This window comes from Lytechinus variegatus, chromosome 2 (assembly GCF_018143015.1).
Source record: "Lytechinus variegatus isolate NC3 chromosome 2, Lvar_3.0, whole genome shotgun sequence".
Classification (NCBI taxonomy): Eukaryota; Metazoa; Echinodermata; class Echinoidea; order Temnopleuroida; family Toxopneustidae; genus Lytechinus; species Lytechinus variegatus.
This window is the reverse complement of record NC_054741.1, coordinates 31,318,176-31,462,354: the sequence shown is the minus strand read 5'-3', so window position 1 is coordinate 31,462,354 and position 144,179 is coordinate 31,318,176. Positions and strand designations below refer to the sequence as shown.

General features: G+C 36.3%; 5 protein-coding genes and 1 long non-coding RNA gene across 6 annotated transcripts; 2 read left to right on the top strand and 4 right to left on the bottom strand.

The window, feature by feature from the left end:
* Positions 1-61,269: 61,269 nt before the first annotated feature.
* LOC121409738 lies at positions 61,270-65,178 on the bottom strand. Its single transcript, XM_041601645.1, has one exon. It carries the CDS (start codon positions 65,176-65,178, stop codon positions 61,270-61,272), a length of 3,909 nt encoding a protein of 1,302 aa, XP_041457579.1.
* A 4,452-nt stretch (positions 65,179-69,630) lies between these two features.
* LOC121409432 lies at positions 69,631-70,402 on the top strand. Its single transcript, XR_005969147.1, has 2 exons — positions 69,631-69,759; positions 70,199-70,402. It is a non-coding gene; the product is annotated as an uncharacterized LOC121409432 (long non-coding RNA).
* Positions 70,403-71,300: 898 nt separating this feature from the next.
* LOC121407853 (zinc finger protein 64-like) lies at positions 71,301-77,882 on the bottom strand. Its single transcript, XM_041599084.1, has 2 exons — positions 77,744-77,882; positions 71,301-74,025 (listed from the first exon to the last, which is right to left on the bottom strand). The coding sequence occupies exon 2, from the start codon at positions 74,008-74,010 to the stop codon at positions 71,536-71,538; it is 2,475 nt and encodes an 824-aa protein (XP_041455018.1). The 5' UTR covers positions 74,011-74,025; positions 77,744-77,882; the 3' UTR covers positions 71,301-71,535.
* A 5,663-nt stretch (positions 77,883-83,545) lies between these two features.
* On the bottom strand, positions 83,546-95,176 carry LOC121409737 (DENN domain-containing protein 11-like). The gene is made up of 8 exons (XM_041601644.1): positions 94,956-95,176; positions 91,821-91,920; positions 90,920-91,078; positions 90,312-90,525; positions 89,706-89,844; positions 89,139-89,264; positions 88,282-88,507; positions 83,546-87,475 (listed from the first exon to the last, which is right to left on the bottom strand). Exons 1-8 carry the CDS (start codon positions 95,155-95,157, stop codon positions 87,277-87,279), a joined length of 1,365 nt encoding a protein of 454 aa, XP_041457578.1. The 5' UTR covers positions 95,158-95,176; the 3' UTR covers positions 83,546-87,276.
* Positions 95,177-98,980: 3,804 nt separating this feature from the next.
* LOC121407852 (bifunctional polynucleotide phosphatase/kinase-like) lies at positions 98,981-126,254 on the bottom strand. The gene is made up of 15 exons (XM_041599083.1): positions 125,927-126,254; positions 119,649-119,695; positions 118,374-118,979; positions 117,285-117,364; positions 115,260-115,317; positions 113,889-113,996; positions 113,389-113,509; positions 111,759-111,826; positions 111,184-111,276; positions 108,987-109,055; positions 103,767-103,794; positions 103,040-103,101; positions 102,434-102,543; positions 100,520-100,607; positions 98,981-99,797 (listed from the first exon to the last, which is right to left on the bottom strand). Exons 1-15 carry the CDS (start codon positions 126,069-126,071, stop codon positions 99,606-99,608), a joined length of 1,875 nt encoding a protein of 624 aa, XP_041455017.1. The 5' UTR covers positions 126,072-126,254; the 3' UTR covers positions 98,981-99,605.
* An 87-nt stretch (positions 126,255-126,341) lies between these two features.
* Positions 126,342-143,215, top strand: LOC121407850. The gene is made up of 4 exons (XM_041599082.1): positions 126,342-126,791; positions 139,689-139,868; positions 140,930-141,028; positions 142,647-143,215. The coding sequence occupies exons 1-4, from the start codon at positions 126,687-126,689 to the stop codon at positions 142,806-142,808; spliced, it is 546 nt and encodes a 181-aa protein (XP_041455016.1). The 5' UTR covers positions 126,342-126,686; the 3' UTR covers positions 142,809-143,215.
* Positions 143,216-144,179: the final 964 nt, after the last annotated feature.

Sequence of the window (144,179 nt, the reverse complement as noted above, 5' to 3'; positions counted from 1 at the left end):
AAGTAAATTAAAACAAAGAAATTGAAACCAATTTTGAAGATGTCATATGTTTATCATTCGTAGGGAAAACCCCCTACAGACTCATCATCCAATCAAATCTCTTCCCCTGTGACATGCGCGGTGAGGAGTTCAAACCACCAGGGTAGTCAGGGGTCAACGATAAGGGTCAAAAGGTCAGATATGGGTCACTTCTCATGCGGCGTTTCCGAAGGTCTCTGATCAAACACGCGCGCACACTCCCCGCACGGCACACTGATATACAATTTCAATGTCGGACTTGGAGGCTCGCGGGAAAATTATTCTTATGTTTTCGGGCAGACATAAAGTGGAAATATGAAACTTGTTCTTGGATAATAATCGCTGTCACGATGATTGGTGAAAAGTTGCCGGGGGCGGAATGAGAACGGGTGGGAAAGAAAAATGGTTTACGTTTTTTATGAGGCAGAATATTGTAATGGATATTGGAGATTTTCTTTAGGCTTCTGTCTGCGCGATATTAAAAGCGCTCCAGGGAGAAATTTTGAGGTCAAGGGTTAAGTTGAGAGAAATTCGAGAGCATGTCGGACTAAAAGAAAAACGAAAACTGATTTTTTTTTAATATATTGGAAGGGAATTCCTCTATACTCTTCATGAAGTATGACGAATCAATCATTTCTTTTCATTTCTCATCATCGATTTCTTTCTCGATTTGTATCATTCGCTTACAGCGATCATTGATCAAGTTATAAAATACATGTCATCAACTTTATGTCCATCATGTATAGGCCGATAATTGTAATCAATTGGCATTTCGTTTAAATCTTGAATAAATGTAAGTATATATTCGACGCTAAAATATTAAGTGGATCGAAATGCTCCTGCACACATGCATAGACGCCCCGCACAGACATGTGTATACAAATACAACCGGAAAGGGTCCCATTGCATTTGAAAGAAAAAGTTAAGGAACATCGTTTGGCTGGTCAGTATTCACAGCCAATCTGGATTTATTTTAAATCCTTCAAATTTGAAATGTTCAAAAGATGGACGGAAGAAAGTTGACGTAAGGCTTAATACAACTATATAACTGAGTATGTATTAAAGTTTCACATACACTGTTTATGTAACCACTTATTTATTCATTTGATTATGTCACTCATTCATTCAATCATTCATTCTATCACATCATTTTTGTTTCACATGGTTATCCACTCATAATTGCAAGGTTATGTTTGTCACACGAGTGCATCAAAATGAAATAATGCTATTTTGCATAAATGGGTATTAAATAATTTTGAACCCCTTTTGCATCTAAAATTATATATCATCATATTTACTATTATTATTATCATTATCATTATTGTTGTTATAATCAGTATTATTTCAATTATCAAGGATCGAATACATGCTGTGATTAGCCAATATATTTTTTTTTTACATTTTGGAATGAAAGTTTTCTTCCAATATCATGCAATACAAAATATGAGCTTTAATGTCATCTAACTTTGTCAAATCTAAATCTATCAATTCACTAAATCCAATAACAGGGTGAACTCTCCCTTTAACTGTAAATTAACTTCCATAATCCAACACAAATAACAAGATACACATAGAAGTAATAAAAGTGATAGTTATTCATTCATTTAATTACAAAACTAGTATACTTTATTGGTCTCATTATTTCAATACATTATTACAATTCAAGTAACACAGATTATATTCACATAATACTTTGAAAAACTCCATACATCTTTACTAATGGATTTCAAAATGATGAAATATGCAATACACTAACCTTCAAAAATAATTGTTCACCATCATGTAAATAATGGATGACAAAATTCTATTACACTTCGAACAATGTTCACCAACCCAATATCACAAAACAAAATATACATATAATTTATGAGAAAACTTGGTGGCTAGAATAAATTTCAGTTGTCACTATGTTTTAAGATGGCAGCAAAATAAATAGATAAAACAATTGAGTAAAATATGTTTCAAATTCAAATTATCAGTTAATATTCACAAAAATGGTTCTTTGAAGAATGGTATAAGTTCCCAATCTACAATTTTTGGAACTGATCACAAATGGAATTGAGTTCAATGCATGAAATCACATTTACAGAAAACTTGTTGCCGTGTCAGGCAAGCTTCCATGATGTAACAAGGTGGTTCACAAACCACAAGTCTTACCTAATATCATGATCGATTGACAACTATATAATTGTAAGCCTGTGCAATTCCATCTTAAAATAAGGTACACAACGCAAACCGGTTAATGTGAAACTTCTCACATAATATGGAAAGTAATGAATAATATGCATTTCCAATTATATAATGCACTATCTGCTTTACATGTTTTTCTTTTTAGTTCAAAGAATCTTGTAAAACTTGTTTAAAGATTGCTAACATCAGATTAATAACAACAACATTTATTATTATACTTTCACTGTAAAAATATTGGGTAAAATTTTAACCAGCATGAGGGGCAGTATTTTACCCAATGTGGGAAGCATATTGTCCAGTAAGGTTAAGAAATAAGCAGCAAATACTTCAGAATGAGCAAAATTTTCATAACACTGGATAAATAAAAATTCCCAAAAGAAATGCCAAATGTTGGTTGGACACAAAACTACCCTCATGGAGCATTTTTACCCAATAATTTTAGAGTGTACAGGGTATACATATGACTTGATATTGCCACAAAATTTGTTGTAAGAGACAAAAATACTTCCTCTCATTAATGGAGTAGAATCAAAGAAGAAGCAACCAGACAAGATGCAAAAAGTACAGGTGAAGGATTCCTAAAGTGTAGCATGGGGTCAGAACACCGGCACAGGTTATTTCTACAAACATGACTGCAAGCATGGCCATCCGACACGCCAAAATTTAACAGGCAAACAAAAAATGCATCGATAGAGCAATTAAATAAAGAGCCCCCATTTTGCAATAGTTCTAATATCACTTAAAACATGAATAATGTAATGAGATCAACCACCCCTCTCTTTACACCTGCCTCCCAACAAATTGACAAAAGAGAAAAAAGGTAAAATGGGGATAAGATGGGGGGTTAGAGGGTGAAGACGGGGGACGGAAGAGGAGAGGGCGGACGGGGGACGAATACAAACGAAAACGGATGAGAAATCATAGAAGAAAAAGTCATCCATTCTGTTTGAAATAAAATATGGAGTGTTTACTTTGACTAGATGTAGGTTGGGGGAAATTAAATAGATATATGATACGGGGACATGACAGCATAGGAGAGGTGTTAAAATATTGGATGGATGCCATTTTGGTGGCTCCCCTGTCGGATGCGAAAAGGTGTGCAACCGGCAAGGAGGACGGATTAGTCTGACCCTCAGACTGGGATGTTTTCTCTTGAAATTAAACCCTCCTAGGGGATGGGGGGTATCCCCTCTTAAACGACAATACAAGCTTGAAAGGTGTTCCATGATTAAACCCGACAGTGATGACGTATTCTTTGTTGGTGTGGTAATGCGCAGGGATTTATACTGGTGGGTGACACCATCATGATACATGGGAGAAGGTGAAGTTTGAGAAAAGGTGTGGAGTGAAAATGTCTTTCGGGAGTTGAAAAGGGGAACTAACCAGTTTCTCACAGGTATGATTGATGTGTCTGCGGATTCCAGAAGACACTATGAACTACAGGAAGTCGATTGTAATAAGAATATGAAGACATTTATTGCAACTTTCAAGGTAATTACCATTGTAACGATGCTCAACAGCCAATGCAAATGTAAGATTTCAGGAAAGTTATCAATTGGTGGCAAAAGTACCACAATACATGTAGTAAATTTCATGAAGCTCGGCCCAGAAGATGACTTTTCACATTAACTTCAAATACTGAAAAAAACACAATACACATAAACTAGGAGTTAAGTAATATACTTATAAAACTATTTTTTCTAAGTTACTATCTTTACGAATCTATCTCTCTTTCTTTTCCAAAGAGAGCTTATACCAAATAAATTCTGCAGTCAATATATTTTTCAAATATTTCATATTTCATATCATTTCAAATATTTCTTTACAAAGATTTATTATATCATGTGTATTCATTGTGTTCAAAATTTGTTATTAATGTTTTCTTTAAAAAACCAAAACAAAATCTTGAAAAAATATATTTACAAACAATTCTAATACTGTAACCTTGAAAATTTGGTGTTGAATGGTTGTCTAAAATTTGAAGGAGTTCAACAAAGTAGCTTGTCAAGCAACTGAAATCATTGCAGCTAATTACCACAGAGAAAATCTGTCTTTGAAACTCACTTACGTGAATGTCAACGTCGCTCACATGATCTCATGAAGATATGAAAAAAGCCAAAAAAAAAAAATTTCCAAAGAAAAACTTTACAAGATATAGTAATAAATAGATAAGTCCAAGCTAATATGACAGAATTTAGAATATCAAATAGAGAATCCTCCTGAAAGGGATACATTTAAATCAACCTGGAGCAATTTCTCTAGGTGGGTTAATCTTTATTGTCATACGATTGAGCCTGTTGTACGAGACTACTGAAGAATGAAAGGCAAAAGCCATAAGAATGTCAACAAGAGAATGGAGAATTATTGAGTGAATTTGCTAAGTTGTTAGCTTTTGACAAGATGTCCGATTAGCCTGTGTAATCAAAAGGAGATGAAATGGTTTGAGATTTGAGATGAGGGGGTGACACAAATAAAAGAAGAAAAAAAAAGAGGGGAAAGAAAGAAAAAAAAACCGGGGGAGCAAAATGAGGGCAAGAAATCCCATTTAATAAACACAGCTGTGCTTTAACCAATGATTGGAAAGCTAAAATGTGTGTCACCAGTCCTCCCATGTCTACATCGCCCTCTAATAATGTATGCTCTCCCTTTTCCTTCCTCTCCTTCCCGCTCTGCTCCCTCTCCGGCGAGCGATGGAGACATGGCACGGTCGGTCAACGTGTAGAGTGTTTACCGAAAGTTGAATTTGCTCGCATAGTCGTCATTTCTCGCACTGCTCCCAAACGTGACGGTCCTCCGATCCCTCTATCTCCATCTCCCCCTGTCTCCCCCAAAATGCATAAAGGAGTAAGGTTTGCTGGTTTATACCCCTGTAGATTCAGACAAGGTACCCATGGCTACATCTCTATGTTCTCCATCACCCACCCCCCCCCCTCTTGCCGGTACCTCTCATACACCCTTTAATACAAACACTCCATGACACCTGTTTTGCAGATATTGTATATAGGAAGCCGCCTCTCCAGCCAGAATGTGTATTAAAATGTGGGTCAATTTCTCCTCCTTGTGGGTCCTCTCTCCGCCTCTGCAACTCCGGTTTCCTCCCCGCATCTTTAGCTGGAAGGAGAGAAGGGGGTAAAGTACAGGCACTGTGAGTTCATTCAGGCTGAACCTGCCCATCAAAAGCCATCCGACGATGACACATGCCAGGGAGAATCCTAAGCAAGAAGGAGACTAAAGACATATTTTGCATGAATGCAAACAGGTTAAGAGGTGAAGAGGAGGCAGGTATAGCAGATCATAGATTGATCCTTGACAAAATGCAGGAAATGGGATGGCTGGATGAGGGTGAGCCGGGGTGAGTTACAAATTGAATTCATCACCAATTACACTTCACATCCGACAATCATAGAAATATCGTCAAGCGTCATAATTGCTCCCAAATGGCATGAGTGGATGTTGGTTTCATTGATAAAATATTCCAAATAAATGCATCTTTCTCCAGAGAGGGGATGGAGGACATTGGTGGACTTGAATCCTGGCCAACCATGACCTGTTATGTACGGCCTTGGCTAATATAAAAAGATGACAACTGCACTTATTTAAGTGGTTTAGAATCAGTAAGTGGGATGAAAAATATAAACGGACCACAAATGATGGTTTTAATTAAACTGAAGAGCCAGATGAAAGGAACGGTACAAGTTTCATCTCTAATTGGTTCTGTTCATGATCTAGCAAGCACCTCCTACTATGCGAAATATAGCCACCAGAATCTGAACTTACCAAGCATGCCAAGAGAGGGGGGAAAAGCAGGTAGATGTTGAGAGGTTTTTATTCATCAGAGTCTGATTTCTTTCTTGACTGGGGGTAAGAAGGAGGGTCATGCAAGAGAGACCCGGAGGGGTACTCACACCTGGTGATACTGGATCTAGATGGGAGGAGGTAGAGATTGAAGGTGAGAGAGACAGAGAGGTGGGAGAGAAAGAGGGGGAAGGGGTGAGAGAGGGAAGGAGAGGAAGAAAGGGAGAGGGAGGGGAGAATGTAAAAGAGGAAGATAGAGTGCACCAGAGTGGGGTGAGAGGAAGAAAATACAAAATACAAAAGAAAGAGGGAGGGGAGAGGGAGGGATGGGCAGGGGCAGACAGACAGAATAGAGGGGGTAGATCGGGAAGGGAGAGAATAGAAGAGAAAGGAGCAAAGTGGAAGAAAGTGAGAGGGAGAAGAAATGAGAAGTCAGAAGAGAACGTGTCGGGGAAAGAAAACAGAATGATGTAAAGGATGAGGCACAGAAAGGAGGGGTGGAGAAGACAAATACAAACAAGAGAGAAAGTAAAAATAAAGATAAATCATACAGGAGTGAAGACGGTGGCAGAGGGAGATGGAGGGATAGCTAGAGAAAGAGAAAGAGAGAGAGAGAAAAAAAAACATAAGGGAAGGGGTTATATTCAAGGGGGGAAAGGGCAGAGAGAACATCTCGTTCCAGTCAATATTGAGCAATCTGCTAAAAGTAGAATTTGATATTCAATAGGTTAATGTTTGCAGGGCTAAAAACCTGACACTATTTGGGCAAGGGTGGATGAAAATGGGGTAAGGGCAGGGAGGTAAGGCATGAATAATGTTAGCGTACAATATACCTCTCTCCAATATTACTCTCTGTCTCTCTCCAATATCATTCTTTACTTCTCTTTGAAGCCCCCCCCCCTCTATTTTAATTAAAAAGATATATATATTGCATGCTCTTATTTCAAAGAAGGTTTATATATCTCTCTTGCCTGCTTCCACTTTTCTCACAAAGTTCAAAATATATTTCAGTCTGCATAGGTTGACTTGCCAATGTCCAATTATCACAAAAAACTTTAGTTTTCTGACCAAAATCATGGAAAGTCACTATCATTATGTCAAATAAGCCCAAGAGACAATCAGTGAAATAGATTGACAATTCAATTGCCAAATAAACAAAAACTAGGTAATGATAGTCCATTAGTCTGGTGCTAATCTCAGAGGACTTTATCAAATCCCCAGTGTTAGACTCAAGGGCCTTAAAAATATCATGTTGATCTCATAGGCCTTTATTGTCTGGTGTAATGACCAGCACTGATTTCACCTCATTAATGAAATATCAACCTATGCTTTCGCCTTTTCTTTTTTTTATGAGTGTCACATCAACAATGTAAGAAAATAGCAGAATAAAAGCAGAACTATTTGTCTTTATTCCATTCCTCCATCAGAACTCAAAGTGAGATTAAAAAGTCAAATAAAACTCAAATAATTCTCGCTCATCAAGGTTCAAAGTCCGGGCCAAGCACTTCCTACGGTCTGAGAAGAATGGCGCGGCCGGGAAATGGATCCCTTTTAAAAGAGTATACTCCTCAGATTTCCTTGCTCCCTCATTGTTTCTGGGAGGTGTGAAACAAAATAGTGCGGTTCAATCACGTTTGGATGGCGGCTCTGAAAGTAGACTCTGCCCTCCCATATTCCCTTTCTTAATCTTATAAGACGGGATAATCTTATCCCATCTAATCTGACTATTATCTCATCTGTGACACCCTCTGCAAAAATCTAGCTTCTCAACTTTGAACTGGAGAGGGCACTACAGATGTAAGGTGAATATGAGGAAATTAATTTGAGATGGGGGGGGGGTGTATTGGAGGAATAAGTGTGAGCCTTACAGAATTATATTCTATAAAAAAAACTTAATCAAAAGAGAAGGGTTAATATTGTAATACAATTAGATTTTAGTGACCGTGACGGTATAGTTTTGATAAAACTGTTCTGTGTACTTCATTATTTAGGTCATCGAACATATAATGAAATGTAAAATTTGTGAGATATGTTTCTTTATTACAGACAAAACTTCTCTCATTTTTTGAACATATATTCAATGATTTAACCAAAAAAAAACTAACATATTTTAATGAAGTATAATTTTGTTTCCTTTGAAATTTCAAATCCAAGAGGATGATTTTAAATATTTTTCTCTCCCGAGATCCATAATACATATTCATTTCAACTGAAAAACTGTTGTTTTTGCTATGAATGATGCAAAAAGGAATTCAACTGTGGTTTCTTGCTGTAACTAAGAAAAGCTTAAAACTGCATTCTATAATAGAAAATTTGAAAATAATTATTAATTATTGAAATAATTTTTGCCAATGAACCCCCCCACAAATAAAAAAAATGTCATAAGAGGGCACCCGATACCCCCCACCCACTCTTTAACTATGCCGGTGTTTACTCCTAACCCCCTTCTTTTTCGGCATTCTTTGCACAGCACTTCTGTCTAAACATTTGATAGTGGCATCTGTCTTGTTTCAATTTCATAGAGTGAGGTTCTGAGTGAGGTTCAGGGGTTTGGATGATCAATATGGTTGGCTCCGGGGCTCCGCGCTTTGTACTCTTCTTCATCATCACTCGACCCATCACCTGTAAAAGGTGTGTGCCGCCATTAACAAGGCAAAATGAAGAGAAAAACCATCGACCCCCCATGCATAACATGAACCAAAATAGATCATTATGCTTGATCTCATGGCCTTTAGCTACACGGGGGAAGAGAAATAGAGGTCTGATTGATATTTGATTGGGAAACTTGTTTTTGTTGTTGTTATGCTTAGTTTGATTACATTGTTATTTTTCACTTATTTGATGATGATGAGCACATGATGTTTTTCACTCAATTACCAAATATAAAAAACAACTAATGAATAATGGAACGTTAAGTCCAGACAGAATTTGAAGAAGTGAATTTAATAAATATAGAACATTTAAATAAATGATAATTTCATTAAAAACAGGCAAACTAGAGAAAAATAAACTATTTTGATGTTCTGTATTGTTTAGTGAAACAATGATGTGCATAACACAAGCTGCCTGTATGTAAATTATTAACCTGATGATGTCATGAAGTCAATTCTTTTATTTTTATTCCATGAAATTACATTTGTTCATTTTTTCTTTTTTTAAATGTGTTGAGATCTTATAAAATAACATAAAGATAAATAAAACTGAACTATGCTGAACTGTTTAATGTTTTACGAACAGCTACTGGTAATTAAATGCAAATCATCATCACAACATAATACAGATTCAAAACACCAAAATACTCTTATCTTACATCTAGTTTTGATTTAATTTGCTATATCAGATACATGCAAAGCTCAACTGACCACAAGAATTTACAATCATACAAAATGGATTTGTGCCTGTAGAAGTAGCTAGATCTTGGGGTAAAAATGTAAATTTTTTATATGAAAAGCAGCTGATACTCATAAAAGTGTAAATTCTAAAAAAGGAGAAACAGAAAGGAAAAAGAGAAGCAATTCTATCCTTGGGACTTGGAGTTAAACCTGATTTAAACCCACGATCTGCTCGTCATACATGACGCTGTCTCGCAAAACTGACACATTATTATGGTCTCATAGCCTGGTGACATTTGAAAAATGCATGCCCTATTATCTAGCCAAATCTCCCCCCTCTTCTTCCCTCTTTTACACTCCCCAAACCCCATCCATTTCAAGCCAATGCATGGAAGAGAAGGATATGAATATTTACCATTCTCTAAACTCAGCGAGGTATAGACATATTTGCATGCAAACAAACAGACCCTGCATATGGTTCGTCCTAAATTTAATAAACTTCCCGAATGTGTCAAAAATTATTGAGGCAGCCCCTGTTGGAAAATTGACGTGGCCCTGAGGGGGTACTGCGTACCGTCCACGGAGGGAGGGGTGCGCTTGGCCGGTGCAGAGGGCTGTAACGTCCTAAATTGGACAAAAACGCATTCTAGGCAATTCAATTTAAGTCCCAGTTATCCATATTTTTCCCGCTGCTGCACCAACTCCTGCATCGAGAAGACGAGGATGGAGGATGTCGACCCAATACCCAATTAGCAATTTGAATCTTCATAAATGTTAACAACCTACCCCCAGTTTTTTTTTTCATAAGCGACGGTGTATGGAAATTTGATGAAGGTGCAAATTAATCGCGCTGATGCCATGTTATAATCACATTTCACGTTGTAGCTGTGTCGTGGCTTGCTAGTACCAATGCCGAAGATTTGGACTGATTTCTGGCTTATGAATATTCAAAGGTCCCAGCTCCTATCCAGGCTGCCCGAGGGCTGTTTGCAAAAGGGGATGTCACTAAGCAAATATTTTCATACTTTTTTGTGTGTCCAAGGAGAGGCCTGCTGTTACAGGAAAAACAAAAGAGGGGAAAGTGCAAAGTGATTTCAAGGAAAAACAATTCTGATCTGTTTCATTGATTTTCTTTTGTTCTATGATTTACATTTGGATGAAAATACAATCAAAATGGCACGGAAAAGTGATGCTTCATCAACAACTAATGCAAAACAAAAATATATATATACAAATTAAAGCAAAGCAACTTTTAAAGGTTAAATGAATAAATGATCTCTTTCTAAGACCTAGTTAGGCCAGTGGACAAGTCACAAAGCTTTGAAGTACAGGATGCAGGGTTCAAATCCCATTTCAGTATTAACCCATTTACCTCACCTTGGTAGAGTGTAGCACAATACGGATGAGTTTCTTAATGGAAATTAATGTCACAGTCTGAGACTTGAACCCATGATCCTCTATTTGAAAGATGAGGGTCAGAACCACTGGACTATATTTCCATACTTGCCTGGATAAAAAGATATGGAAAATTGATTTGTAAAAAAGCGCATGATTAATATTCAGATTAATTCTGTGCCTTATACCAGTGAATGAAGCTGTGGAATAGACACATAATACTTACTTTATGTATTCAATATGACTTGATTTGACATTTTAACTTGATTTTTTTAAGAATCCCCATTCATAGCAAATTTAGAAACATGCATGTAAATGTTATTCCGGTGAATATATACATGTGGAATATATTTTTTTCATGATTTGAAATATTGATTAAAACAAGAACTTTGATAAAATACACCCGTAAATTGTTGTGATTGGAGATAAAAGATCAATGCAAAAGTGGCATCAATTTTCATTCAACATATTAATAAAATCTCCAATTATTTCAAACAAGTGGGTCCTATACTACCAATAAAGAACATAAATATATAGAAAAAAATCAAATTGCAAACTTTGAACCATGAATCTTTGTTTGTACTTTCTACGAAGGATGCTAAACCCTGCCCCCTCCCCTTTCCTCTACACCCTACATCACAGGTAATAACTGGACACACTTAGGGTGTGTTTATGCTTCCATTGCGAGAACAGAATCAGCGTTTTCAAACGTCGATTCAAAACGCCGATCGTAAACGTGGTTCTGGGAGTGCTGTTTATGCTTAACATTTCAGAGGCGAAATCACGATCTCCAGCTGGCTTTGCATCGTAATTTTCATTGAGCAGGAAAACGAGGTCAAATTGGGCGCGACTTTTTTCGAAAGTTTTTTCAGAGTGTTGTTATTACGTGGAGATATTTGCCCGCGGATTTTCATCTCACCGGAAGCATGTACCAAATGACGTCATTTAAACACGTTTATGATCGTGGTTCTGTTTATACTTCCCCGGAAAGCCTGATTCTGGTCAAACAACGTTTACAAACGCACCTCTTTGTGAGTTTACGATCGGCGTTTTGAAACAGCGTTTAAATGAAAGTAAGCATGGACGCAACCGTGTTTTGGACTAATCACGTTTGGAAACGCTGATTCTGGCCTGACAAGTGGAAGCATAAACACGGCCTTAATTCCTAGTAGCTCCAGATATCCCATGCTTTGTTTTCAAACTGCTGTGATATCATCTTATCTCCATATACAAAATAAATATCTCTGGGTAGCCTGCTATGCAATTAGCAAAAATCAAACAGTAACGGTCATTAGAGGCAAGTGATAAAATTGATAAGGATTATAGTACAAAGTCAAGCAAAAGTCAATGAGTAATTATAAAGTGACTTGATTAACAATTGTTTGGAATGATTTTCTGTTGATTAGTTAGAAATGTGTTTGAGACAAATTAATCAGATTGTCTAATTATATGTAACTATCCACATGGCAAAATAATCAACATAATTACTTCTACTTTCATTTAATTATAGAAAGAAATATTTGATGATGCAACAAAAAGCAGGGATTCAAACTTGACACAAGGGGAAACTACCCAATTTCATGTATTGACTGAGGAGCTTTATGAGGGACTTTAAAATAAATCATATTTGGAAAATAAATTTATTTTTATCACCTACCCCCCCAATAACTGTTTTAAATAATCCATTTGGGGGAAATGAAAATAGAACTAAGAAAAATAGAATGATCACTGGTTGTAAACTAATAGTCATAAGGTAACACATTCAGATCATCACTCTTTATTTTGAAAACCTGCCTCTAGACTACAAAAACCCAGTTTGTTATCTCCAGAATGTCATAATACTGCTACACTAAGCAATTATTTCAAGAAAATCTACAGATATGTAATAAATACCAGCCCTCCACAAGGCCACCTTTCATATAATCACAACACATTTTCTTTTCTGTCACTCCTCTACTGTTTACAAAGGGGATTAAATATTTTCTTCAAGGTACTTCATGTACTTTATTGAGCCCTATTTACTCTATTTTGCCCTCCCATCATCATAGCATGATATCCAAAAGGGGGTGGTGATGATATTATATAATATCCCCTCTAGGGTCTTGGCTTCCCAAACACAGAGATTCGATTTCAAAGGTTTCTGGGGTTCTTCTGTAACAAAAATCAAGGAATTTGATTTCGTAACAAATATTTCTCTTGTTCTCTGGCCATATTTTTTGAGTTGCCTGTGGTCACTGAGGAGTCCACTTTCCGCAGATTGATATTGTGTTTCAGCTCATTAGCTGGTTTCCATAATTAAGGTAAATAATAAGGGGTGGGGGCGGAGGAGCAATTTTCTGGGAAGCGGGCCCACAGGCCTGCTGTTCGGACCAAGGACGGGACAACATGATCAGGGGTGTAAGAATGCAAGATGATTTCATTCTTGACAGTTATTTGATATCAACTCGGTTGGATTTCCATTCCAGACTTCTTCATTCATGCTTCAAATTTTCATGATTCCAGATGTTTGACAAGGGGGTCATCTCAGGGTCAGCTTGAATTTAGTTTGAAACAAGTTAAGATTTCAGTGAAAAACAGACTGTGATGAAATAATAGCACAATGCACAAAAACGAAAGATTGAAATAGCTTTTTGCAGATGTCTGCAGCTCATAATGCCCTTTTGATACTAAAGATTCAATGTTGGAGATACATACTCCTAGTCCATTTACTTCCAAAGCCTGAAAAGCTCAAAACGAGAAAAACAAATGTGGCTCACTCAGGCTTTCACTATTTAGAAATGAACCTTTTTTAACAGATAGTGCATCAAATTCCTTATTGCAGGAAGTAGTGTCTTGATTTTTTTCTGTAAAATCAAACTAATTTTGCTCATATCTAATTCTGATGATGATATCTAATTGATGATTTGATTCAATTTGCAGAATTTGTTTAAAAAAGTTTAGCACAAAGATTTATTTGTTTATACAATGATATAAAAATGCACTCCTTTGAAACAAACAGATTCCCATTTCCCCCCCCTGCTATGATCTTTGATGTAGCCCAACATCAGACAGATATGCAACAAAAAAAACACGAATCATCATGTTGCATTCACAAGGATTATTTGTCTTAGAATTTAAAACAGACATTCATCAGCGAAGGCATATTTCTGGCATGGTTGAGGGTAGAGGTACTAATATTTGTGTTTATGGATCATTGATTTGAGTTATTGCACTGAGTAATATTCACTAACTACGTGATGGGTGATGAAATAAGGAGAAATGAACTCGGAGAGCAAAAGGCCAGAGCAAAAGGAAAGGCCGAAAGATAGAGATAGAGAAAAAAGGAAAAGGGAGAGATAGAGATAGAGAGAGGAAAGGAAAGGAAGGGAGAGAGAGAGGAAAGGAAAGGCCGGGAGAGGGAGACAAGAGATAGTTAGAAATACAGAGACAGATAACACAAAAATGAAACTGAGGATTAAACATTGACAGTGGAATAAAGAGAAAGATTAACCTTGACTTGATAACAATAACAAAAACAATTGATATGACTATGTAAGAATGATACAAAAGCAAATCATTTGGACCAAATAATAGTAAAAATGTTTTGATGTTATATCTATAGGCTCAATTCAAATGAAGGAATTTCTAAATCAATAAATCTACAATTTTTAGCACCGAATGTCAATGCTGAATTGAAACCTATAACATGCATAACAGGCATCTGCTGTAGTCTGCAGGCACAGAACCTGTGTGGAGGTGCCGTGGCCAAGTGGTCTAAGGCGCCTGACTATACTTAGAAAGTCCGGGGTTCGATTCCCGGCCGCGGCACCTATGCCCGTGAGCAAGGCATTTAATGTACAGTGCTCTTTTGTCCTGCTTTCAAATAAATGGAAATGCTATATGCATTATTGGTAACTTGGTGTGTACTTGTTTGTTTTTAAAAAGAATAAATAACAGGCATCTGTTATAGTCTGCAGGCACAGACCCTGATTGAAACAAGTGGGTCTCCACGCAAAGACTAGCGCATATAAAACTTGCGAAAGGGCCTTTAGTGCACAAGGCATTATAGGCTGCACATTCAGACCTTGAACACGAGTAAAGGGTTTGCACATTTTCTTCTGAATACCCTACACCTGGGTCAAGAAAGGCAAATACACATTGAATGCCTGGACACAGGCACAAACATCAGGGTCCTGTTTCTATTACAAATTTACCATCAGCCAATCACACAGAAGGATTTCAGTAGCTTTTAACTGTTATTGCAAATTTGTTATTACAATAAGGTTCACGAAACAGGGCCACGGGAGGTTACGAAATCACAGTTTTTCGTAAAAGACTCGAGACACGATACAAAAGTAACAGGAAAACCGAAAGAGAAGTACCTCATATACAGCAAAAACAACAACAAAAACTCACAAATAAGTGTTTAAATGTAAAAAAAAGATCTATTCCGAAGCTGAGCACATGTACCAAGGTTACATTCAAGAAAGATTATGGTAATGTGCTATCACATGTGGATGAAAAATGGTACCAATTATGCCACTATCATACTTGACAAGACAAATCTCGTCCTTGGGATTACTACATCTACCTGCTTTTTCATTCACACATCCTCTTTCCAATTCAATGCAAACAAGATATTAAAAATACACACACACAAAAAAAAATGGGAACAGCTACTTTTTGAGGCTTACACCTGCCCCGGGGCAAGGAGGAGGTGTAACAAAAGACGGATGACACCCTCCCATCAAAATATATTCATCGAATCTTGGTAAATGGATTAAAAACATCCCGGGAGAGTAGTCGATATTTCTTTCCCTTTCTTGACAAGGGATGGAGAGGAGAAGGGTTGGACGGATTCTTGAGTGGAAAATGAATGAAGGTGAGTCATCGATAGATCACTGTCAATCCTTGTCAGTTGATAGAAGTTTTCAAATTGGCAATGGTTTTATTACTTGTTGATGAACTTGAGCTGTATTTACGTGGGTTTAGTTAACCCATCGACAACTGCATTCTTCATACCCCTGGGGGTTAAGGCATCGTCAGGTGAGGAGAGCAGAGGGGGGGGGAGCTGGCTGGAATTTAGTAGGTGTACTAAAGAAACATGGAATATTGTGTACCGAGGCTGAAAATGGGTTAAGGTTTGCATCATTTTGGTGAAACAGTTGATGCATGTTTTTGATGACATCAAGTTCGAACATTTCATGTTTTGTTTCAATATATGCAGACCTGCCAACCTCTGGGAATAAAAAATTGTATTCTGTGATAAAAGAACTGTATTTTTCTCAAAAAAAGTGTATTTCATAATAAAATGCGTGGCACACTCGCTCATCGCGGCGCTCAAGCTCCATGCGAGCTAAAATGCGCACTGCTTTTGCAGATGAAAAAAAATTTACCTGAAAGTACATTGATCTAATAACCATATTTGTGTAAGTTTTATGAAATAGAGACATATAGAGATGACTTTTCTCAATAAATTACGATTTTGTAAAAAAAATTTTTTTAATTTTTTTACAAAAACATTTTAAAAGAAAAAACGTAGTGCCATATTTTGGTTGCAAAAACGTACTGGTTGGCAGGTCTATTTATGTAATCTTCATTTAAATGATAACTAATGGTACTAAATGATCATAAAAATTTGGTACACTGTAGATCAGCAAGAATTGAGAGTATGGCTTGAACCTGAAATTGTATTTGATTTGTATTACTTTATATTACTTTGTATTATGTTTTGAATGGAAATGAAATAAAGAATTGAATTGAAAAAAAACCCTAGCAACTCAGAGGTGGGAGTCCATGGTTATATTCCTCCTGTGACGAAGAGATACAATCTATTTACAACTGATTGTAACCATCTGTACATGGTTTGCAATCGACTTACGGATATGCTTCACTGAGCCCTGGAAACCTATTACACTTCCCTGATTATACAATCGATCCCATCTCTTTGTGTAACAGGGACCAAGGACTTGATCAGACCTCGGATAGAGGACGGCTCTTGTTGCTGACAGGAATTCTATAGTACTTATTGCAGATCATCCAAGGATTGCACAGTGGTTTGGTGTCTACTGGTAGGACCTCAGGTCAGGCCCCCAACCGGTATCAGAGAAGGCAAGGTGAAAGTGGTTTGGTGTCTACTGGTAGGACCTCAATTCAAGCCCCAATCCGGTATCACAGAAGCCAAAATCAAAGAGGGATGATGACGGCCAAAAACGAAGAACATCCAGGACAATCTGAAAGAACAAAAGAAGTAAAAAATAACCAAGGTTTTTAAACGTAGACCCAAAACAACAGATGTTTCACGCAACAATACTTAATTAACATTAAAGGCACAGAGACTTTCAGTCTTAACTTCCCGAGTAGGCCTAAATGTAAAAAGGATATCCTGTTCAAATGGAGAGGCAAATTTGTTATTTTAAAAGGGAAATTCACCCTGAAAAAAAGTTTATTGTAAAAATAGCAGAAAAAAATAATGACAAATATTGGTGAAGCTTTTGAGGAAAATCCATCAAAGAATTTAAAAACTTATTACAATTTTAATCATTTGATTTGTGACATCATATGAGAGTAGCGGTAAAAAAATCAATGAAAAGTAATTTTCTCAACAAATTGAAAATGGTCTTTATTGAACCTTCAGTATATCAATACACAAATCATTTCACATTTCAGTTATCATGAACCATTAAAAAATGAAATTTATGCATTTTATATTACACAACATATGGGGCAGCTGCTCGTTTATGACGTCACAAATCAGCTTAATTTTAAATGGATTTTCCTCAAACCTTCACCAATATTTTAAATTATTTTTTCTGCTATTTTTCCAACAAAGTTTTCGTCATGAACTTTAGCTTTAAAACTTTTCTTACTCCCTTTTTCTGATTAAAAAGAACAACCAACTAACTTTCAAGACATTTATGATTGAAATTTAAGAAAGGAAAAGATATCGTAACAAGACATATCGACACTACTACCCACTGGCTCCAAACTAACACTGCAGCATCACACAACATGAAAACTTCCAGGTGCTACAAATTGAGAGAAATGTTAATGTTCGACCTAAGGGTAATTTTGTGTAACATTCTCAAACATTTCTTCATCTTCTGTGTTTCCTTGACACAAACAGGTGAGATTAGTCAGTCACAAACATTTCAGATGTGAAATTTTCTTCAAAAAGAGAAAATGATGAGAAAAAAATACAATTGCTGTTGAAGGATGGGGGATAGTTGATGAAAGAATATACCCTTTAGTAATACTAAATTCATCCTTGAAAAGCACAACACATTTTCATCTCTGCCAAGTTATTGCCAAGTGAACTGTTTGAAGCCAAACTCAAGTAATGAGCAATGATTTCCTGAGAAAATCTTTAAAAATCAATATCCCTTTTTAAGTATTTGTGCACTTCTGGTTTGCATGCTTGTACTAAAAAAATCTTGAGATTTATTGACTTCATGGTTGAAATTATTATTTAAGCAAAACAACTCCAAAACAAAAGCAATAATCTTGATTCTTTTTTCTTTGTATGGATAAACATGAATAAAAGCATGAGAAGATTACATACTTTTTATGGTACATGTAATTACAATAGGCCTAAAGAATTGAATGAATTCTCTATTTCTGGGCTCATATTCCCCCAATATTGTTGAATAGTTTATTGAATGTTATACACTGTTCCACACATTGTGAGTTTCACCTCAAATTAGAAAGGTCATAAGGTCAAAATTATGTTGATCACTGGTTCAGATTCAGATCAGATATTGAATTGTAAAAAAAAATATTTTACTTCTCAAAACAAATTTCAAATGATTGATGATAAATATAAAAAAACACTGTAAAACACAGCAAATTAGAAGACTGAAAATTGGAAAATAACCTTTGACCTAAATAAAGAGACAATCCTATAAAATTGACTATTTACCAAGAAGACCCTTTTACCTCCGAATTGGATTTAATGTATTCAAAGACAAATTAAAATTGACACAAGGCATGAATATATGTTGCAGACAAATCAATTAGACATTATCAAAAACATATGGGTTCAATGAAATTTGTTAAAAGACACAGAAAGAATGAAATGACAGTCATCATATACATATAAGCACATCCTTCAAAAGAATTAGAAATGATAATTATGTTACATAACAGTCAAACCTTGGCTTGACCAGTTGCTATGGTTCATCTCAGCGGACATTATTGCATATGTTACCACAACAACTGGTCATTTCATAAAATGATTTGATGAATGAAATTATGCCAAGTGTGTCCAATGACCAATGAATCAGAGTGTCTCACTCATTACATCTTAGGAAAGTTTTTAAACATGTTTTGGTAAATTGCCATTCCCCATTTAGCCTATTTACATCTAATTTCCAGGTAGGCTTTACCCATTTCATTTAATATCCACTTGGTCTAAGATGCCACTCTGTATGATTAGATAAACTATTCAGAAATGACAAATTGCAACAAATAACAAGAAAAGGTGGAATTAGACCGTCTGGGCATTGGCTTGTAATGAATGGGTGGGTGCTGGTCCGACAAGCTAAGGAGAACGCACCCTTTTGGCCAAAGGCTCCCCCCCCGGTTTTGACTTTTGACAAAAGGGTGCATTGGGTAAGTCTGGTTGCGTGGAGTTTCCTGGAACCCACCCTCTCGTCCAAAGCCCCCCCCCTGCCCTGGTTTCATCGAAAGGGTGGGTTATTTTTTTTTTTTATTTATTCATTATAGATAACTACAGTCCATTATAGATAATTTGTCTAATACCCATTTGGCCAAGCACTAATTTGGCTTATTATCATTAAAATCTAATTATCAAATGACATTTAACATAATGAAATTTGCATTTGCATTTCTTAAGAAAAGATTTGCTCCATTTTGGGACTCTCGAAAATTGATATAATATACTTTTTGCAACTCAATGATTTCATCAACAATTTTGTATCATTATTATTATTATTAGATAATGACAAGGATCCACTGGGAACAGAAGTTTAATTAAATTCAAGTTGGTAATATTTTTGTTGACAAATCGCATACCATGTCAAATGTTTACTGGCATTTTCAATCAATTAGAACTTAGCGTTGAACATGTTGACTGCACTTCAGCATCCCTTGCCTAGCGTTACTGTCATCATTAAAACAAATAGAATAAGATGAGCAGTAATTAGATCTGTCATCTGATTGTGTTGGGTGAACCTTCAAAGGAGGCATGACAAACATATGCTGGCTGCAATTAAAATATCACATTGCAATCAAATAAAATACTGAAAAAGTAATTGTCATATCCTTCACTGTCCATGACCGTCCCTCCCTCTCGCCTTTCCTCTTTCGTAAGAAATATGTTAAGAGATAAATTATCAGCTGTTAACACCGTCATAACCTGCCTCTCAAACTATTATCATTATGACATCAAACATCGAATCATCACGAACCAGGAACCTCATTATTCAGAACTCTTCCTATCTTTCTACAAGTAAATTGGTCAGCAAATTTTTGTTTTACATCTTTGTTTGGCCATTAAGTTTTTGGGTGGTACTTGCCAAATTCTGGTTGACTGTCACAATTCTAACATGTAGAATGAACCTCAAATGGCAACAAACAGTAAACAAAAAATTATAAATAAGTGAAACAAAGTACCCTTAGGAAAAAATAATATAAAGATAAATCCATAATTTATTGTTCGAAATAGACATGAATTGAAATACTCCGAAAATTTGCTTTGCCCAATTGATCGTGGGCCCGGCGGCCGCTGCGCAGCGCCAGATCGACGAGGCTATGTATTCTCAATATATGAGAATATGAAGTTCAATTTCAATAGTATATTACTACAATTGTTTATTTTATTTTTTATTTCAATATGCAGATTTACTTAACCCCATACCTTCCAGTAGATCCTCATCACAGTATCAAGCATTACAAAAGAATCAACTGCATTATCATTACAACATTCTTCCAATACTTTTTTTTTTAATGGGGAGGGGGGAATTCATACCATATTTCAGAGAAAAACACAGGAAAAAGGTGGGTCAAATCTATCTTCATCTCTATGACAAATACAATTTCTTCATGAGTTTGAGAGAGTCAAACCCTTTGACTTTCAATCATATCTAGCTGGTTTTTAAATGAAACCTTAAAACTCTTCACATTATTGGCATCATCCTCAATAAGATGAATATGAGAGGGGGAGTAGATCATCGCCCCTGACAGGGCGCCACTTCCTCTTCGGAAACACACCCGTCAGAATAGAACAATTCACAATCCTTCCCAACCTCCGAGTCCCTCTCAACCCCCCCTCAACATCTCACATATCGGTATCAAGAACACATTCCACAAACTCATATTTTCCCTCCAAGTGAATTTGTCTCTTATTAATCTCTATTCTTCCCCCGCATCAACCCTAATCGACATCACTGCCACAGACAACGTCCTGCGCATGATTCTTTTTAATTCCTTGCAATTAGCCAGCTGTCAAAAACATCACGTCTCCCAACTCGGCTCTCATTGAGAGGGGTAACGCTATGGTGGGGCTCGCAGGAAACCACTGGGTTTGAATATTGTCAAGACCGAACAACCTGCATCGTTGAAAAAATTAGGCAATGTGTGGTCATCAAACAGGGGGATTCAATAAGCAATGTTGCAGTGTCTTTGCCAGGGACTGATATCTCATTATATTTTATGACAGGTAGATGGATGGGAGCTATGTATCTAGATTCTATCTCCATACTTCAAAATGAAAATGGAAATTGGGGACAGGAAGATGACGTGATTGAGATAAAGGAGGATCTGACACTCTTCAGGTTTGATAGTTAATCCCATTCGATTGATTCTACATACAAAAGTTAAGTCGAACACTCAACGGTCTTATTGAGCCATTCATAGGGATGATCTCTTGTTATTTTTCTTCATCTCAAGATAAGCAATTATGTATTTCTACGGGAATTCACTACATATATTTTCTGATCAATGATGCAAAGTATTAATAAACGATTTCATCCACCATGTCCACAGACACTATTTTATATGACTCTCACTTTAAAGTCGCTGCATTAATTTTGAAGAAGAGTTAAGGCAAAATCATATCATAGATTGATGTCTGAAAAAATCTAATTCATTACTTTACCACTGATCTCCTTCATGTAAGTATTCTATCAAAAACAAAATGGTAAACTGGTGATCGAAATGTACTTGAAATTGAATTGATTTTTGTTTTTAAATGACATCAGTTTACAACAGATAAAACTGGAGAATGATTCATGTATTTCTCTGATCAAATATTGAATTTGAATGTTACTGAGATCAGGTGGATGCAATGACACTAAAATAGAAAGGAAATGAGGGTCTAATTAGTGGACAGATAAAAGCCAAAGCTGCATGCAGTCAGGTGGGAAAAGTTACAGACCATGTGACAAGTCACATGACCCATGTGTAAAACCCTTGAAACCCACTTCTTCATCACTCACCAGTGACTGCCTCAAGAAAAATGAGGAACGAAAGTCGAGAAAATTCCAAGAAAGATATAAAAAAAAAAGAAACTCAGCCAAGTGAGGTGAATGGCTAGAAAATGTCATGGAATACAAGCTGGAAAAGGTGTCAAACTTTCCTGTCAATTTCTGCTGTTGGAAATGTCGCCTTTCCTGTCAAAAAAGGAGGAGGGTAATTTGACAGGGAGGGGCAAAGGAGGGCTAGAAGGTGGGTCAGGTATCCGATAGAGGAGGGTCATATAGTACAGGTGAGGAGGTATGGGATGCTAGCTAGCTCAGGTGTCAGTTGGGGCTTCACTTCATAAACATCTAATGGAAAAATATGGAGGGATCGTTATATAGAGCAGAGCAGAGAGAGGGGGAGAGAAGAGAAAGGGAGAAGGGGGGGGGGGGGGGGCTGGTACATTCTGATATCTAGTTGATTTGGATAAACAGTAAATAGGCAAAACTGTGCAAACTTATCTTAATCATATATAAGAAAGTGACAGTATTTGGATGTTTGTGTTGTTGATTGGTGTATAGATGATGCTATTTATATCATTCTTTATCAGTATCACACAAAATTAGTTAAAAAGGGAGATTCACAATGTAAATTCTATTAAGATATTAAATGAAAACAAAAATAATTTATATACATGTATATATATGTATATTTATATATTCAGCAGCATTATCTTTCCTGGGATTATATTGTCCTTAGGGCAACTATCTTAGGGGGTTATTGAACTCTGGGGGAGAAGGGGGGGGGGTAATCATACTCAGAAGGAAACTTTCCTCTGAGGAGACTGAACCAAGATGGGGATTTTGTCTTCTGAAGTAATTGTCTGTGGGCTGGTTGTCCTATAGGTAAAATTTTTGTTAGTAACAGCCCTTTGCATACATTTCCATGTATGTGGACGATTGTCCAGACAAGTTAAATGAACAGTTATAAATCATGTAACGTTTAATTTTCCTATCTGTTGGCTAATTTCAAGTCACCTTTACAATAACCCCCCCCCAAAAAAAAAAACTCCAGCGTAAAACTAAAATGTTGAAATATGGGGAATGAGTGGATACAGAAAATATAGGGTTCATATATAAACAAATGGACAAAATTATCAATTTAAAAATTCATTCATATTCAGCTTTTCTCGGCATCAAATAAATAAACTCTGTGTGCTATTTTTCAAATTTATACTTGTTGTTGTATAAGTCTAAAATCTTCCAAACATAAAATCAAGAACAATAATGATCATGATAACAAATAATTGATATTATAATAAGAGCAATTAATACCCCTTTCATAAACCCATCCTCCAATTATCCGCCTCAGAGTAATGCGGATAATTCAATAAAAATTGCGTTCACAAACTCCGAAAATAATCTGCACTTTTTTTCACGATTGCCCGACCTGAAAAAGGCGGATAATTGTCATGGCAACTGCACACGCTCCCTCCAATGGGGTTGCGTTGGAAAAGGGTGACCTTGTGACCGCACCATGGCAATTATCCGCATTACTTTTGAAATGCGTTCATAAAATCAAAATCTGGTCCCGATGCTGCTATTATGCGGATAATAGCAGCATCGAAATAATGCGGATAACTCTGGTCCTCCTCCAATTTTACGACCAAATTATGCGGCTATTATCCGCATAATTCGGTTTATAAAAGGGATATAAGAGTGCTAAAACAATGAATAACATAATCCATGTAAATTAAAAAGTAATAGGATTAACTTCTTTTCATAAAAATAATCTACCACTTTCTTCAAGCAGAGATTCAACGTCTCAATAATTCAGTGCACATTGTAAAAGAATACACAACCGTGCATCAAACCTCCAAACGCTATGCTCTTTCATTTTTTTTCTCTCGTCAAATCATCACCCATGCATCCTTTCCAAGTACATCTACATGGAGTGAGTAAAGAAAGTCACACCTGCTCATAGTTATGATAATCATGGTCGCTACTATAGCAGAATTAATGATAAGATAAACAGCAGTATTACTCTAAATTGCAGCGCCAGGATCCCTGAATTCCACTGATCAATCACAACTCATCATCAGCGGTCAGAATCAATGACTCATCCAAAACAACCCCCCCTTCTCCTCCTCCCTTCTTCAAACCTGGAACAAGACACAAAAAGCAATATATGACGGAGATATCTGTCCCTTGCTCAGGTATATATGCAAATGAGGTGGGATGAGGTATATTTGGAAGAATAGAAAATGACAGGCAGAAGATTCGGCAGGTGCGAGGCCTTACGCTCCCATAGACACGAATGGCAGAGGATGGGAGATGGCGAGACACCGAGGAGGAGGAGGAGGGCATGAAAAGTGGGCTGAATATCATAAATCAATGCCAATTTTGTAACTTCACACTTTGCTTTTACCCACTCTCCTCTTTCAGAGCGACCAATCAATAACTAATCCGTTTCTCATCTCAAAGTCTTTAAATGATCAAGTTTTCTCACTCTTCACATCTTCCCTGTGTGACCTCCGTCTCCATAGAGAGTGCTTCAGACACCTAGTGACATGACTCTTTTTATTCCCATCAAGCTGATATCATCATGGACCTACTACTCAAGTAGGTCCATGATATAATCATGTTCATATCTAAAGATTAAAGAGAAATTCCAGTAGTTGCAGTAAACACTGATTTCATGAGAAAGTCTGTAAAACAAGGCTTAATTGTCAGTATATCATCGAGGATCTAGATCTGGTACAGTTACATTAACTGAACTTTGTGAAATCTTGAAATCTACGCTGAAAAATGTTCACACCGAAGATCCCCAACACAGATAAGCGCACGTGGGACAATGTATAATTATTGCGTAGAGCGTCGGGCCCGACGCCCTACCCGAATCCTGTGCTTATTTGCTGATTTCTCAGCAATTACACAATTTATTCCAGAATCCTTTGGCACATGCGTTTTATTTTTACAAACAGACACTTTGGTGGTCATTTCATTGGATTCTGTACGAACTCATTTTGATATCGTGACCAAAACTAGCATTTACCTTAAAGGCAATTCCACTAATTCACTCTTCACATTTTTCAACCATATGAGTTTCCCACACATTAAGATTTAGGGTGCGTTTATTCGACACTTTTTTACCCTAGAATCATGATTAGAATCATGATTCAAATCACGATTCTGCAGAATCACGATTGCGTTTAGTCGAAATTGAATATAATCATGATTAGAATCACAAACATGAAACACGAAAAAAGGGGCGTTTGGAAAGACGTTTCTGTAGAATCACGATCGAAAAAGGTCGTATAAACGATATCGTGATTTGAATCATGATTAATAATGGTATTTTTTTTTTTTTTTTATTTCGAGCAAACAGATACAAAATGATTTACAAAGTACTGGATAAAATGATTAAAATACAAAACATTATTACAATAGCAGAAATTCTGAATTGAAGTAACAATGTTTACACAATAGGTGGCCTGTAACAAATTTCAAATATGTATTACAATTAACTATTAAGAAGTATAGGTACAATAAGCACTTACAAAAGAGAAATAAATTGAAAGGGGAAACAAACGAATGATCGTGAAAGAGAGTCGGGAGAAAAATAATAGGAGAGGGGGGAGGTGAAACAAGATGGAGTGTATGAGAAAGTGTGAGAGAGCGGGTGAATCAAATAAATAAGAAAAAAGGGTAGTCAGAGCTATACAAGGTATAAGAAGATAAAGCGAGGGAGGCAGACAATTGCGAATAGAAAACATAATTCTCACAACTGGTAATACAATATACATGTCCATTTGATGGGTTAACTCGTACTTAAATGGATTATTTTTTTTAATGAATGTCCAATTTATGGGTGAGTTAGTGAGTACATTAAAAGGATCGAGAATTTTTGGATGTATGTATATATTATTAACTGTCCAGTGGGTCTAAAGTAAGTAAAATAGTTGTAAACATTGACTTTTATATTTAACATGTTCAGTTAATAAAATGCAAACAAATGACATAAATATAAATACAATTTTGCAGAATCTTAGGATTCAAAAGGAGGAGGTGGCTCAATCGAGGACAATACAGACATTGTGTTTTATAGTCAACGGACCCCTCTGTATTACTATTCAGTTCATTTTATTTTCATTCAGAATTGACACAAGGAAAGGAATTGGACTTGATCTATATCGTTCAGTGCGACATTTGAATTGTGTCAACATATTACTACTGTTATTCCGCAAATTCCATCTAGTCTCCCTTCTTTTCTTAGGGAGCCAGTGACGGAAAGTGTCAGACTTCAAGAGGGATTCGCCAAATTTGAGACAGGTTTCATTGCGTCTCATCTCTAAGGTCTCGAGGTTGGTTTGCTGGAGTGCGCTTTCGTATGATTGATAAGAATATCCTAGGATCAATTTAAGTACTCTCTTTTGGACTCTTTCAATGGCAGAAGTGTGTGATTTTGTTAGGCTAGGATGCCAAACGGGTACGCCATATTCTAGTAGCGGGCGGATGTATCCTTTGTAGATCAGGACAAGATCTTTGATTGGTAGTTTGAATGGTATCAACGATCTAAGGATGTACATTCGTCTATTGGCTTTGCGAATCATATTGTTCACTTGGGCATCCCACTTCAAGTCTGACTGAATGAGGATACCTAGGATTTTCATCAGAGATACCTCAATCAACGTTTGGTTATCTAGAGACATTTGCACTGGGACATGATCATATTTTCCAAAGTCTACCAGCATAACAAAGCATTTCCCTGGATTGAGTTTCATACAATTACTCGTGCACCAGTTTGATAGTGAATTCAAGGTAGACTGAACTTCACTGGCCGCACCCCGCTTTCTCGATTCTGCTAGTGTCATGTCATCTACATATTTCCAGTACCTTAGGCTGCTGTCTGAGAAGGCATCATTTGAAAGAACAAGGAACAATATGGGGCCAAGTTTTGTGCCCTGTGGCACGCCCGCCTTCAGTGTTGTCTCGTCAGACAGGTGACCACGGTATCGGGTGCGTTGGGTGCGCCCAGTAAGAAAGTCGGTTATCCACTGCACAATATGTTTCTTAGGGTTCATTGCTATCAATTTACTGATTAGATTCGTGTGATCTACCCTATCGAATGCTTTCGAGAAGTCCGTAGTTACAATTGTGGAGGTTATCTTTTCACGCTTGTCTGCATTGGACACAAGGAAGTTAACAAGATCAACTAAATAGTGTGTGGTTGATCGACTTTTCCGACTACCATACTGGTTTTTATCAAGGAATGGTTCAATGTCAGTAAGCAACCACTTAACAATGAAATGTTCTGCTATTCTATGACGTCATTGTGTCGTGCTTCTTCCGGGTTCTACTCAAAGGCGCGTGCTGTGTTTCGTGCAGGTTAATTTTCGTGTAGCAGTATTGCCAGCATTTAGGAATTATCATTCTGTGTATTGTACCCCCGGGGTTGTACTGTAGCGTCATTTGTATATTTCATTGTTTTCATCAATCATTTCTTCAAGTTCCAAAGGCACAAATTGGACCGATCGACGATGAATTAACTCAGGGCTCTGCTTGTGCTTTGGGCTCAGCCTGAAGCACAAGCATCCCTTACCGGGATTCACAGAAATAAGACGATCCCTTTCAGCGGCGCTTGCGAGGGAGGGATTTCAACGGAGATGTGGCACCGCCTGTCGAGACAAAATTAACAGAATTCGTGCCCAGTACAGGACCATCATAGACAAGAAAAATCGATCGGGAGGTGGGAGGGAGGATAATGACCCCTTCTGGTTCCCGATCAAAAACAATATGAGGTACAATACACGGAATTCTGGAAGTAAAAGATTTTTCGGAAGCCGAGTAAGCGTTGCACTTGCACAAACGTTTGCTCGTTAGCTCCGGCGGCAGCAAAAATCTAGCAGCCGACGTGAAGTTAGAAACACGTGCGAAAATGTTGACCTATACTTCCTGGGTCAAACTGCGCACTGTGATGCACACTGGATCGGCCCGAATTCAGGGAGAAACAGCGTTAGAAAGATGGTCGTATAAACGCTGATTCTGTCGGATCGTGATTCATGCTGCTGTTTTGAATCATGATTCAAATTGTGATTCAAATCATGATTCTGGGTCGAGGTCGCATAAACGCAGCCTTAGATTTTATTAGACTCCATCGAAGACCCCCTCCTGGGATAACAAGTTTAAAACTCTCCAAATTCCATAGATTGAAAGTCAATCCAATAGATAGTGGTCAAGGACCAATCCAGATCCAAATCAAATTGGATGGAAAGTTTCAATTGAATAAGATTGAATTCTAAATCTATAATCAGATTGAAAACTTCAATCCAACTTTGGATTGGTCCCTGATTGCAATCGATTTCAAGCTCAGGAATTTAGAGAGTAACAAACTATATGAGGAAGGCTATCCCAATAAATGCACAATATATGCTATCAATTGTAAATATTTTTTTAATGTTACACCTCCTAGGACCCTGTGACATAAAAGATAAAAACCAATCGTCGAAGTAAACATAACAGCAAGTCTATGAGAAACCATTTACAAAAAGTTAGGCCTAAAATCAATTGTACATATTTATAATATCTATTTGTGTTATACACCCCTGATGGCTCGCTTGTTGAGCAATCAACTCATAAAGATGAAATTCCGAGTTAAAAATCAAAGTCATTGAAGGTGATGAGCTAGTGACCTTTGATAATGAATACAAATCTTCATTATCAAGTCATCTTGATTAATTAATAATAAAGCTCATGGTCTTTCAGTGACTCACTTTTAAAAGCCAATATAACAAAGTTACTTAAGTAACAATGATATATTTTTTTCTTTTATACCTTATCATAATCCCATAACAAAATCACAACAAATTAGCAACATTATGTTCTGATGATGACTACTGTATCTAATGCAGCATAGCTTGAAATATAGAGTACGTTTAATATCTTAACTTCCAAGGTTGTTTCATCAAGTGATTCTGTTCTAGCATATTTTGAAACAAAAACAAAAACTTCCCTTTCATTTCCTTCAATGTCCCATTCCTTGATTTCATCAAATAATATCTCACTAGGCCTACTTGTTATAACGTTTTTTTTTTTCTAGAAATATGCTACAGCTCTATTACATGTTCGTATAAAATTTACTTTTGAAGGCACTGACCACCTTATCAGTAATTCCATGTCAAAATGTCCAGTGTGCTAATATCACCGATTAACACACAAACCAATCTTTATTATCTCTAAAACCTCTGCTTTGTTAGCTTTTCAAAATTATTTTCGATCTACGCCATTCATATAATCAGCTCATCAACATAAAGGTTGGGTTTGGTGTTACATAACTATGTATTTATCTTGTATCAATTATGGTGCAGAAGGCAAAGTTCACACTTATCTCTTCCCATAATCCCCATATAAAATGTTTTATTGATATCGGCATATTGTATGCTAAGCTCTTATCTCTATCCACTCTTCTCATTTTCTCTCTCTCTCTCTAGGTGTATTCACACAGACTAGATCAGTGACATGCTCATAAATTTACGAGAACTTTTTTATGCTTCAAAATATCAGAAAATTAATTTTATGGAATTTTGAAAATAATGCAATCATATCCACCCGAACACAGACCCATATCAGGGTAAGTTCTCAAATTTATAAGCATGTGCAGTTACACGCATGCAAAATTCAAGTTTATTTCCAATTGGTCTAATGCCAATTCGTCCAATGTCCAACACCTCTACTATCATTTGGTCTACCATCAGTTCTTCCACTATCCACATGGTATAATTGCCATTTCGTCTAATAACCTGTTGGTCCAATAGCCATTTAGTCCATATTGGGTGAAATGATTGAAAAGGAAATGGGTATTAGACCAATTGGTTATGAGACAAAATGGTCATAGATGAACTGGTGATTAGACGAAGAGATTAATGGACCAAATGGCTGTTAGACGAAAAGCTAATGGACGGAATGGCATTTGACTAAATGAACGTAGACAATGTGATGAGTGGATGAGTTGGCAGAAGAATCGCCAATTTACCAAATTCAAAATTGCGAGCTCAGCAAGCTACGAACCTAAGCACCATACTCGGTGGGATAGAGAAGTTCTTGCAATTTTCTTTCACACTGCGAGAATACCTATGACCTTAGAAAAATCCTTTTGAAAGTTCCTGTAATTTTGTCAAGTATGGGCTACCTACTATTTAGCATTTTTTTTCTATAAGGAATATAGCAAGTAATTTGCTTTCATACTATAACAAATATACCTGGTATTTTCTAATTGGGATAAATCAGCATAAATTTCCCAATCAGGGCATACCGTGTATTCTAGGTTTCAAAGTTAGTCTGAAAGCACCTTCTCTCTCTCCCTCCCTCTCTCTTTCCATCATTTCAACACGTATTTTTGAAGTCATGTATGTTTGTTTGCCAAGGTCAAAGTGCACACTGTTTGAATTGCATATATCACATCTTCTGACACAAAATGTCCTTCTCAAATCTTTATGCCAATAAACCCTATTCTTAGTAGGACAAGAATATCACAGAACGTGATCAAACACCACCACTGTTGACAAATCTTCTGGCTCTAAAAAAATAAGAGGAAAAGTAAAGACATCGCCAAGAGTCATTTAAAGAGATTCATTTTTTTAATCTCAAGAATTATACCATCAAATTCATGAGAGGCAAAATTCAACTTCTTCAAGTATCAGCTATTCAGAATTTGAAATGTGAGTCTACTTGCCTGCGTAGTGAAACACTTTGGTTCAAAATGCATCACTTTGACTAATTTTGGGGCCAAGTGTTTAACTAATCACTATATGGAAAAGTGACTCACTTTTCTTGTATGTGTGAAAGGCTTTAACTATCAAAAATTACCCATTTAGAGGCAATCTTTCGCATTTATAGCTAAACTGATATGACAACATTCATATACATTTTCTGGCTAAAATTTAATTTTTAAGTCAAGCATATTTCTTACATAACATAGTTTTTTAATACACTGCCTCACAACTGCTTGGATTTATAAATTCAGATTGGGTGTATATCTATCTAGTGACTTGTCAAAAATTGAATTTTTGAAAATCATTTGGATTTAAATCAAAATCTACAAGGCTTACAACAGTTTATCTAAAGCAAATGTTTGAAAGCTCACTATGCTGATCTGGATTTATTTCAAATTCCAGTTCTGGTAACAATCTGAAAATGACTATTTACAGTGACCACCCAAGTGTCTGTTTGTATGAATAAAAAATATGTGCCAAAGGATTCTGGAAGAAATTGTGTAATTGCTGAGAAGAGAAATAAGCAAAATGAGCACGGATTCGGTCACTTCCGTCGGGTCTTTATTCCAGCAATAATAATACACTGTCCCTATCTGTGTTGGTGATCTTCAGTGTGAATATTTTTCAGCGTAAATTTAACGATTTCACAAAGTTCAGTTTATGTAACTGTACCAAATCTAGATCCTCGATGATATGGTGACAATTAAGCCTGGTTTTACAGACTTTCTCATGAAATCAGTGTTTACTGCAACTACATGTACTGGCATTTCTCTTTATTAACTCAAGTCTCATATATCAACACCTCATATTCTACAGAGTTTGCAAAATCATGCCTAACTTTATGAACTGCTCTATGACGCTGCACCCAACAGCTTGGTATACACACTTCAAAGATATTACAACTATTCCTTTCCAATCAATATTGCATATATATATGTCAACTTCTATCTGACCACCTGTCGGCAATACCCTTCTGAAACGTCTGACTCAAAGGTGAAAATGGAAACTTATTTCAAGCGGAGCTCAGAAACATTGAAATCAAAGTCCATCTCAAGTGCGTCAGAGCACCATCAAAATTCCATAACCGCATCATCTCTAGGAATCTTTATTCAACATCCGTTATCAATCTCTCCCTCGCTCTTCAACCGCAGAAAGGTGCTACAATGATGACACAGGCCAAAATACATATTCGTCGCAGGTATTGCTCTGGCGAGCCGAGGAGCGGGTGGATGTCGATCGCCGGCGACGACGGATCGAGGGGTCAATGGCTTGGGATGAAACTTGACCAGGGTTGGCCTCCTTGTGGTCAGTTTTGAAGGGGATACGCTAAACAAACTGAATGCATATATTCCGAATAGATATGGATGTCTTGCAATATTGCTACTCCTCCTCCCTCTTCAGTTCCTCCATCAGTTGTCAGAAACTGATCTGTCCTCCGTTGCTTGATGTTTTTTGATGAAGTTCATCTGATGGGGGGGGGGGGGCGATCAAGTCTGTGAGGTCATAAGTCATCGTCTGTATGCTCAGGTGGTCATTTTTTAATTTGGTGATATGTCTCCTGAGAAGCAGAAGGGTGTTAATTCATATCCAGTTACAGCAACAGAGTCAATGCCTTTATTGCTTTCGGTAAACACACTGATAATGATACATCAAGAACATGTTGAATCTCTAATACCATATAAAAACAAGTGACCATTCTACAGGAAAAGTGGTCATTTTATTGTAATATTATTTTTTGATTACATGTATTCTATCTTTCCATTTAGAAAATTTATGTGGGGGGATCATTGTCTAGTAGTTATGACTCTCGTCTTTCAATGAGGGACGTGGGTTCAGATCCTTCAGCAAGAAATTTACCCACATCGTGCTGCACTCAACCCAGGTGAGGTGATTCGATACTCAGCAAGATTAATTCCTTGAATGCACCAAGCGCCTTTAGCAGCTGGTTTTAAAGCCGGGATAATATATGGTGTGCCATTGAATAGGCAACTAGATAATAGAGACCTCATATTGAAGTGCTGAATATTATTATATAATGAACTGTACATCTGCCCATCTTTAAAGGCAACTCATGGTGTACATGTATATCATTCTTGTGTTTAAAGAAAAAGAAATCAACAAATCTTTTTAAAAACCTTTTTACCTCTTTTTTTAAAGAGTTCTAAAGAATATGTTTGTTTCTTCTTTTTGTACATGTATATTTCTATATTTGATCTAATCTCCAGCCAAATTTTGCTGCAATTTTGTAGCACTTTTGACAGAATTATAGTAAGCAGAAGAGCGAATTATATGATACCAATTAATTGAATTCTCCTTCAAACAAAAGAAAAGTTGAACATTTATTCTAATTGTATTACTAGATTTGTTCAAAGTTCTGTTGATTCCAGAAATATAAAAATAAATTCCACAACTACACAATTACAAAAAAAGCATAGTCAAAATATTCAATGGTTATTGCCTCAATATAATAACATATCATTTCAAGCAATTAGGGATAAAATTGCTGTATATTGCTTCTAAATGTTGCCTAAAAGCCCTGAAATGACAGATTTCTCATTACATACAAATGATGGAAACTATTAATTCTGTAAATCTTCTGCAAAGCTGTCTGAGCTAGGAGCCATTCAATCAAAATTGTCCTTTCGTGGCAAATTTGTTTTTGCATGGAAGGATATTTTTCAGAGCATTTATATTATTGCCTGGATGCATGAAAATGAATGAAATTGAAAGAGAACATTGTAATTAACATTCTTGAAAATCAGCTGTGTAACTTATCCCTAGGGATATCATTAAAATCTTAAAATGGCTTATTGGAATGAGCATGAAAACTCATCTGATGGGGAGGGTGGGGGTGTTTGTAATTGACAAACTTGAATTCCTTTTGTTTAAAAATAATTTTAACATGTTTATCACAACCTTCTGAGACAACATTAAAAAAATGGTGGGGAGGGGTTGGCTGTATCGCAAAATCTGAGTCTTTATCACCTCAATTCACATCACCAATCGAAGGCACATAATTTCAGTAGTAACAAAAGTTTGTTCCAGTAGTACGTAGAAATATTCCCTTTTTCATTCCCCAAATAAATGTCAAAAGGGCATGGTAAAGAGATTTTTTTTTTCTTTGCTTATACATGTAGGCCCTAAATAAAGTGCATTGACTTGATGTCGTTTTGAGTCCTTTTTCAATCAATAACTTTATATGGTTCAATTTGACATTGCCTAATTGTTCATGGAATTTGCATAAAAAGCACCTGTAAACATGCATAGTTGTCCTGTTTTTTTTCTTGTAATGTTTTTTCTTCTCTATACCTTCAGTCACCAAGAGGTTTCTTTAGTCGCAATCGTGGATGAAATAACTTTTGTGAACAAACTTCATATACATGTAGGCCCTATTGAATGTTTCCTTTTATAGTGAAAGCGAGGTAAATACCTAATCCACATTGGTTTTGAAAATATCCTCTTGTCATCCTAACGTGTAAGCATGCTTTTAAGTGATTACAAATGGATACATTCCTATGAATTTTAAAAGAGGTTCAAGAGAAATATCAGTCTATTGATTATATAGATTTCAAAAGGAGGGCATTAGTGCAGAGAAGGGCTGGGCAAAAGGAAAGAGGAAGACAAATACAAAAAATATAAAAAAATTATTAGGCATAAAGTGGAAAAAGGTAAAGGTAGAGGTAGAGCAAGAGCAAGATAGAGAGACAAAGAGACAGGAATACAGAAGGGCCGTCTGCACCAGCCCGAGTTTTCAAATAAGCGCGCTATTTCTGATCCTGCAAATTATCCCGATCTGAACAATCTCAAGAATATTTGCAATGTAAACGCAATTATCGCGCTAGTTCGTAGGATTAATCTCCAGATCACAATCCGAAGTCAACTTGGGATTATTTGCAAAATAGCGTGCTATTTTACAAATTGGCAGGTGCAGCCGTACTCGGGATTATTTATTCACGGAGTCAGCCACAATGCATATCCGGTAGGTGCCTCGCTCGAGCAGGAATCGCTCTTCTTGCGATGGTGGAGACGGGGTTACTTGAATCTCGAGATAAATCGTGAAGAGGGCCGATTGGGCTAAAATCTCGAGATTGAGCAAATTTGGTGAATATTTTTCATTATGGAAAAACTGGCACAGAATCCTGATCGATGCAAGACCGGACTCTAGAGGCGGTGCTGCACCATCCTGAGTTTGCTCAATCTCGAGATTTTAGCCCGATTGGCAATCTTCGCAATTAATCTCGTGACTCAAGAAACCCCGTCTCCACCATCGCAAGAGCGATTCCTGCTCAAGCGAGGCATCGATGCATTATGGTCTGACACCCTGAAAAAATAAACCCGAGTGAGTATGCACCAACGAATTAGCGCGTTAATTCGTAAAATAGCGTGCTATTTTGCAAGTTGACTTGGGATTGCAATCTCAAGATTAATCCTACGAACTAGCGCGATAATTGCGTCTCCACTGCAAATAATCTCAAGATTGTTCAGATCGGAATAATTTGCCGGATCAGAAATAGCGCGCAAATGTGAAAACTAGGGATGGTGCAGAGGGCCCTTAGGAGATGGCTACGAAAGCCACAGTTCGGAGTCTTCTACATCAGACGTATTTGTGCCATTTTGCATAACGGCATCAAACTCGTAAGGGCAAAGGCAAAAGCTGCAGCCTCCGCCTACATTATAGGCCAGGAGGGGAAGGGATGGGATGGAATGTAGAACTTGAAGATGTCTGTGTCATTGTAGATTACATTTCTGTCTGAAGTAAGGGGAATCACCCCATCTGTGTCTGACCTCACCCCTCCTTCATCTATTTCTTCCTCTCCTGCCTCCCTTCTCTCACCACCATACCCCCAAAATGCATGCAATATTATGAAACTCATTCACTGTAAGAAGAAAATTGATTTATTTTCAGCAAGCTTGTAACCCTTCGCTCACACTACAATGGCTCACAACCTTTCTTTATCTCTCTCAACCGTGCAAGATGGACGACCCAAGGAAAAAAAAAGAAATAAAAAGAATTCTCCTGCTGCTCGGCATCAGCCCGAGCCCAATGAAGGGTGAAGGAGAAAAGGACAAGAATAGTGAATAATAACCGGGGTCTCATGAAAATCATTTTAGCTATTTATTCAGGAGGTGGGCATGATTAACAGAAAGATGCATGGCAGGAATAATTTTGTTATCCATCTTACTCCAATGCACCTCAACCATATAGGTACATGTCTAAAATGAACCTTCGGGCAACGTAGGTGGGGCATTATGTTCAGATGATCAACTTCCAAGAAATCCCACGTTTCTAAGGCAAAAATTCACAAAAATGTCCCTCTTTCACAACATTAACACAAAAATGAGATCTAATTTCTAAAATTAGTTAAGGTCACCAGTTCCTTCTGGAAATTTATAGAGGTAAACTTTAGGCCTCATCTTTAAACCTAATCACAGTGGTAATCTGTGCATAAAGGTGACCTGTTTAGCAAATGAGTTTGGAAAATTATTTTAGGACTATGTTCCCTCTCAACCCCCCCCCCCCATTCCTCCTATCCATAGATTGTAGCTTCATATCTTATGTATTATCTTCATTACCAGGGCATCATTGCACAAAAGGTTTGCTTATTGCAATTGTTTGTAAACTCAGCAATAAAATTATTCTGATTAGCTTCTGATCAGAAAATATACATCCTACAATGATTCTAACTGGCTACAGCCTTTATACCTTTGATAGAAAAGACTTTGTGTATATGTGTATAGGGCACAGAGCTGTTGGTTTCGAGACCAGGGGACTGTTTCATAAAGAGTTACAAGTTACTGCAACTCTGCCTTTATGGCAACTACCATGGTGATACGGCTCATCAGCAAATAACAATCAAGGATTCTACTGTATGGTAGTTACAGTAATTATGGCAAAGTTTCAATAGTTGTAAGACTTTATGAAATAAATTTGCATTCAAGTAAACTTCAAGGCTCACATTCAGTTGTTAGTATTAACACGATTCCAGGTGTTAAATAAGGAACTGACTTCAGAAGCCTTTTTATAATCTGGCCACGAGAGGGCAGCAATCTGCATTGTACATCAGGATCCCGTCCAGCAGATGATATGGCCATGGATGGAATAGAGTCTATGGATTATGGTGTTGAGAAAATTAAAAGGGTCCAATTCCAAACTTCACCTACGCCTAATGCATTGCTTTGGTAAATACCTAATGTGAACTTTCTTTCAAAGCATAAAGAAATTATCGAAGAGTTTGTGCCCCCCCCCCCCACTTTCTTTCATATGTTACATCTCTTTTAAAGACAGATCCATCACCACATACAAAAATAATTAACATTGTTAAATTTACATCTATAACATATCCAACCAAACGGGAAATTGGTGGTTAATAAAAAAATATTCAATTACAGATGAGGAAGGAAATGAAGCACACAAAATTTACCTTTGAAGTCACAATAGAGATTTTAAGCAAAGACTTTAATAGTGAATTATATCAGCAAATTCAATAAAAAGGAAAAATTTTCAGCAAAAACTTCTGATAATGGAATATATTAAACTAAAGAAGTGTATATGAGTTACTCAATTAGCTAAATGCCATGAACTAATCTAATATCTACTATATCTTTTCAAAATACGGTAAGCGCTTGACATACAAAATATCCTCAATCAAATTTCAATATATATTATTGGATTATGAGCTTATATAATTTTGGATGGTTTTCATGTATTTTTGTTAAAGGTCTGTAAAGAGAAAGGAATGAAAAGTGACGTAGATTGGCTAATTTTTCTCGGCTGTTTGGGATCATGGTAAAATGCATCCTGGGAAAGCTGTCAATCAAATAAGAAGTCACTTTCATGCCTCGCCATTCTACTACACTCTACAAAAAATATTCCATTCCATTTCTATCAAATTATCGGTTTAAATTCGCACTCCTCCAAGCTTATCAAATTATGACGCCTAAATATTCAATTGGCAAAATATCAAATTATATATGCCTAAATATCCCGGTATTGCATGTAAACTGAATCACATGCGTCGAGTACCATGTGCATGCCACGATTTTCTAAGGAGATGAGGAAACAGAAGCAATTCCTGCCTGAACGATGAAATCAAATTATAGCACGGCGTAACGCTTCTTCTGAAAGGACGAGAGAAATAAAAGGGAGCAAAATGACTTCTCTTCTTTTAGGGAGGTTCTGCAGCTAACCCGATCATACACATGGCAATACTATGAAACTGGCAAGATTCCTATGCAGAATCATTGAAGTTACAAATTTGAGTGAGGGAAATAAAGGGGGGAGGAGATGAACTTCTCTTACCTGTGAAGTCTCAGCTTCTTTTTTCTTGTCCTTGGGTGGGTAGGCTCAAAATTTGATTATCGCCCGAGTATAACTTGATAAATGGTGCACGTGCTCGCCCCCTCCCTGCGATTGATCGGGTCTACCTGAAAATATGAATAGTTATGAAGCGGTAATAATCGTGAAGAGATCCTCCAATTGGCAATCTATCGGAAAGAGGAAATGAGTTTGTAGCGGGAGAATGTACGGGTCAGGTGCACATCGTTCATATATCGTCCCACTCCAGTAAACTTGCCCCCCTGCGTCTGCTGAGGCCTTATCAATGCGTTTCTCAGAAACTTGAGATCAAAATAACTTGTTTCATCTTGCATTTTCTTATGTACATCAAATAAACTTGAATACTAGAGATTTGACGTAATACCAAATTGGTTTGAAATAACAAATGCCCAGGTACAGAATAATAGATAAAAGTATGTGATTATCTCAACCATGACATACAGATACAGCAAAATAAGAATAGATTTTCATCATGATTTGTACAAGGTAAAATCAGGTAATGTCCACCAATATTCTCAATGTAATCATTATAATGGTAAATCAAAGCTATGAAACAATTGTTTATCACTGACATAATGAAAATTATAATTTTTTTTCTATTAGCTTAAATAATAACTCCATTATTTTTATTCATCTAATTTTCTTTTCTGTGTTTCCTTTCAAGAATGTTATTTCATTATCAGTTGGATTGCCTTTAAGTTCAAATAACACAAATTATTTGTTTTCACTTATTCATTTCACCTAATTATTATGCTCTTATGAAAGCCAATTTCATATTTAAACTCTCTCTCTTTATAATATATATCTAGATTTTTTTTTATTTCTTATCTAAGAAATGAATACTTCAACTTGTCACAGAAGGGAGAAAATAGTCATTCTTCCAATGTGAGTTATAATGAGGAACATGTATTTCCTGAATGGAAAACCGCAAAATAAAACACAAAAATCTTCAATAATTGTTTCCCCTATGTTACTAACTAAACAACCTTGAGAGGGGTAAAAGAAGAGAAGAAATAAGTGAGAATTTGGCAACTTTAGCAGGAATCTAATGAGTGAAAGGAAGGAAGCGTTAATAACCGTTTACATGAGGGTGCTTCTCCTAGTTGGGGGGGGGGGGGACCTCGATAATGATTTATTTAGGATGTGTTACAAAATGACAAAGGAAGATGACAATGTAAATCTTGAAATCTCGAGGGAATCACTCTAACCCATGGACAAATTATTTGTCAAGAATCTTTTTTTTTTTTTTTTTACAAATGTCAGTTTTGCACTAGTGATGACAGAAATATGATGGTGATGACCAATGAATTTTGTCTCCTCTATCTTGATACATTTAATTGACTTAATGTATTTAATTGAATAGCACTGAATAGAATTTTCTACCTTCATTCTAACACATTGGGTAATATGAATCACACAAGAACATTGTAGTTGTTGGGACAGGAAGAGTAAAAAAAAAAATGGCTGGATATTTAGCAAACAGGCCTACTCATATACACAGTAAAAACGCTGTTTAAGATTTTATACAACGCTGTTTACTATATGAACCTTACAGTAGTTGTTTAACAGTTTAAACAATCATGTTTAATTTATTGAAGATTAGATATTGAAAATTAAACTTTGTTGTTAAAGATTTTGAACATCTGTTTAAACTGTTTAAAAAATTAAAAAAATTACTGTAATTATTGTGTGTATATATATATATATCTATAATTATCATATAGTAAACAGCATTGTATAAACATTTTAAACAGCATTTTTACTGTGTATGTAAATGAAAGCGCGAGTGAAAGTCCCCCTCCTTCTGCTGTCATAAACATTACTACATTGTAGTGATAAAAATAACCATTCCACTCCAACATTTCTTGCACTTACTGAGTGAAAAGGATACAAAAGAGAGTGTGCTCTTTACAAACACATGCTCCTACATCATGAACAGATAGCAGGAAAATGAACAAAGGCAAAATAACAAAACAGATAGCAGGAAAATGAACAAAGGCAAAATAATAAAACATTAAGAAAAAGCAGATCTGAAACAAAAAATCAAATAACTTCGCCTTTTATGAAGTTTAAGATAAATCAAACAGTACAAGGGTAGAAACAGACTTAAATTTCACATTGTTGGTAATCAGTGGAATTTATTGAAAAATAAAGCCTGCTTTTATTGGTTTGAACTTTGACCTGATATAATGTGGACTATCACTTTTCTTTTTGCCTTCAGTGAAAAAAAATGGGGACATTCAGCAATAATTAATAGAATAGAAAACAGATAGCTATTCAAACTTGGTAAGTTCATTACTCCATGCTTTATAAGGAAGAGGGCAGAAGATAATGAGTGTCATGCCTATTTACAATACCTGCTTTTCAGTTTAAATTCAGCTTTTCAAGAATAATCACTCCCTGGGGCTTTCTTTCTCCATGGTTGTATCTGAATCCCAATAAAGCTTATCAAACTTCTCCTCCAATGTTTACTTCTATGCTTTGTCAAAATGAAGTGAAATTGTCAAGTTATTAAGCCTCATCACGGCACTCACCAATCCCTTCCAATGAAAAAACTCTCAAGAAAACTTTGGAGGAAGGAAGAGAATAAGGGAGAGAGAAAGATGAAGAAAAAACAATACTCCACAACCAATCAGAATCTAATTAGCAGAAATAAAAGAAGACGCAACAATATCATGAGATAGAATGGGGGAGATAGACATTAATCCGAAAGCCACAGACTATTTTGTTAGGCACAATCAGCGCGAGACCCTTTACCGACTTCCCCTGCTGCCAGGCCCAACTGACTGTTCTTGTTACGCGGTAACGGCCTTCACGATCCTGAAGATGAAACGCTGTCATGGCCAGACCCATCAGGCCTAAATGACTTGAGTACATATGTATATTTTAGCCATTTACCTAGCGTCTTGGAGTGGCTTTTCATCAATAAATCGGTGTTAATGACTTGAGTTGGAGGGGAAGAAGGAGAAGAGCCAATCCCCATCATCTTCCATCTATTTCTCACCGTATCAAGAGGAGTTCTGCCTGGAATACATTTCTATTAAGCCCAATCAAAGGCTTATTTACCAATCAGTGGATTCAGATAACTTCAGAAGGTTGCTAAATGGCATCATCTCTAAGAGCCTTTCCAGTTAGTTTAGTCTTAAATCAACCGACAGGTTTATGAAAGAAAATGCAATAGCTCGCTTTAATTTGAAAAAGGTCTACAACAACAAAAGAATTGAGAGGTCATATTGTGGATTGCTTTTTTAAACTTTCATATGAAGGCAATGACCTTTTGTTAACTTTGAATACCCATAAAATGTGAATAGGTTTAAATATTAAAAAGAGAAAAACATCATCAAACACATTTCCCCACATACTTGGATATCTATTTATTGTTCACACTTTTTGCTCCTTTTGAAAATGTTGAATTATCTTCTTCTACATGTATGTGTGCTTTTTTGGTCACTATATAAGCGATTTAATTATGTAACTGATCATAAAATGAATATGTAAATTAGAAGTAAAATAACTTTAATTCCACTTTAAACTCTATTTCAAAAGCCAATAGGCTAATATAAAATATCAATAAAAACAAATTTTGTTGTTTTATAAAATGTTATAAAGAAGCAGAAAAAAAGACATTGTTTCTCTTATGTCTGATATTCTGAAAGCAATATCTTTCTGCTGAGAGGAGGAAAGATGAAATACATGTAGGTACTTTCATACCAACCAAACAAGAAATACCCAGTAGGCGGTGCTGCACCAGTCCGAGTTTGCTCAATCTCAAGATTTAAGCCCGATCGGCTCTCTTCGCGATTAACCTCGAGATTGAGAAAAACCAATCTCCACTATCACTAGAGCGATTCCTGCTCTAGCAGGGCATTGATGTATTATGGTCCGATGCTGTGAATAAATAATCCAGAGTGCGTCTGCACCTGCAAATTAGCAGGATAATTCGTAAAATAGCGCGCTATTTTGCAAATAATCCCAAGTTGACTTGGGATTGCAATCTCAAGATTAATCCAGCGAACTAGCGCGATAATATAATAATCTCCAGACTGCTCAGATCGGAATAATTTGCCGGATCAGAAATAGCATGCTAATTTGGAAACTCAGGATGGTGTAGACGGCCCTAGTATGATCATATGCCCCGGGGGCCCGTAACGTAACACAAAGCTTAACAATGATGCGAGAACATTTCTCTAAACAACTGATTGCATTGATTACAATGTACAATCAAATCGTGCAATTAATCGCTAACATTTGTGTTACAGGACTCTGATAAAAAAAGGCTATATTCTGGACTTATACTTGTATAGACCTACATGTAGTTTTTTTCTTATAAATTGATATAAATATTGGAGTGATGATGATAATGATTAACAGCTTTTATAGTTCTGTTAAAATATATTCAAAGGAGCAGGCTCATCTAATTAACTACTACAAATCTGAAGTATTGAGTTTGATCGAAGTCATAATTGGAATCCTACACCCAATCCTTTGAATAAAAAAAAAAAATCTTTAGAAATGTATAGCATATATCACATATATTCATCATTTAGGGATGATAAAGACATACAGATTAAGTTCATCTTAATTGTCTTTATTCAAAGTTCAACGATATATAGTTCACTAATACCTAAACATGAATAAATTAAATCTATAGAGGAAGATAAGTGCAGTGAAGCCAGTGATGTGAAAAATTATGATCTTGATTGAATTTTGAATAAGTACAGTGAATTGAATAAGTGCAATGAAGCTAGTCCTGAAAATTAAGATATTGATTGAATTTTAGAAAATACATTACTATTGAAATGTGTCCTGTTTAGTGATTATAAATCATATAATTGGTATAAGTACAGTAACAATAATACAGAAACAACAATATGATAGTTTCGAAATTAGAAATGAAAAAACAAAAAACAAATTCATCACCATCTACAGAGTTGACATACTGTATTTTCAAAATAAGTAATGAAATTTTAGGGGTATTCTTTCATAAGGGGGAAATACATGTACTATTGATTTCTCATGGGGAGGGGGTGTAAATGATCAGATTTAAAATGAAGACCAGGGGGGTGTTTCACAAAGATTTAAGTATGAATTAGATCGCACTTAAATCCCGACGCGTACATGATATGCAACGCGCGATCTTATCGATCAATACGCAGTAGTGCAAGTCCTCTTGGCATGATCCTACCAGTGCGGTCATGCCTTTTATACCGCATGCAACTCAGCATTTAAGTGCGACTCTAAGTCATACTTATATCTTTGTGAAACACCCCCTTATTTGAAAGAACAATTCTGATTGGTTCCTTTATGTAGTCAGTCTACTGAACAAAGTGCACATGCAACAATGATCTTGATAGGCCATTTCATTCAGCAATTAATCGCTAACCTTTTTGCTACTGGGTCCTGAAAAAAACATTAAATAGAGATTACATGTAATTAGCAATTCCAGTTAGAGCATTACCAATATCAGGTTGTTTGTCAATTTTCATCTCTTGATACTGAATAAAATTGATTTGTTTAAAATCTTGATCATACATGTATAAAAAAAAAATTAAAAAATCCCTCAACCATTTCTAACCATGGAGGAAAAATGAAAAACCCTCGTACAGGCCTACTTGAATAATTTCTTCTTTTTCTACAGACATTGTAATAGGATAAGAGACATGTTATGGATCATAATTCTTGTTCACAATTTGAAACTGCTGACAAACCACATGATCAAATTTGTGGACACAATAATTTTCTTGTATTCATAATTTGTTTTCAAGTGATAATAGAAAAAGTGAAGAGAAATATTTCTAATTCTTATTTTCATAATTTCATTTGTGGTTTTTGCATGTGGTTGTCGGGCAGTAAACAACTGGAGATCCAGTGCCTAGTAAAATAGTTTGAATCCAGCTTTTGAAGCCCTTTAGTACTATCAAATAGGTGTTAATATCACACTGGTATGAATAAACAGTTAATTTATTAAAATGAGCAAAACATTGAAACATTAAACTAAAATTTTCTGAAAAATGGTAATGTCCTTAACAAGTAATTTTTACCCATACAGTATAGAAAATGGATATGAAAAACATAAAACTGTATCAATATTTTTTCATTTAACAGGATTTATGGTGATTTGATATAGAAGTATCAATAGGTGGTTTCAAACCGCCTCGATCACAAGAATCCCTGTTAAATTACGAGAACTTTTTTAGGCTAAAAATACCCATTAATTTATTCCTGCATTCACACCGCCCTGAACCATACCCTTCGGGATAAGTTCCTGAAGTTACGAGCATGCGCAGTATGGTCTGATAAACAGGCAAGGCGCGAGATTCAAAATCACTAGCCCAGCAGCCACCCACAGCTCCCGCGCCCAACGACACGCTGGGATAAAAAGTTCCCGTAATTTGCTTTCACATCGCCAAAATACCTGCGACCTTGGAAAAATCCCCGCGAAAGTTCTCGTAATTTCGCCAAGTACCTACTATTTAGCGGGTATTTTCTTTCGGGGAAATTACGCGTAGTTTGCTTTCACATTACCAAAATACCTGGTATTTTCTGATCGGGGTAAATTTCCCGATCAGAGAATACCTGGAACTGACGAACTTCGAGGCGGTCTGAAACCACCTATTATTGCACTGTAATCTGGTATTCTTTCCCCTTTCTTTTCAAGGCCTCCAAGCTTAAGATGGCGGTCTTCCACAATGCAATTGAGGATATTTTATATATATATATACATAAATATTTTTTATATATTTCAGGTCATATACATGTTTCAATTAAAAAATATCAAGTATATTAAAAATAATATCTTAATTAGAATAATATTATGTATACATGTCAATCATGATATTGTTTGCTAATTGTTAGGTAATGTTGAAAAATGATTATATACTTTTATTATTGGAATGTGGAAATCAAATCAAATAAAAAAGTATATGAATAACTGAGTTGGTGGGAGTATGGAATGCTGCTGAGATAGAGTAGCTTTTATGTATTCCACATCTTTCACCTAATCTACAAGTAGATGGAGCTAGCATTAACCAATATCAGATATCCATGAATTTAAGCTCTAGAAATTTCACAAGGTATCTCGGACTAAGCCTGGGAAAGCTGCCGCATAACTGTCCAACTTCAGAGCAAAAAATATCTAAGACTTGCAATTTGAGCCGGGTTTTTCTTCCGCGATGATTTCAGATGCGTTGATCGATTAATCAGCCCTTCACAGGCTTGAGCGCTGAATTAGGGGCCCCCAGTCCGAGCGAAGAGTGGGGGAATTTCAAGCAAAGGCTGCCTCCCAAGTCCTGTGGATGGCATAAAAAGATTTATATCTCGTACTTAATTTAAAAATCGGCCTCAAATATCTGAGAAAAGAGGTGATTCTTAATGAGGCTATGCATAATGCATGTAGAAACTGTATATATTTTTGGTTGTTGATTGCATGTATGCAGCGCCGGCTTAATCGTATTACTTTGAAAATCCTATATCAACTTTCTTACTTTCCGTGCTAATGTTAGTATCTAAGAGCATCATCTCTAATGATTGGCATACACATCACAGATTACATGGGATAGGAATCTATTTTATTCTGAGATTTCAACTTCAACCAAACGGTACTCACTTTCCAGGATAAGAGGATGAAAATGTTGTTAAAAGTTTCAAGAGTTTATCAGATTAATTGAAAACTTTCAAGAAACCAAAGTCAAGCAAGAAGGAAATTTGATTTAAAAAGTGATTTAATATACATAGCAGTTGTAGAAATAACAGAAGCAGTAGTAGAAGTACATGTAGTAGTAGTAGTAATAATAGTAGTGGTAGAAATAGTAGTAGTAGTAGTAGTAGTAGTAGTAGTAGTAGTAGTAGTAGTAGTAGTAGTAGTAGTAGTAGTAGTAGTAGTAGTAGTAGTAGTAGTAGTAGTAGTAATAGTAGCAGTATACTGTAGTAGAAGTAGTTATAATCTTTTGGTAGGCCTATAGCATATGATTTTTTTTACAATTTAGCAGCAAAGAAAGAAAGGGATACTACATTATTTACTACAATTAGTAATAACAAAATCAAACAGAACACCACCCCTCCCCCTTTAACAAGATTTTTTTATTTGTAAGACTTATTAAACTAAGTTTGAAAATTCTGTCACTTTATTGTCATCATCATCAACTGCACAAGAATTATCATGACTCCAATCTGTCTGCAATTTACATTTTCCATGCCATGTAAAAAATGAATTATGCAACAGCGTATCAATGCACAAGAAGATCCTCATTTTATATTGTAAGTTCTGCCTCTGAATTTTCGTTCAATAAAACTGCAATAAAAATAAATCAAAAGGAGAGAGAGAGACAGAAGGAGTGAGACATAGGGGGTGTTGCAATCAATTGCAAATATTCTGTTGCAATTTTACAACAGACAGATCAATTTTAGTTCTAGCAAATCAGATTACACTCCTTGTTTCGAAGAGCAGATAAGCAATCAAACTTGAATTTGAAATTAAATGCAAGACATTTGACTGATTTAGGGACAAAAAAATAGACTTGATATTGATCACAAGTTTCCTGCAACACCCCCATTAGAGAGAGAGAGAGAGAGGGGGGATAGATCAGTTTAGAAAACAGACAGAAACTGTACAGGATTCAACATCAAAATCTTTTCTCAAGCTACTGTTGTAATCATAACTGCAACTTTACGGTTGTTATCGGGATCCCACAACCTACATGTATAAGTTGCAATCATGACTGTATCATAATAGGATCAGGAACTGCAGGAGCTTATGAATACACTAAGAAGTTGTTAAATTATCTCGGTACAATAGATCATTAATGATGCAATAGCGTACCATTATACTATTGAGGATGTCGGTTTCCAAATTTGAAATGGCAACATGAATCATGATTGAAAACATGATTACAAAACGAGGACGTAATGAGAAACAAGAGTGTGTTCAATATCCTCCATTGCCAGTCGTAAAAAAGTAAATGTCTTTCAAATCGTGATTCGGAGGAAAATTTAAAGATCAAAGATGCATCTATCCGCTCAGATTTTGCAACCTTCAGCATCGCGAATGCGACATTGAATACACTTAAGTTTTGAAACGTCTTTAAATTTGCTCTCGCAGTGGAACCCTTCACAAGCAGGTGCCAGAATTGACCGTTCTTGGTCAAACTGCAAACTAGAGCTGTGCATGCTCACAAAAGCGGGAAATTTAAAGATTATCGACAAATAGTCAGCTTTATATTTTCGACACTGAACAGTGCACCGCTGATCGCGTTTGTGTTCTGTGTTTTGTAACTGATTTTCAATCATGATTCATGTTGCTATTCAAATTTGAAAATCAACATTGAACACACCCTACAAACTCTTCTGTTTGCGCAGTGTTGTCATGTGACTGCACCTACTCTGCCCATTGGGAGATGAACTTACAACTCAATACAAAATATAAAAATACCCTTACATGTAGTTTTTATATCAAAAGATCATCATTTACAATATTTTGGAACTCACTCATAAATTTCTTATTCTACTCATATATGCACCTTTTTTCTGCCAAGTTCTCATTAAAAAACCTCCTCCATATTTTTTATCACTCAAGCAATGAACGACTCTCCATCATAAATTTCCTTTAAGGCACTTTGATGTCATGTACAATGTTTCTTTTCAAATAGAAAGAAAAGACATCTTGACATTGACAAGCATAAAACGGAAAGAGATAACGAGAGAAAGCAGAAAGATATTAGAGCAGATATCAAACTATAAACGGTAAATGGATGGCAGACAACTGTTTATTTTCATTCTTTATGAAACTCGCTGCAAGTCAAGGGCAATATATTTCATAGCTTCATGTCACAGAAAACTAAATCTGTCCAAATAATAAGTCAATGAAAACATTCCATTTGTATGACAACTACAGTGACTATTAAAATATTGGGAAGGAAATCGGGAGATAAGGCATGATTTCTGCAACACATCACCGTTATGTTTATCAATTTTAAAAACCCTACTGTATACAAAATATGGTGACAAAGGGCATTATGCCATTTTGAAGGCAGGGAAATGAGATTTGGGTGGTTTCTGTATTGTAACAGGGGCAGTATTAAATGTAAATAAACATTGCTATGAATCATAAATCACCGACTTTTAAAGCATGAAGGGGGAGAGTGAGAGGGGGCAGCTACAATGAATGAAAATATATCCATGAAATGAAGGGGGAGGGGGGGGGGAGAAAAGTGATGGCAGAAATTATACAACAAAAATAAAGAAAATGGAAAGGGAGGGGTGGTACATGTAATAGGACACAGATAGAGAAGGCGGGGGAATTGAGATGGAGGGAGGCATGAGAGAGCAAGGCAAGGGGGATAGGTAAAGACAGAAGGGAATGGGTCTATATATATTCCAGAAAACAAAGGGAGAAAGAAAGCACTATACAGAGTGCACTGGTATCACTAAAAGGGGACAGGATGGGAATGGGAGAGAAACAGAGAGGGAGATAGAGGCCGTTCTCATTACGCTTTCTAAAACTAGTTTACTGGAAACCGATTCAGGAAACCAGTTTGGAAGATCGCTTTGCTAGCGTTCTCACTTGATCGCACGAAAGTGGTTTTCAAAATCACTTCACGTAAAGCACTCTTGTTGCTATGGAAACGCTCTCAGTGGGGTGAGACGTTTCGCGCGAAATTCGAAACCGCAGCATAGGCATTCTACACCTGTTGTGTGGAGTAGCGCGCTAAAAATGTGCGAAGATCGCTTCCCGAAGATCGGTTGTGTCCTCACTTACGCTAAAACCAGTTTAACGAGGCAAAGCGATCTTGAAAACTACATCGCGAGGTGGTGTTCCAAACTGGTTTGGAAGATCGCTTCCAAGACCGCTTTGACCGTTCTCACTACGCGTTAAACTAGTTTCCAGTAAACTAGTTTTAGGAACGTAGTGAGAACAGCCTCAGAGAGAGTCAACCAGAAGGGAGCTTGGGGTGGGGAATGGCATCGCGAGATAAAAGAGAGATTTCAGAATTGTAGACAAAACAGAGGAAAGAAATGTACTTATAAATAAAATAGAGAAGGACCACACACTAATATTCATGTATGGATGATATGCTTTTTATGATGATCATTTGAAGAGGAATTATGCCTAAAATGGAATGTTGGAAGGCAATCGAAACCAACGCAAGGTATTTTTTAATGGGTACATCCAACAATTTTGCCATGTAAACATGACAGGATCATGTTAAAAATGTTCCCGATACCAATCTGTCAAATATCAAACTATATGAACATACAAAACCAATGGCAACACATTGACAAGCATGCCATTGCCACCAATTCCCCCCTCACGTTATTCACATAAACAGGTTTTCAATCGATAATTGCGACGAGGAATGTGAAAAAACAAGATCTGGTGATGGTATTACAAGAATTTCCCACATCAGAGAAGACGTGGCAAGTAATGCTTTAAAATCTGCAACAACAAACAAGGACTCATGTCGAGAAGTTGGCTTTGTCACTAATGGTAATTTTTAATGATCAGGTAAATTGTTTGCGTCAGGCAAAGAAATCATACTTTATTTTAAGTCTGAATAGTCAAGCAAAATGCTTATTTTCAGTATTTCTAATCTTTCTGGTGAAACCAAGTATACAATTTTTTTCAATAAATGAATAAATAATATGCTTCCAGATTGTACAAGGCTGTTTTACCAAACAATCTCATATGCATGTATAGATTGATTAAATGCAAATTACTTGCAGTTTTGAAATGTTTAAAAATCGAAAATCCATATTTTATTGTTCGAAACAGAAATCCTCCCAAAATTTGTTTTGCCACATTGATCATGGGCCCAGCAGCCAATGTGCAGCACCAGATCGACGCAGTTTGCATGGTTGAATGCCAAACAGGGTCGCAGTAACTCCCATCTTTTAACGCCTTTTGGTCTGATGGGGCCGGGGCTAATTCATCAAATGTAAATACATGTATATTCATTAATTGGTAACTATGTTTTTATTCATAAATGAATTGTCAGGATATCAATATCAGTATTGGTACAATAATTAGCAATAATTTTGGTTTGCAAGGCACATTTTCACCTTCTAAATGTGCAGCACTCAAGAATAAATTTCTGAAGTAATTTGGTGATAAATCGAATGGGATTAGGGCAGGTACCATGTATTTCAGCACAGAATTTCTCCACAGCTCACTATACAAACACATATATCCAAGATATCTGCAAGTGCCTCTCTGACGTAAACAAACTTCCAAAGTTCCCGAAACACTCCATAATATTGCACTTTCCAATATGGCTTTCTTAGTGCTGAATGGATTATTGAGTTAAATTGTTTTGCCTTTCTGCCAAATTGGAGAGGTATAAGAAAGAGATTGGAGTCCGGGTCTCTGAGCTAATTACAAACAAAAATCACTTTGGCACGAGAAGTGTTTGACAAGGGAATCTGACTTGAAGACGGGGGTGCGGAAAACGTGCGCTGAAACGTCCTGCACCCCTCGCTAAGCCGGGAGCTCAAGACCAGTAGTGGAGGGTAATTCAATGAAATGCAATTCTTCTTGGATAAACACTGCTTTTTTTAAAAAGCGTGGGGGGTTATGGCCGATAACATAATACGGGCTTTGCCTCACATCACTGATGGCAGGTACAGGTCCGGGTAGCGAGTGACTGGCTGAGAAAATGAGTCGGGTAAAATCAGCAAGTGAGATATGACACTTGACGATTAATGAGCAGGCTGACATTTCTAAACCAGGTCATAGCAAGATGCCAAGACTGTAATGTCTTGATTGAAAGAGGCTTTAGAAATGCAACAGGATCCGACCAACAATAACAAAAATCAAATTCCATCTAAAAGCATTATTTGAAAATCGGGGGAACTAATCAAAATAAAGTCTGCAATTATTCCTTTGGTTTAATTAAATAGTTTACAAATAACACAAATCTACAAGTAAGCAGTTAAAAATCCTATCTGCAAAATTACAATATATCTGCCTTGCACCGGTCTTTTGAATGAAAAAAAATAGACAGCTATAAAAGCAAATGCATCATTATAGGCACCCATTCAGCATTATTTGAAAAAAAACAAGTCAAACAAAACCTATACAATGAAAATCATCATAAAACCTGTCACCATTCATATTTTTCAATTAGTTAATGCACCTTAGCATTAAAATGTTGTAAAGATATAAATTTACATATGCACTCTCCTTACAGAGTAAACCCAGTTGACTATACTGATTTGAATGAAATGCAAAATACTTGCATTTCACTTTATTCTATGGATAGCAACAGACATACATGGACATCACATTCCCTAAAAAGATCCATCCGATTAAATAATCAGCAAAAGCTTGACCTTTTGCCAAGGAAATCCTGCAAATCTCGAGGCCTATTCCAAGAAAATTTAACTGAAATAATTCAGTAGTCAGTGGCTTAACAGTCTTTATATTATCATTTTCATTGATAGCTTTAATTAATAGGTACTAAAGGTATCAAGATGTTTAAGAATTATCCTATTTCAACTTATTTTGTTGTAAAGAGACTTGCAATACTATGCTCATAGTTGAGTTATTCACAATGCCTGCTTCTATGAAAGACTGGAGAGGGCAGCAATTCCAGTTTGACTACAGGAGATTACACAGTCCAAACCTTTTTTTTAAAGGTTTTGATTTGTCGGTTTTTGAGCAGTGTTGCCATTTTCGTCATCTCGACTTTTCTGATATTCAGAGAGCCTTTGTGACCAAAAGAAAAGTACATAAGAAATTAGTGACTGGTGAATTTAGATACATGTACATGTATCATTATGCTTTCAAGGTTCAGTGATTTTTCCAACTATTAGTACCCAATAAAATGAAGCTTTCTGTATACTGTATATATAAAATCAGCCTGATAATATTTGAGAAATTATACATGTAGTCATGAAGACTATTTTTTATAATGAAAAGAGAATCAATTTACAACTAAATTTTATTAATGGCATTCAGCAAAGAACTATCTGAGAGGGGTGATAAGGAAATATGGATCAAAAAGCAAAAAACAAAAACAGATTATAATTGAAAATAAAACACAGGAAAGGAATATACAATGATTGGTTTAAAAAGATTCATGGAATGTTACTACTTTATATCTGTTTCATTCATGAATCACAATGCAAATGCACCAATGTACTCTCATGATGGACCAAGCACATTGACACGATATGAACACAAGATGGGGCTATTGCTCTTCAAATATTCTTCTGAGGATAGGGACTTTCCAGGTTCAAGTAGAGATTCGTAATATAAAGGTGAATGTAATTGATGATGATATCAAGGCAATTAGTCTAACCTCCTTTTTTGGGGTTGAAAATTCCCACTGTCTTGTTTGATTTGATGTTTACTCCTGATACGAATTGAAACAGAAGTTCAGACAACCTTTTGTGAAACTTTTTTTGAAGGTGGAGTGGTTGGGGTAACTTGTTGCTCAAAACCAATAGAATATGAGAATATCACATTTTAAAAACATAATGGTGGAATGGGACCCCTTTCATTTTTTGCTTTTTCCCTCAGATAGACTTTCAAACATCTGTTTCTCACTTTTTCAATATCCTAGATATGCCACTCTTCAACTGCTGTGTGTTAAATGTCAATTCAAAATTGCGATGAAATAGTAATGATCTTGATATCACCTGCTTAAGGTTCAAGAAAAAAACTATTTGTACATGTAATTAATTATAGAAAATATAAACAATCTATGTATAAATACAATGAAAGTACTAGCTTTTCAAACTACTTCATCCATGAATGAAATGTGCCTCCTTTCAAAATTATAGATATAGATAATTAGATATTTTGTCTTTCAAATCGATTTCACTTTTAGATACAGGTGATAAAACAAAGTGATCTGATAGATATAAATTAAATGGAGAAACTGCAAAGATTGATTTCAACAAATTGGAAAACATACATGTACCCATGTTGAAATGTACACAAGACATGGTATAAAAAAGTAGAAAGAAAATTACATCAGTCTTCTAATTCTACAAGTCTTTGCTTTAGATTCATAGACATGTAAGCTATCCAATAAAAAACACTTCTCGCAGCATAACCCAAGAAAACATTGGGTGGGTGTTTCATAAGCTGTTCGTAAGTTAAGAGCGACTTTAACAACTTGTAAACCTTTCTTACGCACTTAATAATCACCAATGACAATTTAATGGTGAATATCATCTACCAAAAGAAAGGTTCACCAGTCGTTCTTAAAGTCACTCTTAACTTACGAACAGCTTTGTGAAAGTACTGGTACAACATTGAAATCAAGAAGGCATGAAGGAGGAAAGAAAATATCCACATTGAGAGGTATAGAAAGGCAATAAGGTCCTCATCTTGCCAAAGATTGACTTTTGATACGACTTTCCTTTACAATAACGACAAGGAGCTCTTGGTTGCATCAGTCATCCCGGCCAATCATCGCCTGAAACATGAGTTATGTCAAGAGATTACCAATATTTACATTGGGCCTCTAAAGATGATGGTTTGTTGTACGCTCACAGGTTTTAATTCCAGATCAAAACAATCTCCATTTCCATATTTCCCCCAACATCTTACCAACATAAATATAGCTTGTGACAGGGAGAATGAGGAGGTCGGGGACAGACACGAAGAGGCTGAGGTAATTCTCCTGTCCTTCATCAATACCGTCATCACTGTCTGCTATTGTTTTCAATTCATCTTCTTCTTCTTGGCAAGGTTTCCAGCCTTGAATATTGCTAAGTGAGAGATGGAGGATCGACAACGATAACCGGAATATGAAACGGTCGCTTGGCTTTTTGGAAACGCAGACAAATGAATGATATACAAAGTTCTGATGAACTTCCCCATCTCAATTCAAATGAAGCATCAGAAACGCAGGCATTTTATTTTGCAGTCTTTTTATCAAAAATAAAAAGGGAAATAACCAGACCCCTCTGAAAACTATCCCGCTTTTCAAGTGATCAGAGCCTGCCTATACTTTTGGTGAAAAGTTGAAAACCGATTTGATTTCAAACCAAAAATATGGTATTTAGGAGACATGGAAGACACTCCAAAAAGGTCAATTCAAGATTCATTAAATTAAATGAATAAAATATTTGAGATAAATACAGCAAGAATTTACCAGAAGTGAAAAAAAAATAGAGGATCAAATACATAATGATTAGAGAGGGTGTGACTTATCTAGAGAGAAACACAAAGAGGAGAGAAGTACAGAAAAAAACTGGAAGGAGACAGAAAGAAAGAATGCTTTAATGATTATCATTAAAGACAGAATGGGTTCCAGAGATTCCGAATAATATGGAACTAAAATTGAGATAGGTGGTAGAGTAAGCAAATGTGTGGAAAGAAAATAGAGTATGAGAAAAGAAGAGACAAAAATGAAAAAGGAGAAAAAAAGAGAAAGGGAGAGAAAACCCCAAACATCTCAAAGGGAAGCCGTAGAGAGACAGATATGGAGAGCGAGAAGAAAAGAGTATAGGGAAATGGATTTGGAGAACAAACAGGGAGTAAAGGAGAGATACGGGAGAAAAAGATATCAAGATAGAGTTAAAGAGGGGGAAGGGAGAGGTGAAAGAGTGAGAGAGAGAGGGAGATAGAGAGAGAATGAACGATGCAAAAGGGAATCTTAGAAATGACAGGCCCTACGAGTGGCTGGGGGGACCTTTCCCCAACTTGACAACTGAACAAAATATTTGGAGTAGAATAAATCTCTCGATAACAGCTTAATGCTGTGCCTGTATGCACATACGAATGGAGGCAGATCTCAGCGACTACTCCAAAGTGACAAGAAGAAGTAGCGCGGGGAGATGGACCAAAAAACGGAAGTCGAGTGTGCTCTCCAAGGACAATTCTGATGCTAAAACAAGAAACGCACCACAAAAGAACGAGGGAAAAAAGAGGGAGGAAAAAACTCTTGAATCTCACTTTAATACATGTTTTCCTTGTTCATTTTCAGGTTAATGGTTTAGAAAAACATGTTGAAACCATACCATGAAGTCGTTGAGCAGCTGAATACTGCCGCTTGATGCGTCCTCTGTCTTTGTCTCCATTGTCAAGTCTAAGTTAGTTTTATAGTACGCAAGCAAACACATGCAAACTACACTGTAGTTGGGAGGGACACAGTTGGGAAGGTGAACACGAAAATGATCTGTAAATTACTAGGGTTATTTTTAAATATACATGTATGGTGCAGATTTTGATGGTCTGATTCTCAATCTTACCTAGCTTAAAAAAAGAGAAAAGCTCAATAAAGCCAATTATTAAAATTATTCAATGCACTTCCTTCAAATTTACAAGCCTGTACCTCCTTGTTAGTTTTTAAAAAAATTACGCAAAGCCTTTCATACGAATTGATAAAGAGCGAAATAATATTCCATTGATTTACAATGCTATGTACTTGTATGATTAAATTGTCACTTCCCACTCTATATTTTTGGTGTTAATTGTTTCTGATGTTAAATAGTTTGTATTTTTGACGTTGATTGTTTTTTATGATATATTTTATAGTAATCTTGACATGTACATGTGTATTTTAAACTGCAGGGCGCCTTTGTAAAGCAGTTTTAAGAACTTAACAGGCCTACCCTGCAGTATAAAATAAATAAAACAAAATAAATAATAATGATAATAAATATTAAGGTACAAAACATTGACTTATACTGCACTTTTCTGATAAGGTTCTAAGCATTTACAACAAATTATCTTCATGGAATGATATCATCTTAAAGCTACAAACTACGTAAGGGATTGGTTATCAATGCTTTTCTGAACGTTGCTAGTGATGGAGACTGTCTAATTAAAAGTGGCAAATGATTCCAGTATTTTCAAGCTAACGAAGTGAAAGTAAGAATTATGAATAAACTCTATATTAATCTGCAAAAACATAATTGCACATCAAATACGATTGAAAACAGTTTGAATACTTGTCTCTGTACACATTTGTTTCACTAATTTTTTTTATTCTCTTGACCTACTTGTTGTGTTTACAGTGAAAAACCTACACTTCTTCTTTCTTTAACCCTTTGCGTGCTGATGTTGCAATCTTGCACATTTGTACTATCGTAGTAATACATATTCTCCCCTACCTTCAAATTAGACAAGCTAATATAAAACAATAGTTCTTGGATAACATTTACATAATACATATAATAAGTATCAATGGTGCAATATGGAAATCTTGAATTAAAGAAAATAACATGGAAACAATTGTCATTATTATCCCCCCAAAATTAATTCAGCGTGCAAAGAGTTAAAGGTCAAGTCCACCCAAAAAAATAATAGTCTTGAGAAAAATCAAACAAGCATAATTAATGCTGAAAATTGCATCAAAATCAGATGTAAAATAAGAAAGTTATGACATTTTATAGTTTCTTCGCTCATTTTTCACAAAACATTTATATGAACAATTCAGTGATACATGCAAATGAGAGAGCCGATGATGACCCTCAATATTTCTTTTGTTTTTTATTAGTTTACATGTAATTATACAATATTTCAATTTTTACAGATTTGACAGTAAGGAGCAACTTGACTTCATCGTTAACTGTTCTTATGATGGCAATTCCATATGGTAAGGGAGGAATAATATTTTGTTCCACATGAGTGACATGACAATAAGGAGAAATTTAGAATTTTTCATATTTTATATAATAAAATACAAAAGAAATAGTGAGTGGGTGACATCATCAGTTTGCTCATTTGCATACAAACCAGGATGTGAAATTAAGCAAAACTTTAAAATGTCATAACTTTCTAATTTTATATCTGATTTTGATGAGATTTTCAGTGTTGTGCTTGTTGAATTTTTCTCCTTAATTTGTAGACATGCTGGTACAAATCATTAAACACTATAAAATGTATTCTTTGAAGTGATACTTGATTATTCACAATAATTAATTATTTGAGAGAAATTCTTCTTGAAATACCATAAAAGCTTGAGATCTAGTAAATGTCAATGTACATGTAGCATACATAAATCAAAATATAAAAAAAATATCTTAAATCTACATGTACATGTACATATAGGCTGACAACAGAGTCCAAGACCTTGAGAACAGCATAGAGACATTATAGGCCTATATTAAAATTCGCTATACAAAGAACGGTAAAACAGTTTATTATTATTATCATTATAATGCTGAAAATCACAAACACAAACATATAAATGACAGACAAATTGCTTGGAAAAACACCTATCAACAGAATGTCTTATTCATTTTGCTTATTATTCAGCAATTATTGATTTCCCAACAGACATCATGAATTTGTTGTTATGATCACTACCTCATGAATTCATGAAGTTTGATTGTGATTGCTGCTAGTATTAATGGACATTGTCAATTATTTATCATTATGGTTTTCAGGCTTTCAGCCTCCTTTCTTGGATTTTGTCATATAAATAGGCAGACAAAATAGAAACAAACCATGTACTGACACCATTGAATTGTTATTTTCAGTTTCAATGACTAGAACTTAACTTTCTTTTTTTCCATTCAAATGCTATTATGGCATGCACCTTATATAATCAAATATATCTTTAACAAATCTGATTCAAAAGTACAGACAAGATACCCATGGTACAGACAAAATGAGTTTTTCCCCTGAAAAAAGAGAAGTGTCGTCAAATACAGGTAATTATAACCTCTATTAGGTTAAATCAGTATGAACAACATAATGAAGAAATGTGTGATATCTATTGGTTTATTCCAGTGAGTATCTGTAACTTGTTTGAATTGATCTGAACTTTCTTTCAATCCATCAGAAAAATGGAAAAGGTGAAAAGGAGAAAGTTGAGATAATATAAATATTCTCAAAGGTACAATGTCAATTATAGTTTTGTTATTTCAGAAAAGAATGGTAATCAATATCCAGGCAAAATAGAAAATAAAACCTTCAGAAGAATTTTAGCCTTGGCATGACCAACAAATTCATGTACATGTAGTAGTCAACTTCTTTATAATTTCAATGTCTTGAGCCTAAATCAAAATATGAAATTAATTGTATTTCACTGTCTAAACTTTAACTAAGTTCATGCTAGATTACATGTCTTTTATTATTAAAAACAAAACCACCAATACACAACAAACATCATCTTCTCTTAGTAGGGAACTACAAGTGTATAGATTTTCATACTCATAGTAACAACCAATTCCATTCCCCAAATAAGCTTCAAGATCTAAGCCCCGCCCCATTTGGTCACATGGACACACAGTATGCAAATGAAGACAGCTCACTTGGCCTGTCAATCAAACGCACAGGGGCACTGTAATCTAATGCTGAGCAATAAGAAGAGAGTGCTTGGCCTTAGGACACTACACTTATACTGGGACAGGTTTCAAAGTGATAGCGTTGATTTGACATCATCGCCCTCTTGAGTCATGCATACCACCAGCGATGGACTCCACACAACCACTTCATCACTCGATTGCCCCCATTTTTTTTTTTTGCTACAAACCCATTTTTTAAAATGCACTTCTCTATTCGATTGATCTAGATTTTTTTTGTTGCACTAAAAGTAATATCACAAGTTAAGAATGCAGGAATTCAAACTCGTACATTTTTTTTGCACTTGACTTTAGCAAATTGGCAAATGAAGATACATCAGTTTTGGTCATAAGGGTGATCTGTGAGAGGAAATATCTTTAAATTTTCTCCACTGTACACTGTGGCTGTAGTGAGGTCGACAACAAAAGACAAGCGAACAAAGGCCTCTACAGGATTTCGTTGTTTAATCGATTAATCTGATATCAAATCCATACAATCAATCCAATTGGTAGTTTTAATCCTTTGAATCCAATTGATACTTTTAATCCTTCTTTCGAACCAATTCGTTCCTTTAATCTGATTGATATCTTTAATCCGTGAAAACTGTGGAGTCAATGATAAAGAAAAAGGAATCATAAATACCAGCAAAATGAAACATCTTAAATATCAGTAATACAACATCAATCTTTGGAAGACCTACATGTAAATAGTCTAATATAAACTAGATTCCAAATTCTCTCCACTATACATATAATTGTTTACTCATTAAAGGTTTCAAACTACAAACATTCAGCTTTGATCTCAAATACAATTATAATAAAAGTACAAATCAACAATCATTCTTGATATATTATATAATAAATGTAGTACAAAATGTAGTTTCTTGAGTCTTATTTGATTATGAATGGGATCGATGAGCCTGCTATAGTTTGTACATACATTATACATACTACATACACATTATCATTTGTCATTATGAACCAAGAAAATGATCTCTAAAATCTCACTTTATGCTTAGACCATAATTAAATATTTATCAAATAAAACATCAACTAACCTCTTTGCTTGCTTTCTCAAGTAAATTGAATGTCTTCTGAGCCAGGATGTTTGTGATTTTGAAGGGCAAAATCCTGGTCCCTCACACAACCCAATGTCCAAAAAATCAAATGCCCTGTCATGGTGCTATGTAAGTGTACACATTGACTAAGGGAGTGCTAGATACAAATATGTTAATCAGGTAGTGCAATAGTGAAAGTATATATACAAAAAGTGCTAAATCACTTCTGCGCTAATTTTGGTGCGCTAATTTATCAATTCAGATGTACTTTCATCACATGGCTCCTTTAAATTAAGCATTAATTTACCTCAAGAAAACATCTGCAATGAATAAATCTAAATTTAAGTACTTTCTTGACTACATACATGTATACTTCTAAAAGATAAATTTACGCTACTATATCGACTAAGTATACATGAACGTTTCCTAGAAAATTTTCACTAAATCACATTCCCTGGCTGTAAAATTATACCATCAACCATAAGATGATACACTAAGTACTATATACAAATGATGAGAAACTCAAACTACATCTTTCAAAACATGATAATGAAACATTGATATCGCAAAATGTCATACTTGAATTTTGACAATAATTTACCAGCGTAAATCCAATTCGAAAGTGTCGTACTCGAAAGGCTTTCAATCTAAAACAAAAACATCAATTTACTACTTTTCACCCTTTTTTTTTGTATATAGATAAAAACATCAAGTTCACACAATTTGACTACTTCAAGAAATATCAAGAAATTAATAAGTATTCATAATCAAGAAACAAATCATTTTGGTAGAATACGAACTTAACCTCCAATATTTGTACCTTTCCTCTATTTTTATGGAATATTTGTCTAAACCAAGAAAAAAGGCTTCTGCCAAAAAGGAAGACAATCGTTGTTATAAATTTTATAATCTCATCTTCAGACATCATATATATAGATTCAGACCTCGATGCATGTGAGATACGTGTATATAATCTGCATCAATATAATAGAAAGACAAATTGCATAGTGTACCATAGCTAAGATGAATTCAACTTGAATTCAGTCAAAACTATGTTTTAGATAAATCAACACTCTTCCTTGGAAGATTTCAACATTCTATGATATATATACTTATGCGTTCTTCCTGCTCAGTATATACATGTATATGAAAATATTAAAATATTCTGAAATACACACAAAGTCATCTTTGAAAAGTTTGAATACGACTAGAAACATACTTGTTCTCAAGACTTTCTCCACTTTGCATCTTTATAAAACTTTGAAAATATGCAATATACAAAATTGTTAATTTTCTTCTGAAAGAAAATGAAGAGAAGAATAAGTCTAATTTCCAGACCAATGTATGTTTGATCAAATTGAATTCGATATATATATTTATGTATGTGTATAAAAAAAAACAACATGATTAAGCAATTATTCTGCAATAATCAGACTCATTGTCTGAAATTCACGAAGCAATATAGTCTTAAATCAGACTCAGAATGTTTAGAACGACAGTAAAATCAAAGTTTTACTTCAAATTTTTAACACAGTCAATTTCTGTTTCCATAACCCACAAATTGATGTATTCATATCTTATGATTAGTCTAGAGTTCAGACTGTGCTCCAGAGTTCTCAAAGAAAGTTTTGGTGAATTATAGTCCAGATCGAAATATCAAATTAACTTGAAAATTATCAGATTCTCTATGAGCATTTTAGTCTTTCTTAATGAGTCACGTGGCTCCTTGGCTGGGAATTATTCCTGGTCTTCACTCGGAAGAAGAAGAACTAGCTTGTGGATGGGACGATCAAGGTAAGTCACTGGGTTACTTCGTTTTCCCACATTGTCTAATTTTCTGTCTCCTACCATGACCCTAACCTTACGAATGTAGTCATCCTTTGATTGATACAGTTCAACGATTCTTCCAAGAGGCCAAACATTGCGAGGAGTGTTATCGTCTTTAATAATTACCACATCTCCTATTCTCATGTTGCGATGTGGCTTGGTCCACTTCTGTCGCGACTGAAGCTGACAAAGAAACTCCTTCTTCCATCGACACCAAAACTCATTTGCCAAATGTTGTACTCTCCGCCATCGTTTCCTCGCGTAGACATCTTCTCGAGAGAAACTACCAGGGGGTGGAAGAATGACCCTCGACTTTTGAGTCAACAGATGATTAGGAGTCAATGGAATGGCATGTGTTGGTTCATTCAGGAGGTCGGTGGTTAGCGGACGACTGTTTACAATGGCAGCCGCCTCACACATCAAAGTTCTCAACGACTCGTCATCTAGTTGTTGGCCTGCCTGGTGTAGCAGAACATCTAAGACCTGACGTATGGAGCGGATCTGCCGCTCCCACACTCCGCCCATGTGGCTAGAAGCAGGTACATTGAACTTGAAAGCGATGAAGTCGCATCCCTCTTTCAGGAGAAAGTCTTTTACCTGTTTCTCACTGGATTCAGCACATCGTTTGAACTCCGCCTCAGCACCCACAAAGTTCGTTCCCCTGTCACATCTCAATTGTCTTACAGGGCCTCTGACAGAAATGAAGCGTCTGAGACCATTGATGAAGGAGTCGGTGGAGAGGGAGTGTAGAACTTCGATGTGAATACCTCTCGATGCCATACATGTGAATATCAGACCATAGCGTTTCAGTTCTTTCCGTCCTTCCTTTATTAGCCAAGGCCCAAAGCAATCAACTCCAGCATAAGTAAATGGTGGAGCTGGGGAAAGACGGTCCTCAGGTAAGTCTGCCATCTTCTGAATTTGTGGAGGTTGTCGAAGTCTGCGACAGACTACACATTGGGAGATGAATTTCGAGATGAAGTTGCTGCTACCCAAGATCCAATATCCCTTTGCTCTGAGATGGTTAGTCGTCATGCCTCTTCCTCCATGAGCCACCTCAGTATGACACTGAGATACAATTAACTCGGTCAGGTGAATTTGAGGAAGGATGGCAGGATGTTTGCTTTCAAATGAGAGGTCAGATCTCCTCAAACGTCCTCCAACTCTAAGGATGCCATCATCATCTATAAATGGGTCAAGACGACACAAGCGACTGGTCTCCTTGCAACGACGCCTTCTTTCTCTTTCGTTGTGAGGCTTGCTGATCTCTGATGATTTCGCTTCATCAAATGTCCTCCTCTGAATCAGTCTTATGATTTCCTTCTCTGCATGAAGAAGTTGTTCGGTAGTCAGAGGTTCCATCACAACTTTCTTGATGTCATTCCCATCTCCTCTTGCTTGGCAGCATTTCTGTAGGTATGATTTGAGACGGAGGCAGTTCGCCACAGCTCTCTTCGCTCGATACCAACTAGAGAGATGATCAAATCGCTTTAACTCGAGCTCATCTACCCCTTTTACTGAGGCATGGGTGTTGCTTTTCACTTCAGGATCTTTAGGAATGACTGTAGCTTCTTCCTCAGTTTCTTCCGGAATTTCGCTTTCCCAAATGAAGTCTGGACCCATGAACCACTTTGATGCTTCAAGCTGATCGACCGTGAGTCCTCTTGATGGGGCATCAGCTGGATTATCTTGAGTGCTGACGTGCCTCCATTGATTGGGTGATGATTCATCTCTAATTTGGCGGACTCTATTTGCAACAAAGACATGATAACGCCTTGTCTCGTTCTTAATATAGCCTAGCACCACTCGGCTATCAGTCCAAAAGACCTCCCTATCAAGTTTGAGGTCTAGCTCAGCTTGAAGAAAGGCGCTCATCTTCACCGACAGAACAGCTGCAGTCAGTTCCAGCCTTGGTACTGTGATTGCCTTGATTGGTGACATTCTGGATTTGCTCAACACAAGCGTACAATGTACTTCTCCCCTTCCATTAATCATTCTCAGGTAAGTACAATGACCGTAACCAAGGTTGCTCGCATCACAGAAGTGGTGTAGCTCGACATTCTTGACTTCCCCAAAGTCTTCCGGCTTGTAACACCTGTCAATGGAGACCCTTTCGAGTTGGAGAATGTCTGTTTTCCACTTATTCCACCTGTCTTGAAGTAGGTCTGGAAGGGGGTCATCCCAAGCGGCAGAAGTTCTACATAGATCCTGAAGTATTATCTTGCCAGGAAGCAGCAATGGGGCTAACAATCCAAGAGGGTCGTACACGGACACCACGGTTGACAGTACACCTCTCCAAGTCAAAGGCTTGTCTTGGAAGGTCACCCTAAAGCGGAAAGTATCAGATTCGACACACCATTGCACGCCTAAAGCTTTCTCGACAGGCAGGTGATCGAGTAGAAGATTCAATTCTTTCACTTCTTTAGCTCTATCTTCCTTTGGAACTGAATCTAGCACTTTCCTTGAGTTGGAGACAACTTTGTGAACATGAAGACCACCATGTCCACATATCTTCTTGGTCTTTGAGATCAGATCGATGGCCTCTTCTTCTGTTTCTACTGCCTTGAGCCCATCATCGACGTAAAAGTCTCGTTGGATGAACTTGGCTGCATCTTGACTTATTTCATCTGCCATGTCGGTTGCTATATGCTTCAATCCAAAATTTGCGCACCCGGGCGAAGAGGCAGCTCCAAAGAGGTGCACATTCATTCTGAAGTCAGTAGGCTCTCGACGATAGTCTCCGTCTGGCCACCAGAGGAAGCGCAGGTAGTCACGGTACTCTTTGTTGACATGAAACTGATGAAACATTTCTTTGATGTCACACATGAAGGCTACCTTCTCTTTTCTGAATCTGCACAGTACTCCAGCAAGTGCATTGGTCAAATCAGGGCCAGTGAGAAGATGAGAGTTCAAACACTCTCCTTTGAACTGTGAACTGCAATCGAACACCACCCTCAGTTTCTTTGGTTGCTGTACTCCATGATGTGGAATATACCATATCTTGCCTGGTTCACCTGGTTCGGACACCTTCTCTGCATACTTCTTTTCAAGAAGATTGTTCATCTTTTGTAGGTATTGGTCATAGTAGGTGGCATCATTTTCAAACTTTTTCTTCAGGTGGTTCAAACGTTTGGCAGCAACAAACTTGTTGTTAGGCAGTACAGGTACCTCTTCCTCCTTGAAGGGAAGGGGCATCTCGTAGTGTCCACTCTCTGAAACGTGAATCTCCTTCTCCATTAGCTTAACAAACTTCAAATCATTCTGGGAATAGGGTTTCTGCTTCTTATCAGGAGTGAAGTCAGCTTCGAGAAGTTGGACAACATGAAGAGGGGTGATCTCTTCCTTCGTAGTAGCTGGATGCGTGAAGATCACTTCTGAGCGATGACCTTTCAACTGTACCTCCTCAGGCACCATCCGTACAGTTGTACGATGGCTCACACCAATGGGATCATTGTGACTTTCAACATAACCTGCGTTCACCGTCCCAACAATGCTCCATCCTAGGTCTGTCTGGACTGCATAGGGTCCTCTTTCGTCAGGAGAGTGGATGACAGCACGAGGAGCTAGAGCCTTGGCACAGTCGTAGCCGATCAAGAGTCCAATTTCAACATCCTGAAGAGGAGCAATCATATTGGCAATCCTAGACAAGTGTTTGAAGGATCTTGCTGTGTCAGGAGTAGGAATATGATGTCGATCTGCTGGGATAATGTCTCTCGTATAGCTTGGAGGGAGGCTAATTACCTTCTCGGAGTTGTAGTAAGCCTTCACTTTCAATCCAGTCACCTTCTCACAAGCTATTCTCTCATTTGTCCTCGTCATTGTAGAAAGCAATAAGTGTATTTGTACGCCTTTTATTCCCATTGCTTCTTTGGTTTGTGTGAGAATGAAGGACGTATCGGATGCGTGTCCAACAGCGCATACACTAGTCTCTCCTTACGACTGGACTCGTGTGATAGCCATACCGGAACAATCATCGATGACTTCATAGACTGACTGGAATCTGACTGGGAAGCATGAGAATTTGATTCCAGAGTTTCCTTACTGCTCCTCTCTCTGTTAGTAGCATCCCGTCGCTTCTCTTTCCACTCATCATCATGTAGAGCAGTTGGATGTTTTCCTTTACATACGGAGCATGTATTTCTTTTCTTGCATCTCTTTGACATGTGTCCCTTTCTCAAGCAACGAAAGCAGAGACCATTGTCCTTAATAGTCTGTCTTTTCTTTTGCATTGTTTCTGAATTGAATGAGGAACATTCACTAATATGGTGTTGACCCTTGCAAAAGACACATGACAGATATTTCTTCTCAGCAGAGCCATCTTTGTGATTGTGTGTTCCAGTCTGCAAAGATCGAGAAGGAGTTGACTTCTTCCTTTCCTTTGAGGTCTGCAGAGACTGAAGAGAGGTGACGGGATCGCAAGCAACGGTTGCCTCTTCGTCAATGAACTCTGTAAAGATAGCAAATGGTGGAAAGGTTTTCCAATCCTGTCTCCACTGAACAACCTTCCTTCCCCATTTAACGACTAGCCATTCAGGGAGTTTCCTCAGTAGGTTTTGATTTTCCCGTTCGTCATCAAGATGATTCAGGTGCGGAACATACTTGGATGCTGCGTCACATTGTTTCAGGAAGTCTCCGAATCTCCTAAGTCCAAAGGAGTCTCTTGATCCAACCTTGGGCCAAGCATCCAGCTTGTCTCTGTAGGCATTTGAAACTACAAATGGATCCCCATATCTCTGTTCCAATGCTTCCTTCGCATTAAGGTAACCTCTGCCATCGCCGATCATAGAGTAGCCTTCTACCAAGGATTTCGGCTCACCCGTCAGGTATTTCAAGAGAAAGTAGAACCTCTCTGCCATAGGAATTCCACGATGTTCAATTAATGCGTCGTAGCTTCGCCTCCATGCCGTGTAGTCAAGAGGGTTACCTGAGAAAATTCCAGGCTCTGGAAGAGGAAGTCTATTCAAGGATAGCAACTCTTTCAAACTGTTGGCGAGAACATCATCATTGCTGGACTTTGGTTCTTGTAGATGACCAATCTTAGTTGCAGGGCTTTCCGAAGGTGGAGCAGGGTTGTTCATCTCAATCGTGGGTTCCACTGGAGGGGCACTGTTACCTCTATCAACTATACTCTGAACTCGAGGGGAAACTGACACTTGACGATCAACCCAGTCTTGAACTCTCCCTCTGGATGATCGGGAACCTGACTTAGATGAAAGCGTCCCACCTTGCAATCGGAGAATTACTTTCATTGTTTCTCTCATTAAAGAAGAATGTTCATCTTCAATAGTTTCCAGTAGATCTTCACCATCATCAAGATCCGCTGAAGGAGCTATATCTGCAAGTACTTCTTGAGAAGAAATTGCCTTGTCCATGGCTTCCTGTACTTGATTACGGGATTCTTTAATCATCACAGTGTTGACATCGTCTTCAACTATAAGCTGGCGATGCTTATTTGCCCTTCTCCTCCAAAGTCGAATGGCATCTCTCCATGTCTTGACTGTGACGTCTGCTTTATACTGCAAACCCTTCTCAGTGGGCATTCTATCCCGTCCATTCTCAACTCCTTCTGCCATGATTATTCCCAAATAGAAGATTTATGATGAAAGAAGGTTGAGATCAACATATCACGAAGATTTCATTCATCGTGTCGAACATTGAATATCGAAGTTCCACATTTGCATTCGAAATTCTTCCGTAGCTGGAAGAATTCACAAAGTCCATTGAACTGCGAGGATGTTTGACCGTGTCGAAAGAGGAAATTCACGTCGAAGAATTCTCGCTGCTCAAAGAGTTTTCACTGTGGCTGTAGTGAGGTCGACAACAAAAGACAAGCGAACAAAGGCCTCTACAGGATTTCGTTGTTTAATCGATTAATCTGATATCAAATCCATACAATCAATCCAATTGGTAGTTTTAATCCTTTGAATCCAATTGATACTTTTAATCCTTCTTTCGAACCAATTCGTTCCTTTAATCTGATTGATATCTTTAATCCGTGAAAACTGTGGAGTCAATGATAAAGAAAAAGGAATCATAAATACCAGCAAAATGAAACATCTTAAATATCAATAATACAACATCAATCTTTGGAAGACCTAAATAGTCTAATATAAACTAGATTCCAAATTCTCTCCACTATACATATATGATTGTTTTATACTCATTAAAGGTTTCAAACTACAAACATTCAGCTTTGATCTCAAATACAATTATAATAAAAGTACAAATCAACAATCATTCTTGATATATTATATAATAAATGTAGTACAAAATGTAGTTTCTTGAGTCTTATTTGATTATGAATGGGATCGATGAGCCTGCTATAGTTTGTACATACATTATACATACTACATACACATTATCATTTGTCATTATGAACCAAGAAAATGATCTCTAAAATCTCACTTTATGCTTAGACCATAATTAAATATTTATCAAATAAAACATCAACTAACCTCTTTGCTTGCTTTCTCAAGTAAATTGAATGTCTTCTGAGCCAGGATGTTTGTGATTTTGAAGGGCAAAATCCTGGTCCCTCACACAACCCAATGTCCAAAAATCAAATGCCCTGTCATGGTGCTATGTAAGTGTACACATTGACTAAGGGAGTGCTAGATACAAATATGTTAATCAGGTAGTGCAATAGTGAAAGTATATATACAAAAAGTGCTAAATCACTTGTGCGCTAATTTTGGTGCGCTAATTTATCAATTCAGATGTACTTTCATCACAACTGTGCTCCAGAGTTCTCAAAGAAAGTTAATTTGATGATTTGATCTGGACTATAATTCACCAAAACTTTCTTTGAGAACTTTGCATGGAGCACAGTCTGAACTCTAAACTAATCATAAGATATGAATACATCAATCGTGGGTTATGGAAACAGAAATTGACTGTGTTAAAAATTTGAAGTAAAACTTAGATTTTACTGTCATTTTAAACATTCTGGGTCTGATTTAAGACTATGCTGCTTCGTAAATTTCAGACAATGAGTCTGATCATTGCAGAATAATTGCTTGATCATGTTTTTTCATACACATTCATAAAAACGTTTACCAAAATTCAATTCGATCGAACATACATTGGTCTGGAAATTAGACTAATTCTCGTCATTTTCATTCAGAAGAAAATTAACAATTTTTATTGCATACTGTCAAAGTTTTATAAAAATGCAAAGTGGAGAACAAGAAACCATGTTTGTTTTCAGTTGTATTTAAACTTATCAAAGATGACTTTGTGTGTATTTTAGAATATTTCAATATTTTCATATGTATAATGAGCAGGAAGAACGCATAAGTATATATCATAGAATGTTGAAATCTTCCAAGGAAGAGTGTCGAATTATCTAAAACATATAAAGTTTTGACTGAATTCAAGTTGAATTCATCTGAGCTATGGTACACTATGCAATCTGTCTTTCAATTATATTGATGCAGATTATATACACGTATCTCACATGCATCGAGGTCTGAATCTATGATGTCTGAAGATGAGATTATAAAATTTATAACAACGATTGTCTTCCTTTTTGGCAGAAGCCTTTTTTCTTGGTTTAGATAAATATTCCATGAAAATAGAGGAAAGGTACAAATATTGGAGGTTAAGTTCGTATTCTACCAAAATGATTTGTTTCTTGATTATGAATACTTATTGATTTCTTGAAGTAGTCAAATTGTGTGAACTTGATGTTTTTATCTATATACAAAAAAAAAAGGTGAAAGGCAGAAAAGTAGTAAATTGATGTTTTTGTTTTAGATTGAAAGCCTTTCGAGTACTACGACACTTTCGAATTGGATTTACGCTTGTAAATTATTGTCAAAATTCAAGTATGACATTTTGCGATATCAATGTTTCATTATCATGTTTTGAAAGATGTAGTTTGAGTTCCTCATCATTTGTATATAGTACTTAGTGTATCATCTTATGGTTGATGGTATAATTTTACAGCCAGGGAATGTGATTTTGTGAAAATTTTCTAGGAAACGTTCATGTATACTTAGTCTAGTAGCGTAAATTTATCTTTTAGAAGTATACATGTATGTAGTCTATAAAGTACTTAAATTTAGATTTATTCATTGCAGATGTTTTCTTGAGGTAAATTAATGCTTAATTTAAAGGAGCCATGTGATGAAAGTACATCTGAATTGATAAATTAGCGCACCAAAATTAGCGCAGAAGTGATTTAGCACTTTTTGTATATATACTTTCACTATTGCACTACCTGATTAACATATTTGTATCTAGCACTCCCTTAGTCAATGTGAACACTTACATAGCACCATGACAGTGCATTTGATTTTTGGACATTGGGTTGTGTGAGGGACCAGGATTTTGCCCTTCAAAATCACAAACATCCTGGCTCAGAAGACATTCAATTTACTTGAGAAAGCAAGCAAAGAGGTTAGTTGATGTTTTATTTGATATATTTTTTAATTATGGTCTAAGCATAAAGTGAGATTTTAGAGATCTTTTTCTTGGTTCATAATGACAAATGATAATGTGTATGTAGTATGTATAATGTATGTACAAACTATAGCAGGCTCATCGATCCCATTCATAATCAAATAAGACTCAAGAAACTACATTTTGTACTACATTTATTATATGATATATCAAGGATGATTGTTGATTTGTACTTTTATTATAATTGTATTGAGATCAAAGCTGAATGTTTGTAGTTTGAAACCTTTAATGAGTAAACAATAGTGGAGAGAATTTGGAATCTAGTTTATATTAGACTATTTAGGTCTTCCAAAGATTGATGTTGCTCTAGTGATATTTAAGATGTTTCATTTTGCTGGTATTTATGATTCCTTTTTCTTTATCATTGACTCCACAGTTTTCACGGATTAAAGATATCAATCAGATTAAAGGAACGAATTGGTTCGAAAGAAGGATTAAAAGTACCAATTGGATTCAAAGGATTAAAACTACCAATTGGATTGATTGTATGGATTTGATATCAGATTAATCGATTAAACAACGAAATCCTGTAGAGGCCTTTGTTCGCTTGTCTTTTGTTGTCGACCTCACTACAGCCACAGTAAAAAGAGATCTATCAAATTTGTGACCTTTTTCTACAGAACACTTTGTTTTTACTGTTTTAATACAGCCCAATTTTCTTACACTAAACCTACCATATGATTTTGGGTGTGTTATTTTAATCAACAAATAGGATGTACATGTAGTCACCCTCGAAGGTAACCACTGTTACAAACCAAATCATTTTTCTTTTTTTTTTTTGTTGGAAATGAAATGAACATGACTTTAACTTCGAAAGAAAAGTTATCTAAATGACACATCCTTATTAAGGAACTACAAAGCAATATACATGTAGCTCTTTAAAGTATTAAAGATCACAGTGAGATTAACAAAAGAAACCCAATGAAATATCACTGAACATGATTAATGACTCTAGCCCTAATATCATGGTAAAAAATACTGTTACGTGTATGCACTGTAAGGCAATGAGTTCTACCCATGCTTACCAAATAATGGTTTCAAAGAAGTTGCATTGCAAATAACTCCTTTCTATGTGTGCCAAATCTGAGCATGAGCAAATGCCTTTACCATGGCAATGCAGTACCTGACACATTAAAAAATGCAATGTTTGCCAGTTCTCAGGAGTATTGGGCAGAAACTGAGGAAATAGTTTGATTTGCAGGTGACAGACCAAGAGACAGATTACATGTACCCACTAACCAACTGCCGGCTTGACCGCTTTCACTGTACACTCATTCTTCTATGACCCCCTTCAAATTTTGTTTGATAGGAGTATTAAGAACAATAGATTGAGACAACAGGGGTGTGAGTGGTTACAAATAAAAAAAATCTGAAAAAAAGAGTGGTGAAAAAGTCTGAAATAGAACGAGCTTCCATTTTTTTGTACAGAGGAAAGCCGAAAAAAAGGTGAAATTAAGCTGAAAAAAAAAAAAAAAAATCTGAACTCTCACACCCCTGAGACAAGCATGTGGTACATATTCTACCCTCAACATGCCAATGCTTTCATATCTGCCTTTGATATTGAACACCTACATGTAATTAATATAAACATGTTCAAGGGTGGTTGTCACATTGTTTAATTTAAAAAACTTACCTTGCATTCTTGTCACTCTTGTCCTTAAAAAATCCCAGATGTAGTCCAACTAGTGGTGCATACTGGGCAGGTTGATCATTTTAGAAGTCATTGCCTTTAATAGCTGGACCAGCCTGGCTAAGCTCCCTTCCATTCAAAATAAATGTTCTTGTGGGAAGAAAAGTTTTTGGTAGGGGAGTTTGATCTGTAGGCTGACTACCTGTGACTGAACTTGATAAGGACATGTTGAGGTAGGTTGCGGTTGAGCTGGTAGTCAAAGCACTGTTATTTATAGTAGTGTTCAGAGTTCCAATATAATTCTGGTCCAGTACCTGATGTTGGCTGTCTTTGATCTGAACTTGTTGAACAGCACCTCTTGATACAGGGGGATGAACTGATTGCAACTGATTTGTACTAATGAATGGCACGGTTTTTACTTGTCCAAGACCAATATTAGAGAGGTTTACATAAGCAGCAGTGGATGGGGAGGTGAAAGACACATTAACATTTTCAAAAGCATTGATCTTGGTCTGAGAAGTCTTCATGGCATTGATAACAGATGGGCAAGAAGAACTGGGACTTTGGACAATAGTAGGAGGCACCGTAGACAAAAGGATGGGAGTATTTGATGTTCCATAGCCAAGGGGCTGAAATTGGATGGCATCTTTCTTCTGTAACTGTCCGCCTTCAACAATATCATGAACATAAGTGTCACATTCCTGTGCTATAATAACTTCTGTCTGCAGTACGTTGCTGCCAAGTTCAGAGGGTGTCCTGTCGACGCTGACTGGCATCATGGCCATAAGCTCTCCTTGACAGGGTTTCCCTTGAGATTCACTGGACTCTGGCAGGATGTTTATTGTATTATTTGGAGGGTTGCCATGGGGAATAGCTGTGCCAATCAATGAAGTATCTCCCGAGATACAGACCTCTGCACCCATGGACATTGGGTCAGGTATTGTCAAGGTAACCATGGACGCATCAGAAGAAGTACCTGCTCCATTCCTACTCGGATACCTCTTGATACCCTGGTTATTAGACTGTGACATATTATTTCTTGAAGACATATCTTCCATTCTAACAGGATCACTCCTTTCAACATCTGCTGAAACGGGTTGGTTTGTACATGTTCCTACTGTAACCACAAATGTGCCATGATTTATATCAGCTGTGCATCTCTTTTCAGATTCTAGATCAGATGTCTTTGAAGTGTTCTCTATTGATTCGTGAGTTGCACTATTTTGGTTCTCCTGCAGTTTTTCATGCTGTCTTCTATGGCTCCTGAAAGAATCTTCTCTTATAAATGATGCACCGCAAATATTGCATGACCATGGTCTATTCCCATCTAACACAGGAATGACTGGTTTCGAGCCTTTTGTTCCTTTCAATCTGTTCTCATTCTTCACAAGAATTTTTTTCATCGTGACAGACGTTGGTGTCTTTACTTGTGTAGAATCCAAGAGTTTCAATTGCTCAGAATGTTTTTTCTTGGTATGTTTCAACCAAGCACTTTTGTACTTTGACGAGTATGTGCAATACTCACATGAGAAAACTTTCTTGCAATTTTCTCTGCTTGTCTTGGTGAGGAAAGATGTGCTACTAGCACTAACCACAGAATTCCTATGTTCTTTAAATGAATGATCACTCAGTTGTTTCTGAGTTCTACACTTGAATGGACACTGGCAGCACTGGTACTTTGCCTTCCCTCTATGGTTAGTCTCAATATGTGATTTTAGATTGCACTTGAGACGAGATTTATAGCTGCATTGATCACAGGCAAAGGGTTTGCTTCCTGTGTGGATAAGGATATGCCTTTTCAGATCGGTGTTGGTTTTGAACTTAGCATCGCACTGCTGGCAGTGGAATGGTGAGTCACCAGTGTGGGTGCGGAGGTGGACAACCAACTGGCTAGAGTTGCGACTGGCATAGGAACAGAGCTGACACTGGTAGGGCCTATCATCCGAATGAATACGCATGTGTTTCTTCAAGCTTCCCCCGTCAGCACACTTGTAGGAACACAATTCACACGCGAAGGGCTTCTCCTTTGTATGGACCCTCTCATGAAGTTTCATCTTATCGCATCTAGAGAACTGTTTCTCACAAAACTGACATTTGAAGGGCTTCTCCCCCGTGTGGATCCTTTGATGACGGCGAAAATCATTCCGATGAGCTGTCGCAAACGTACAGGATTCAAAATCACATTTAAACTGCTTGAGATATTTATTAGGTTTTCTCTTTTCTCCTGCAGCCTTTCTTTGTGTTTCTCCAGCAGCTGGTTCAGCATTCTTTTTCCTCACCCTCTTCTTTTTCTGTTTCTCAGGTTCTTTACCTGATGATCCTTTCAGTGTCTCTGAGCTTGTCTCCACAGTGGCTGTGGAAACAACATTGTGATGTTGTCCATTTTGGCCTCGAGTCGAGTTGACTTTGGACCGGGCTGGCGTAGACAACTTCATCGCAATAGTTTGGACAACTTGAGGCGTCTTTGAGACCAACTTACATTCAGACTGTTTGTGCTGTATGAAATCTTCTATGGTAGAGTATTGTGACCCGCAGGTTCCACAAATGTGCTTATCCATCTTGATCCACTCATCCTGAAAATGAGACAGAGAAATCATTCAGTAAAAAAAAAGAATGCAGAGCCTACCAAACATCGCCTACATATTGTACATGTTACCTACCTATAATGTTGTAAGTTAGAGCAATTACGGGATCGGAGTTCGGTTCGGAAGTTTTGCTCCTAAAATCGAAATTGGTTCGGATATCGGATCGGAAGATATTCAAAAACAAAAAAATACATTAAAATTTGTATGTGGCCGGCGCGTGGACAAATGCTGCAAGCTACACTGATGGCAGAATTTGTTTTGATCTCCGACAAAAGCGGAGGAAGAAGATGATGAGTTGTTTTGATCTCCGACATAATCGGAGGAAGGAAAAGAAGATAATGACGTTCCAGCGCACAACACTATTGCCGATCAACGATAGGCCTCTTCTCTACAACATCGTGGTGATGGCGGAGTCCGTCGTGAGGTCGCACTACTTACCGAAACAGTAGCACTACTATCCGAAGTTGTTTCCGATGATATTCACCTTCTCTACAACATCGTAGTGATGGCGGAGGTAATCGTAAACTCTTAAAGGTCGCATGACCTCTAGAAAAAGACGCACTATTATCCAAAGTTGTTTACGATGATATTCACCTTCTCTACAACATCGTTGTGATGGCGGAGGTAATCGTAAACTCTTAAAGGTCGCATGACCTCTAGAAAAAGACGCACTATTATCCGAAGTTGTTTACGATGATATTCACCTTCTCTACAACATCGTAGTGATGGCAGAGGTAATTGTAAACTCTTAGAGGTCGCATGACCTCTAGAAAAAGACGCATTATTGTCCAGAGTTGTTTACGACGATATTCACCTTTTCTACTACATTACAAAATCTTGAAATAAATTCAAACACATGACCTGAAAGAATGATTGTTCTTCTTTGCAATGATAGCAAAATTATGAAATTTGATGAATATTTAGATCAGCAATGACCGAAATTAAGAGGTGTTTTGGTCTGCATCAAGCTCATTAAATATGCAAAACCTCTCTAGATAGTCATGAATATCACTTTTTGGGGACCTGCCTACCGACTGCATACAATAGTTACCTTTGCTCCTTTTCAAACTTTTCTTAGCCATTTTTAAATTTTATGAGAGAATACCTGGTATGATCTTAATTCGCTTGTTACCTAATTTTGTGCATGATCAAATCTTGAAAAACAGAAAAAGCGACCCAAAATTACTCAGAATGATAAAATGTTTTAAGGTAAGGTCTCTAATTATGAAAATATTGGTAAAACATTGGCAAATTTTGTAACCATATTTGCGTCCGCTCCAAGCGGGGGGGGGCACTTAAATTGACGAGTGGATACCATGCACGACCGAAAAAACACGTAAAAAAGATGTCTTTTTCAAGATAGGGCACGTTACGTTCATAATGTAATGAGGGTGTCAAAAACACTAAAATAATTTAAAAAGGGTATCTATTTTTGCTAGAAAAGCTATGTAGGGACAAATTTGCGAGGGTGTAAAAAATTAAATATAAAATGTTTTATAAAGAACGTACTTTCTGCCCCAAGAGTCAACACTACGTATTTAGAGTACGATTTGAACGAGATGTGGGAGGTTGGGCTGTACTAAGCCCAATGATGTTGGTAAAACCGATGACCGACGTCCGTGACATAACGATAAAAATATCGCTGTACTTGGTTAGGGGGTCAATTCAGGGAATACTTGCCAAGAGTATCTTATTATTACCTTATTACCGGATGTACTGGAAAAATGCAGAAAGCTGAAGCCAAGTTTCCAGGTCTAGCTTTCGTCCAAGCTCAATCTTCTTCCACAAGTATAATATAAATGTTACAGTGTCAGTGTTTAGTGTACATGGTGCATTTGCCATCTTTTTTGTCAAATCAAATCATTCCCAAGGGTGACTGTACCATTCTCTATTCCAGAACTTATCAAGCCTGGCTTTGAAGGAGTTTACAGATGGAGCAGAGGCAACTTCATTTGGTAACGAATTCCAGTCATGCACTATTCTGGCTCCGAAGGCATTTGCTCTTACATCCAGTCTATTTCTTTTCTTGAAGAGTTTAAATGGGTGACCACGGGTTGCCCTCAACAGTAATAGATGAGAAGAACATATCCTTGTCAAGCCAGTCAATTCCATGCATTATTTTATAAGTCTGGATCATGTCACCTCTTCTCATTCTGTATTGCAGGGATGGTAGTTTTAGGGCTCGCAGTCTGTCTCCATAGTTTAGCATTGCCAAGGATGGTATGAGTTTTGTTGCTCTTTTTTTCGTTTTGTTTCCAATCATGTTATGGGTAGGGTTTCACACGCCAATACTTGTTAAGGGGTGCATTTTCAGAATATGGAAAATACATGTTTAGGATGCTTTTCGAGACCCCATGTTCATGCATGGTATCCACACGTCAATGGAAGTGCCCCCCCCCTCCCAGGGCTCCAAGAAAATCCAAACTTCTTCACAAGCTTCGAGAAATCGCAATTTGCAAGAAGAGAGGTCTTCAAATAAGTAAAATGTGATAACAGTCGAATTCATGCCATTTCATTTTCCATTTGATACAATTATCTTACCTTGGCTTTGATTTGTTTGCTCGATTTCTTTTCTAAAGAGTAAGTCAAACTTAAAGCTTTGCCTTTGGCTTAGACCAAAAGCTTCAGTCTGTTATTTTGGTTGTTCAGCTGAACTCCGTTGGCTTCACTCACCAAATACAGAGACCGTAGTTCTTGCGCGATCTGTACAGGGGACTCAACGGCCATATGTGTATGTACTTAAGATCGGATAAAACGGGGAATTGAATTTGCGCGAAAGCCGAGGTAAATCACTGTTTTTGTTCCTTTTAGGCCCTAACTTGATTTTTCTCTGTTTTTTGGCAATTAATGCCAAGAGGGAATATTAATTTGCATTTTGGTCGCAGTAACTTTCAAAATTTTTATTCATTAAAGACAAAAATTGAAGAGCCCCGACAGGGGGATTTTGCATTGCAAGTCACCTAATGGTGGCTGCACGATAGCGAGCCGTCTGTGTACGAGGAGAAATTTTTTTAAAAAATGTTAAAAAAACTCCTCGAAACAGACGGCTGCCAGCTGTCTACCTTTGGCTTTGCAAAACGATTGTGTGCAAATTAAGGTCACAATTTTTTATGACATTTTTGTTCACCCGAGCGCACACTAGTCGATTGTCATGGAATTTTGAGATCGCGATAATAGTAAAACCCTTGACCGAGATCTAACGTAGAGTCTACTTTATAATTCTGTCAACTTGTCAAAATCAAGCGAATTTGAAGTTTGACTTTGAGATCTTCATCATGATTTTGCCTTCCGTTTGGTATTTAAAAAAAATTATGATTTTTATTAATTTTTTGTGAACGTGAGAATTTTTTTTATTGAAAATCAACTTTATGATAATCTTTAAAATGTGTGCAATTATGGTCACCCATCACTCGCCCCATCATACTGAGTAGATCTAGGCTAAATCTCGTCAATGAATTAAAGAGCCCGCGCTCGCGGGGCTGACCGCTGAGCCCCTTGGCTTGGGACCCCGGCCCGCTCGGCCTGTCCGGCCGGCCTGGCCCGCTGCATATTGCTGGATAGCTCTCGCTGCGGCGAGAGCGTCCCGTCTCATTAATGTTTATCTTATTTTGAACTCGAAATATACATTACATAAGCAATTAAGAAATAGATATACCTATGCTTAGTATTTTCAATTGGTCGCTACAAAATTCGTCAAAGATCTTACCGATCAACAGCTCAAAATAAAGCCAAAATCACCGTCTATCCTCAGCTTTCAGAACATAATTCCGCAAATTCGCACAGTATCGTACGGTATTCATACGTCATCATCGCACGTAGTTTTTATGCACTCATATCCAATTCGGATATCACAATTTCGTGATAAAGTTGTTCGGATTACACAGGAGCCAAATCCCGGATCTGTAGCACATTAGTTGTGCAAAGGTTGTCATCAGCTAGTCTGCGGGCACAGACCCTGATTGAAACTTTGATCAACAAGTGTATGGTCTCCATGCAAATATACTTGCAAAAGTAAATACAAAACTTGCTGTTTCAATTCAGCGAGAAATTTATTCTCATTTCCGGCTCTATATTTATTAATTTCTTACTGCGCAACACTCTTTCAATCGATGAAGGAAAATCTTTTTGCAATTTTAAGTCTGTTTTGGTGTCATTCAAACAATTAAAAACATTGTTGCATTTATGGAAGCTGCTAATCTATGTAACCATTATTGACCACCAATATTTAATGAGAAAATATACAAAATAAGCAGAGGATTAGAACCAGGGGCGGTATTCTGAAAACGTTCTTATCTTAATTTTGTTCTTATCTACGTCACTTTCTTAAATTGGTATTCTGAAAACGTTCTTATCTTTTTCTTATCTTTTGTTCTTATCAACGAACGTAGAGGGCAGCAACACACAAGCGTGTTGCTCTAAGGAAGGTCAACTCCGCTCGAATTTTGTGACCACTCTAAAAAATAAGGGGGACTTTTCGGAAATTTGTCGAGTTGATTTTTTTTCATTTGTTAATTTCAAATATTTTTTAATGAGCAATTATTAGATCGGTTATTCTGGGTAGAAATATTAAAAATATTAATTTTAATTTTAAAGAAATTATTTAGCTTAAATAATCATGATTTTGACATTTTTTCTCATTTTGGAATATTAAGTCTATGACGAGGATCCCTCTTATCTCTTATTTTCCTCTGCTGAATTTCGCTGCACCACTAATAAATGCATAGACAACCACCGTAATAATCGAGGTCATTTTTCTGGCCTGGGTGCGCCGAGTCTGGGCCGGTCGCGTAGCTAACTAGTGACGTTGATGATGCGCTGGGGCTTCAGTCGACTCGTCATAGATCTTCTAGCAACATAGACAATGACATCTAATTTGCCTGGTTTGATTTGAAGTGCAATTGCTTCAGGGCTGATGTTTATCAACGATGATTGTTCAAGGTCAGATTTCAAATTTTAAATTGCATTTGACTTTTAAGTCTATAAATCTTAATAGAAGAAGCTGCATCCCCGAAATCCGGGTCTAATTTCAACTTCGAGTCCGAGACTATGGACGGCGAAAAAAAAAAACCATGCATCGGATGCATTGCATTGGCTGCGCGCTGCGCTGCAGCTGAGCTGCACAGCCATGCAGGCGCTGCGTCGCGTCGAAGGTCGATAATCATTGAGCAACCAAACTTCCAAAGCCAAATTAAAGCTTGAATAAACGGCCACCTATTCACATTTTCCCTTGTTTTCTTCAATAATTTCTAAGAAAATCAGCCAATTGAGGGAAATTGATTGCAATGTTACATCGTTTGCAGAGTGCCATCATCGACATTCGTTTTGCGTTAGAAACCTTAGTTATAGATCTAGGCCTAGACTAGAAATGGGGGCTAGATAGATTAGACCATCTTAATTTCTGATTTTGGGTAGAAAGTAGACTTGATAGACAGCATCCATATCTTAATTTGACCATTGATTCTGTGCAATCAATGTTTAAATACTTTTACATAATTTGTTTGCCATATTGCAATTGGTAAATTTTCATGGGCCTGCATGGCCTGGGCTTGGCTGGCAGAACGCGTTTTTTTTTGGATAAATTTCGAAAGTGAAAGAGCAAAGTGACTGAGCTCGTCGTGATTTTATTTTTATGCATTTTCTGACTGAATTTTAAAGATTTCATGCCTAACGCTAATGCCTAACGGTAACTTGTCAACCATATAATCTTCTAGTTCTAGATCTAGACTTTACCCTGTATGTAGGCATTTAACGGACTAAAAAATCATAACCTCCTAGCGGCTAGCCCATGCAGACTGGTCTTAATTGAACCAAACTTAGCTTGCATGGACCAACCCTCAAATGGTCTAGATTTAGGCGTCCTATACTATAAAGACAATGTGGAATTCGTCTGTTTTGAGTTGATTATTATTTTAGTATTTTTTTATTGTTGCATAGACTCATACCAACTCATACCAACAAGACGTGCTAGATCTATATATATTCTAGATCTACTTAGATATCCAGTGTGGAACAACATCTTCAACAAACAGATCGAGACTGGTCAAAGCATTTGTCTACAGTCTAGTTAGACAAATAAAGTTTTCTAGATCTTTAGACTTGGGTCTATCGATCAACTAGACAGGAATAACCATCGTTTCTGGGGATTTATTCAACAATTTCTGACATTTTACTTTAATCTCCATCGGTGAGTGAGCCAGTGCAGTTCAGCAGAGCAATCAAAATACAGAGACTGAAGCTTTTGGTCTATCGATCAACATGATCAAGATCTATGTTAGATGTAGACTTCACTTATTACTGATTGGAATGTATTTCTAAATTTATAAGTTTTGGGGAAAATGGTGAAAAGAAATGATAACATACTACTGATAGATACGTGAATTATTTTTTTTAATACCCATTGGCATTGCTGCCTGCTCAAATAAATAAATAAATGAGTCACGGCCTAGTATGGACTGCAGATAAATGCTGATCGACGCCTAGCAGAACAAGTACGTACCAGTGCTAGACTAGGGGGTTGAAATCTAAGCAGACGACGGAGCATAATGTAGCTTAAGCATAGAATGATGATGGGTTCAGCGAAGAGCCCAGAGAAAATAAGGGGGACATATTCAATCCCGAAATGCTTTGCGAGTGGTCACAAAATCGTCTCGGCGCAAATCACCTAATTCAGCCGTCTGGTGAAATCGCTGATAACAACAATCACCGATTTGGTAATTATTTTAGTTTCCTGAAACTTGCATTTGTAAAGTTTTAAATATCAAAGTATGTTTTCATATTTATGTATATCCCTCAACATATTTTTTAATGTTATCTTTGATATCGTTGTAGTCATATTCTTTCATATTCGTTTCTTGATCACTACTAATTTGTTGTTGTATTGGATCGGCATTTGATTTCGTTGTCATGAACAATAAAATATGCGCGCAGCTCAGTTGCATGCGCGTATCGAGTTGACCTTCCTTAGAGCAACACGCTTGTGTGTTGCTGCCCTCTACGTTCGTTGGTTCTTATCTTTGTTCTTATCTTGCTCTCCACCCAATGCTGAGCGCGTAAATTTACAACTCGCGCATATAATACCAAAGCGCGCTAAAAGATAAGAACAGAATGTAGATAAGTGGTATTCTGAAAACGTTCTTATCTTTTTTCTTTCTTATCTTTCACGATATTTAAGATAATATTTAAGATAGCTAGAGGGTTATCACATCTCACGATGTCCGCGTTTTTTCTTGCTCAAAATCGATGGCCTCTAGTAGTAACAAGTACCCACAGATATTCCTCCCACCATTTCTTTCATTCACCCTTTATTTTGCCCGTCTCTTTTTTCTATCCCTTCTTTCTTTTCCATTTTTTATTCCTTTCTATCTGTCTGTCTGTCTTCCTTTCTATCTGTCTGTCTTTCTTCCTTTCTATCTGTCTTTCTCCCTTTCTATCTGTCTGTCTTTCTTCCTTTCTATCTGTTTGTCTTTCTTTCTGTCTGTCTTTCTTCCTATCTGTCTGTCTTTCTTCTTTTCTTTCATTCTTCATTTATATCTTTACTTTTGTTCTGTTTGAATCTCATTCTTTTTTTTTCTTTTGCTTTGTTTCATTTATACTTCATCTTTCTTCCTTTTTTATTTTCCCTTTTCGTTTTATCCCTTTCTATTTTTTTCTTTACTGAGTCTTTTTTCTGCTTTCCCCCCGTTTCTCTTCCTTTTCTTTCTTTCTTCCTTCACTTGTTTGTAATCTTTATTTTTCTTCCATTCTTTCGTTTTTATACATGCTTTTCCTTTTTTAATCATTCATTTCATTTTCCCCCTTTTTCTTCCTTCCCTTTAATAATTCTTAATTTTTCTTATTTTTTTATTTCTGCTTTCTGACACTTTTGTGTCTTTTTTTACTTTCTTTTTTTCTTTATTTTGCTCATTCTTTTTTCGTTCGTTCTTTATTTACTCTTTTTCTTTACTTTCTTTCTTCTCTCTGTCTTTCTTCTATTAACTTTTTCTTTATTCTTTCCATTGATTTTTTTCGTTTTTTTTCCCTACTTTTTATTTTCCCTTTCGTTTTCTTTTTCTTTCTTTCTTTCCTTCTTTCTTTCTTTCTTTCTTTTTTTTTCTTTCTTTCTTTCCTTATTTCTTTTTTCTATGAATTTACCTTTCTTTCTTTATCTTTTTGTAGTCTTCATATTTGCGTCAAATTTCCTTTCATTTTTTTCTCTCATCTTTATTTCTTTGTTTTATTTTCTTTTTTTTCTCTCGTCCTTCACTTTTTACATTTTTATTCCCCTTTTTCTCTTTCTTTTTATTTCTTTCTAACTTTCTTTCATTCGTTTTTTTTAGACTTTTTTTTCGGTTCCTTGTTAATTTATTTTATCTTATATTAGTTTGACCTTTTTCTATTTTTGTGTGTATTCCTTATAGTTAATTTCTTTTTTTTTCTTCATTTTTGTTCCTTCACTTTATCATGGATAATTGTTCCATTTTTTTTCTTCCTTTTCCTTCTTTTATTCATTCTATTTTCTTCCTTTTTTATTTTTGAATTCTTTTTGCTTGCTTTCTTTCGTTTACTCTTTATTTTTTCATTATTTTCTGCTTTGTCCCTTTCATCTTTTTTTTCTGCTTCATTCTGACCCTTTTCTGTCTTCTTTCTTTCATACCTACTTACTTTCTTTCTTCATATTTTGTTCTTTATTCGTACCTGCTTTATTTACTTTTCTTACTTTTTTTTGCACGTGGACGTCTCGAAATAATAAAATCAGTCATTGCGTATAAAATGCCCATTTCGCGCAATGCGCCAGAAACGGTGAACGCGCAGCGCCCATGATATTCTCTTCACATAAGGAACGCTTCTATTGGTTAAACTGCCAATATAAAGCGCATTTTGATTGGTAAAATCTTAAAAATGGGCGTGTTGGAGATAAGAAGGGGGCAGTCCTTACAGAGATAAGAACGCGTTAAGAAGATTTTCAGAATACCGATTTGCAATGATTTTAGCGTCTTCTTATCTCAGTGAGATAAGATAAAAGATAAGAACAAAGATAAGAACGTTTTCAGAATACCACCCCAGGTAGCTAAAATAGCTAGAACATGCGACTGTCATTGGCTAACTACTTAAGCTATTTCCTCAAAAAGCACTGGTATTCAGCAGCTTGTTCATTCTTTCTATAATTCTATCAATCTATCCGCTTCTACATAATACGTCACATTCTTCATCTTTATCTCTCTCCCCTTCCAATATTCTTTCTTTCTCTTGTTCTCTCTTTCCCTCCCTCCCTATCTCCCTGAGTCTCTCCCCCCCCCCTCCCTCCATGCCTTCCTTGCCCCTCCCTCCCTATCTCCCCGAGTCTCTCCCCCCCCTCCATCCCTTGCCTCTTTCCCTCCCCCCTCCCTATCTCCCTGAGTCTCTCTCTGCCTCCCTCCAATTTCTTGAAATTCTCCAATTTTCATTTCATTAATCTATTTTCATTCTATGTTGTAGTTTTCAACACTCTTCTTGATTTTATAATACATGCAAAATTGTGACTAACTTAATACTTGGTTCTGTCAAGTCATTTAATAAAATGTTTTATGACATAAAGCATGGTATCCAATACAGATCTATTGCACTATGATACAATATTAATATTCAGTGTCCACCTCTTCCAAATGAAAAAAAAATATAACTACAAATCCCTTGAACCAAATATACTCTATATATAAATGTACACCTTCATTTCACATCTTAGAAAACTGAACTGCCATGACTTTGTGCATATCACTGAAATACAATCATCAAAATTTGATATTTACACTTGCATGGATATGAACACAATGGAATTAAGTAGCAAGTTTGATTTAAAAAAAAACACATGAAAAGAGTTGAGCATATCGGAGTACTGAGACCACATAACTGCAAAATATATCAATGCCACATGTGAAACATATAAAGTGAATATCAAAGATAATACATGTACATGTATTTCTTTTATCCACAAAAGCCTACTAATACTTGGTGCTGTTTCATAAAGCTTTGCGTAGCTATGCGCATGACTGGAACATGCTCTTGCATGCTTAATAAGGTTCTCGCTCATTTCAATCCCCATTAATGGCTAAACTTTCCAAAATTTTTCCATCTTGTAGGAGAACAGCTTTGTCAATCTGGAGAACTGCGTATGTCAATCTGAAGCACCACACATGATTAAAAACAAGAGTAAAATCATATTAAAATATATCTATATAGCCTGACTGGGTTTTGACAACACTGTTCAAGTAATCGACTACCAGTATCATAACATTATTGATAATATTAAGGTATTATTGATAAGTATACATTTACTATCCTAATATGAATTGCATGTCTGAGTCACAAAATGTATCACACTTAAAGGACAAGTCCACCCCAATAAAAAGTCGATTTCAATAAAAAGAGAAAAATCCAACAAGCATTGTCACCGAGTTGTGCGTATCACTGTCTTGTGAAAAAAAAATAAACATTAAATGTCATCACTTTCTTATTTTACATCTGATTTTGATGAAATTTTCAGCATTATGCTAGTTTGATTTTCTCTATTTATTCAAATCAATATTTTTCTGGGGTGAACTTCACCTTCAAATTGGAGTATAAAAACACCTCCGATTTTATCGAAGCAGACACATGACTGCATACTCTGGCTTGATCGGATTCTTTGATAACAAAATCTCTTATCAAAATTAAACCAACAGCAAGAATGAACACTTGCAAATAAATATCCTTTTTATTACAAGACTGAATGGGAAAGAAACCCTCACCTATTTGTATTATCATATCTTTTTTTTTTACTTTGAGGTAGCAAGAGTGTAGTAAATACAACTGCGGAATAAATGTGCTTTAATATGCTTTTTACAAAGACTTGCACCAGAAAAATGAAAATTACTGTTGCGTACCTACCAATTCATTAACCAAACAATTCATACCCAAAAGAGTTCATTTGGAAAAAAGGTCTGTACTTAACCATTCAGAGATCTTTCACAAAAGAGCTGATCAGAAAATTGTAATAAAAATATATTTTTTAAAGAATGTTTTAGAACAGCGGAAAAATAAACAATGTTCATATATCAAGAGCTACATGAAATATAGTTTATGCAACATCTGAGGGACTGACTCAACAGGAATGTTAAAACAGTTTTAAAAAAAAGAAAAAAAAATCAATTAAGAAGCTGAATGTCATATAAAGATTTTATTAACATTACATTGTAGAATGATACATACAGTAAACCAATTGCTTGAATAATTGAGTAATTCAATCATCCTGGTCAAGTCAATACATCAAGTAAAAAATCTAATCTTAAAAAAAAATGCATATGCCAGTGGATCGATAGCTTGAAGAATGGAAGTGGGGTGGGGTAGTGATCTGCTCTCTTCAAAACTTGGTTTACCTTGAGAAATCCAAAAATAATTTTTGGAGGGAAAAATTGTTGGTCAGAAGAACAATTTATACCCGGCAACCTAGCAAAATACTGGATCCTCACTTCCTTGAGCATTTAGCATAAGTGGATTCAGGCTTTGGCTTTACAACTATTCATTATGATTAATCTTATATGACTGCATCTACATTTACACATGTTGAAGCTTATTTACACATGTTGAACCTTTTAAGTCATTCAACTTCAGCTAATGGAATGGGAAGGAATTATTTGACAATGATTAACTATAACACCATATGTGTTGATTTCAAGCCAATTGACTCTAATACCAAGGTTCCAAAGTATTATATAAAACGTTGCTGTACACAAGTATACTTTAATACTTATGCAAAATTTTACATCTTGTGGCACTCATAATTCATAAAGATTTCAGAAGGGAATAACAAGATCATAATTATGGACCCTTTTAGTACTATTTCTTTATTTTGAAGGTCCAATATGAGGAATGCATGTAACGTAATTATAAGAAACCAACTGGTCACAAAACGAAAGATCCCATTGCATAAAAAGCATAAGAAAAAACATTTGTTCTAAACAACAATATTGCACAAACATATTTGAAAATAAGCAAATAAATAAGTGAAATAGATTTTTTTTTCCGATTTTTATACCTTCAGAGAACAGGGAAATTGCCAATATGTAAATCAAAATGTTTAAATTCATTTGAATAGTTTGAATACATTCATTGCACTGACACACACTGCTCAAAATTAATTTTTAATGTTAAAATGAATAATAACCTGGGTAATTGTCCCTTTCTTATTTCAGTTAATATATCACAAATTAATCTTGCTTTCTTTATTTCTCAAAAGCACTAAAAAGTGCAACAATCATGATAAGACTACCCCAACCCTGTTTCAACCACAAGCAATACATCAAGTTTTCTCATGTATTCAATACAGTTTGCATGATATGAGCAATGGCAATTTGTCAAAATCTAAAATAACATCAGAATTTATAGGATAGTTACAAGTATAAACCCAATCTCTGAAATATAAACATCTATACTAATTGCCTATCAAGGTCAGTTCCTACTTCCTTCCATGGAGGTTTGTGTTGTATCATTTCATTTTCACAAAAAAGGTGACCAGATACCCTACAATGGTTACACCAATAAAGAGTCATTTATGAAATCTCTTTGGAAATGAGCACTGATTTCAATATATCCACTTACAGGATTTCTCTTTTGTATTCTAACATATAGAATAACGAATGAGTGCACCTTCGGCTAATGTCCTTGAGCATATCAATAACCTGCATTTGCTGCTCTCTACCCAAGTGGAGTATGGCATCTTGTAGAAGAAAATAATTCAAAATGCTCAAGCACCTCGTGAGGAAGCTCTGCAAAGACTTACCTAATTGTAATGAGCATTCTTTATCAAAATGATTAAATAGTACATGGCATTGGTTTATTACCATAATCATTTTACTAATCCAGTCATATCTCTCAGACAGGAAATTATTTTCTATGTAAAGACCCAGATGAGGTGAAATTATACCTTCAATGCAGTGAGCGTTGTTGATAAAGCTCTAGCTTGAGCTAAAGGGGGGATAGCAATAGTTGCACTTTGTATCCTATGGCAAAAAGCTCTATATAAATATGACTACTATTATTATTATAGTTCTAATCAAAGGAAATCTTACCCCTTTTTACATTGAAAAAAAAACTGTTAGCAAACATGTGGAGTAAAATTAAAGGAACTGTGAACATGCCAGCATGAAAATCAATAATCATGAAAAAGGTAGCATTTACAGCATGTTAAAACCTCATTTGTGATACGATTAGAAGAACCCACTCTGGTACAGCAAACAGGTCACCCCTTCAGACGGGACAGCAAGGGGCATCGATCATAAGAATGACATCAATGCCGTAGAGTTCCAGGAGGTCAACAATGAAAGCGCGGTCACCGATGGGATCCAGCCCCATGGCCTTCATGTGGTCATTGGTAAGAGACTTGTCTTCCGTGCTTGAAATCTCATGTAACGTCTGGAAGATGTGGTTGTTTTGTTCAAGGAAGAAACTGAAGAAACAAGAATGGATTTATTAACAGGGAATCATGATCAATAAAACATGAACGGACTTTAGGACACTGATTTTTGTGACTGATAAAATGGCAATTTATTACACTTTTTACATATTTCGCCGGTTCACTGGTATATGCCGAAAAATCACTGTCAGGCACTAATAAAAAAAAGCATCTATCTCTTGTACAAATAATGGGTTTGTTCCCTTCAGGTAGTTGTTTATGAAGCAACTTTGCATGTGAAAATTTTCACTGATAACTGTTATAAGTTACAAAAATTCTTGCATCTAATTGGATGACAGAGGATGTGTCTGTGAAAATCACCACCAAGATGGTTCATGAAACTCTCAATAGATGGTAAAGAGAAAACCATATAAACCCCCCAAACTAAACCTAACCTTGTTTCCATAAAACATGTAATCAACAGCAACTTCTAGATATCTATAACAAACTTACTCTTGACTAATCATACAGCACCATTTCAGTAGCTTAAGGCCTGGTCCCACTGGCCAACGGACACAAAATGTATTCATAACGGATAGAGCAGACAAACAAAATATTGGGGTGGCTCTATCCGCTCCAGACAATGAACAGAGTGGACGAACAATGAAATCACAGTGGACGGATGCTTGATGGATATAGAGCGTATGAAACAAGTATGCAAAGAGTACACAATGGATAGGCCTACATAATGTTTTCCAATGGAAGACGAGATTCTTTTCCGTTTTACATCCACTCTGCATTCGTTATTTTTATAATAATGATGAGAGTATTAATGAAACTGGGCTTTGTCCTGAACCTACTTGGCAAAGATCTCATCATCCTCTTCTGAGCTGGGTTCTACACCCTGTTCCCTAGCATTGAAGACTGCTGTCGCCCTCTGGTTGTTGAGCCTCATGAACTTCTCCTTGTCCACCTCATTGGGCCTGAGGAGGTCCTTCAGGTTGGCTGCATGGGTCGTCACGTTTTGGTTGTCGACGTAGACGTCGTACAAGCTCTGCTTCTCCTGGAAGATCTTCTCTGTCGTGCCTGTAAAAAGCAAAAATATATCGGTTCCGGGAATGCGATTAAATCAGTTTTAGAAACTGCCTATATCTGTAAAGTCTTTGTAAGGACCATCATTACCATCATCCAAGAAGAATGGTTCCTCAACAGTGCATGTACATGTATGACAGCAACCTGTCCCTAGAGAACCCAGGCCTGCATAAAATGACCATTTTCCTGTCTTTTCTTCCTTGAATGGTCTGCAATCTACAAACACAGGGTTTAATTAAACACTGCAGAGCAATAAAGTGTAGCCCAAATAATATCTTATGTGCCAAAAGCAGACAATGCAACAGATGATTTCAAAATTTGACCTCTGACTTTACTGGTAGATGCCATGAGTTAATTTCTTTGAATTTGAATTCCCCAAATGTGAGTAAAACCTTATGCAACATTTGAAAAGTGATAGTGCTTACCCTAATGAAAATATGGGAATGATCGTCTGAGAAAAGTTGCTAATGATCGAACTGGCTTATTGAACATGTAAATTTAAAAAGTAGTCTCTGAGAAATATTGGTTCTCGTCAGAAGTTTACATCATTAAAATGACAAATGTAAAATCATATGTTCTAGTCAAGAGGTGTGTGGCCACTGGGATCCTCATTACAAATACTTACAAGCAATGTAGGACATTTCTGATTCCAAGGTGTCAATATCCGCAATATTAACATAAAAGTATGGCTTCTGTTCAATAGCTGAATTGAGGATAACATCATGGTGGCTCATCAGACTTGCACAATATACTGGATGTAATGAAACAAAATAAATATACCTTAACATATATTTTTCAATGTGTGATTACAGCCGTAAGAGAAAGAAAGAGAGAGCAAGAAATCAATGAAATAGATACTATTTAAATCAATCGTTTTCAAAATGAACAATATAGCATATGTTGCATTTTATGTTTTGCATTAAAACAAAGGAGGGGGAGCTATCAATATAAATACTAGGCCTAATACATACCATAATAAAAACCTCACATGTTTAGAACTGGAAACTGTATTTAGTTCAGATTCATACATCAATAGGGCCATGTTTCACAAAACATGTTTTCAAATACAAGCTCTAAGCTACTGTTACGAATGACTGAATTGGTGCAATTTCAGAGGCAATTTATTTCTATTATAATTGAAATTTAGTATTTGTTACTGATTTGTGAAACAAGGTCCATGAACATTTCTTACCTTTATAACAAACAACGCCTATAGGCGGTGGTGAAAAGAAGAGAACTCTCTTTCTTAATAAGATAAATTTCCACAACGTAAAGATTTGCTCTCCAAAGAAACTAAGAAATTGACTGAAGCATCCAGCAGGGTGTGTGATCTTTAAGAAGGAAAATGAGAGAAAAAAAGAAACAAATTATCATTGGATTTTTTTTAGCTGCTTCTTAATACCAGGTTATAGATAAGCTGTCTTTAACAACCACCTTCTGATTTAGTTATTGATTTTTTTATTGACTTATTTCAATTGACGATGCCATAATAATTTTTATGGCCATAAGTAAGTTGAAAAGGAGGGAATTATATTCATTATTATCATTTATTTGGCCATAAAAAATACAAATATTGTACAATGTAATTGAATAATTAAATGGATAAGCAGAAATGAAAGAAAAGAAGAAAAGAGTAAGAAAATGGTTTTTCCATGGGCCAGGGCTCGGAAAAGTAAAATTCAGTACTATTGCCCAGAGGCATGCGAGCCCTCATTGAAAAACCATTGATTCTTTTTTTAATGATTATATCCCTCTCAGCCAGCTATTTGCCTCCCAGAACATGTGATCCCCAACATACCTTCATATGTGGATGGTGTTCGTCTGAGCTAGGAGGAGTTAGTTGAGAAGAATTGACTACTGTTGATGCATTTTGATGAAGAGGACTTGAAGAACTATGTAAGACCGAAGCTATACCTTCCCATGATGAGTCTCTGGAGAGAGGCAAGGAAGCTTTGTGATCACTGAAGAATGCTTCCAGATCCTCATACCTTCCTGGGGAATGCAAGAGATGTCTGAAAGAAATGCAGAGTATATGCCTTCAAGATACTTTCATATACATGTATCATACCACCATAAAAGTGAGGATATGTTCCAACTACAAAAAACTAAAAGTTTCTCCAGTGAAATCAACATGAATTACTTTTATAATCATAAACAAATAACATTCATGTACATCAAGGTACCAGTAAAAATCACATAACAAAGAATTTACAAACATGTACATAAAATTAATAAGTCACTTCAACTGGTCTGAGTGAGTCCATCATGGTTCTTTCCCTTTAGGAGGTCACATGCTAGCCCCCGCCCCCCCCCCCCCCTCCTGAACCATACTATTGCATTTTGATTGTCATTAAATTCAGAGATTGATAGTGAAAGTGCTTGCCACAAAGATTGCGATGTCCTTACCTGACTTGGTGTTCTAAGAATTTCATATGTCTGTGTAGCATAGTGTAGGATGTTGATAGGACGCCAACAGATTTCATTCTTGCTCCCCTCTCAGCTGCACTCTCAACGTGCATGTTCTCAAAACAGCTCAGACCATAGTACCTGTCTTTCCTGAAGTAGCTGTATGAATCAATAACAGCGTGTCAGAAATTTTCAGAAGGCCAGGATAAAAGGTCCCTTCTACATATATCTACAGCCTGTCCCAATAAAGAATTAATCTACATAGTTTTTGTCTTCTCTTTCTTAGAATTCATCTGGAATCGAACCCGACAGCCTTCAGTAGTATTACAAACAAAACACAGGGTGATCAGGGCCCCGTCTTACAAAGAGTTATGTAATCCAATCAATCTTAACTATGGACAGCCAGCAACGTTAACATCTATTATGCATGTTTGTTCAAAATATTTTCAGCTATGATGTATATTCATGCATTCATTGTTTTCTTGAAAATTCACTGTGCTTCTCTTTGCATACAGAGGATATTGTGAAAGTTTTTTGTAGAAAAAATTATGACACTGATGTATTTCCATAGTTATGATTGATCGGATCAATCGTAACTCTTTGTAAGATGGGGCCCTGATAACACACATTTTAATTAGGAGATTTTTTTAAAAATTATCAAAAAGAGAAAATAGTAATTTGCATTTATGTAGCTACATAGAAATAATGAGTCCTAAGAAAGTTTACACAGATAATTTTCTAAGGTTGAAATATTTGAATAATCTACCAGGGTAAACATATTTGAAGTGATGTTTATTAAGAATAGCTTACAAAGTGATAAACTGTAAAATATGATATCTGTGTTGAAAGATACATGGGTGCAGCAGCAGTAAGCAAAGTTGACTTAATGCTATGATCTTACATGAAATCTGTGAGGACGGTATGTGACCCACTTGCCATAGCTTTAAACTCCACTCCATCAAGATTGATATCATTGGGCAGACACCACTCCACTATATTACCTGAAAAAGAAAATAACATAAAACATGTCAACTTTATATACGAATATATACAGCCTTGTGTTAGAAAATCAAAGCTTAACTATCTTAGCATACTCTAAAAAAAATTATTGCTGTTTAATGAGAGAAGCTCAATTTCAGTTTCAAAGAGTACAAATATGTAAACTTCTCTATACTTTCATGTAAATAATGTTGTGTTGTCGTTGGGATCTATTCAACCAGACTTAAATGATACGAATCAAAGCAAGATGTAGAGTTCATATATATTTCATAAAGATAACATGATGATGATGATGACAATACATGAGTAAATCTGATGGTGACTGTACTCTGAAGTATATAAAATAGACTCTGCAAACTGATGTAAACCCCTCAAAAAGAGTTTTGCAACTCAGATTTGAGGGATGATATCTTTTTGGTTAATGAAGTATAAAAGATGAAACTGGTATCATTGGAAAGCTGAATTATTCTTCTTTACAATGACATGCCATTTGCTGTGATTATGTAATCATGGAATATGCAATCACCCTGAACATCGAGAAAAGTCAGAAGTGAAATGTTGCAAAATGCATTGATTTCTAACAAGAGTCTCCATTTCTATAGAATTTCTACCTTGCAGGCAACAATGAATGCATGCATTCGGTCCATCCTCGAAACAATTGGAAATTCACTATTGCAAACGACGCAACATTTCATGTCTAACATTGCTGCGTATTATCATGTCTGTGTATTTCATGATAACACTAGCATTACAAATGACACATGATTGTAAAGAAGAATAATCATGCTTTCTAAAGATATCACTTTTACACATGATGATGGCATATTAAGAAAGTTATTAGCACTCAAACTCGCAGTTTGAGTTGCAGAACTCAAACATGACATGGCAACGAATTTTGCAACATTTCATTTTTTACATTGCTGCATATTTATCATGTCTGTGTATTTCATGATAACACTAGCATTACAAATGACACATGATCGTAAAGAGGAATAATCGTACTTTCCAATGATACCACTTTCACATATGATGATGGCACACTAAGAAATTTATTAGCACTCGAACTTGAGTTGCAGAACTTATTTTGAGGGGTTTAGTATAAAATGTAAACACTTCTGTAGCTCTAAACTCGACCTCTGATATATTTGCATGCTGAAGCCAATCTAAAACTGTAATCTAAACTCCAATCTCTATTCTGACTTAGGCCAAAGAGATGTTGGTCAACCTTGGATGCTTGACCAAAACAGTCTGTAGGCCTACATCATAACTTTACTCTGAATGGGGGAGTGGACCTTTTAGTGTGAAGGAGAAATGTAGTAAATAAAACCCGAATGTACGTGCGTCAGGAGTTTAGCTGAAAGACGAATGAGTACCGGTAATACTTTCTAAAGAAAGTTGGAGTTGGTAAACATATAGTTTTCTGTTTTACTTCCTGTAGAAATATTGATTATGTTTAATATATTATTGAAAATGTGAGATATGTCTTATCATCACTTAACAATAATTATATTGAGGATAGGTTCAATACAAATAATACCGAGTATACCGAGGGTTTTTTTACCCGACTACTAAGAAAGCATGAATGCCTGTGAGCAAGCAACCAGGGGACCAACGGCTTAAGGTCCTCTCCGAGGGACCTGGTAATGAAGATAAATGCCTTACCAAAGGGCACTAGTGCACCACTTGGGAATCGAACCCGGGTCACCGGAATAAAAAACCCCTGCTCTACCGACTAAGCTAATATGCAACTGCTTCTGAGGCAATCTTCTGACCTTCATAAGTTCAGGAAATGACACAAAATTAGCACAAAAAACACCTGCTGTTGATCACCTGTTACTATAGGGGGGTACATTTGCATGATTTGGGTGGCTGAAAGGGAGTTGTGGTAGAAACACATGAACAGCAAGTTCATCTGTACTAGTAGACTAACACATGTTAGGCTTTAGTTTTAGAAAGACAAAACCTTCCATGAGCCTGATGATTTACTAAGTAATTATCACACTCCTTCATTTATCACTTATCAATGAATCCAAATTCTCTCACTTGCTCACTGATTCTTTTGTTTGTCTTTCCATTTATTTCATCTCTTCCTATGAAGTAGCGTACGCATGATTTATTACACGGGGGGTTCGAGTTGAATGAAAATCTGAAAAGCAAAAAAAAAAAAGTTTTCGAAAAAATCTGAGGGGGGAGGGTGGAAAACTGTAACCCCTCCCCTGCGTATGTGCCTGTCATTCATATACTAACCCATCTCGATCGGCCATTTTTGTTATGAATTGTAACAAAATGGCCGATCGAGACTGGGGTAGAAGGAGAGAACTTTTTGTTTTTTTGAGGTTCCAGTCTGTGCCCGGATGTCAGGAAAACTGCCACTCGTTAGACCTTCATCCATATAATCGTGGTCAGCATGTCACTGCATAGTTTCTGTTTTCACAATTCATTTGGAGAAATATTTAGACCATAAATCACACTAGTCCCGTATGGTCAAATACACGGTAAGCCCTGGGCTCCCGTCATGCGCGGGCGGGAGCTCCCTGGGTTATTCACATACATACATGCATCACATTCTTTTCTTTCTTTAGAGGGGGGGGGGCTATGGGCCTAAGTATAATTTATATGCCTGTAGACTTAACGTTAGTCATGATGTTTATCGGAGAAGGAACTGTCACTTGTTGTGTCTGTCAGAACAAGCCAAAATATTATTAATAATAAAAAAGAAAATGTTCTTGGTTATTTTACATGCAACAAAATAGGTTCCCAAGGCCAAGAGGCAAGACAACATTGTGTCATTGTGATGATTCCACGACCACACAAGCACCTCTCTCTTAGGTGATCCCTCCACTGTTTTGGAGATTCGTCTTGCCAATCTAATTCACCAAACTTCTACTACGGACTACGGTCTGTATAAATGTATTGGAGCTCCACCCGGCCGGGGCCCGTAGAACTTCTACGGGGCAGAAGCGGCAGAGCTTCACTGCTGGGATGCGGCTGTCAAGTAACAGTGGCGAGCGAAATTCAACTCAGCACATCAACTTACCCGATCGGGTGTCAAAAGCCACGACAAAAATCGCGACAATATCATCTGATTCTTGTGCTCTGTCATTTTCTGTATCCTTTCTTTCTTCACCAATTTCCGATCTAACAGAAGGATGTCTTGCTTGAGTGTTTGGAGTGAGAACTTCAACAGAATCGTCTTCAATATTCACCAACAACGGCGACTTGTCGCTGGAGGTCGCCATTTTAGCTGTAACGTGTGACGAAACTGAGGTCATCGCACTATCGAGCTGCCTGGATCATCAGCGGACCAATCAAATTTCAAAACTGTGCAAACTCAAGCGTACTTTTAAAACTTTTGACCAATCAAAACAAACTAATATCCCATTCAGTCAAATATCATTACCTGGTAGTCTCTTTTTATTTATTTCATTCTTTTTGCTGTCTTTCTTCCTCCCTTTTTTCTTTCTTCCTATTTCCATTTCTTTCTTTCTTTATTTATTTATCTAAAAAATTCTAGAGTGATTGTCAATATATTTTATAGAAAGAAGAACCTGTTTTCAAGTTTTATACTTGAAAATATAATACAAAATATACAGAATGTTAGAAGTTGGAATTGCAGGAAATGTTCTCTGCTGAAAATTACCTTGGTTACTAGACATGTACAATATTTGCTCCTTCTATTGGTCAGTAACCCTTAGCTTGTGGGGATGTAATAATTTTGACATGGATGTGCAGAAAGCAATCATGGATGCTCAAAAATGTACTGATAGTATGGTATGACAAGGGCAGATTCTGTCAAATTATTAAATGCCTTAAATTTGAGATTGATCAGATCAAACATTTTGTTTTCATGTGAAATGTGAACACACATTTCTTTTGGAAGACTCAATTCAATGGCCAAATGTTAACAATTTTCTGAAATAATAAGGAACAATGGAAGCAAATGAGTGGAAAGGTATTGTGGTTATTTGGAAGAGATACATTTATTGACTGACCTAGATTTGAAACTGAAGATATATTACCAATACTTTCCTTTTGTAAGGCAATAGTTTTCATTACTAGGTGATCATGCAAACACAATATATCGTTGATGATTCTACGAACCAGATCAAACCTGGTCTCCAACACATAGTTTTGAGATAATCGTGTTCAAAGTTTGGATGTTTTTCAGACACTCATAACTTCGTGCTAAAGCATACATTCTATTCTTTTATAATATATGAAATTTTGTCTGCGATTCGTATTCATTCTTTCTATATTTGAAGTGAAGCGCATGTATGCATCTCAGAAGCTGCTCATTTTTACCAAAAATAGGGGGTTTGAGTCACTTCATAAAATCATGCGTACCATTCGCACTGTTTCTTAGCAGCACAAAACCACGGTTTAAGCCAGTCAGTAAATTATTCATGCCATGTGCATGTTTTTTTAGAGGCACATACCACCTATGCGCTGCCTACGCGCAGCATCTAGGTGGGGTCTTTGACCTGTGTGCACCATTCCAGAGACTTTATAGTACACAAAAAATGGTTTAAGCCAGTTTGTAAAATCAAAGGAGGGGGTTGAGCCAGTTCTTAAGAAATTTAAATATGCTCTTATTCTTTAAATAATTCAAATTTTGATCTGAAATTTGGCAAATCAATAGAGTGAATCACAGGCTTTCAGAATATGCAAAAAATAAATTTTGAAAATTTGACCAAAAATTAGGTTTGAGCCGGTTCGTAAAATCACAGACGATATATCAATCAGTGCTCTTATTGCCGACAAACCAGCATCCAAGCTTTTTGGCAGTCTGGTTTAATAATAATCAATAAACCACTATAACTGATAAGTTGTGACAGAAAAAAAACAAAACAAAGGCAAGTGAGTAATTATCAATTTTGTTTAATAATTAAAATCTTTTGTTAAAAAGAATATTAAATGTCTACATGAACACTCATTCAATATGATTTTCTGCATGGATATTGCTTTCATTAAAAAAAATCACCAGGGTTTGTCTAATTCTTTATCACAAAATATATGACATATGTCTCTGAATCATCAATACTACAGACAAGTTGTTTTAGGTTCAAAACATTATTTTGAAGAAAAATTACTGTAAGGATAATAATCACCTCATATTACAGTGAATTTGAACACAAGTTTACATTTCTCACTGGACTATTGTAGGTTTTCAAAATCTACTAACATTTATTGATGAGGTCTCCAAGAGATTTCTGTCAAATGAACCTAAGCTCTTTGCTTATGGACTGGTACAATTTTAAGTAATTGAAACTTAAATGATAATATAATATGTGACATTGACATAGTGCTTGATACAAATGTCTCTAAACGCTGCATGCTATTATCCCGGCTTTAACACGGCAATCCTAATAGGATGCTTCAGCATTCAAGGAATTCCTTCCTACGGGTAGCCATTTACTACACCTGGGTGGAGAATGGCAAACATAGATAAATGCCTTGCCAAAGGACCCAAGTGCTGCGGTGGGATTTGAACCCCGGGCTTTGTGGTTCAAAGTCTGGAGACTTATCCACTGAGCCACAACTTTATCTTAGTTGGAGAATTATCATATTTTTTAATTAATGTGATCCATACATTATATTAAAAAAAACAAACATTTTTCTTCTTTAACAAACAACATATAACTGCAAATTCAACATCTCTGGCAATACATGTCCAAAATCTCCAACTGGAGTGTGAAAAAAAATGAAAGTGAATAGTAATGAAAATCACAATGTTGTATAAGACTAACATAGTCAGTGGGGGATCCAAGATTTTCAAAGGTGGGTGAGAGGGGAAAGTATCACAAAAGCAATGTGGAAGTCTATGGAAATATTAGAACTTAAGGAAAAAAAATGCAAAAAGCTCAGCTAAAAGGCCTGGGGTGGCAACTAATCCAAGCATCCCCTTAATCTGCTAACATGATAAAGAACAAACATTTTTCACTTTTCATGTAACATTTTCCTCAAGTTATTAATAAATTTCTCCTACATGACGAGAACAAATCTCCAAATTATCGATCAGCCTTTGGAAATATATCATTACAGCCAGTACAGAAATTTTACATATTTTTTTCTTTAATTTTCAAAGCAATGAGTAACATTGAATGGACAGAAGAAGGTCATTTTTCATCGCCATCAAAGTCAATTCATAAGATCCTGTAATTATAACTATAGAAATAGTGGCACTGACTTGAAGAGAGCCAATATTCAAAGAATTCTTGCATTTCTTTTATTGAAAACACGTTTAGTTAAAAAAAAAGAACACAGAATTTTCATATGGTATGGTCTGTATTCAAGCAAAACTTGAAATTTGGTGATATCAGTAGAGTTAGGGCTAGTTGTTGTCACTGAAAAAGTCACTTGTTATTGACTTGAACAAATCCATTACCCCATTAAGCCTGGTTATATTAAAGCTCATCATAGAAATGAATATTGACCAAAAAAATCAATTAAAACATTCTGAACGCTAAATAACAGACAAAAATGTGTTAAGTAACAACATTAAGAAAAAGGAATTCTAGCCACCTGCTATTAAGACCAAATAAGGCAAATGAAAAAAAATCTAGTAATTAAATCATATCTCCACAAAAATATATCAAGAAAACACCTGTAACAAATATCTCCTGCGCTTGAATTACATATGAAAACTCTAGAGAAGAATTAATCACAAAAATCCTAAAAGAAAAGAGTGTGAGATTAAAATATAACCAAACAACTGCATCAAATAACAAAATAAAAACAGATATATCAAAATTATGAAGTGAGCCATCAAGGTGTTCAAAGAAATAATACGTAATGCTTCATATTGTGTTAAAATCAGGATAAATAAAAACAAGAAACAATATCTTTTGCCAACTTTGACAAATAACTCTCTGCAATTAACATAAAGTATGTTTGCATCTATATTTGCAACCATGAATGCATATATCCATTTATACTAGCAACTTGCACACTTTTAACCAGACTCTTAAAATATTTTGATGGGCAATCATTATCATTAAGACATGACAAGTCCAAGGATGAGAATTAATTGCCATGATTTTTCAAGGAAAACATCCTTGGAACTTAGTATTTTCCTAAAAAAGATTACATTGATTCCTGATGCTGAAAATAATAACATGACATCCATGTCACACAGATTTTATTCTTTTCAAAAATAAAATAACTATTTAATGCAGTTGAAGGGTGAAAGCTCCCCAGAGTGATGTTTCCCTTGACCCCAGAGATCTTTAATATATTTTACGATATTGACTTGGAAAAAAAATCTTACATTTAGTTAGGATTTCTTTCACATAAATGGTTGGATTGAATATCAACTTGTCAAAGAAATATTTTTCCACTGCTATCTATTTTGGATGTTCAGATTATGAAAACTGATTGGAGGCAAAGTTCTTCAACATCTTTTTATGAAAATTCTTGTAGATATTCTGTTCATTCTTGAAGCAGTCGGATGTACGAGAGTTGAGTCCAACAATATCAGGGCATCCACTCGACAGACTTTAGGTTTGAATATCATTCACTCAAGAGAACTGTTTTCCCTCTTCTTGAAGTTCTTCGATTTTTTTTATCAAAATGTTCATTTAAAGCTAACTAACTTGCAGCTATGCAGCTTCAAATATCTCATCTCAAAGTACTGATTTCTTTCCCAAAGTCTCAATTCATATAGCATATGACAGACAAATCACTATCTTCATTTCTCCAAAAGAAATTTCTTGTAGAGTTTCTCTTCGTCGCTATTGTTGAACGATGGCAGGAAGTTGACCTGGACGACCTCTGAGTAACCTTCCTCCTTCTTTGGAGCCACAAAATTCTTCCTGAAGGAATAGAAGATCATATCAGCGATGGAAGCGTGGTTCTTCCCAGAAGGGGTCAGCTGCCGGAACTGTGGGAAGAATAAACAATAGTACCTTGTAATTCACTTATGACCACATTCACTCTAGCATGAAATAATTCAATTTGCAAAAGTAAGGGAAATTGCAATAATATTTTATTCACTTTAAATAAATCTATTTTTCTGCACTCTTTTTTTTGTGTTAAATTCATTCTCTCTATTATTATTTTATTCCGCATAATCAAACATAAAAAAACTACTTATACAAACATTTGGATAAGGAGTCACATGGATGGTGGGAAAGGAAAAAAATAAACTGAGTGAAATACTACTCATACCCTGGCAGCAATTTATGGTTTAAATACAGATAGATAACAAATAAAGAAACATTCTGTAACAGAAATTACTTGATTTATCTTGCAGCATTTTAGGTACTCATACTACTGAAAATCATGTATGAAAAAGTGAAAGAAATGATTTGCTTAATAATTCAATTGTAAACCCCAAGGTCCAGTATACACAATTTGACAATGTAGGGCAAATGATTGTTAAGACCATTTTAAAAATACAATTAGCTAAAGCATAAAAAGAAATATCAAATTAAAATACAGTTAAGAACTCATACAATAATATCTATAAAATAAAGCAATACATTTTTCTTTACTATAAGAGATTCAAAATAAAATTATTCATAATAATTACAAGTCACCTTCCTAAGGTTAGTACAAGAATGTTCTTAAAGTTATAATAACATTTTAAGTGGAAAATCTCACCTTTTCATTATGTCTTGCATGATCAATAGTAGTTGTGAAAGAAAAACATCTACACTGAACATTGGCTTTCTTGGCGCAGTCAATATATCTGAAAGAAAAGTAAATAAATTATTAGATATTCCACTTTTATAAGGTAAGCAACTTATAACAGTGGTTGAAATTAATGGAACAAACTATCATTTTTGAGGAGAGGAGGAATTCTAGGAAGTAGTCATCTTTCTGAAGCAGAGCTAAGGAAAAGTCTGTGATTACCTATGACTAATCTTATAAGGTACTGAAATACTTGCATCTGATTGGCTGAAAGCAAATTTGTCAGAGTTGCTTCATGAAACACTCCTGAGGCTTCAGTGTTTTAAAGGTCAAGTCCATCTCAGAAAAATGTTTATTTGAATCAATAGAGAAAAATCAGACAAGCACAATGCTGAAAATTTCATCAAAATCGGATGTAAAATAAGAAAGTTATGACATTTCAAAGTTTCGCTTATTTTTAACAAAATAGTTATATGAACGAGCCAGTTACATCCAAATGAGAGAGTCGTTGATGTCACTCACTCACTATTTCTTTTGTTTTTTATTGTTTGAATTATACAATATTTCAATATTTACGAATTTGATGATTAGGACCTCCTTGCCTGAAGCACAAAATGTTAAAATAATGGAATTCCATGTGTTCAGGGAGGAATGAGACTTCATTTTACATGACAATGATGAGAAAATCAAAATATTTCATATTTCATATAATAAAATACAAAAGAAATAGTGAGTGAGTGATGTCATCAGTTCCCTCATTTGCATACCGACCGAGATGTGCATATAACTGTTTTGTGAAATAAAGTGAAACTTTAAAATGTCATAACTTTCTTATTTTACATCCGATTTTGATGAAATTTTCAGTGTTATGCTTGTTGAATTTTTCTCTTTTTATTCCAATCAAGTTTTTGTTGGGGTGGACTTGTCCTTTAAATTCAATGCGCTCCAATATCAAAACGCTCCACAAACAATGAAGAATAAGGATCAAGTACTATGCTACTTCAATTGCCTATAACATAATTTTCTTTGAAATTATTATTACAAACCTTCTCTAGAAACTTTTAATTATATCCTCCTCTAGTATTCATAGTCCATTCTAATACGTGATACATGAAAGGACGTGCTACAAGGAAACGACAGAGCAACAACTGAATGTATTAGTGAATGATTGAATGGATGGATGGATGGTGGTGATTTTTTTAACCTTCTGTTAAAAATGAATGCTTATAAGCAAGCAACAAGAGAACTGATGGCATTAAGGTCCTCTCCACAGGACCTGGAAATGATTAGGAAATGCCTTGCCAAAAAGGCAAACTTACATCAAGTAAGAATCAAACACGTGTTCAGTGATTGCAAGACAACTGCTCTACCACCTGTCACTGAGCTTTAATGCCTCTTTGAATTGTAACTTGCGTCGCATGTTAAAGAGAAATGCCAGTAGTTGCAGTAAAGACTGATTTTATGAGAAAGTCTGTAAAAACAAGGCTTAATTGTCAGAATATCATCGAGGATCTAGATCTGGTACAGTAACATAAACTGAACTTTGTGAAACCTTGAAATCTACGCTGAAAAATGTTCACACTGAAGATCACCAACACAGATAGGCACACGTGGGACAGTGTATTAATATTGCTGTAATAAAGACCCGACGGAAGTGACCGAATCCGCGCTTATTTTGCTTATTTCTCAGCAATTACACAATTTCTTCCAGAATCCTTTGGCACATATTTTTTATTCATACAATCAGACACTTGGGTGGTCACTATATTAGATTCTGTCAAAAGTCATTTTGAGATCGTTACCAAAACTGGAATTTATCATTAACAAGCTATAAAGTAAAGTGTTTGTGATTACCAAAACATTATGTTATCTCTTTAAGTATACCTCTTTCTTGATTCAATATCAGCATTGGTGTTGTCTATCACTACACTCTGACCTTTGCCGAGAGCAGAGGAGCAAGCAGCAACGCACTTCTGCCATGTGCCTATGGTATCCTAGAAGACAGAGATACAAAAGAAAAAATATCCCTGCACTAATCAGAAATGACTATGAAACATGAATGTACCTGACCTGTGTGTAAAGTCTCCAAAAAGAAAACAAATATCTAAATATGTGGTATTTATAAGGATATTCTCTTATCAGATAATACATGTATCAAGCACAAACAAAGCAGAAAGTATGGTCTTTATACATCTTGATAAGAATTGGGCTGACTTGCCATCCAAAATTATCATGAAAATACAATATTACAGAAGAAATCAAAGACAATCAATTAGAAGACCACAACTTTACTTTTTGTTATGAATCACATATTTACAACATGAATAGAAAACAGAAAGCAGCTATTAACACATCTAATGATAATCATAATACTGATTAGAATACAGCTATTTTTCCAGTTATTTTGATATGTAAGATTCTAGATAACTACTAAGACAATACTATTTCACCATATATATGAATTAAAAAAAAAAGAGAATGAGTACTTACCCGATTCACATGGACATATTTGTGAGGCAGTAGGTGGTTTTTCACAAATGTGCTCTTTCCAGCTATTAAAAACAATAAAGCATATATAACACATTGGTGGATGATTCTTTACATAAAATATATGCTCAAACCAATATTTCAAGGACTCTAAAAACCATACTAAGCTTTATAGCCTTCATACAGAATTTAGAGAAGCATAATAGAGTATAGCATCCTTGTGTACACCACTGACAGGTGATAACAACATGAAAACACTGCCAAAAAAGTTACTTTTTGTAAACATGGTACTTTCCAGCATTAATCTTTAGATAATCAGATTCAGATTAGTGATAACCAGTCAAATCCCAGCTCTTAAATTGAAAAATTCACTCTGCTGCCTGTCTTAGGGCAGATCTACTGATAAAAAGTATATTCATGTTTTTTTTTCTACTTCCAAGCATTTTATTTTCAGATTCAAAGTTTAACCCATCATTTAAGAAATATGTTCATATGTTTTATTAACTTACTAGATCATACTGTTTGAACTACTCAGCAAAAGATTTCAAGAAACAGGAAAATAAAAGATTGTAAACACAGGGTGTCACAATTATAGGGAGGAAGTCATTTCTTCAATAATTTCTTTTTAAAAATTGTACAATTTCCTAATGATATGAAATATTAACTGAGAACTATTTTAAAAATAAAAATCAAAATAGAGCAAGAAAATGAACACAGATCAGATACTTACATGCAGGATATCCCACTAGTATGAGAACCTGTATTCAAAGAAAAAGAGAGAAAAAAAAAAAGAATTAACATTGCTTTCATATACTGTGATTCAAAATAGTCTGGTGGAGACAAAATTCAAATTCCTATGAATGAAACCGAGCACATGTATCTACTACCCCACAACTATATTACTGACAACTTTCAACATCTGGGGTAAGCTTCATAAAGTGTGGATCTTGATAAACCAATTTAAATCTAACCTCATATCTAACTTGAGCCATAATCCTAACCTTACAGCCAATTTCAGCTCAATCCCTCACAAAAATCCTCATTTTACAATTAATCTTGACTCTAATACTTCTGAAGTAAATAGATGTTTACTAAATTTGATCAAATTCCACTGAAGACAGCAACACTTTCTTGTTATAAGAATAACTAGAATTTAATTCGTCATGCGGACGAATTAGGTGGTCTGTCATGATTTGTCATTCAGTGTCGGCTGATGTATGAAATAAATCATTTAGATATCATTGATAATCTTGATCGTAGACATCCTAAGAATAAGTTTTGACCATTACTAAATGTGATTATTGATGTGGTGATGACAATCGTCATACATACATCTTCAAACAGATACATACAAGATAGATGATTATACCTCACGGATCAACACGGCAATGCCGGCATGGTCCGGGGAGGTCCGGGATAGTTTTGCCCCAGATGACTGTGAACACGGCATCAACACGGCAGCTTCACACAGATCTACACGGATCATGCCGGCAGAGCACGTCGTCAACACGGACCAATACGTCAGCAACACGGACCTACACGTCAGCTACACGGACCACCACGTCAGCAACACGGACCTACACGTCAGCAATACGGACGAACACGTCAAATGCGTTATCCACTGAGAGCTAGCATAATCCCCATAGAGATTACACGTAAGCAAGTTTGAGAATTACAATTCAAATTTTGCAAGCGAAATACGGGCATGATCCCGGCATCTGATCAAAAAATGGAGGGCACATTTCCAATAGCCCAGAATCTCAGCTACAACATACTAAAAGCTCGGAAAACTGACAAGAAATAATGGAGATATGGCTCACGAAATAGAGGAATGTCGAATCTAGTTTTGAGAAAAAGTCATGTCCCATAGAGATTACACGCAAAACACATGTGATATGAAAAAAGCAATTATAATCTGTTTTATCTTGCTAAATTTCAACTTTTATACCTTTTAATTATCATAAAGGATCATGTAAGAAGTGGCAAAAAGAAAAAAAAGTGAAAAAAAATCATCTTGTTCACCCCAGGACTCGAACCCGCGCCCTTTAGAAAGCAGTCAAAGCCACGATATTCCCCATAGAGAATACACGTAAGCAATTTTGAGAATTACAAGTCCAATTTTGCAAGTGAAATACGGGCATGATCCCGGCATCTGATCAAAAAATAAAGGGCACACTTCCGAAAGCTTAGAATCTCAGCTACAACATACTAAAAGCTTAAGGAAAATTGACAAGAAAAAAATGGAGATATGGCTTACGAAATAGCGGAATGTCGAATCTAGTTTTGAGAAAAAGTCATGTCCCATAGAGATTACACGCAAAATGAGGAAAAATGACATGCCTCTTTTCATCGCTGTTTTACGCAATGATGCGTTTCTCAAAACGAATATTCATGTTAATTAAGGAGAAAGAGTACATTCTAACCTACAACATATCGAAATCTGGGCGAAAAACGATCTATATTCGAGAAGTTACAACCAAATTTGCATAAATTTGATGACGTCATTTTTGAAAAAATGAAATTTTTAGTTTAGGCGCCATTTTGATGACGTCACGATATAATTTAGGGACATTGATGACATGAAATCAAATCTACAACTCATACTCTATCGATATATGAAAAAAAAAATTGGGGGTCAATGGACTATTTAAAGAGCTACAGTGAATTTTCAATAGGCATGTTTTTGCCCATATATGGCCTATAGTGAGAGCTCGCGCGCACACGTGCTGCAAACTTTAACGGGTGTTAATTTCGTTATTAGTGGTCGTAGAAGGTTGATCAAGGTATCAAATTGTTCAGAATTTTATTATCAATGCAAAGATGTAAAAAAAACGGTGTTTCTGCGTTGCGTTAAGGCGTTACCCGAGGAAGCGCGCGCGCATCCGTGCGCGCGCGCAAAATTTTGAAATGCTTAAAATGACCTAAAACGTACTCTCGTTTGGTAAAGAAGTGATTTTGAGCATTTTGAAATTTTGACGCGCGCGTCGTGACCTTCAGGTGACCTTTGATGACATGACCTGATGACCCTTGACATCAAGTTGGTATGATGTTAATTTGATTGATTTTTGATAATTGATAATGGAGATATGATTGGTAATGTGATTTTACAAAATGGCGCCTAGATGACGTCATCATGACCTGATGACCTTGAAAAGCTTATTCTGACGTGTCCATGACAGATCCTATGTATGACGAAAAAATCAGCAAATTTGATTCAGCCGATTCGGAGAAAAGTTGGCGACAAACATAGGTGCGAAAAATAAATCAATGAAAGTCTAACAATTACAATTAAAATACTAGAATTTAATTCGTCATGCGGACGAATTAGGTGGTCTGTCATGATTTGTCATTCAGTGTCGGCTGATGTATGAAATAAATCATTTAGATATCATTGATAATCTTGATCGTAGACATCCTAAGAATAAGTTTTGACCATTACTAAATGTGATTATTGATGTGGTGATGACAATCGTCAGACATACATCTTCAAACAGATACATACAAGATAGATGATTATACCTCACGGATCAACACGGCAATGCCGGCATGATCCGGGGAGGTCCGGGATAGTTTTGCCCCAGATGACTGTGAACACGGCATCAACACGGCAGCTTCACACGGATCTACACGGATCATGCCGGCAGAGCACGTCGTCAACACGGACCAATACGTCAGCAACACGGACCTACACATCAGCTACACGGACCACCACGTCAGCAACACGGACCTACACGTCAGCAATACGGACGAACACGTCAAATGCGTTATCCATTGAGCTAGCATATTCCCCATAGAGATTACACGTAAGCAAGTTTGAGAATTACAATTCAAATTTTGCAAGCGAAATACTGGCATGATCCCGGCATCTGATCAAAAAATAAAATGCAAAGTTCCGAAAGCTTAGAATCTCAGCTACAACATACTAAAAGCTCAGGGAAAACTGACAAGAAACAATGGAGATATGGCTCACGAAATAGAGGAATGTCGAATCTAGTTTTGAGAAAAGGTCATGTCCCATAGAGATTACACGCAAAATACATGCGATATGAAAAAAGTAATTATAATCTGTTTTATCTTGCTAAATTTAAACTTTTATACCTTTAAATTATCATAAAGGATCATGTAAGAAGCGGCAAAAAGAAAAAAAAGTGAAAAAAAAATTCATCTTGTTCACCCCAGGACTCGAACCCGCGCCCTTTAGAAAGCAGTCAAAGCCACGATATTCCCCATAGAGAATACACGTAAGCAATTTTGAGAATTACAAGTCCAATTTTGCAAGCGAAATACAGGCATGATCCTGGCATCTGATCAAAAAATGGTGGGCACACTTGCGAAAGCTTAGAATCTCAGCTACAACATACTAAAAGCTTAAAGAAAACTGACAAGAAAAAATGGAGATATGGCTCACGAAATAGAGGAATGTCGAATCTAGTTTTGAGAAAAGGTCATGTCCCATAGAGATTACACGCAAAATACATGTGATATGAAAAAAAGTAATTATAATCTGTTTTATCTTGCTAAATTTAAACTTTTATACCTTTAAATTATCATAAAGGATCATGTAAGAAGTGGCAAAAAGAAAAAAAAAGTGAAAAAAAAATTCATCTTGTCCACCCCAGGACTCGAACCCGCGCCCTTTAAGAAGCAGTCAAAGCCACGATATTCCCCATAGAGAATACACGTAAGCAATTTTGAGAATTACAAGTCCAATTTTGCAAGTGAAATACGGGCATGATCTCGGCATCTGATCAAAAAATGGAGGGCACACTTGCGAAAGCTTAGAATCTCAGCTACAACATACTAAAAGCTTAAAGAAAACTGACAAGAAAAAATGGAGATATGGCTCACGAAATAGAGGAATGTCGAATCTGGTTTTGAGAAAAAGTCATGTCCCATAGAGATTACACGCAAAATGAGGAAAAATGACATGCCTCTTTTCATCGCTGTTTTACGCAATGATGCGTTTCTCAAAACGAATATTCATGTTTACTGAGGAGAAAGAGTACATTCTAAACCACAACATATCGAAATCTGGGCGAAAAACGATCTATATTCGAGAAGTTACAACCAAATTTGCATAAATTTGATGACGTCATTTTTGAAAAAATGAAATTTTTAGTTTAGGCTCTATTTTGATGACGTCACGATATAATTTAGGGACAATGGTGACATGAAATCAAATCTACAACTCATACTCTATCGATATATGAAAAAAAAATTGGGGGTCAACGGACTATTTAAAGAGCTACAGTGAATTTGCAATAGGCATGTTTTTGCCCATATATGGCCTATAGTGAGAGCTCGCGCGCACACGTGCTGCAAACTTTAACGGGTGTTAATTTCGTTATTAATGGTCGTAGAAGGTTGATCAAGGTATCAAATTGTTCAGAATTTTATTATCAATGCAATGATGTAAAAAAAACGGTGTTTCTGCGTTGCGTATAGGCGTTACGCGCGGAAACGCGCGCGCATATGTGCGCGCGCACAAAATTTTGAAATGCTTAAAATGACCTAAAACGTACTCTCGTTTGGTCAAAAGGTGATTTTTAGCATTTTGAAATTTTGACGCGCGTCGTGACCTACAGGTGACCTTTGATGACATGACCTGATGACCCTTGACCTGAAGTTGATATGATGTAAATATTAATAATTTTTGATAATTGATTATGAAGATATGATTGATAATGTGATTTTACAAAATGGCGCCTAGATGACGTCATCATGACTTGATGACCTTGAAAAGCTTATTTTGACGTGTCCATGACAGATCCTATAAATGACATGAAATTCAATGAAATTGATAAAGTCCATTTTGAAATATCTTGGCGACAAGAAAATCCGTAAAAATAAAGAAATAAAGTAAGAAAGAAATAAAAAGAAAATTCTGACGAAATTAAGAGGTGATCTGTCAAAGACAGACCACCTAATTAAGTGACAGTTTATTACTGACCTCTTGTACACTGGCAGGCAATGCTGTACTGGGTGGATTGAACAATGGTGTACTGGTAGAGACAGTTCTCTGTTGTAAAACAAAAGTTATAATCCTTAGTTATGTATGTAACCTCAAACATTGGACTTTTTTCATTTTACCTTTTCCCCACAAAATATTTTCTTTGATTTTACTTATGCACATTTTATGAATACATGAAACTAAATGAACAAAGCTCGATTTAAAATATTGTTGCACTTTAGAATTATTAAAATGACATGGATTTCCCAAAAGGCTAATATTTCATTTTATAAAATATAAACATTCAGAAGCTTGGATTCTTTAAAAAAAAGATGTTAAAGCTAATTTCAATGCACAAACACTGTAATAGCGCCAATAGAAGATGAATAATGATAATAAAATAATGAGATAAATCATATTTTAATTGAGCTTTTCATTCATCAATACATATCTACTAATTCACTCGATCACTAATCCACTCTATCAAAAAATACACTGTTTTGAACTAAAATAGAAATGATATATATTTTTTTTGCAGGGGTTTCTGCATTTTATTCATAATAAATCAATAACAAATGAAAAAAACTTGATACAATAACAATGACATAAATGAGTACATTTTGCGTGACAATCGAAGAGATAAATAATGTATAAGATTGAAAACTACAGAAATGAAGCATGTAAAATAGTGAAGTGGGTAAAAATGCAGGGGCCAGCTATAATAAGCAGGTAACTGCTTGAAACAATATCTAAATGAACATTTAGCAATGTCCTGTCATGAAGATGAATAAAGAACAATTTACGCTTTTCTAAAATCAGATTACACTACTTCACCCTTAACTGATCTCCTGAAGGTTAAGTCAAAGACTATTTGACACAACAGGTGATCTGAATTTTTTATCCCTTGTATATTACAGGATGGTAATCTACACTACCCTTTGCTATTTTAATGAGGTGAAATTTACTAGGAATGAAGCACAAGGGTATATTTCATTGTAAATCACATTCCACCTGTCAATATTTGATGTGCGAAATTTACTATATTTTCATAAACAAGTTGGAATGAAGATCAGTTGCCATACTACATCAATTTTTCCCATAGATTTAAAAACAAAAGTTGAACAAACTTTCTGTTTTTTTTTGAAGTTACACAAGCAAAATGCCTGAAGATGAATTATACAGACATAATCACTTCTATTCCTCAAGTAAAATAAAACAAAATGGTAATGACTAAATGGATTCTAACCTTGACTTTCCAATAAAAATCATGCTTCTGCCATTGCCAGATGATTATTACACACCTTAATTCTGACATTTCGAAATAAATGAATTCTGTGACCTTTGAATTCCTAACCCCAAAAAGATAAAGATCAAAGCCAGCTTCAGCGATAACTGCAACTTTTTCCCCATACAACTCTAGTTAACACCTGACATTGGGAATCTTATACGCTTTTGTATATATGTCATTAAGAGGGGTTCAAAAGTTATTTAACTCCACCAGAAAAAAAGACATATTTAAAGTGTTCAAGTTCTGCAAGGTTTCAGATATTTAATTGTGAAGTCAGGTGATAAAATATTACATTTATGAAAGTTTATTACTCTGGGTTAGCCAAACATTGTAGTGTTGCTGTCTACATTCAACACTCGACACGAAGGAGTGCCTTCTGTGGTGGGTTCACCAACTTTTGAGCACAACTGTAGCTACAGTAGATTAGTATGTGTGTGTGTGTGTGAAGTGTAAAGTGTACAGGCTAACAAGTGTTATTCCAATCATTTAAATTAACATTATTTTGAAAAAAAAATTATACTAGTTTTCTTCCTTCTTCAGACAGCTGATATAGAAGCTTGGACTATTAATTTCTGAGAATGTTTACAGAAATTGCATGATTATTTCCCAAAGTTACGATTGAACAAAAAACTATTATGACTTGCTTGAGTGACTGCTTGCACAGGGAATCAAATGCAGTTTATTCCCTGAAATTGTGCAACACAAATCAATGAACCTATGGATATTCTAAGGTTGCTCTGTGCAAATTAATCAAGAAATAACAACAGAATTCACAGTACAATATGTTGATGTCTTCAGGTTCAAAGAATATTTGAATTATTAAAAAATTGGAAATTTACAGCCCTCTAAGCAAAGACCAATTGAAATCTACAGCAAATATTCCAAGGTCGCTTTCAAGAAGAAACTTACCGGATCAAAAGCTGGCATGTTGAACTTGGCTGGTTTGAAACCCAAGAAGAACTCTTCAGGTGTCTTGAATGGGATACCAATATTCAGGGCAAACTGCATAAAAATGATGAACAAGTGTAAGATTTAACTCATAACATTTGAAAATCACCCGTTGATGCAATGCAATACATATTAATTCAACAGAGCATAAGATAATCAGGAATGTTAAAAATGAATATGACACCAATAATATAAATTATGTGATTTACTTGCCATACAACCTGCACACTGGCAGATCCAGGGGGGGGGGACATCTGGCCTGTGCCCCCCCCCCTTGAGAGGCACAATCAAAATTTGTAATGTAAATATGCTGTTCTAATACAAGTGTGTCCCCCTTTTGAAAAGCAGAGACCTTTTTTTTTGTCTTGTCGAATTTTCCTCAGGAAAATGTGCCCCCCCCCTCCTTTGGAAAATCAGCAGAATGCTCATCGAGCTAAAGACCATCTTCAGATTTAACCACATTCCAGTAACCAACAACAAATATACACTTTTAGCCAGTGAAAATCACAAGGAAATTTAAAAATCCAATATCTTACCAGACGATCACTCATGGAGAAGTCTTTTTTCTTCTTAGGCCCCCAGTCTGCTGGTCTGCCAGCTGCATCTGTGGGGACAAAAATTAATAAAGCATGAGGACAATGAAATAAATAAAAAGATGATGAGTTTTCATACTTGAGATGTGATAGTGAAGAGAGCACAGAACTCAGCAGTGTATATAGGAACAAGTGGAATGCCTCTGGCCGTCTCACCTGCATCACGCGATTCAATATAGCAGCAGTGCTCACTTTGAATACTACTCTAACTCGCACAAGATGTTCAGTGATACATGGTTACTCTTATTTCCCTTTTTTATGAACTAGACCAATAAACTTACAGAGATATGATGGTTATTCAACAAAAAACCCCAACATGGCCAAAGTTCATTGACCTTACATGACCTTTGACCTTGATCATGTGACCTGAAACTCGAACAGGATGTTCAGTGATACTTGATTACTCTTATGTACAAGTTTCATGAATCAGATCCATAAACTTTCAAAGTTATGATGGTAATTCAACAGATACACCAAATTCGGCCAAAGTTCATTGACCTTTGACGTTGGTCATGTGACCTGAAACGCGCACAGGATGTTCAGTGATACTTGATTACTCTAATGTCCAAGTTTAATGAACTAGACCAATAAACTTTCAAAGTTATGATGGTAATTCAACAGATACCTCCGATTCGGCCAAAGTTCATTGACCCTAAATGACCTTTGACCTTAATCATGAGACCTGAAACTTGCACAAAACTTTCAGTGATGCTTGATTACTATTATGTCCAAGTTTCATGAATCAGATCCATAAACTTTCAAAGTTATGATGGGAATTCAACAGATATCCCCAATTCGGCCAAAGTTCATTGACCCTAAATGACCTTTGACCTTGGTCATGTGACGTGAAACTCATGCAGGATGTTCAGTGATACTTGATTAACCTTATGTCCAAGTTTCATGAACTAGGTCCATATATTTTCTAAGTTATGATGACATTTCAAAAACTTAACCTCCGGTTAAGATTTCGATGTTGATTCCTCCAACATGGTCTAAGTTCATTGACCCTAAATGACCTTTGACCTTGGTCATGTGACATGAAATTCTAATAGGATGTTCAGTAATACTTGATTAACCTTATGGCCAAGTTTTATTAACTAGGTCCATATATTTTCTAAGTTATGACGTCATTTCAAAAACTTAACCTCAGGTTAAGATTTGATGTTGACGCCGCCGCCGCCGTCGGAAAAGCGGCGCCTATAGTCTCACTTTGCTTCGCAGGTGAGACAAAAACAGTACCAGGGAGAAGTGCTGAAACTGCACTCCATTCGAACATTTCATGCACGCAGATTCTTTGGTTGTTCTTCAGCTAGAAATTTTAATGGAATATTTTTTTTAATCTCTTTTTCTCTATCTTTCTATCCCTCCCTTTCTCTCCCATCCCCTCTCTCTATTTTTTTATGCCACCTATTCTCTTAAATTGATCCCCAAGAATAAGTGCCTCCATTGCTCTCCCAAACAAATAATCAATGATTGATGGCCAATCTACATCAAACATAATAATCAACTTTGATCATAGAGCAAGAATCTTGGTACATGTTATATTCAAAGAGAAATACCACATAATCTTTACCTCCAATATACATGCTAGCCTTCACATCAATAGCGATACCATCATTGCCTTTAGAAAGCAAGTATTCCCACATCCCTGTCATAGGTTTACGGTAAACACCTCCTGACGTAGCAGCAAAAGCCTGCCACAAAGGAAAGATCAAATCAACAAGTACATAAAATTTACTTTTTAGATATGTGGAGCATTCAATGATAATTTCAAAATATGGTCATTTCAAAAAAAAAATTGACACATTTTAGTTGTATCTGGAATTAGTTTCTAATAAGCTAACTCTCTAGATATGGAAGGAAGTGATTTCCAGAGTATAAGCAAAAGCTTAGGCAAAAGATCTATGTTGATACAAGTACTCAACAACAACTAAATCTGGATAATTATAAGTCAAAAACAGACTTTTTCATAACCTCTTTTGACATTCTACCATTACTATCACAAGAATATTTTACTTGTCTTCTTACACATTATGATAATTTCTTCTGAGAAAGGATTGTTGTGGTGCTTACCTGAACAGGAACTCCAAGCTTTTTCACAACATTGCCAAGTTTCCTCCTGAATTCTTTCACAGTCAGCTTTCCTTTGCTGATCCCAAGTTGGTTGGTGAATATCACTATCTACAAATCACATTCAACAAACTAATTTAGATCACATCAGAAATCCATATTTTATTTTCATAAATGTGAATATTATGCAGATATGAACTTCAATGCAGTTAATCTTGATGATAAAAGTGATGTACAAATAGAAGTGTCAATAAAAATGTAACCACTATGACGAATGAAAAAGCTCTGCTTCTGTACGATTTTGTACCCTTCTACCCAAAAATAAAGTTAATGGGAGCTAATTTAAGAAATGAGAGCTTGTTAAATAATGATTTTTTTATTGAAAAAACAAAAACAAGATGATGGCATATTTACAAGATGATATCAAACACCAATTGTTATGTATAAAACAAGTGGAGTGCCTCTGGCAGTCTCGCCTGCATTACGCAAGCAAAAAATAATGTCCCTAATACAGTTTGACCTCTCTTATCCGGCCTCCCCTTATCCGGATCTCTCTATTATCCGGACGCACTTGCCGAGATCTTTTTTCTCAAATTCAATCTAGTACGTGAGGAAATGAGATTGCAATCTAAACTCAATCCTATACGCAAACTCACTTTGATTACATATATTTTCCAATATAGTCTACCTAAAACAACATTATTTTTCATGAAAATATCTCACCCAAATCACCAAAAGAACTAAGGCAGGATAATTTTCCAGTAAATCGGGCGCAGTGCAAACATTTCATCACGCTCTCGTTTTGTTTCCCGGGAAAAACAACACATGCCTCGCTAGCTAACGCTAGGCCTCAATACGGACAGCACCATCTATCATGTTTGAGCGTACAGTCAGTATAACGATGGCTGACATTGCAAAGCTGCGATAGCCGCCGCGATGATCTAATTGTAAAAATAAGTTTCATCGAGTCATTCATTCTCTTCCTTTCGAGGTATGCTCGATTTATACCTCAATCAGTTTAGCAGGTAAATTATCCAACAGTGTTGGCCATCGTTCGATTTCATTTCCGTAACTAAAAAATACCACCTATAGTTTGCACTGACACTGCAGTGAATACTGTCTGCAAGCCCACTACAATAGATAATGTATGAAGCTACGGCCGTCCCGGGGATCAAGGCAGCAGCTGCGTGTATTTAATATTGGGTCTCCCAGATCCAGATAAATCCCTTATCTGGATTGGTGCTGGTCCCAACGTGTCCGGATAAGAGAGGTCGGACTGTATTTCAAAACATAGTTTTCATCACTACTGGGTTTGAAACTCTCACTGACTTAAAAATCTCAGCTTTGTTACCTAGAATATTAGACCCGACTCACCTTGTAACCCCCATCATGAAGCTTCTTTAGTTTGCCAGGCACTTCAGAGTAGATGATTCTGAAAAAATATAAAGTAATTTATTTTCATAAGAGTCAAAATGTTAATTTGCCCCTACCCTCCATATCTGAATCCCTAAATCATGTAGTGAAACATGGCCTGTAGGTTAAGCAAGCCTAATACAGAATAACTTTTCCTTTAATATGTGAACCTAGAATATCTACTGGTCAAGATGAAATGTCAACCTCCTGGAATGTAGCACTGTATTAAGGATAAAACCCCAAGAAATGCATATAATAAGTTTTATTAGTAAATCAATATATGTTAATTGATAAAGAGATGATATATTGCAATGTTACAGATAGAAATCCTGTGTGACCTTACAGACCATTTATTAAGAGCATACCAAATTTGGTCATCACTGGGGTTTATGATCATACATGTTCACAGCAAGTTACTGGGATGCCGATTCTTGGGGCTGTTTAACGAAGAGTCAAGAATGACTACTAGAATCACACTTATATTCCCAAGTCGTAAAGTATGTTAGGTGCCAGCTCATTGATCAAATTGTGTTAAAAGGATTACTATGTATAAATTATCAATGAGAATGTGTGTTTAATACCATGCATGCATCGGTACTTAATTGGTGAAAAAGCCAAGGAGTATTCTTTCATAATTCTATCAGTCTTAGAAAGGGTTGCAGTCAGACTGCAGGTCCCTATGCTAATGAGCAAAAAGGCCAGATTCATCCAAATCATCTCATGGCTGAATCCTCCTCCTTGCAAAATCTCGTGATTCAAGAGATTTTCTTTCTCTAAGAATTTACCTGTTTTAACCTCAAGTTGAATGAAATATTATTGCAACATCAGATAGAGTGAATGTTATTCTTTCATATTGGTCATTTATTTTGTATACAATATATTGATAAATAAGTAAATTTCTGGCCTGAAAATGTGCCTCAAAACTGAATTTTCTTCCTCTGTTTTCTTTTGCAAATTGTGCAAAACTTTTTATTTTGATCCTCAATGATATTTATATCACCATAAAGCTGAACTTCTGTACTTTCTCACAATACTACTCTTTACATGCGGCACCTTTTAATCGGGTCAAGTTCACACTTTTCCCACCAAGGTACAAGACGAGATTTCTGAAATTGTGTACTTGTATGAAATCCAGAGTTCTGATTGGCTGGATAAGGTTCACAGAACAACAGGCGCGGGTACCGGGTAATTTGAGGAGATTACCACATGGGAAGTAAGACCTTCCCATAAACCCAGGCACTGGAACCGTTGAAATTTGCCAGTGTGTGGTCTCTTTGACCAATCAGAGTGTAGTATTCTTGCTATCATAAAGCTGCTTTATGTACTTGGCCAATGAAAAGTGTGATCTTGACCCGATTAAACCAATTCTAATACTGAAACCTATACCATTTTAAAGCATACATATTTTGATTTATCATGATCTAAAATTCATTTGGGCTCAAACAAAAATAAAGTGTAAAAATTGCAGCTTTTGTCAGGTGAAAATAATTATTCTGTAGCATATTTTAGATCAAATATTTAACCTATATTACAAAATATTTGAATAATTTCAAACACATGACCTACAAGAATTATTCTTCTTCTTTACAATGATACCAAAATCATGAAATTCGATGCACAGTTAGAGCAGCAATGATCGAATGAAAAGGTGTTTTGGTTCGCATCAAGCTCATTAAATATGCAAAACATCTGAAGTCATGAATATCACTTGGATGAAAGAAGCCACTTTCTTGGGACCTGCCGTCTGACTGGTTGGTGGAACATCAATTGATATCAGACTTTTGTTTTTTCATTATGCGAACCTGACAATTTAAAATATTTCTTTCTTGTTGCCATAAATGTTATAATATATTGCAATGCCATGAATTTTATTTTTACTGAAAAGATGTATTGTTATGTAGAGGGGAAAAACTGGGGGAAAAGGTTAAACATTTTGGTATGATGTCAAGACAATCTAGTATTGGTAGTTCTGAGCAATGAACTCACTTCCAGTCATCTGCGTTCTGAGCAAAGACTTTCCCTGATGATGTAGTGATCAGTGTGCCATCCATGTCAAAACAAACTATCTGGAGAAAAATGAAAGGGGCAAAGATGATCTAGTTTCAACAAATTGCTGTCATTTTGCATGTATACATTTAAAAAAAATCTGTGCAACACCTAACTTAAAGGTCAAATCCATCCCTGAAAAAAATCAATTTGAATAAATAAAGAAAAATCCAACTAGCAAAACGCTGAAATTTTCATCAAAATCTGATGTAAAATAAGCAAGTTTTGCTTATTTTTCACAAAACAGTGATATGCACAACTCAGTGACATGCAAATGAGACGGGTGATAATGTCCCTCACTTTGTTTGTTTTTTATTGACTAAATTATACAATGTTTCATTTCTAACAGATTTGACAATAGGGGCCAACTTGACTGAATCATATTGTATTAAGCAATGCTAATTGCACATGTTCATGGAGGAATTAATTGCTGTTTCACTAGACAATGAGAAGAAAATTAAAATATTTCATATTTCATATAATAAAATACAAAAGAAATATTGAGTGGATGACATCATCAGTCTCCTCATTTGCATACCGAACAGGATGTGCATATAACTGTTTTGTGAAATTAACGAAAGTTTAAAATGACATAACTTTCTTACTTTATATCAAAATTTGATGAAATTGTTGGTGTTATGCTTGTTTGTTTTTTTCTCTTTTCATTCAAATCAACTTTTTGCTGGGGTGGACTTGTCCTTTAACAAGATGATAGTTGTGTACTATGAATAAAACTTTTACAACTCAATTGAGAGTGGCAACTGATTTATTACATCACAAATTTATGTTCAGTTTGAATCAATTGCAACTCTTTTGTTATTATTGTTTTTTTTGGGGGGGGCTCTACTGAAATTCTTCACAAATATTGCAAATTTCGATGCAAAGTTGTTCCATAAATGCTATGAAAAAATAACAAAAACAAATATACATTGCAAAAAGTTGTCCTCAGTTTGATCACATTGAGTCAACATTTTCAATAATTGCAATTGACCAATCCATGTCACATAATACAAAGCATTTAGAGTATACCTTTGAGCCTGCTTTCACTCCTACACTCTTGTAGACCAGCAATTTTCCTTCTTCCTTCCATTCCTCCACTGTGCTGGGTTTCCCACTTCCAGCAGCAGGGGCGGTAGTACTACCCCTTCCGGATATGTCCGCATTTCCGGAAGAAGACTTTTCTCCTCCTCCATCGATCTGGGGTGTGCTATTTAGTTTCTTGTCTTTGCGTTTCTGTTCAGCCAGTTCTGCCTTTCTTTGAAGTGCAGCCAGCTTCTGATCGATGTCATCTCCTGGAGGCTTCGTTTCCGTCTTGCTCTTCTTAACCTCTGGCTTTTCATCTTGTTCACTATCACCATCATCGCTATCACTATCTAAGGGTCTCTTCTTTGAAGATTTCACTTGCTCCCTCTCCTGGTCAAATCCATCTTCTTCATTGCCCTTGGCTTTCGGTTCAGGTCTTGACAGGCTTCCCGATGATGTAGAGGTGCTTGGAGTTGATGTTTCAGTATTGCTGAAGTGCACACTGTATTCAAACTTTCCTTTGAGAAGCTCAAAGCAATCACCATTGGATAATTTCACTGTGGCTCCTTTCTGAAGTTCTTCACCTTGGTAACAAGCTGCATTGGGGCCAAGCTAAATGTAGTACAGTAAAAGAGGCAAGCTATGGTTAAAACTTTTAAAAGGCACTTATAATTTATAGGTAGTTTCTGGGAGCAGTTAATCTAAATTTCTTATTGAAATATTCTGGGAAAGTTGATTCTGATAAAAGATCTCTCAAGTGTATAATTGTTTAATATATATGAATAAAACAAAATCATGATTGCATTTAACAGTCATTTAAAATTTAAATACAAAATATTTCTTATACCATTTTCAAGATTTCAGAAGATGGTGGATCACATTAACACAAATTTCATTAACTGCACTATTCTTTTGATGTCTAAAACAAAGACTTTACAGAAACAAGACATAAACTGGGCGTTGTGGTGTGCGCCTGTAATTCAAGCTGTGGGGAAATTACAAATTGATGCAGAGGTTCGAGCCCTGCTCACGTCTTTTGGATGGTGACGTTTAAGGTCCCAGACATAAATAATCATATCTGATTGATACATGTTTGACAAAACTCAAATACACACACAAACATATTCTTTACAATTTACAAAAGACCATCACCAAAGAGATAAGGCAAATGAAAAGGACCAAAAATATGAAAAGGGGAAAACATTATGAGAAGCAAAGCAAAGGGAGATTAAGAATGAATATTTTGTCCCTGTATGTGCTTATTTTATTATGGATACAAACCTGTTTTACAGTAAGCGTCTGAGAGGAATAATTGGCTGTCACTTCAACTGAAAGAAAAAGAAAATTGAGAAATCCTCTTCATTATGTTAGGTATCAAAAATATACTCTAAATTCAAAGGGGGGAAAGAAAAGAATTTGACCACATGTCACATAAATCCAAAATGGGTTCTGGCTTAAAGGGGAATGAAACCTTTGGAACAAATAGGCTTGTGTAGAAACAGAAAAATCAAAGAAAAAGAATAAAGAAAGTTTGAGAAAAATCGGACAAATAATGAGAAAGTTATGAGCATTTGAATATTGCAATCACTAATGCTATGGAGATCCTCCCATTGGCAATGCGACAAGGATGTGTGATGTCACTGATGAACAACTTTCCCTTTGGTGGACTATAAAATACCCTCAAAATGTCTTTTTGCTTTTTCTTATGATGATACAAACTCTTTATCCATTATGTATTCTTAAAAAATATGTATTACATGCCCTCATGTAGAAAGAACACATGATCTATGGATAGATGTGATAAAAGAGGCAATTCAAGTGAAATACATACTAAAGTAATGGGGAGAGTTGTTCATCAGTGACATCACACATCTTTGTCGCATTGCCAATTTGCTATCTCCATAGCATTAGTGATCGCAATATTCAAATGCTCATAACTTTCTCATTATTTGTCCGATTTTTCTCAAACTTTTGTTGATCTGTTTCTTTGATTATTCTGTTTTCACACAAGCTATCTTGTTCCAATGGTTTCATTCTCCTTTAAGCTTAAGGACTATAAAAAGACAATCATGTAGCCTAGCCCCAAGATGAGCAAAAAACAAATTATTGCACAAGTTTTTTTCGTCGGATTCCCAAATTACAAACACAATTACTAGCGGGATTACTAGTAGTGGTAGGCCTGATACTCTACTAGAATATTAATTTCTAGTGGGTTTTCTTTTATTCCATCTTTTTTCCAGATAGAAGCTAGTACATACTAGACCAAAAGCTTCGGTCTCTTTTATGTTGGTTGTTCAGCTGAACTCCATTGGCTTCACTCACCAAATACAGAGGCCGAAGTTCTAGCGCAATCTGTATAAGGGACTCAATGGCCATATGTTTATGTACTTCAGATCGGATAAAACGGGGAAGTGAATTTGCGCGACAGCTGAGATAAGTCACTGTTTTTGTTCCTTTTAAGTTGATTTTTCTCTGTTTTTTGGCAATTAACATACCTTGTTGCGGGCGTAAAGTTTTACCTATGAAAAACTTGTTTGCCCCTCTCCTCCTTCCAATTTCCTGATTTCTTGATTTCATAAAGTCGGTACAGTGGAACAAAACTGAAACTAGTTGTATGGCAATGTGTGGTTTCAGCAAGTTATTAATGAAAACATGGGCATGTAAAAGATAGGTTTGGGTTAAACTTATCCTTATTCGGCTTCCAAGATTTCTGCAAGTTTGATTTGAAGGAGTTTATGGAAGTACTCTTCACTACTTGGCTTGGCAAGTTATTCCACTCGGATACTACTCGATGTGAGAAAGAATTTTGTCTCTTTCGAGTATTTGCTCTAGGTTTCTCGATATGTCCTCTAGTTCTGGAGTCTTCATTGAATTTGAAGAATTTAGAAGTCTCTAAATCGTCAGTCCCTTGAGTTATTCGGAAAACTTGGATAAGATCTGCTCTGTGACGTCGGTAAGATAATGAAGGTAACTTCAATTGGGCCAATCTTTCCGGGTAACTCTTGTCGTGTAAACTCGGAACTGCTTTTGTAGCTCTTCGTTGAACTCTTTCGAGTTTCGTCTGATCCTTCTTTAAGTATGGATGCCAAATCTGAGAACAATACTCCAAAGCAGGTCGAACTATGGACTTATAAAGTAGCTTGAAGCTCTTAGGTTCAAGGAAAGAGAAAGATCTCTTGATAATCCCCATCTTCTTATTTCCTGCCTTTGCTATCTGATCTATATGCTGAGAAAAACTTAGCTGATCGTCAAAAATGACTCCTAGGTCCTTTTCACTGTGGCTCGTTTCGATGGTCGGGCCATTCAAACTTAACTTATAGTCATAGTGCAGGTTCTTTCTGCCATAGTGAAGGACTTTACACTTTCCTGTATTGAAGGGAAGTTGCCATCTGATTGCCCAATTTTGAATCCTCAGTAAATCAGCTTGAAGGATTTCCCATTCTTGATCGTTGTTAACTTCAGCAAATAATTTGGTATCATCAGCAAATAACTTAATAACACTTGCTTGAGAAGTTAGGACATCTGGTAAATCATTTATGAAAATCAGAAATAGCTCAGGACCGATAACACTTCCTTGGGGAATTCCACTACTGACTCCAACAGAATTCGAGAAAACTCCATTAACAACCACCCGTTGCTCTCTGTTCTTTAAGAAGGATCTGATCCAGTTCAAGACACTACCTCTGATTCCATATGAATGAAGCTTAAGCAGAAGTCTTCAATGGGGGACACTATCAAATGCTTTTTTGTAGTCCAAATAGATACAGTCAATTGACTTTCCTTTATCCAAATCCTTAGTCCATTCCTCAATAACTTCCAGAAGTTGAGTAGCACATGATTTACCTTTTCTGAATCCATGTTGATGTGAGCTATACAGCTGGTTTGTAACCATGTGATTAATAATCTTTTCTCGAATAATCTGTTCCATAACTTTGCCAATTGTACTTGTTAAACTCACTGGTCTGTAATTGTTGGGATTACGTTTATCTCCTCTTTTAAATAGTGGAGTTACATTCGCCATCTTCCAAGCTACAGGAACGGAACCACTCCTCAAGGATTCATTGAAGAGATCGGCAAGTGGTTGGGCTAATTCATCTGCAAGTTCTTTCAATATCCGATTTGGAATCTCGTCCGGCCCTGGAGACTTAGTTTTGTCCAGCATCAATAATCTTTCCAGAACCATATCTCTTGTAATGACAATATCATTAAGAATAGAGTCAAAGGGTCTCTCAAGAAATGAAGGAAGATTACTGATATCTTCTTGCGTAAATATTGATGCAAAGAAATCATTTAACACCTCAGCTTTATCGAAGTCATCATCTACAGTTGTGCCATCTGGCCGAGTCAACTCTCCTAGACAGGATTTGGATTTTGTCTTATTTTGTACATATTGCCAAAAACTTTTTGGATTTGTTTTGACCTCAGATGCCAGTTTATTTTCAAAGTTCTTTTTAGCCTGCTTGATAATACTTGTAGCTTTATTTCTGGCTTTGTTGTAATCCAATCTATTAGAGATAGTTCTATTCTTCTGATAGCGATTCCATGCTTTGTGTTTCTCATGAACTGCCTCACTTGCTTTCCTATCCAACCATGCAGACCTTCTACGTGATGGTTTGATCTTAGGGACGAAGAGATCTGTCACTTCTCTCAAAGCCTGTACTATCTGTGCATATCTGGTGTTTACATCAGAGTTAGATGGTACTGCAAAACTATTGTTTTCCTTTACATAACTCTTCATCTCTTCATAATTGCCACGAAAGTATGCATAACGAGGACCTGGTTTAACTCTAACTGGATACATCTCAATTTCAAAAGAAAGTACAAGATGGTCACTTTTTCCAAGTGGAGAACTCAAAATCCAGTATTCAATTATTTCTTCATGATTTGTAATTAACAAGTCCAACAAATTAGACCGCTGACCATTTCTCTGTCTTGTAGGTTCAGATACCAATTGTGTCAGAAATAAATCATCAAGCAGTTCCAAAAACTGATCAGAAAAGTTTCCACGACTTGTTGTTGAATTTCCTTCCCAGTCTATGTTTGGTAAATTAAAGTCACCAACAATAATGACATGAGTATGGTTGTGTCGAGAGACAATTTCGTGAAGTTGGTTGAGAAGACTTTGATTATTTTCATCAGAACTATTTGGGCTTCTGTAAATGCATCCGATTAAAATCTTATCCCTAGCAGTTTCCAGAAGGCACCACACACTTTCTTCAAATTCACATGAGATTGGCAAAAGTTCTTGTACTTGTAAGTGATCGTGAACATAGATTGCTACTCCCCTCTTGTGTTTGCTTGGTAAAAAAAGACGGTAGCCCGGCAAATTAAATTCAAATTGTTCAATGTCCGTTTGTGAGTTTTTAGGAAAAATCTCAGATAGTGCAATAATATCAGGTTTCTCTAATTCAATTCGTATTTCCAATTCTTCCCGTTTATTTAGAAGTGAGTCTACATTACTATACATGCATCTTAGGTGTTCTGGTGCTACATGTACATCAAGATGATTAGAAGAAACTGAAGATGTGTTATTTTGATAGTCTTTTCGAAGTTTTTTAGTTTTCTTCTCGAAAGGATCTCAATTCGGTTTGGTTTTTATCAGTTTCAATGCTTTGTCCTTTTTTCACTAGTCTATCATTTTGTATCCTCCAGGTGGAGTCACCGGCCAACTGTCTTTTCTTCAGCTCCTTCACCAACTCTGCTCTTATTGACCGCTCCTTCTTCGTACGGTCAGGCTGTATGTACACATCCTCCATTGACGATTCGTTTTTCAGTTGAATAGCACGCTTACATATGCTATCCCTAATGGAGCTACTAGGTAATTTTACTAGTAAAGGACGAGGCTTAGAGTCTTGGCCAGGTTGACCACTTTTTCCAAGTCTTAAAGTCTTAAACTCACACTTGCAGTCAATTTTGAGAATATCAAACACTGAAGAAACTCTGGCAAGATCTTCATCTAATTTCTCCTGCCTATCATCAGTTTCTTTTTCAGGTATGCCATGGATAATATCATTGCACCTTCTTTTGTCTTTCTCCTTTTCCTCGTCAAAGCATTCATTAACAATCAGTTTCACTGAAGCAGAGATATCCTGTGGTTCATGGCCATAGATTTTCATGTCTTCTCTTAAGTTCTTTAATTCAACATCAATTTTTGTATACTGAATTTCAACTTCTTTCCAGTGATCAGCCATCACTTCAAGTTTCGACAATCAATCACTTGTGTCACTTAAAAATTTTTTGCATCTTTCTTCTACAATTTGGTCACATTTGATTGCTTCCATAGCTTTCTTTTCACATATCTTACAGAACCAATGTGCAGATAAAACATTTCTAAAAAGTAAAAATTCATCCGGTGAGAGGGCGCAACATTTTGCACAAAACCATCCTTCGCATCTTTCACATTCTATACATGATTGGTTCTTGTCGAAGGGTTTTTTACACTGTGCACAGGAATCAATATCTTCAGTTTTTTCTATATCAGTGTCCTTACGTCGTTACTTCGGTTTTAAAGTTTTTGATGATTTTGTTACTTTCGTATTTCCTTTAGGATCATTTTGGGCATCCATATTGCAATATTCATTCACTGTACATCTACTCCTGACTAAGTTCGAGTTCACATGCAATAATGAAAATATGGAGTCGTATTCGTAATAATAATGAACAGATCAGTGCAGTCACAAAATCACAGTTACGAATGTCTAAAAATGTCGTAAAAACACACCTCATTGACGAAATATTGCAAATAATTCTTTAATAAATATGAACAGTAAAATCGGCAGTATAAATAAACTCACGACACCGCTTATCACACAACCGATGAAGGAAAATAAGATCGCCGACGTCAGTTCAAGTAGTGCTTGCCGCCATTTTAAGTACCGGAACAGTGCAATGCACGAAATCCAAGTCCCATGTACCGGGGCCGGCTGGCCGGGTACACACGTAGATCCCCGTTCACAGCGGAACGCAGTTACAAACGATGACCGACGGAGAACAAATTTTCAATCCAAATCAATCCTCAATTTTCGTGCATCAAAAACAATCAAAGTTTATACTGGCTGAAAATATGACACCTAAGTCATCTATTTATTCAAATAGTATTAAAAAATACGAATTTAAAAGGATGAAAAATCTATTAAAAAACTTCCAAAATTGGAGCTGATAAAAATAACGTTCACGTCAACCACACAGCGCCCTCTATGACCTCTATTAATGCCAAGAGGGAATGTTAATTTGCATTTTGGTCGCGTTAATTTTCAAAATTTTTATTCATTAAAGACAAAAATTGAAGAGCCCCAACGGGGGGATTTTGCATTGCAAGTCCCCTAATAGTGGCTGCACGATAGCGAGCCGTCTGTGTATGTATGAGGAGAATTTTTTTTAAATGTTAAAAAACTCCTCGAAAAAGACGGCTGCCAGCTGTCTAACTCTTCCTACATTTTGCCACAGGTGCAGGATTAGTCGAAAGTCATTCACAAATATCATTATCTTTGCAATTACAAAGTTCTTTGAATTCACAACACATTCTTACAGGTTAAAACTTAAATGGGTGGATTTCTCACCGTGCTGTCTGGAGAGTTTTTTCTCCGTGATGCCGGTTACGGGGCTGCGTCCAAGAATGGTCGGCTGGTCACGGGGAACATCGATGTTGTGAGGTGCCCTGAACTCGGCTGCATTTTTTCGTGTTGGTTTCAGTTGACACTGCATGATGATGCGTGATCTACCTTCAGTAATTTGGTTGAAATTTCCTCAAAATACCTTCAGGGGAGTAAAGATATGGCAGTTGGGCTAACACTAGTGAAAAACAGGTAGAATTATTCCTCCCGCCATGAGTTTGGTCCTCCACACGTGTGAACTCGGCTCCACCTACCTAAGCTGCACTGGTATACCGCGTACTGGGCATGCGCAATGCACATGTGTAGCTTTCTCCATGTTTTGATTGCGCAACATCGATCCTTCGATGACATTAATTTTGGAGCAAGCGCTGAGGTTAATACATTCTCAGTCATTGCGATCTTTAGAGAGGGGCAAGAACGCATCAATTATCAGCATTCAACACCCTTTCTCGGACGTTTAATGAGGAACAAGGGACAAGGAAACGACATCTCAATGTTAGTGATATTGCATTGCACATAGTGATCAATTGCATTTGCAACTTGAAGTTTTAAACTACAGAGTACAGAGACCAGGCAGAGGCGGAGTTATATTTGTTAACGTTAGAATTGTTAAAAAAGTTTTAAAGTCTTCTCAGCTCAGCTTAGAGTTAGACTTTACCGCACGACTCATCCACTCACTCAGCATTACACTCTTCAAGATTTAAAGATGTCTGACACTGCAAACATCACTTTGCCATCTTCAACCTACAGGACCCCATCAGGATTGGCGTATATAAAATTGCCCCAAGGCATCATTGAACTTCTGGAAGTGGTAGGTTAATAGGACTTTGACTGAGTAATTATTGGGTCGTTTGTTATTTGAATTTTGAGATTTTTTTTTGTAATAGTTTTTATGTAGTAGTCACATTTTATATCATGCTTCCCTAGTCTACAGTAAATTAATTTTCTTTCATTTTATGTTCAATTTAAAAATTGATATGCTTAGCTTATTTTATTTGTGAGGGTCTCCCTATGATCCACAACAGTCTATATGCGAAATTTACTGAAGATCTAATACATAAATTTGGGGGTTATGTAGGAATCATTTTTCGTCTAGATAGGCACTGGTCAAAGAATTATGATTTCCTCTATAAGCCAGTGTAGGCAGTATTGTCTTTGTTTTTCCACGGTTTTTAGCATACATGTACACACTTCTGACAGTCCTTTCTCGTGTTAAGTACCGGTATATATATTTTGTTTTAATACCATTGATACTGTACTTCCACCAGAGGAGATACTACGATCGATGAACAGGCACTCAAGCCTACAGCATCATAGACTTAAAGTAAAGTAAAGTAATTTCTGCAAATAATGTGTGTTGATCTTGCAGAAAAAAATATTTCTTACTTTTAATACCAAAAGTTAAAGGCACAGTTTTCGCTGCAGGAATAGTAAGAAAATAAATCTCGGCCAATTCTCACATTTCATCAGATTAAGCAATGGGAAATGCAAGAAAAGTAGTAAACCATCTGTGAAAGACTCTTTAGTTTTTATTAGGATTCCTGATTTCTACTCAAAGACACAATACATCCTTTTAGCAATGTGCTTTTATATCATTTAAAAGGAATCCCACCCAGCATGACAGCGTCATTCACACATGCTTTTCTACATTCCCGTTGTTATGCCGAAATGGGAGTGTTCGCGAGAAAGGTTGATAAGCAGGATTCCCATGGAGAGATTTGACACAGACCTTGTTTGAATTGCCTGAAAGAAGAAATATTCTCAACAATTCTTTCATGAAAAAAATAATCAAGAAAAATATGATTGTTGGAAAGTTTCTGGATAACTGCCTGATTAGCTGCAAATAAAGAAAAAAAATAATGATTCAAATTCACCAGTCAATGCCTCTGTTAGTTCTCAATGATGAAAATTTGCTTTGTAACATAGGTGCATGGTTTTAAATTGATTTTACTAATTGATGGCTTTAGTGATGAATGATTTACATTTGGATTCCTACTAAAATATGGTGCATACTTTTATCAATGGTATTTGAGTATTCTTTTCTAGATTCTTTTCATTTTATAGCCCTATCATCCATTCATGAAGAAAATTATTTCGTTAAGTTGGAAATTAGATATTTGATTTAAACCATTTTGTAAAACTCACATCTGAATCAAAGTTACTTGCCACGTGTTAGAGACATCACCGATGCAATCAGACTACCTTATCAATGTGTGATAAATAAAGTCTAAGATTGCTAGGTCTTATTTGCTTAATACTCTGGGGTTTGCAGTAGTAGTTAGGGCTACTATTCTAAAATAAATAATATTCAGATTTAAGTGTGTGATTCAGCTCTTTTCATTAACATCCTGAGACCTGACCAGACTTGTGAAACACAGAAACTCACAATCAATCTAAAAAAATGACAGTTGTTGATAAGTACAGATAAGTACATGTACCTTTGTTATATAATAATCGTTTACGTAATTTTCAAACTTACCTTAAAGCTATCAACCATATAAAATTGTTCATTTGTATTTTCAGTGAATCTCATACATATTTGTGTTAAACTTAAAGGACCAAGAACTTCAATTTTACAGAACATGAACATGGTTTTAATGGTATCTAGAATACTGTACATGTAGTATAAACTATAAAAGATGTGAGGACTGGAAAGTTTTGTTTAGGAATTTGGGATATTTTGATAAACACTCATATTTTTACTTTACAATAACGCAACTTACATGAAAAAATTGTAAGGTATTCTATTAATTTGAAAGAAATGTTTTACAGGGTTCCACACTCATTGCACATTTTTCCACTCTCGACTCGGGTGCTAAATAGGTCCCTGGTAGGATGCGAAAGCCTATGTAGTATGCCTAGCAATTGAGTCTTGGAACTCTTGTTGGAATGGTCCCCAGGGAGTGGAGAAGGTGCATACATGCGGGCATGCAAGGATCTGATGACCGGGGTGATAATATGCTGTAAAGCGCTTTGGGCCATTGTGGAAAAAGCGCTATATAAAACATAGCTATTATTAATATTATATTAGTATTGCATTTGGGAGCAATGGGAAAGAAAGCCTACATTGGTTCCTCTATGTATTATTGCTGAGCCCTGACCTCGGACTTTGATAGAGTGCAGACCTGATAGAGTGCTGTGCTCTCAGACTTATATAACAAACTGCAAAGTTTGCAAGCTGATAAGTGGTCGGATCAGTAATACTTTTTACAAACTGTAACTGATTGTTGGCCTATCATTTGTTCTCTGAAGAACATTTCCTTGGTCATTGTATTCTTAACCCCTCAGGACCAGGATAGTTAATCAATAATTTTAGATGTTTCAAAGGTCAATTTCATTTTAAAGATCTTGATTTCTACTCAATAGGCGGTTTCAAACCGCCTCGATCACAAGAATCCCCGTTAAATTACGAGAACTTTTTAAGGCTAAAAAATACCCGTTAATTATTCCTGCATTCACACCGCCCCGTAACACATCCTTCGGGATAAGTTCCCGAAGTTAAGAGCATGCGCAGTGTGGTCTGATAAGCAGGCAAGGCGGAAGATTCAAAATCACTAGCCCAGCAGCCACCCACGCCGCCTCGCCCAATGACACGCAGGTATTTTGGCAATGTGAAAGCAAATTACGGGAACTTTTATCCCAGCGTGTCGTTGGGCGCGGCGGCGTGGGTGGCTGCTGGGCTAGTGATTTTGAATCTCCCGCCTTGCCTGCTTATCAGACCACACTGCGCATGCTCGTAACTTCGGGAACTTATCCCGAAGAATGTGTTTCGGGGCGGTGTGAATGCAGGAATAATTAACGGGTATTTTTTAGCTTTAAAAAGTTCTCGTAATTTAACGGGGATTCTTGTGATCGAGGCGGTTTGAAACCACCTATTTACATCACTGCAAAGAATACTTCCTGGTCATCCAAGCGTTAACACATAAATATGGGATCAATTTAATTTGAAGAACATACTCTTTCAGGCCATATATAATAATTATTTATTCACAAGATATCTTTAAATTGGGGGTTTGTGAGGTGTCAAGTTTTTTTTTTTACTCACACGTTAGTGGCTTAAATCAGTCCAAGGCTACTAAGTCCATAGACAGGAATAACCGTCGTTTCTCGGGATTTCCTTAACAATTTCTGACATTTCACTATAATCCCCCATGTATTGGTGAGTGGAGCCAACATAGTTAAGCGGAACAACCAAAATGCAGAGACTGAAGCTTTGGTCTAATAAGTCCACGGCTTTGGACATATGCCCTATTGATTGCCATGGATGGGGTGTCTGGAAAACGAAGACCGAAGACCGAAGACCGAAGACCGGGGACACGTATCACACTCGTGTGAAAGCGTTTGTAGTTCACGCACGAAGCGAGTACAAAGCAGTGCAAAGTGTGTACAAAACACGTGCGCGGGTTAGAATGGACTTTGGACCTTGCCCCCTACACATGTTCTCCCATTGACATAACGCATGTCCCCGGTCTTCGATCTTCGTTTTCCAGACCTGTTGTTGGGTGTCTGGAAAACGAAGACAGAAGACCGGGGCCATCGCATCCGTCTAGCTAAAATAAACCATTATTATATTCAGATCATGCAAATTCAGGAATATTCTGATATTGGATATGTAATGAATTATGATTGGTTAATGATTAATTGTATGGATATCGTAATGTGAATGATAATTGATTGAGCAATATATCGCGCTCAGCTCAGCTGGCATTAAAATTTTATACCATTGACATAACGCATGTCCCCGGTCTTCGATCTTCGTTTTCCAGACCTGTTGTTGGGTGTCTGGAAAACGAAGACAGAAGACCGGGGATCGCATCCGTCTAGCTAAAATAAACCATTATTATATTCAGATCAAATTCAGGAATATTCTGATATTGGATATGTAGTCAGTTATGATTGGTTGATAAGTTAATGATTAATTGTAAGGATATCGTTATCAGCTAGGGCATAATTAATACATAACAATTATAACGTACAATACACCTCATACTGCGCAATCACGTACAAGCAGTCTCAACTTAACTGCCGTTTGCAACTACCATTGACATTACGCGTGTCCCCGGTCTTCCGTCTTCGTTTTCCAGACCTGTTGTTGGGTGTCTGGAAAACGAAGACAGAAGACCGGGGCCATCGCATCCGTCTAGCTAAAATAAACCATTATTATATTCAGATCAAATTCAGGAATATTCTGATATTGGATATGTAATGAATTATGATTGGTTAATGATTAATTGTATGGATATCGTAATGTGAATGATAATTGATTGAGCAATATATCGCGCTCAGCTCAGCTGGCATTAAAATTTTATACCATTGACATAACGCATGTCCCCGGTCTTCGATCTTCGTTTTCCAAACCTGTTGTTGGGTGTCTGGAAAACGAAGACAGAAGACCGGGGATCGCATCCGTCTAGCTAAAATAAACCATTATTATATTCAGATCAAATTCAGGAATATTCTGATATTGGATATGTAGTCAGTTATGATTGGTTGATAAGTTAATGATTAATTGTAAGGATATCGTTATCAGCTAGGGCATAATTAATACATAACAATTATAACGTACAGTACACCTCATACTGCGCAATCACGTACAAGCAGTCTCAACTTAACTGCCGTTTGCAACTACCATTGACATTACGCGTGTCCCCGGTCTTCCGTCTTCGTTTTCCAGACCTGTTGTTGGGTGTCTGGAAAACGAAGACAGAAGACCGGGGATCGCATCCGTCTAGCTAAAATAAACCATTATTATATTCAGATCAAATTCAGGAATATTCTGATATTGGATATGTAGTCAGTTATGATTGGTTGATAAGTTAATGATTAATTGTAAGGATATCGTTATCAGCTAGGGCATAATTAATACATAACAATTATAACGTACAATACACCTCATACTGCGCAATCACGTACAAGCAGTCTCAACTTAACTGCCGTTTGCAACTACCATTGACATTACGCGTGTCCCCGGTCTTCCGTCTTCGTTTTCCAGACCTGTTGTTGGGTGTCTGGAAAACGAAGACAGAAGACCGGGGATCGCATCCGTTTAGCTAAAATAAACCATTATTATATTCAGATCAAATTCAGGAATATTCTGATATATGTAATCAGTTATGATTTGCTGATAAGTTAATGATTAATTGTATGGATATCGTGATGTGAATGATAATTGATTGAGCAATATATCGCGCTCAGCTGGCATTTGCAATTTTACTACCATTGACATAACACATGTCCCCGGTCTTCGGTCTTCGTTTTCCAAACCTGTTGTTGGGTGTCTGGAAAACGAAGACAGAAGACCGGGGATCGCGTATTAATTTGTCTAGCTAAGATAGGCCTATAATATTCAGATCAAATTCAGGAATATTTTGATCTTGGATACGTCATCTGCTATGATTGGCTGCGGATAAGTTATGGTTATTAATATCGTTATCAGCTAGGACATAATTAATAAGGATACATAACAATTATAATTAATGTACATATTTTACCCATGGAATTCAGCCATTGCAGTTCTCAAAACTGTCATAAACTTGCATACAATACACCTCATACTGCGCAATCACGTACAAGCAGACTCAACTTAACTGGCGTTTGCAACTATTTTACTACCATTGACATTACGCATGTCCCCGGTCTTCGGTCTTCGTTTTCCAAACCTGTTGTTGGGTGACTGGAAAACGAAGACAGAAGACCGGGGATCGCATTCGTCTAGCTAAAATAAACCATTATTATTTTCAGATCAAATTCTGATATTGGATATGTAATCAGTTATAATTGGCTGATAAGTTAATGATTAATGTTATGGATATCGTGATGTGAATGATAATTGATTGAGCAATATATCGCACTCAGCTCAGCTGGCATTAAAATTTTACTACCGGGGACATAACGCACGTCCCCGGTCTTCGATCTTCGTTTTCCAGACCTGTTGTTGGGTGTCTGGAAAACGAAGACTGAAGACCGGGGATTTTGTCTAGCTAATTACCACTTATAGCGTGCTATACGGACACGTTTTCGTGCAATTGTACTTCGTTTTCTTCAAGTCGACTTATAAAAACTGTTGCCATGACTAGATACGATATCTCGCCAAGTCGACTTATAAAAGGTCATAAAATTATTATAGCCTATGTGGACCCCGGGGGGGGGGGGCACTCGACCAAAACTGGGTGTGCCGCGGGCGAGGCAAAAAACTATGCCCTGGAGCGGCTTTCTTTGATCTTTCTTTCTTAATAAGACGAAAATGCTATGCCTTGGAACGGAAATTCGAGTGTAAAAATGGGGGTCCCCTCCGCGGCACATACACACTATGCATTGTATACTTAGTGCCACCCCCCCCCCCGGATGTCGATGGCATGATTAAGTTTCTCGCCATGTTGATGGCACTTAAAACATGTAAAAGGGATGGTCCGGGCTGAAAATATTTATATTTTAATACATAGAGTAGAATTCACTGAGCAATGTGCCGAAAATTTTATCAAAAATCGGATAACAAGTAATATTAAGTTATTGAAATTTAAAGTTTAGCAATATATTGTGAAAACAGTCGTCTTGAATATTCATTAGGTGGGCTGATATTGTCACATCTCCACTTTCCGTTTTCCTATGTTATTAAATATAATCATAATTTTTACATTATTTTATACTCGTGCGAATAATATGTCTCCCTTATAATGAAATAAGTTGCAGCAATAAATATTTGTTGCACTAAATCAGTTGCCAATCCAATTTTTCTAGTTCTTGGATGAAAAAATTTGAATAAACCTAATTTCACATACTAAAATACAAAAGAACAAGTGGAAATGTGACATCATCAGCCAACCTAATGAATATTCATGACGACTGTTTTCACAAAATATTGCTAAATTTTAAAATTCAATAACTTTGTTATCCGATTTTGATGAAATTTTCCGTATTTTACTCAGTGAATTATACTCTATTCAATAAGCAATATACATTATGAAAGATTTCTGCCTAAATGAGACAGAAAATCGTGTACAACTCTTGAACGGACACACAGGTCACGGAGTGACCCTGAGTGCAAACAGCTGACTGTGTTACAACGTAGGGGTGAAACATTTTCACAATAGGGGTGATCAAACTCACTGGAGGGACTTTAATTCACTTATAACAAAGAAATGTGTACTACAGTACTCCTGTTGAATGCTCTGATGAAAATTATATGAGTTTCACATTCATTTGAACGGGAGGACAAGATTATTGTATATATCGAGTGCATTATGCATAAATCATACCATTGCGACCCCTGCCCGGCCGATGGTTCAGGCATGACGATCCTGAGTGACGTCACCGATAGAGACCTCAAATGCCAGGAGAGCCTATTCGACAACTAACTTCATCTAAAAAACACGTATTGAAGATAACATCCAATGGGGAAATGGCTTTCATTTTCATGAAATATACATTCCGTTCCTCAATAAATCTTTAACCCCGTCGTTAACTGCCCATTCATTCTCGAGCAATGGGGGAATGAATACAGAGTGTCTCAAAGTTTGTGTGAAAAAAGGTGCATTTTCCATAGAACTTCTGCCAAAAAGCAATGCGTAAGGGAAAGATTAGCCCCAAAACACGAATAGATGAGTTAATCAAATGGAATGAATCATGAAAATCAGTGAAATATACTTTCTCCTGTACTCATTACTGAATACCCCGACTTGATACGATTAATTTTCCCCCTCTCCATCAACTTTTAAGAAAAAGGGTGCATATTTTCATAAAAATATCATGTGTTATATCGACGGACGCCCGTGCGTACGAGCAGGAGGAAGCCAAATGTCTCGTATTTTTCATAATGATACTTTCACCCCGGACCATCCCTTTAAAAGCTCCGTATAAAATAAACCTAATTGTAATAGAAAGCAATGTCATGGACCTAAGACAGGTGGGAAGCGCGCCCTTGTAGAACGTTTTCCATACGGTCGGCGAACATGAAACACGAGTGCGTCGCACGCATACTACTTTGCGGTTAAACCCGAGACGTTCCCACGCGTACATTTCGAGACATCAACATTCAGTCTGTCAGTACGCGTTTTGAAGAAAATTACCCTGTTTACACGTGCATCGGCTTTTGGTTCAGAACCAAAAGCCGATGCAGAATTGGCATTTGGTCTAATTGCACCGCAGAATCGGCTAACTCTCTCTAGGAATCGACATTTGGATCTCTTAGTCTCGCATTTAAACAATGAGAGAGGGAAAGAGAATAAAGAAACAAGAGGAGAAAGGAAAAGGGACATAATAATTGGAGTGAACAAATAATCATCCTGAAATAGGGCCTACTAATAAACAAGTGAGGAAGGGGTTAGAAATAAAGAGATGGCAAAGTGAAACGGAAATTTTAGGCGGGAAAGGGAAGGAAAAGAGCCAAAAATAAACGGGATGCGAAAATGCTAACATAAAATCTGAATAGAAAACAGAAAAAACAAGAGGAAAAAGAAAGAAATTAAAGAACACAACAGTGGCTGTCCCAGGGGGGGGGCTGGGAGCCCCCCTCCCTGAGATTTGGTGTGCCCCCCCCCCCTGAAAAAAAATTGGCAGAGCAAAAAAAGGGAGAAAGAAGAAAAGATAAAAGGAAAAGAAGAAGAAAAGATAAGTGGAAAATAAGAGGAGGAAGACGAGTGAATGAAGTAATGTGAGGGAAGACTTGCCAAGAAGAATTTCATGGTACTATAAAAAAATCTTTGCTTGCGCTTCGCGCCAGGATTGCCTGTTCGATGAGATTCATATCTTGCTCAATACATGTAGGCTGATATTGAGCAAGTTTTGAATTTATTATACAAAACATAATTAGCTCGGACATCGAGCTTTCAATATTTTTTTTCATTCACAAATTTAAGTGCTCTGTAAAATGTCCGTTTTATTGTCTACATATCAGCATTTTTTTAAAGCTCACGCTGCGTGGTCACATTGTTTGATTTGCCAAGTTCCTATTGTCCATAATGTTCCATTAAAGAATGTATTCAGAGTGCCCAGATTCTAGGTCTAAATCTAAAACATGCGCGATAGCCTGCATGTTCTTTATTTAAAATCTATTTAAATTATCCAGTTTCACATCATAATATCAAAAATTGTCTGCTCGCGCTTCACGATCGCATTAGTAATGATACCCAATCATGCCAATTAACTATATCTTATTTATGATTTACAAAATATGAATAGTGTCCCGCTTTTAGGTCTGAAATCTCTTCTTTTTTCCTCTCGCGCTTCGAGCTCGCATCCATTGTTTCGTTACATACCTATCCCTTTTATTGATACAAAAAGTAATTACCATTCTTTTAGGTCGGAATGTTAAAAAAATGCTTTATTGAAATATATACCGTCTTCGTGGGTACCTATAAACAGTCCTTAACAGGTCCCTTTTCGATAATGCTAGGACAGTTAATAACAATTTCTGCTCGCGCTTTGCGCTTGCAGTAATTATCTAGTTACATACGCATCTTGTTCAGGTTCACAAACATTGCCCAGAATAGTCAATTTTCAGGTTAAAATATATACATGCGATTCCAAAAATTTTCAGAATTTGTTTAGAAAAAACACTGTTTTTGATTATGTCATATTCTTTACAATTGTTTACAATTTAGTAATTTTGGTACTTAATTTCCTTCTTTAATGTTGCTTGCACCCAAGAGTAAAACACAAAAAACACCTTGTAATTTTACCATTTAGGGCCTAAATGGTAAAATTACAAGGTGTTCTTGTTTGTATTATCTTTGCATAAAGTTTTTGAGCTTGCTGGAATGTGCACCAATCGTTTCATAATTTTTAGCTTCTTATTAGTTGAATTGTTTTAAAATAACAGGATTATAAGTCCTACTTGACAGTGTTAGTGTTGATAGATGCGTTATCGACTTTCAATATATTTTTACCTATAAAGGTGTCTTTTTACGTTTTATCTATTTGCCTGATTTCTTTCCTGAAATTGAACCCGAAATAAATATTCCAAAAATGAGATCAATATTATTGGAATCGGAGATATTCAGCATTTGTGATTATTATGACTAATCGTGTTCAATTGATCTATGAAAACTTAGTATGAGGGCCAGTTTACACATTTTCTGATGAATATATGCATAGCCAAACGGGAGATTTCGGGTGCAAGACCCCCCCCCCCCCCAATTTTTTATGATGCAGAAGGCGCCGCTAAAGAAAAAAAAAACGGAAAAAAGAAGAAAGTGAGAGAAAAGGAAAAAGAGCAATATCAAACAGAAAGAAAAAATTATCAAGGTAAGATAAAGTAGAAAATATTTCGAAAAACCTGTGCCACCGACCAAAACTTAAAAAGGGTCCCGCTTCTAACATTGATGCTGGAGAGAAGGGATGATTTTATGGGGGTAATTGTCCTCAGGCAGGGGAAATTGTCCGGGGGATAATTGTCCTCGGGGGTTATTGTCCAGTGGGTAATTGTCCTCGAGGATAATTGTCCGGGGGGTAAGTGTCCTCGGGGGCTTATTGTCCGGGGGTAGTTGTTCGGGGGTAGTTGTCCGGGGGAATTGTCCGGGGGTGATTGTCCACGGGGTAGTAGTCCGGGGTAGTTTAATTGTCCGGGGGGTAATTGTCCTCGGGGGGGTAATTGTCCGGGGGGTAATTGTCCTAGAACCATTCACACAAATAACCATAACTTATCTGCAGCCAATCATGGCAGATGACGTATCCAAGATCAAAATATTCTTGAATGCATGGTGCTGAATGATAGGCCTATCTTAGCTAGACAAAATTATACGCGATCCCCGGTCTTCTGTCTTCGTTTTCCAGACACCCAACAACAGGTCTGGAAAACGAAGATCGAAGACCGGGGACATGCGTTATGTCAATGGTAGTTGCAAACGGCAGTTAAGTTGAGACTGCTTGTACGTGATTGCGCAGTATGAGGTGTATTGTACGTTATAATTGTTATGTATTAATTATGCCCTAGCTGATAACGATATCCTTACAATTAATCATTAACTTATCAACCAATCATAACTGACTACATATCCAATATCAGAATATTCCTGAATTTGATCTGAATATAATAATGGTTTATTTTAGCTAGACGGATGCGATCCCCGGTCTTCTGTCTTCGTTTTCCAGACACCCAACAACAGGTCTGGAAAACGAAGACGGAAGACCGGGGACACGCGTAATGTCAATGGTAGTAAAATTTTAATGCCAGCTGAGCTGAGCGCGATATATTGCTCAATCAATTATCATTCACATTACGATATCCATACAATTAATCATGCAATCATAATTCATTACATATCCAATATCAGAATATTCCTGAATTTGCATGATCTGAATATAATAATGGTTTATTTTAGCTAGACGGATGCGATGGCCCCGGTCTTCTGTCTTCGTTTTCCAGACACCCAACAACAGGTCTGGAAAACGAAGATCGAAGACCGGGGACATGCGTTATGTCAATGGTATAAAATTTTAATGCCAGCTGAGCTGAGCGCGATATATTGCTGAATCAATTATCATTCACATTACGATATCCATACAATTAATCATTAACCAATCATAATTCATTACATATCCAATATCAGAATATTCCTGAATTTGATCTGAATATAATAATGGTTTATTTTAGCTAGACGGATGCGATGGCCCCGGTCTTCTGTCTTCGTTTTCCAGACACCCAACAACAGGTCTGGAAAACGAAGATCGAAGACCGGGGACATGCGTTATGTCAATGGTATAAAATTTTAATGCCAGCTGAGCTGAGCGCGATATATTGCTCAATCAATTATCATTCACATTACGATATCCATACAATTAATCATTAACCAATCATAATTCATTACATATCCAATATCAGAATATTCCTGAATTTGCATGATCTGAATATAATAATGGTTTATTTTAGCTAGACGGATGCGATGGCCCCGGTCTTCTGTCTTCGTTTTCCAGACACCCAACAACAGGTCTGGAAAACGAAGATCGAAGACCGGGGACATGCGTTATGTCAATGGGAGAACATGTGTAGGGGGCAAGGTCCAATGTCCATTCTAACCCGCGCACGTGTTTTGTACACACTTTGCACTGCTTTGTACACGCTTCGTGCGTGAACTACAAACGCTTTCACACGAGTGTGATACGTGTCCCCGGTCTTCGGTCTTCGGTCTTCGTTTTCCAGACACCCCCATGGATGCCCCTTTCTTTAGACCTGAATGTTTTTTTTTACCTTTATAATTTTCCTGTTTAAGATAGGTATTTGCCCAATAGAAAAAGTGGCCATGCCATAAAATTATCAAAATTTTGCTTTGAATTCATGCACCACTATTACATATATATGGTAAAATTTATTACAAAATATTTTTAAGTTAATGTGGTTATTGTTTAATAATAATAAACACCTTCCTTCATTCCAATGTTAATTTCATTGAAAAAATATTTTACAATGACATTTACCAATGTTGGATTATGACTTCATGGACATCTGGATTCATTTTCATTCATTGCATCCATGTCTTATTTTATCACAAAAACAACACCTAATTATATAAGTGTGAAATACCACATAAGGAGATATCAAGTTATGCTGGAGAAGATAGTCTTTCAGGGAATGTATGAGAGTTTCGTGTTTCAGTCACATTTTTTCTTTTTTGAAGTGTCAAATTTTTTCTGACTCACACTAGGGCCAGTGGGGTCAATGTAAAACAAAAGAAATTATTATAAATAACATGATATTTAATTGTTGCATTTCCAGCTCACATGTCTCGGAGCTCTGTTGGGTATAGCAATCCAACCTGACAAGGCAGAGGATGAATCGTCATACTGGCATCTCCAAGCAGCCTGCGGAGGATTCCTTGGTGTCACTGCCATCCTCATCCTCCTCTACGTATTGGATGTTCCCCAGAAGACAACCCGCTTCCCATGGAGCATGCTGGTAAGTAATACATATTTCCAGGGATGTTGTCGGGGCGGGCCTCTGGGCCAGATTTTCCCGGCCGTTGCCCGAGTCGTCTGTACAAAGTCTATGGGAGAAGGTTTTCTCCAGTGGTATGAAGAGGTGTTGTGGCTCGGTGGATAAGTCTCTGGACTTTAAACCACAAAGTCCAGGGTTCAAATCCCATCATGGCACTCACATCATTTGGCAAGTTGTTTGTCTACATTTGCCGCTCTCCACCCAGGTGTAGTAAATGGGTACCCGGTAGGAAACAATTCCCTGAATGCTCGAGCGCCCAACAAGGGTAGCCATGCTTAAGTCGGAATAATAGTATGCAGCGCTTAGAAACATTGTAATGAGCACTACCGGGTATGTAAATTTTGCGTATAATTATTATTTTGTGAAACAAAAGAACTGGCCTTGGCAACATCCCTGCTTATTTCAGGACTTTACTCATACTAGTGGAAGTAACAAATCATGTTTGTTTAGTGGTTTAATTTCATACTTTTGTATGTGGAGGGGGTGGGGGTGTTCATTGGATAAGGGCAGTACCCTTTTGATCCCCGATTCCCGCCCAGAGAGAACATAATCCTTTTCCGCTCTTGAAGATTAAAATTTGCAGTTTATGCAATTAATACAGGTCTGGTAGCTGATACTCAATTCACAGAACACTACATTTTCATTTTACAGAATGATGTAAACCTACATTATTATTTATCAGTATGCTTGAATTAATATCCAAATATTTTTCTTGATTTCAAATGCATGTTGAATGTTTAAAATCCCTCTTTTTTATTTTCTATTGAGAATTATGTGTTATTGATATACTTATTAAAAAATAGAAATATTTTACAATTTGCAGATGAATGTTGCAGGAGTGAGTGTCTGGAATTTAATTCTAAGCACTAAGTGTTTGTTAATGCATGTAGGATGCTTACTAGACCATTTTATATTTGCTTTTTATTGAATTTCAGAATTACAATTTAATTAATAAATAGAACAAAAGATGTGTAAGTCCTTTTTCACCAGTAAAAGAAATATTTTTTTTCCCTGATACACAGCAAGTATTCTACTGCGCTGGAGCAGCAGTAGCTCTCATGTCTCTTGCTGGCCATGTTGCAGCCAACACTTTTGGACAAGCCGGAATCATTGTTGCTGTCGTAAGTTTGCATCCATTCTTTCCTATTTTCATACTTTCTTAGTTAAAGATAAGGCATTACCCACAAACCTTTCTTTTCAGGGATCTCAAATAACTTTAACATACAATGTAATATTGTATTATTGATTGTACGATTTCTGAAATATTTTGAATAAATGAATTCATTCAGTCAGTCAATCTTAGGCATGATCATATGAATATGATTTTAGAAAGAGACATACAATTTTGAACTGCACAAATATGCTTGTTTTTCTTGGCTAACAAAATGACTTGTAGATGAATGATATGGTACAGTAGAGTACTGTATTAATCCTATGCATACCTTATACCAGTAAGTTTTGTACTGTCAAAAATATTGCACCTTTCTGATAAATCTGTTTGCAGTTTGATAAAACAGTATCAGTTATTCATGTAGCAGTATTAAATGAAGGAAAGAGAGCTCATTGACCTTGGATCATACAGGATATTCATCAATATCTTTCCGTGTTTCAACAGACTTTTAAAGTGGAACTACAATTTTTTTAATAGTGTGTAAGAGAGGAGGAAAAAAAACACAGAGTGGTGATAGTTCCATAGATATTGGGCCAAGAATATGATAGATACGTATAAAATACTATTCAATTTTCAAAATTTGCTATTTGGTAATGAATTTATGACTAGTGATAGGGACAACTTTCCCATTGACTGTAATAAGTTATCAGGGATTTTTTTCTATTCCGCTATTAAAGGCAGTAATTACATCACATGTAAAGAACTCTTCTCCACCCATGTTTAAATCCACTTTGAAGACATATTTATTAAAAGACTTTTAAATGAGTTAGTGCCACAATTTCCAGCAAATTCCTCCTCTTTTCTTTGCCTTTTCTGTCTCCTTCAACAGCGCATAGGGATGCATTTGGCAGTGATATGCGCTATATAAGCATGTTGGTATTATTATTATTATTAATATATTGATAACACACACATTTTTTTAAATTATGGAATTAAAAAAAATGATAATTTGAAGAACGGTAAATCTTTTGATGAAAAAACAATGCTTCCACCATTCTGTGTATTGGAGCTAATGGACCACATGTAGCTTTCATTTCCCTATGTCATAGTGACATTACCAATGGTGTCAATTTATAAGTATAGTGATTACAGCTTTTAAAAGTTTCGAACTTTCTTTTTGTGTGTCCAATATGTATTCAATCTTTTAACAATCTGCTTAAAGTCTGATTTATCTTTTTCCTCTGAAAACAAATTTCTATTTGGGTTGGATTTCCCTTTAAATTGTGTACAGGGATCAACCAGTGCTGTTATAGTTGACATTGTAACTGCTTAAATTTTTTAGTAAAATGCGTATTAATCGTTGATTGCATTACATGTGGTGCTTTTAGACCAATTTACACTCTAGTAATAGAGCAGCTACAGATAGAGTAGAAACATTCTGAAGTGATGCACTCATTACTTCAATCCATATTCAAGTGCACGCAGGTATCATTTTTAGGTTAGATGAAGATTTGTTCAATTTTTATTTTGTAGGAAAATGCAGTATGTTTTTGACATTTTTTAATATTTTCATTTGATTTCTTCATTTATTCCATATATTTCAATATCTATTTATGATTTGTCTTTAGGTTCTTTCCTTCATTGCAATGATATTGTACTTCATCGAGATCTTCTTCGCAATCCGTGCCTGGAAACGCAGCATCATTGCTGAGACACTTCGACTGGTCGAGGAGGGGAAGCTAGGAGTCAGTGCACCCCCTTCTGCTATGAAAGAGAACAATGCCATCTAAAGAGCTTCCAAGCCTGACCGTTTGGGCATTCAGTTTTAAGGAGCTTATATTCTCGTATAATTTTTAAGCTACTCTATAGAAATCAGTTACAAAATGTTATTCCAAAATTATTTTCATTGGTAAAAATCAAATTTTGGTTTAAGAATGTGTCATTTAAACTTTAATGTATGTTATAGAATTATCATAATCTTTCCTCTGTTGTTTCCCTCTGAGGGAAGGGATTGGATTGGGCTCATCTTTTCATTCCTCATCATATGCTTCAATTGTTCACCAATTCCAAAGCCTATTCCTTTTCCATCCTCCTTGATGTGATCCAACCACCTTTCCATCTAAAACATGACTCTGAAAATAACATTTGATTTTCTCAAAATTCTTTCATTTGCACTTATCAATAGCAAACTCGCGAATGATCAGAAAACAAAATCGAAAACAGACAACGGAAGTTAAAGAAAATGGACATTTCAAGAATTCAGAGCCCTGCGTTCTTTCACTTTGCTATGTGCTAAAAGCCATTGATTGATATTACCCCCCTTAGCTTTTCTTAACATGCTCACATTATGCCTCTGAATTATATTCTCTCTGATCTTTATTCACCCCAACTTTATTCTGTAAATCCATATCATCCTTTTTTTCTATCCATCCGATCTGGTCATTTTTCTTATAGGTCTTTAACACTTCAACTTTGCCACATCCAATTTCCTAATGATTTAAATAACATGATATTTTTGGGGTGTGTTTGTTATGCTTTTAGAGATATTACAAAAATTATCTGTTGATCATGATGATGGTGATGGCATCATCTATAATACACCATTAAGTATTCAAATTATCAGTACTTGATCAGTAATTAACATGGCGCTGACTGTAAAATATGAAATAAGTTTGACAAGGGAAGAATGGATTATAATCAAATATGTTAAGTTGTGTATTCTGCATATGGTATTGCGTATGTAAAGCATTTTCTTCATCCATACAGTAATGTAGGCTTTTTTATTTTCCTAATAGAACCATACTGTCGTGTAATATAATAAACATAACAAATTGCCAATTCAAGAATTATGAATCTATTATTTTAAGCATCAAGTTGTCAATTTTTAATAGCTTTTAAAATTCTTTTTCTTGGGGTGGATGTATAAAATCTTTTTTTTTTTCTTGATTACTTAGTATTAATAAATATATTTTGATATATTCAGTTGAACAATCAGTACTCTATGCAAACTCAATACCACTTGGTATTAAACAAGGTCTCACGGTTCTTTTTATCTGTCGAATTCACATCAATATGCGTATTTATCAGCATTTATTGTAATTGGCTATTTGCTGCCACCTGTATATACTGTAAATAGTTCCACTATTTATGCTGCGCAAAGA

What these genes read in the sequence shown, in the direction of transcription:
- LOC121409738 (XM_041601645.1), bottom strand. Translation starts at nt 65,178, where the DNA reads ATGACGAGGACAAATGAGAGAATAGCTTGTGAGAAGGTGACTGGATTG.
- LOC121407853 (XM_041599084.1), bottom strand. Translation starts at nt 74,010, where the DNA reads ATGGATAAGCACATTTGTGGAACCTGCGGGTCACAATACTCTACCATA.
- LOC121409737 (XM_041601644.1), bottom strand. Translation starts at nt 95,157, where the DNA reads ATGGCGACCTCCAGCGACAAGTCGCCGTTGTTGGTGAATATTGAAGAC. An exon ending in ACCGTCCTCACAGATTTCAT is followed by an intron (nt 91,079 to 91,820) that starts GTAAGATCATAG and finishes TGATTCATACAG; the next exon opens with CTACTTCAGGAAAGACAGGT. An exon ending in AGGCGTTGTTTGTTATAAAG is followed by an intron (nt 89,265 to 89,705) that starts GTAAGAAATGTT and finishes CATTACATCCAG; the next exon opens with TATATTGTGCAAGTCTGATG.
- LOC121407852 (XM_041599083.1), bottom strand. Translation starts at nt 126,071, where the DNA reads ATGCAGTGTCAACTGAAACCAACACGAAAAAATGCAGCCGAGTTCAGG. An exon ending in TTCATGATGGGGGTTACAAG is followed by an intron (nt 113,997 to 115,259) that starts GTGAGTCGGGTC and finishes TGTGATTTGTAG; the next exon opens with ATAGTGATATTCACCAACCA. An exon ending in ACATGCCAGCTTTTGATCCG is followed by an intron (nt 109,056 to 111,183) that starts GTAAGTTTCTTC and finishes GTTTTACAACAG; the next exon opens with AGAACTGTCTCTACCAGTAC.
- LOC121407850 (XM_041599082.1), top strand. Translation starts at nt 126,687, where the DNA reads ATGTCTGACACTGCAAACATCACTTTGCCATCTTCAACCTACAGGACC. An exon ending in GCTTCCCATGGAGCATGCTG is followed by an intron (nt 139,869 to 140,929) that starts GTAAGTAATACA and finishes CCTGATACACAG; the next exon opens with CAAGTATTCTACTGCGCTGG. An exon ending in CCGGAATCATTGTTGCTGTC is followed by an intron (nt 141,029 to 142,646) that starts GTAAGTTTGCAT and finishes ATTTGTCTTTAG; the next exon opens with GTTCTTTCCTTCATTGCAAT.